The sequence below is a fragment of the Marmota monax genome, unplaced genomic scaffold (assembly GCF_021218885.2).
Source record: "Marmota monax isolate L192 unplaced genomic scaffold, Marmota_monax_Labrador192_F-V1.1 WCK01_AAM20220418_F8-fsc00168, whole genome shotgun sequence".
Classification (NCBI taxonomy): Eukaryota; Metazoa; Chordata; class Mammalia; order Rodentia; family Sciuridae; genus Marmota; species Marmota monax.
In genome coordinates, this window is record NW_026692492.1 from 3,215,751 (window position 1) to 3,345,000 (window position 129,250).

A 129,250-nucleotide genomic window follows, 5' to 3' on the forward strand; every position below is an offset into this window, starting at 1 on the left:
GGACGACCCATTGCATGGTGTCTGCAGAGCGGGCGTAGCTCCTGTGCGGAAGGCTCGGTCCTCAGTGCGGTACCTCATGCTGCCCGTTAGGCTCATGTTCCCAGCAGAAACTTAGGTAGTAAATAGAGTCGCAGACCCCACCCCAGTGCTGAGCTTGCACTGAGGAGGACGCCATTGCTGGGTCTTATGAAGCAGCCCAGAGCATCTACCGAGGGACAGCAAATACCCTCTGCCCTCAGCCCTCCTGGGTCTCGGGAATGCAGATGATGGGCTGTGGACCTCCATGTCCTCCATAATCACATGAGACGATGCCTTATTAAATGTCTTTCCATTTATCTATCTTAACTATTTATCCATCCATTCATTTATATATCCATCCACCCCTCCATCCACCCACCATCCATCCACCCACCCACCCATCCACCCATCCATCCACCTCCTCATCCATCCACCCATCCATCCATCCACTAACCCATCCATCCACCCACCCACCATCCATCCATCCACCCATCCATCCATCCATCCACCCACCATCCATCCATCCATCCACCCACCCATCCATCCACCCACCCATCCACCCATCCATCCATCCATCCATCCACCCATCCATCCACCCATCCATCTACCCACCCATCCATCCATCCATCCATCCACCTATCCATCCACCCACCATCCATCCATCCATCCACCCATCCATCCACCCACCCATCCACCCACCCATCCATCCATCCATCCATCCATCTACCCACCCATCCACCCACCCATCCATCCATCCATCCATCCATCCACGCACCCACCCACCCATCCACCCACCCACCCATCCATCCATCCACCCATCCATCCACCCACCCATCCATCCATCCATCCATCCATCTACCCACCCATCCACCCACCCATCCATCCATCCACCCATCCATCTACCCACCCATCCACCCACCCATCCATCCACCCACCCATCCACCCACCCATCCACCCACCCATCCATCCATCCACCCATCCATCCACCCACCCATCCATCCATCCATCCATCCATCTACCCACCCATCCACCCACCCATCCATCCATCCACCCATCCATCTACCCACCCATCCACCCACCCATCCATCCACCCACCCATCCACCCACCCATCCATCCATCCACCCATCCATCCACCCACCCATCCATCCATCCACCCATCCATCCATCTACCCACCCACCCATCCACCCAGTCATCTACCCATCCACCCACCCATCCATCTGTCCATCCATCCATGTGCATTTGTATATGTGTCTCTGTCTCTAATCTTCCCTCCTTTGGTCCCTTTGGTCCCATGAAGCAGACACTGGCTGTGGCTATTACAAAAACAAGCCCCAGAACCCAGACCTGGAGGTGGGGAACTTGAAGTGGACAGAGCTCACCTGGACACTCCGTGTTCCACTCTGGGGTCAGAGAAGGACACCTGGAGGTTGACTTGTAAGTTCTCTTGATCTGCAAATAAGTAAGCCGCTGTCCAGTCGGTCAGCGGACCCACCGCCAGCTCCTTCTGACCTCGTGGAGGGTCTTAGTGGTCAACGGTGATTTCAGAGAAGGCGGGAGGTTTCCGGCTCAGGCGACAGCGTGTCCTCTGCTCTCTGGGGAATGTGTCAATCAACTGGAAGGAGGAGGGTGGGGGAGTTTGGGTGGCAAAGACCCAAATGTGACCTCAGGTCATCAGATGGCATTTGGGTGTTGAAATACACCAGGAAATAAAGAAGGTGTCAATGTGCACTTGTAGGATTTTCACGCGTCATGATTTCGTTTTATAACTTGGCATTTTGAAAAAATGACCAACTCCCCGGGAACTTGCAAAACCAGTCCCTATAACTCCATATGCCCCGAATCCAACCCCGTGGGGACATTTCACACGATGACAGGAAGATCTGTCCATTGAGACGTCACCTCCAGTGCATTAAGGAGCCTACACACCACGGTGGCTTTTCCCATTCAATCAGCTCTGAGGCCCCTTGCCTCCAGCGTCTCCAAAATACGCAGATACACGGAGGCACCCATGGACCGAGGGCCATCTGTCCACTAAGTTCTGGGGAAAACGCACATTCAGGGGTGGATATGTCCATTGGCAAGGCCGCCATTTTGGTGGGTAATGGAGCTCTGGTCAATCTCTACTCCAGGGTCTTCTTGCTTTCATTCCCCATGGACCAGGGTCCCCTGTTTCTCTGAATTCTTGAGTAGGGAGAAGGGTTGACGTCCCTTGGGTCATTTCCAGTCTCCACCTGTGCTTTGCTGAGAGGCCACACAAAGAAAGGTGTGTGGGAAATGACCACATGGTGGGCCACACCATATCAGGACGTGTTTGAGGACAGGTGTGCAGAAAGCAGAGAACTGGGGTGGTCCAGGGTGAGGGAAGACCCTGGGGCTCATCAATAAGCATCCGGGGAGCAGGGACTTTTGAAATGTTTATAAAAAATTTCTTGCTTTTTCCTGATTCACTCACATTGCTATTTTTTTTTTTCTTAAACGTCCAGTTGAAACCGTTTCATCTGAAATCCTTCCCCGTTTTTTAAATAAGTGGATGCATGGGAGGAAGCTCAGAGGGCAGAGTCCCTCTGGAAGTCCCCCTTTAATGAGCAAATCAGAAGCCACGGAGATGGACGGCTCCCAGCTCTGGGCTGCAGCCCGAGGTCCAGGCGGGGCCGACCAGGGTCAGCTGAGGCTGCTTCCTGCTCCCAGAGGCGCCTTCTCCTGGGTCCTCCATGGAGGACGGGCAGGGGGCTCTCAGGGGCTCTTGTACAAACACCCTGATCTCCTTCATGGGCTGCACCTGGGAGCTCAGCCCTCCCAGAGCCCCCATCTCACCATTAGGCCACAGGGATCAGGATTCAATATGCAAATTTGAGGCACCCCCAGGGCCACACCACAGCAGATTTTCTGGGCTCATAATGGCCCCAGAGACACGGTGGTTTCTTAGGCACGACTGGGCTCCCAGACAGGAAATTCCTTCCATGTCCCCTTTGACTGGGCACACAGTTAGTTTTCCAATATCTCCTTTCCAATGGGCGGTATGCCATCCTTTGGGACCGTTTTGGACCCGCAGCCTCCAAACATGTGTGAACCATCAGGAGAGCTGCGCTGCCGCCCGCCTCGGAAATTCCTTCCCCTCTGCATCCTCCCTCCGCCAGGATCCAACGTTGGAACCATCAGGGAGATGAGTGAGTTTGGGTTGAGTTTCCTGCCGCCATGTTGGATTGGGGCATTGGCTACGTGAGGTTCCTGCTGCCATTTTTGTCCAGGGCATTTATTGCATGAGGTTCCTGCCGCCATGTTGGTTTGGGGCATCTATTTGGTGAGGTTCGTGCTGCCATTTTGGTTCAGGGAACTCGGAGATCCCTGAGCCACACAGCTCGCATGGCAACGAGACAGGTGACGCACAAGGTCAGAGTTTGTCTTTGCATTCGCAGTTTATTCACCCGGGAGTTCGGCTTGGCTCCCAAGAGCCATGACAACCTCAGGAAGGCACCTCGGCCATTTTGGATCATTTGAAGTCATCCCGCCACACTCCCTGACACTGAGCAGGTGGAGAGTCTGGTCCACGTGAGCTCCTGCTACCGTCTTCTCAGCCTCACCACCCAAGATGTGATGGCTGGTCCAGCAGCAGCCCTCAGGTGCTGAGAGGAGATGCAGATTCTCCACCTCCTCGTTCAGGAGGTACCTAAAAATCTCCAAAAACCATGAATGAGTTTTCTTTTCTTTTTTGGGGGTGTGGGAATAGGGGTACCCAGGATTGAACTCAGGGGCCTCTGACCCCTGAGCCCCATCCCCATCCCTATTTTGCATTTTATTTAGAGACAGGGTCTCCCTGAGTTGTTAGGGCTTCGCTTTGGCTGAGGCTGGGTTTGAACTCTCAATCCTCCTGCCTCAGCCTCCTGAGCCGCTGCCTTAGGGCAGCCTCGTTGACACAGCCCTGCACCCTAGGACAGCCTCAACTGGAGTCCAGACTCTCCCTCTAACAGCTCAGGGAGTCAGGGGACTGAGGATGAAGGGGACGCTCGGCCTCACCTCTAAGGTGCCGACATCATGAGCCTCCAGAGGAGGAAGCGGGTGCTTAGACAGAGGATGTCCTTCCAGCCACTTCCCCGTCAGCCCAGGGGACACCCCAGGGGAGAGGCTGTGGTGGACGCTGTGGCCACCCACAGTCCCCACTTCCCCTCAATGTCTCGCGTCCCTGCTTCCTGGCCTGGGTAGGGGGCTGTGCTGGCCACACCTGCTCCGAGGTGGACCACTGGATTGTGAGGTCCACCTGAGCAATGGCCTGCGTGTCCCAGAGCCCGTGGCCCCTGGGTGGCCCTCTGTGCAGTAGCAGCTGGTCAGCTCCGAGGTGGACTGGCTCCCGGGGCCTGAGTTGGCCGCAGCCCTCCAACTTGTGAGCTGCCTGGAGCCTCCGTGTCTGCAGCTGCTGTGACAGAACTCCACGGGCCAGCGACAATGGCCAGTCCCCCGAGGTGGCCCTCGCCAGTCCCCTCCAGTGCCCCACGTCCTTCTCCCCTGGGAAGGAAGCCCATCAAGCCTGATCCTGTGACCCCGTGAGGATCAGGAGGACTCTGCGCTCACGGGTGGCTGATCCATGGATGGGTTCCTAGGGGGGTGGGTGATTGACAGGCGGCGGGACCGGAAGGAGGCGGGAGCCAGCGGGAGGGATGGGTCTTTGGAGATCTGGCCTTGGGGACTATATCCTGTCCCTGGCCGTGTGGACAATGTCCTGTCCCTGGCCTGTGGCCCACCTGCCCCAGCCCCTGATAGTTCACACCATCACTCCCGGGCCGTGTCTTTCCGAGCTCCACTCTTTTACGCAATGCAGATCCGCGAATGGCAACTTTCTTGACCTGATTTCCTCTCCGGTGTCGTGGTGACTGCAATGTGACTCACAAGAGCCAAGCTGGAGTACTATATACCCCCCCAAAAGAATGGAACCCTGTCTGCTGCGACAACCACACGGATGGACCTGGAGGACATTCTGGAAAGTGAAATAATCCAGGCGGAGAATGATAACTACCACTGGCTCCCACTGCTGTGTGGACCCCAAAATAATAATAATAATAATAATAATAATAATAAAATCCAAAGTGTAGAAATACTAAAACGGTGGATACCAGGGGTTCAAGTGGGGAAAATGGAAGGTGTTGGTCTTGTATGGTATGCTGGAAATGTGCCTAGAGAGTGGGCTCTCGTGTGTTTCACAAAAAACACTGGGCTACTCAGCTCTCTGTTACTGTGACAAAATACCTGAGCAAGTCAACTTAAAGAAGGAAATACGCACATAGGCTCATGGCTTCCGATGAGCTGCTTTGCTCTGCCTGAGGTGAGGCAGGACATCATGGCGGAAGGTCGTGGTGGAGGAAAGCAGGTCAGCTCATGGCTCCCAGGAAGCAGAGAGAGAAGAGGCCGGGGACAGGATATAGTCCCCAAGGACAGGTCCCTAAAGACTTCCTGTCTTCTAATAGGTGGCACCTTCTACAATTTCCACTCCTTCCCAATGGTCCACTCAGCTATGAGTCCATCAATGGATGAGTCCATGCCTGAGGTCAGAGCCCCACCTTTGGGGACCAAGCCCCTCTCCCAAGGTGGCCCCAGGCTGGCTCTGCCCAGGAGGGATTACCAACGGCTCTCCCTAAACCATTAGATCCACATGGATACGCAACTGCAGTATGTATCAGACACTGGGTGTGTTTCTGGCCTTTCCAAGGAAGAGTGAGCTGACGGTGTGAGCTAACACTGGCCTCTCTGCTGGTATGGACACCTGGACATGCCTGTCGATGGTCAAGTGGGACCTGAATTCTTTTTATTTTTCTTTTAAATCGGTCCACCACGCACCTCCACGGCCGTGTTTTACCCTACGCCAGGGTTCCATTCCTTTTCATGGCTGCATACTATTCCACAGAGCAGAGATAACACATTTTCTTCATCTACATTGTTTTCTAACCAGAGACTGAACCCAGGGGGCGCACAAAGCTCATTGCTCCTGACCCTGTGTGTCCTTTTCCTGATGCCCCTTCCTGCCTGCCAGGGTCACGTCTCTCTGGTCCTGCTTGGACTCCTGTGGACCTTGCCAACATCGTGCCTCTGGACAATGGCGTTCAAAGCTCGTTTCCTCTTGGTCACACAGAAACCTCACCAGCTGGGGGTGCAGCCCAGTGGGTCCAGGGCTTGCCTGAGGCCGTGGGGTCCATCCCACGGGCCGCAGAAAGAAAATCACAGCGACTCAGAGACATAAAACAGGATTTCTGTGCCATAAACTGGGAAAATCCAGGGGGTCGGGAAAGAGAAAAAAAAAATAGAATTCCCTTTGACCAGGGTCCAGTTTATCCCCGAGTCCTCCTCCGTGGGCCTCCTGCTGCAGGAGGTGGCCGCACCTTGCTCTTGCCGCGCACAGGCTGCCCTCTGCTGGCGACAGGCTCTCACTGCGCCCCCCCCTCCCCTCCATGCCAACCTGGGACACCACCAGCTTCCGGTGGCTACCTGCAGTGAGGGGCCACCCGCCCAGGGCCACCTGGAGCCCAGGAGCTGGAGAGGCAGGAGGAGCCCCCTGGAGCCCGTGGAGGGAGCTGGACGCCATGGTGAGAGGTGGAGGGAGCTGCTCCGCGTGCAGAGCGCCCCCCTGTGGCCAGAACGACCACCTGCAGATGCCCAGCGACAAGCTCAAGTCCTGAGCCTCCACGGACCCAGTGGACAGGGCAGGTGGCTGTGGCCAGCTCGTCCAGCTTTGGTGACAAGCCAAAGAAATGTAGGCACAAGGCTCGGTCCTCGGAGCTCTGCTAGGAATGCGCTACCCTGCCCTGCTACTGCGCCCTGCGCGCTGCTGTGGGGACAACCAGGGGGTGTCCCCCCCCCACCCGGGGACCGGAAGGATCTCCACCCCTGAGCCCCGTCCCCAGCCCTATTTGCGTTTTATTTAGAGACAGGGTCTCCCTGAGCTGCTCAGGGCCTCGCTGTGGCTGAGGCTGGCCTCCAACTTGCGATCCTCCTGCCTCAGCCTCCGGAGCTGCTGAGACGACAGGTGTGCACACGGCACTGGCAAAATTTTTTATTTCAGTGCTGGCGATCCAAGCTGGGTCCTCACGCATGGGAGGCGGGCACCCGACCCCTGAGCCCCTTCCCCAGCCTCGGTTCTTCAATTTGGCAACAGAATTCCCCAGAAAATATCTGCGGAAGTCACACCCTGAAGTCTCCCCGGAGACTTGAGACGTCTAGTTTATTTCAATATTAATTATTTTTTATTGACCTGCCCTCGATTGACCTATCATGGCCTGTTATCAATCTTCTATTCCTTCTCCCTTGATGGCATCTGCCATTATCCGACATTGGTCATTGGTCCATCGTGGGTCCAACTGTCAATCCACCAATCCATCCCTCATCTATTCGTTTTCATCTCCTATTTGGGTGACGGCCCAAGTCCAGCTCTGAGCGAATGAACGGGGAATGTTGTGCTGTAGATGTGACGTGTCCCCCAGAAGCTCATGTGTTACAAAAGTCAAGAAAATTCAGAGGTGGAATGAGTGGGTTGCAAGAGGTGTAGACCAATAAGTGGATTAATCCACTTGGATGGACTCACTGGGTGGAGACTGCAGCAGGTGGGGTGTGGCTGGAGGAGGGGGTCCCTGGGCTGTGCCTTTAGGGTCTCTGTCCTGTCCCTGGTGAGCAGAGCTCTCTCTGCTCCCTGGTGCCCTGTCCTGAGCTGCTCTCCTCCTCCAGGCCCTGCCACCATCTTGTTCTGCTCCCCTTGGGCCAGAGCCATGGAGTCGGCCACATGTGAACGGAGTCCTCTGAACCTATGAGCCCCAAGTCAACTGTTCCTCCTCTAATTGTTCTTGTCAGGTCTCTTGGCCACCGTGATGAAGTATCTCATTTAAACCCTCTGTGAGGTCTGCCACAGCGGTCCCCATGTGGGGCGCCATGTTGGGTTCGTGGCTTCCTGGTGGAGGGAACACAGGCACCGGGATCTCCTGGAGCCCTGGAGCCAGTGTGGAATGTGGCTGTTTGCAGTCCCTTCATCTGTGCTTTTAATAATTCAGAGGCCATTTTCAATCAATAGCCAGACGCTGCCCAGAGGCCAGCCCCGTCCTCTCCCGGCCCCACAGAGCGGCCCTGGAAACTTACATTTTTAATATAATGGGGACACCCACCCGAGTCCCTGGGCTAATGAGAAAGTCAAGAGCTTCTTTATATTTTTAATAAAAACTGAGCGTCGTCCTCCCCCTGGGAAGAGGCCGATGAGGAGCCACAGTGAACAGAGGAGGAACAGGCTCCTCCTCCATCTCCCTTTTGCGACAGAAACTCCTGTTTGCTCAGAGCAGGGTCATGAAATATTCAGAGCCTCGGTCTGTAGTCATTTGCCTCCTTAAGTCATTCCAATAAGCTTTAAAAAAAAAAAAAAAATTGGAGGCTCCATTGCAGAACATGGGCCTCGAGTAGCTGGAGGAACACCTCGGAGGTGGCCGGCTGCACCTGGAATCTCATCTTCTTGGAGGAACTGCCCGGCCCTGTGGTCGCTGAGGCCAGAGGACCCCATGGGGACAATTAGGGGACGAAAAGTTGATTTGGGCTCCTGGTGTCCGAGGTCCAGTCCCTGGTGGCCGACTCCATGGCTCTGGCCCAAGGGGAGCAGAACAAGATGGCGGCAGGGCCTGGAGGAGGAGAGCAGCTCAGGACAGGGCACCAGGGAGCAGAGAGAGCTCTGCTCACCAGGGACAGGAGAGAGACCCCAAAGGCACAGCCCAGGGACCCCCTCCTCCAGCCACACCCCACCTGCTGCAGTCCCCACCCAGTGATCCATCCAAGTGGATTAATCCACTATGAGTCTACACCTCTCACAACCCACTCATTCCACCTCTGAACATTTTTGCATTCACACAGGAGGTTTTGAAGGACACCGGAAATGCAAACCCTGTTTATTTGTTGACTGTTTGCCGTGCGTAATGGAAGGAATAAGCGTCTTGGAGCGTTTTAAAAGGCAGCCGGTGTAGAAAATCACCATGAAACCCAGCACCACAGGCAATAATGGCAATTTTTAAAAATACAGTATAAAAAGGGAGGAGAACAAAGGAATGTGGATTTCAGTCTAAAACATGCCAAGTTCACAAAGAAGAAGTGGCTAAAATAATACGACGTTCTGGGTGTTTTTTTTTTTTTTTTTTTTAACCATAAATTAGGAATTAACTTTCTGCAGCTACGAGCCTTGGACCTGATTTTAGAGAATGCAGCCCACATCTGTGTTTCTTAAAGATACGTGTTAAGTATAAATAAATAAACACCCACACGTAAAAGGAGCGAGTTGCAAACATTCACATGTGCACTTTCATGACAAATGGAGTAGCCATGTTGGTATTTTAAATCAAAATATGCATTTACTTTATCCCCTGATGCTTTTGAAAGCCCCAAAGGTGTGCCAGGGCCTGTGCTCAACAGGGGAATTTTGCATAGACAGAGAAGAGTTCCGGAAACGTACATTGAAAGTGCAGAAATGAAATGTGATCCAGCCACACGGTGGAATATTATTCAGCCCTAAAAAGGAAAGAAGTTCTCATATGGGACACCCCGGGGATGGACTTCAAAATCATCACACTGGGTGAAAAAAAAAGACACAAATATCCATGATGATATTAATTTGAAGTGCTCATAATTGGCAAATCCAGGGGTGTGATTCATAGATTCATGGTTGTCTGGAAGGGATGCAGGGATTCCTTGGAGCACAAAGAAAATGGTCTCAAATGCATGGCGATGAGTGATGCCCAACTCTAGGAACACATTAAAAGTCACTGTATTGACATGCAATCCCAGACTTTCGCGATTTTTCAAATTAAGATTTTTTTTTCAACTTTACATGGTGCAAAATGATCCACAGTCAAAAGAAACTGAGCTTTTGTTGAATTTTGATTTTTCTCCGAGGCTCATGCTGGGCGCATGTGGGTATCAGAGCACGTTCCAGGTAGGGTCGGCTTGGCCATCCTGGAGGGTGTGTTAGGAGCATCCAGTGCTCCTGTGGGCGATGATATTCCGGCTTAAAACAGATTTATTCAACCTCATTGTGAGTTCAGCTACCGCCTCTAGGAACCAGGATCATCAGTGACCTTCCAATGGCCCAGGAGAACAACCACCACCTCCAGGAACCAGGAAGTTCAATGACCTTCCAGTGACCCAGGAAGTACAACTGCCATCTCCAGGAAGTTCTATGACCTTCCAACATCTATGACCTTCCAATGGCCCAGGAGTACAACCACCACCTCCAGGAACCAGGAAGTTCGGTGACCTTCCCGTGACCCAGGAAGTACAACCATCATTTCCAGGAACCAGGGACATATATGACCTTCCAATGGCCCAGGAGTACAACCACCATCTCCAGGAACCAGGAAGTTCGATGACCTTCCAGTGACCCAGGAAGTACAACTGCCATCTCCAGGAAGCTCTATGACCTTCCAACATCTATGACCTTCCAATGGCCCAGGAGTACAACCACCATCTCCAGGAACCAGGAAGTTCGATGACCTTCCAGTGACCCAGGAAGTACAACTGCCATCTCCAGGAAGCTCTATGACCTTCCAACATCTATGACCTTCCAATGGCCCAGGAGTACAACCACCATCTCCAGGAACCAGGAAGTTCGGTGACCTTCCAGTGACCCAGGAAGTACAACTGCCATCTCCAGGAACCAGGGACATATATGACCTTCCAATGGCCCAGGAGTGCAACCGTCATCTCCAGGAAGTTCTATGACCTTCCAACCACCATCTCCACGAACCATCTCTAGGAACCAGGAGCATCTATGACTTTCCAATGGCCCAGGAAGTCCAGCCACCATCTCCAGGAACCAGGAAGTCCCACAACCTTCCTGTGACCCAGGAAATACAATGACCACCTCTCCGAGGCAGAAAGTTCTACCACCTTCCACCTGAGGGTGTTCAGCACTCACCACCCCCAAATTTGACTGCAGGAGGCCAGAAGGTGCCCACTCAGAGTAGGTCCCTTTGGTATGTCCATTCCCTGGAGCTAAAGAAATGGAGGAGTGGTCAAGGCAGAAAGAACTCGTCACCTTAGCACCATCAGAGTGGCCTTGCTTCTGTTGGACTGCGGTGACGTTGTCTCTGTCCAGCAGTCCTGAGTGGGTGAGGCATGGCCACTCGTGGGTGTTAGAGAGGGCTCATGTCTTTTTCTCAGTGTTGCGTGATCACTGACATCGAGTTAATTAAAAAAAAAAAATCCCAAACTAAATTGCTGCCCGGTTTGGCGAGATTCCAGGTCTGTAAAGATATTAAAATGCTGGATGCGTTTGGGGAGGGAATCATCTTTCTTTGGATGCTCACACCCCTCTTGATGCTTTCCTTACTGTAACAAAATACCCGAGGCAGTCGATTTACAGAGACGAAAGGTTTGCTTTGAGTCACATGAGAGAGACTTCAGTGCACGATCCTTTGGTCCTGCGCCTGGTTCTGGCACTGAGTGGTGGGGAAGAGCTGAGCTACAAATGCAAGAGACAACGGGAAAGAGGCTGGCCCCACCCGCCCCTGGAAGAGTGTACCCCCAGTGACCAAAAGTCCTCCCGCGGGTCCCACCGTTAAACATGTCACCCACGTCTCTTGGTCAATGCAATTCCCAGCACGCCCTGGCCGGGCCCCCCTACAGGGTCTGCAGATGCCCAGCCGCTTTGGGGGTGACCCCACGGCTTGGCACACGTCCATATTCCCAGTCTGTGCCCGTTTAATGACTCATTTTTTTTTATTTGTTCTCGAGGATGATTTGCCACTCAGGGACGCGGGGACCATGGGAAGGAACATGTGGTAGGGGTCAGAGAGGCCACCCCGGAATGTCCAACCCCAGACGTGACGTGAGGAGGCCAGAATACAGCACCCACATGCGTCCCAAGAACGCAATAGGTCACCCCAAATGTGACCGTCGGAGACCACCGTGCACCTCCCCCATGTGCCTCTTAATGGCAGAGACAGAACTGAATGTGCACCCAGGGGGTCTCCCTCCCGGTAGCTGGAGGAGACGCCCAGCTGTCAATCACAGGAGAAGCCCAGCTGTCAATCACAGCAGACGCCCATCAACAGACAAGGCTTGAGCTTTACAGCTGGGTGCACACAGGGTCTCTGCAGAGGTCGTCAGTGCAGGGTCCTGAGATGGGCTCCTCCTGGGGCAGGGGGCCCTCATGCCATGGCCATGTCCTCCCAAGAGACAGAGGAGGGGACACAGACCCAGAGGAGGAGCCCCGTGGAGACGGAGGCAGAGACTGCAGTGAGGGCTACCAGCCCAGGGCCACCTGGAGCCCAGGAGCTGGACAGGCAGGAGGAGCCTCCTGGAGCCCGTGCAGGAAGCTGGACACCATGGTGAGAGGTGGCCACAAGTCCAGGGGACCTTCCTAGGGTCCTACGTGCTGAGAATGCAATGTGGGTTCTGATTTCTGCAGGGCATCCACTGAACCCTTGTTTGGTTCCTCTATCTTGCTCCCGGGGACCCCCGATGGGCAAAGCCAGGGCCCTTGGAGTCCCCAGCTCTTGCAATTGTCCTAATGCCCATAAAGGTACAGAAAGGACACTGGTCCACATTCCAAATGCCACCTGCCTTTCCCTCAGGCTCAGCCCAGGTCGGAGAGTTGACGGTTGGTGAGGATTCCTGCGTCTTTCTGTGATCGTCACCGAGTGACCAAAATCAGGCCAACATGAGAGCCGTAATATAAATTATTAGTATAGCCGTAATAAATAAAAAGCACGCTCCATCAAATGACTTTACAGAAACAGCTTTAAAAACTGCAACCTGATAGCTTCTTGTACTCTGTGTCAAGAAGACCTGAGGGTTTTGTGCACGTGTGGAATTGCACCTGGACCCCCGGCATTGACAGTGACCTGCTGCTCCTACCAACTTTATTGAGGCATAATTTGTGCACAGGGAACTCTGCTTATTGCCGATGCACAATTCAGTGGTTTTAAATATATTCACAGCATTGTCCAAAAATCACTACGATTCACACCCATGCAACCATCCCTCCCCACTAACCCGTCTCTCCCCTTCAAGCCCCCTAATGACCACCGGTCAACTTTCCGTGTCCTGTGGACTTAACTGTTGCAAACCCAGCATCGTAACCCACGCAGTCTTTGTGGCTGACTTCTGTCACTGAGCAAAATGTCACTTACCTTTCTCCCCGTAGCATCTGTCAGTAATCAACTCCTTTTCATGACTGAATAATAGTCCATTATGAGGCTAGACATTCCCTCCATGTGTCCACTGATGGGCATTTGGGTCGTTCCCAGTTGAGTGCTATTGCAAATGCCGAGCTAAAAAAAAAATCATATGTATGAAGGCACAACTTCTAAGGGGGCCATGTTTGAGGTTTCTGCATTCTTTGGGGGGGGGTGTATATATCTTGGAGAAGAATTGAAGAATTGCTGGGTGTGGGGGTCAGCCTAATATATGGCAAAATTCCTAAGAAAATCAACTTGATGGAAGAAAGATTTATTTTGGAGAGAGAGAGAGAGAGAGTGACAAAGAAATGCAATAGACCAGGGACAAGATATTGTCCCCAATGTCATGCCCTCCATTCAATCGAACTAGGTCCCATCTCCTGCAGTCTCCACCACCTGCCAATAACCCCGACCACTAAGGACCCGTGAGTGGATTAATCCAGACTGCCTCCTCCAGACGTTGCTGGAACGAGGGACCAAGCCTTCCACACGTCAGTCTCGGGGCGACATTCCCAAGGGCCACACCTTGGTACTGTTTGAATTTCCGGTTGCGGCTCAGACTTAAGCCTGAGCCAGCTCCACTGCCCTGGAAATGCCATCTTGGCTGTAGTATCGAGGTCCCCTCGGGTCCCTGGAGTCCCGTAAGAATGTGGGTCATGCTCCACTTTCCTGCTGGTCGGGAAACCAGTCCATCCTGGCTGCAGGGTCTCAGGCTCCCCGTCCCCCACCATTGCTGGGTGTGTGCAGGGTGTGTGTGTGGGGGGGGGGGGAGGGGGGGATGCAGGAATCTGGGCCCAGCCTGGAGCCCGGGAATCTGCTCCAGGGCAGGATCACCTGCCACCCAAACCCTTGCAACCTGCAAAGTCACCGAAATTGCAATTCTAAGGCCACCACCTGCTCTTTCTTGCAGGCTTAGGGGGGAGGTAAAAAAGAGAAGAATTGGTTTGGACGCTGTGCATCTCCCTGTGCATCTGCAAGCCCTGATGCCTGCACCCTCCTCCTACCTCTGCAAGACGTAAAGCATCCAAAAAGCTCACAAAAGGGTAAAAAAAAAAAAAACCCACAAAATTCAGGGTAAGTCCTGGGTTTGGAAATGGAGCGAGTTCTGCTCCCACGTGGGGAGAACGGGGAGCCTATGCCGCGGGAGGCCGGTAGGTGGCGCTGCCGGACAAGGTTGCGCCCGGCGGCGGCTCGGCGCGGCCTGCAGAGTCCTGTCCCCAGGGAGGGCCAGGAATGGCTGGTGTCAAGACACACAGATGCATGGGTGGACGTTTGTCCCTTTTTGAAAACTGGGCATGAGCTGGGCGCCGTGGTGCACGCCTGTCATCCCAGAGGCTCGGGAGGCTGAGGAAGGAGGACTGCAAATGGGAGGCCAGCCTCCGCAATTCAGCAGCTCAGGGAGACCCTGTCTCTAAATAAAATGCAAAATAGGGCTGGGGAGGGGGCTCAGGGGTCGAGGGCGCTCTGTCTCTGCAAACAAGTGATCCCAAGAATGTGAAGAATGCTCCCTTGCGAAGGACCCTCCCCCAAAGGGCACCGGGTCACAGCAGCTTCCCCTCAAGTGGACATCCTTGGGCTCCTTTCTCTGTCCCCAGATGCAAATGTGAGACATCAAAAATATTAACTTATAGTTTTTTTTTGTTTGTTTGTTTTTCTTTTAGGTGGCAGACTTTGAATCCAGGGGCACTGAACCACGGAGCCACATCCCCAGCCCCCCTTTTTTTAAAATAAAATTTTATTTAGAGACAGCATTTAAGTTGCTTAGGGCCTCACTAAGTTGCAATCCTCCTGCCTAAGACTCTCAAGACCCTGGATGACAGGTGTGTGCCCCTGCACCCGGCAGCTGATGCTTATTAATTGCATCTATTTTAAAAAATCCTATACTATTTTTTAAATCACTTGCAGGACGAATTAAAAGGGTATTTCATGAAGATAACATGGCACCGACGTGCACCAAGAAGGTATCTGAATCTTCAGGTGATACTTTTATTTTTAAAATCTGTTAATTTTAAGTCCTGTCACAAAGGAGCCAATGAGCGCGACTCTCCCCGACTTTCCCTGCGGACTTAATATCATCATCATAATAACAGTGGTCAATGGGGACAGTATCAGGAAGGAAAATGACCGCACTTGCAATCAGCCTGGCTGCGTAGTATTCTACTCCAACCCACCAGGACACCCCAGGGCACCTGTCGGCCACCGATTCAGGGACCAAAGGGGCTGTGGGCAAATCAAATTTTATGGAAGCGAAGCCGGGAAGCCGGGTCTCCGAGCTTGGGCGGCCCAACCTGTGGATCCGAGAGACCAGACCCACCCCCAAGGACCGCAGCCTTCCAATGCCCTGGGCACAGCTTCCTGTGGCCGAAATTCAGTCTTCAAGGCAAAAATAGAGATGGTTACTGGATGACGTTAGGCTGTCCAAAAGCCCTCAAGAAAGAGGTTCCACCTTTTAAATAAACCGCTGGCCCTGTCCCAGGGCTCTCCAGGGATGGCCAGGAGCCCTGGAGCCGATTCAGAGGGAGGCACATACGTCTTGCGCCTCTCCCGAGGGCTGTCCACCTCAGCCTGAGGGCCCACGCCTGTCCTGCTGAGATGGACACTCTGAGCAGAAAACACAGCCCACGGTCAGAAAACGGGGGGATCCTGGCTGGGAGGGTCGCTTAGAGGTAGAGTGATCGCCTAGAACAAGCCAGTCCTGAGTTCCACCCCCAGTTCTGCAAAAGCCAATCCGTCAACCGTTCATGATAAAATCAGGGAATCCTTTTCCCCACACGCTCCAGAGTGATTGGACCATCGCTGGACTTTCTCGGCCTGCCCCCGGGCCCTTGGGTCCACCTGACTTTGAATCTCTTAAAGCTACTTGGGAGATGATAAAATGAAAATCAACCCACGGGGCTCAGCCAGCCATTTGTTTTAAAGAATATTGGGTTATTGCAGCTAACGGCTTCTGACATTTTTAAAAATCCACCTGATTTTTTTTTTTTTTTTGAATTCTCTTTGCACCCTCTGAATAGACACTGTGCTCTTTGACTGGGTTGCAACCCCGTAGTTTGGAGAATTGGTTCTCAGTCTGTCTACACTGACTGTCCCGCGTCCAATGAACCCTTGAAGACTGGACCCGGGTTTTTGGGAGCTTCATCTCTTACTGAAGAGTCATCAAATCTATTGCTCAAAGGTTGGCAGGTTATCATCCGAGAGCGTGGAGATGCCACTCAGGGACCCCACGGTGTCGGAGACACTCTTAGGAAGAGTTTTCCTTGCTCCTGACATACTAGGTATCCCTTGGTACAGGGGACCCAGCAAGAAGGTGTTTAGGAATGAGGGGCACCGGGTGCGAATTCCACAGCAGGAACCCCAACCTGGCAATTCTAGGGAGGGAGACGCAGGTGGTGGATCCGGAGCCTCCTGGTCAGAGACTGAGCAGCTCAGGACACGGTGGTCACACCCAGTGGAGGTTATGCATCTGCAGGGGTCCACCCTGACTTCTCCCCCACGACAGCCTGGTCCCTTCCAAGGTGACTCCAGGCAGGAGACACAGGAGAGCTCAGGATGAGCCGTCTCCCCCAGGCTCTGGGAGGGGACCTCATCTTGTTAAATTAAAACCCTGTCCCTCCTGCTCCCCGGAGCCTGGAGGGGGGGCACTCTCTCTGTGGGGGGGGATGGGAGCATAAAAATTCGGTTCTTCTTCAACCCAACTGCAATCTCCACATGCACGGCTCTGTCCTGGTCCCCAACAGGATAGCGGTAGTAGCATCTTGGGGGACCAGCTGTCCCTGGTCAGAAATGGGACCTGGGCTGTTTCTCTCCTCCATGTGGCAGGTCAGCACATCCTCCCTGCCCCCCTCACACACACACACCCACCACCACCACCACCACACACACACACTCCGCCTGCCTCCATCCGAGGCCCGCGCAGGGGAGGCTCTTGAGGCTGGTTGAGGTCCGATTTTCTGCTTTGTCCAACACTCTGAAGGTCAGAAATCCCCCCACACCCTGACTGACGATTCCGGACAGACTTGCTCCAGGGCCCTGATTTTTCCCGCCCCTCCCCAGGACACTGGGCCTTCTGAGCTGGGGCTGCGGCCTCCACCTATGCAGACCCCAGGCCCCTGGCACTTCTCCTGCCGCACGAGGTCATGCACCTTAACCCAGACCCTGGTGGCTGGCGCTGTGGCCACAGGTGGTGCGGAGGCAGAGGTCACAGGGGCCGTAGGCTGGAGAACTGGGCTCCCTGGGTTCTTCCAAGACGTGGATTCGCAGCTCAGGCCCCAGAACTGTGCGCCACACCAGCTCACTCCGCGCTTTGACCCTGTAGGGGGCCTTTATTATTATTTTTTTTTTGGGGGGGGTGTTCCTGGTGTTTCTGTGCTTTCTACTCCGCTAGCGTCCCCTCCAGGTCTCGGCCCTGAACGCAGCCCACACTGAGGGAAAGGTGTGTGTATGTGTGTGGTGCGCGCGCGCGCGCGTGTGTGTGTGCACGCGCAGCGAGATGTGTGAGTGTCCGAGACACCCCATGTCGCGCAGGGCAGAGACCGACCTCCCTCCGTGCACCCCGAGGTCCGCACCCGCTGCACCTCTGTCTCCCAGCAGCACCGCGGGCGCCCCCTCCCCATTATGTAAGTCCGGAGTGTGGCCGGGGGTCTGCGCCGCGCCCCGCCCTCCCACCGCCCGCTCCGGCCCGGTGTCGCCGACCCGAGCTGCAATGCGCAGCCCCCTCCCCGCGGCCACCGCCCGCCCGCCCGCGGGGGGAGGGGAAGGGGCGCCCCTCGCCCTCCGCAATCCCAGGGCCGCTCCTCGGTAGCCGGGCGCGGGGAGGGGCGGGTGGCACCTGGGGGCAGGTGGACCGGAGGCAGCCGCCGGCGCGCAGGACCCGGGGGATCCGGGAGGGCAGCGCGGCGGGCGGGGTGACCGGCGGGGGCGCCGGCGGGGCCTCCCCTCCCCCGTCCGCGGAGGGCGCCCCCTCGCCGCAGCCCCTCCCCCGGGCTCGCCCCCGCGCCGCCTTCCCGCGCACACGCTCCTCCGCCGCCCCCGCGCCCCCCGCGCGGGTGGACGGCTGCGCGCTGCGCCCCGCGGGGCCGGCGCTTCCACCTGTCACCGCGCGCCCGCTGTCTCGCCGCCACCCAAGTTTTCGGGGACTTGCCGCGCGCCTCCCCCGCGGCCCTGCGTCCTCGCCTCCGTCCTCGCCCATGGCCGCGGCCCCCGCCCGCCCGCGCCCCGCGCCCCCCGCGCCGCCCGCCCAGCCCCGCGGCCGCCGGGCGCGGTGAGGGCGAGGAGCCGGGGCCGCCCAGCAGCAGCCCGAGCTCCGCCGCCGCCGAGCCGCGAGCGCCGTCCCTGGCACCGGGCACTGCGGATGCGGCGCGGGGCCGGCGCGGGGCTCCGGGCGCGCTCGGGGGTCGTGAGCGCCGCGCCCCGCGCCCCCACGCGCCCCCCGCCCGCCCGTGCGCCCCGCCGGGGCCATGCAGTCGCTCATCTCGCCGGTGACCAAGGCGATCCTGGTGGCCCTCTTCATCTTCGCCATCCTCCTCATCCTCTACGTGATCCTCTGGTACATCTGCCGCGATGTGGACTGCGACCACGGCATCTGAGCGCCGCGGCCCGCGCGGCCCGCCACGCGGACGGCGCCCCCCGGCCCGAGGGCCGCCGCGCGGGGCAGGGGCACTGAGCCGCCCTGCGGGGTCCTCCGCCCGCCGCCCGCGACCCCCAGCCGGGGCCCCGCCGCGCGCCCGCCTCCGCCACCTGGCCTTGACCTTCAGGGATGGACCGGGGCGACTGGGTGAGTTCCTGCGGCCGCTCTGCGGGGCGAGGGTGCGGGAGACGCAACTTTGGGGAGGGCGCGGGAGCCGGGGATGGGACTGTCCCCCGGGGTCCGCACTGCGCCTCGCACGCCCCCTGCGGGCGCGAGGACCTGGGGGGTGGGGGGGGGGAAGCTGCAGGTGGGTACGCAGAGGGGTGCCCTTCGGGCTCCGTCCCACCCACCGGTGTCTTGGGTCCGAGGATGTGACTGCGCTCCGGTGGTTGGTGGCAGCCGCGGGGCAGCGCGGTGCCGACTGGGGCGCGGGTTGCCAGGTCCGCTTGTGCCATTGCGCACCGGGCGCTACCCCGTCCCCAGCCCTGTGCCCGCAGGCAGGCGCGAGGACCCCCAGCCGAGGTCCCCCGGTGCTGAGCCACAGAAGGGTAGCGCGGTGCTGGGGGCCAGTGCCAGGCGCAGCACAGGGACCCCTCCAGGGGACAGTAGGAACCCAAATGAAAAACAGGTCTGGGGTCACCGAGTAGTGGTGACCCCAGAAGAGCCACATCCCGGGGACCGGAAAGATTTCTTCCAAGGTCCCCTGTCCCCTGAGGAGAAGGACAGACGTGACCAGAACGGAGCCTTGTCCCCCCTCCAAGTGCTCCTGGCAAGTTTGCCGAGAAACATCTGTGACTTAAGGAAATATTTTGCTCGCGAGAGAAAAGAATCGCTTTCCCTTTGAATGTTCCTCTAGAAAAGCCGGGGATCGGGGAGGGACCCAGAGAAAACACGCCCAGGCGCCCAGGGCTGGCGATGGGGACATCTGCAGATGGGAACAGGCTTCCTCGGCTGTGGGCTGGACTTGAAATTGGTGTGGAGACAGCAATTATGGAGCTTGTCCCCAGGAGCCACCATGGGAACCAGAGGTGCGGAGGGGGTGGCCCCATTCGGGGGAGCGTGTCTGGAACCCCCCTGAGCGTCCAGCCGTGTCTTTGACCTTCCCGGCTGGCTCCCCGAGACTGGGCACCAGAACCCTGAGCCGCCTGGGTCCCCAAAGCATCCCCAGGCAACAGGACGTACCAACACGTCCCACGTGATTGGGAAGGGACTGCAAGAAGCGTGACAGGTCCCAGTCTCAAGGGTGAATGCCAGTCCCCTACTGGGGACCAAGCCTCCCCCCCCACTCCAGCTCCGCAGCACCCCAAAGCCAGACACAAAGCACGGGGATTGGGAGCCCAAGTGACAGGCAGACATATGCAGGGCACCCTCGCAGGGAGGTAGACATCACGAGAAGCCGGTTTGTCCTGAGCACTGGGGCAGAATCGGGTTGTGGGCTTCCGCCACCAGTGGGATCCGAAGAAGCAGGATTCAAACTCATTGCGTGACTCACACACCTTCCACGCCAGCCTCACCGGGTCGGGGGCCGGTGCCGGGCACCTCTCCTTCTGCCCCCTGTGCTGGTGGGCGTCGAGCTCCCTTGGAATCTGGTGGCTTCCTGGAGTGGGGGCCATCCTCGCCCCTCTCGGGTGATTTCCTCCCTTGTGATGTCCAGTCTGGCTGGGAAGTGTGGGTCCTGCTTGGCCGAGAATCCCTCCCGGGATGAGAAGGTAGCCCCCCACAGGGCTACTTCTATCTCCTTCCCGGTGGTCCCTACCATCTCTGCTGCAAAGACTCGTCACCCAACCAGAACCAAGTCTAGGGACCCCGGATTCAAATGGCAAGGTGTCCAAGAGGGCATGGAGCCCACGGGTCTGGTCACTCTTGGTACAGGACACAAAGGCCTGCCGTGGACAGACAGATAGACATAGATAAGTGGTCAGCAAAGGGTGGATGGATGGTGGGTGGGTGGATGGGTGGATGGATGGGTGGATGGGTGGGTGGATGGGTGGGTGGATGGATGGGTGGATGGACAGATGGGTGGATGGGTGGATGGGTGGATGGGTGGATGGACGGATGGGTGGATGGGTGGATGGGTGGATGGATGGGTGGGTGGATGGGTGGATGGGTGGATGGATGGACAGATGGGTGGGTGGATGGGTGGGTGGGTGGATAGGCAGATGGATGAATGGGTACGTACAATGGATACATAGATAAGTATAGGGACCCAGATGATGGATGGATGGATGGATGGATAAGTGGGTGGGTGGGTGGATGGATGGATAAGTGGGTGGGTGGGTGGATGGATGGATGCATGGATGGATACATAGGTGATATGGACAGATATGGAGAGATTACAGAAGATACACAGTGGCTGGGTGATGGATGGATGGATAGACATGGATGATAGAAGATAGACGATAAATGATGAATTAATGGTGGATGGATAGATAGATAAGGTGGGTGGATGGGTAGATGGATAATATTGATAGATCATAGAAGATAGGAAGTGGATGGATGATGGATGGTGGATAGAGAAGATGGATAGACACAGATGGGTGACAGAAGATACATGATTGATGATGGTTAGATAAGACAGGTGGATGGACAGCTGCATAGATAAGACGGTAGACTGATAGGCAGATGGATAGATGCATATGGATAGATAAAAGACAGATGAGATGGGTAGACACGATGAGATGAATCCATGGATGGATGATGGATGATGGATGGATGATAGATAGGTACCAGCACCTTTATCATTTGCTCTGGGCAAGAAGCAAAAAAATAAAAAAAATAAAAAATAATAAAAATACAAGAGCCGGGTGCCTTACAACCCAGACACCCCTGGCGTCCTATAAATAGTCACTTCACCTAGTATTTCTGCGGCGTGTGCTACGGAGCCGGCGGGCGGGCAGCTGCGGAGTTATTGACATTGTGCTCTCTCCTCCTGGCTGCAGCCCCGGCACATCCTCCAGCTCTGAGCCCAAACGGGAGGCCGGGAGCTGCGAGGTTACGTAACGTGTCCGGGATCCCAGAGGTCCAGGGCCGTCCTCGGTGGGTGTGGACCCTCGGGCCCCAGCAAGAGCAAAGTCCGGGGTGTCTGGCGTGCATTGGGGGAGAGGCTATCAGCTGCAGGTTGCATCCTGCAGAAAAGAGATGCTGAGTGGTCAGTGCTTTTGAGTCCCCTTGAGGGTAAAGAGCGTCCCCAAAGCTATCAGCTGCAGGTTGCGTCCTGCAGAAAAGAGATGCTGAGTGGTCAGTGCTTGGAGTCCCCTTGAGGGTAAAGAGCGTCCCTAAAGCCCCCTTCAGAAGTGGTCACAACCCCCCCCCCCCCAAGAGAACTATCTGAGTCCCCTGAGGTGCCTCTCCAAATCTAGAGAACCAAACAAGGGACTTTTCTTTTTTATTATTATTATTTTTATGCAAAGGTAAACATGGTGCAATTGTAGATAAATGGCGCGTGGCGGGAAACAGCTACTTGGGAAAAACCCGACTCCTGTGTCCGGAGCTCCATTCGGCTCCCCGAAACCGGGCCAGGCCTGCGCCTCTGTCTGTCTGTCTGTCTGTCACAATGCGTCTTGCCCATCGCCTGTCTGTCCAGGCCCCATTCCCACAGATGCGGGACTTCACACTCGCCCAGTTTTGCACAAGCATCTGAAAAACCACATGCAGGCGCGTGTGCGTAAAGATGAGACGGAGTTGCGAGATGTTGGGGGTGGGGGTGGGGGGTTGGTCCCCGAGGTGCAGCTGCGTCTGGAGACCTGGGGGATAGATGTGAATGGGGACCTGCCCCAGGACTGGGCTGGACTCAGGGTGCCAGGTGGAGGAGGCGCAGGAAGCCGGCTGGCAGGAAGGGGCGCCTGCGCCGCGCGCCTTTATGCACCTTTACGCACGTCTCCAAGGCCGGCGCCCAGGCTGGGGGCTCCCACGGAGCCTCCAAGCACAGATGTGGCGCGGAGAAGCCTTCTTTCTAAATCCGGCCTGCCTTTTGAGCTGGAGGGAGGAATCCCATTTCTAAAAAGATCTGGTCTCCACCAGTTATTTTTACTCCCCCCTCCACCCCCCGCACACTTGGTCTGGCAGCGGGCACTGTGTCCATTCAAAGAGGACGACGTGCCAGCCAAAGCACGGGGGACCTCGTGGCCGTGCTCGAATCAGCGAGGCCCAGCGGGGAGGGAAGCTGAGCCCAGCGGCCTCTGTGGCCTTCCGGGGCGGGCCTCCACCCCTGGCCTCTGCCCGTGGCCAAGAATGGAAACTACCTTCCAAGCCGTGGTCCGTCCACGCAGCCGGGGATTTTGGAAAGACCTAAGCTTCCTCTGGAGCCAAGTCTGGGCACTAACTTTAGAAACCAATTTAATAAGTGTAGCTTTTAGCTCAAAATAGCGTGAACATGAGGTGAGGTCGAGGCTGGCCCTGGGAGGCAGGGCCCAAAGAGCTGAGAGAAGAGAATCGGGAGCAGGGAGGTGGGTGGGGGGGCAGATGCAATGTGTTTTTTGCAGACTGATCTCCTCAGCAGCATTGTTTAGGACTTGTGCATTTATTAGGCACCTGCTGTACACCCCCTGTCCCCAAAATGGTCGAAGCAATTAAGTGCAAAGTGGTGCAGATAAGTGCAAAGACGCTTACAAAGAGACTTGTCCCCCAGGAACGTCTCCGGGCTGTAAAAAAAAACACTGATAAATACCCAAATGCACGCAGGAGATTAACCAGTCATGAAACAGGTCACAGAATCAATAAGCCGGCCCCGGGGGCCTCCGCTCAATGCTTGTTGGCAAAGCGCAGATTTGTGGCCACCCGATTCTGGCAGGGAGTCATCTGGGCAGGGAGCAGGATTTGTGTGTTGCTGGTGTGTGGACTGTCACCCTGACCCCTGGGTTATTTTTTTCTATTTTCTTTTTCCCTAGTTCAGTTCTTTGCACCAACATATGGGTAGCTTTGCAGTAGAACTGACTGCAATCAAACATTGGCTTTTTTTTTTTCTCCTATTTTTAAATTATTATTATTATTGGTAGCAGGGATTGAGCCCAGGGGTGCTTCACCCTTTGAGCCACATCCCCCAGCCCTTTTTATTTTTATTTATTTTTTTACCAAGTGACAGGGTCTTGGTAAGTTGCTCAGAGTCTCGCTAAGTTGCCGAGGCCGGCCTCCAACTTGCGATCCTCCTGCTTCAGCCTCCCGAGTCGGTGGGGTGACCGGGCGTCCGCCACCGAGTCCGACTGTTGTTATAATTTTATTGCTTTTGTGTTTTCCTCCGGGAAGGATGGGAAGGGCTCTGGATGCACATGTTCACGCTTGGTGTAGACGAACACCTCAGTTTAAAGGAATGCACAGCGGGGTGTCCACTCTGCCAATTTGCAATCCTCTCGGTTTCCCGTTATTTCTAGGGTGCAGACCGAGGAGGAGGGGCTCCCTTTCCCGGCAGGCGTTATATTTAGCAGATAATTATTCTTCCACCGGAATTAAAAACGTCCCCCAGGTCCGTGCTGCCACGCCTCGGGTTTTATTTAGTCTAAAGACAGGCTACTTCCCTCCGGAACCGGGTGACCTGTTTCGGGGCCTCCATTTCCCTGGTCCTCTGTGGCTTCCCTGGTGGAGGGGACTTGGCTGGGCTGGCTTCAGCCATTCTGAGCTCTGATGCCACCAGATCCACGGGTGAGACAGACGTAGCCTCCCCTGCACCCCAAACTGCTCCATCTGGGTGCACGCTGGCCAGTCCCACCCGGTGACATTTCTGTGTCCCCTCCCCGTGGGTCCCCGTGATTGCAAATTTGAACGCTTGGTTCCAAATGGAAAGCCAAGCAATCGCTGTAAGTGGAAGGCAGACGGGTCGTGTGAATGAGCTTTTCAGGAAAGGTCTGGGTCAGCTGGACTTCACGGGTCCTGATGCAAAACTGCCCTGGATAGGTAGGTTTTGGGGGGGTACCAGGGGTGGAACCCCGGGGTGCTTAACCACTGAGCCACATCCCGAGCCCTTTTTAATTTTTTATTTAGAGACAGGGTCTCGCTGAGTCGCTCAGGGCTAAGTTGTTGAAGCTGGCCTCCAACTTGCGATCCTCCTGCCTCAGCCTCCCCAGCCACTGGGATGACAGGCGTGAGCCACCGCGCCCGGCTTCTGGCTTTGGGATATTTTATCAAGGGAGAAAAGGAGTGGGTGCACCTCGGGGACTCTCGGCAGGAGGGCCTCGTCCCCGCAGGAATGACAGCTCCGATTTGGACATGGTGCGGTCGAGGTCATGAGACCTCAGGAACCAGCCCTGCTGCCAAAGGATCATTGGAAGAGGTGGGGCCCGGCGTCTGGCCGTCCCCTTGAAGCACCGGGTGGACACTGTGTGGATCCTGCAGAGGGGTCCCTGTTGGTCTCTCCAACGCAGTCTCCGAACGCAGCTCAGCCCCCGAATTCCGTCACGTCTCCCAGGCTCCCAGGAACGAGGACCTTCCCTGGGACATGGGGCTGGTGGACCAAGTTCTAGATTCCTCTAATGACAGGGCTTTGGGTGCGATGGCAGATCCCAAATCACAGCCCGTGAGGAGTCAGCTCTTGGCCCCAAAGGTTTAGGGGACCCAGACAGACAGGGAGGGGGAGACTCAGACCCAAAGGCAAAAACAAAATGGCGCCCGGGACAAGGTCTTTTGGAGGAGAGAAGTGGTGGGTGTCCCCTCCTGTCTCAAGGGGACTCAAGGATCTGAGCGTCACGGGGCAGCCAGGGAGAGCCGTGACTGGCGGGTGCATGGCAACTCCACGGAACTGGCCATCTGGCACCTCGGAAGGGTGACCCCGTAGGGGACAGAACTACCACCCTTTCAAGGACATCCAAGGACATCCAAGTAGCTTCGAGGGTTGTTTGGTGCAGAGGTCTGCTAGGACCAGTGGTATCTTCTTTCCTGGGACCAAGAGATGGATCCAACCCAAGATGGACCAGGGAGCCCAGAGGCACTTGTAGCACGAGGACCACCAACCTCGAGTGACAACCAGGCTCTGGTTCCATGGGGTGACGGGGGGTCCTGCATGCTTAGTGTCACTGAAATTGAGTTCAGATAAACTCAGGGAGGCCCATGTGGCCGGTGGCCGCCATATTGGATGGCGCCAGTGGAATTCTGATGGGCCCCTGTTTGGTTCCTTCAGGGTCTTAGTGGGTGGAGCCGTTGGAACACAGAACGTCTCACAGACGGGGGGGCATCAACAATGGACACTTACTGTCCCCCGGTCTTGGAGGGTGGAGGTCCCAGGGCCAGGCGTGGGCAGTGTGGGCTCCTCCCGCGGGCTCTCTCCTGGGTTTGCCCAAGGTCGTCCGTCCGTCTGTGCGTCTGTGTCCCCAGCCCCTCTTCTCCCAGCCTCGGGCCACTCTGCTGACCTCATGGACAGCATCATCCCTCTAAGGACCCCGTCTCCAAGGACAGTCACATCCCAGGTCCTGGGAATTAGGGTCAGAATCTGGGGGGTGGGGGACCGAGTCCAGCCCTGAACTGTCACTCAAGCTCCTCTCTGTGGTTCTAGGAACGTGGGGTCAGCGGGGACAGGGCAAGGTTATGGGTCCCCATGGTCATTCTGATCCCTGCCCCGAGACCCAGCCCCAGCCTCCGCGGCACGGTCCTCACTGCCTCCTGGGAGACGGGCTCCTCCGTCCGACGGGCCGCAGCTCACCTGGCCATTTAACCCGGGGCTGCTGGACCACTGGACTGCACTCCCGGCCTTTTTATTGTGAACTTTGGAGACAGGGCCTTGCTAGGTTGCCCAGGCTGGCCTCCAACGTGCGATCCTCCTGCCTCAGCCTCCTGAGTTTCTGGGATGACAGGTGTGCACCACCGTGCCGGTCCCTTCACACAAAAAGCTTTTCTTTTTGCTGTTTAAATGTACTCCTCTGCCCCAGTCCTGAAGGACATGTCCCTCGGCTCCACAGCATGTCCTCCGTCTTCCTCCTCAACCATCCATCTGTTCCCAAGACGTGGCCCAAATCATTCCCAGTGGACGAACGTTCCCACACCCCCAGGGACATCCGAGTGCATGACTGACGGGTCCATCTCTTTGGTGAACATTATCTCTCGGGCTGACCCGAGGATGGTGGGGTCCAAAATTCCCTCCACGCTCGGCTGAGGGTCTCCAAAGGCTTTGCTGAGTCTAGGAGACCGTGTGGAGCTCCTCGTGTTCCGCCATATGCAAAAATGGCCGCCGATGGGAAAATGTGGCTCAGGTGCATCTGCTCGGCTTTCTTCCCCATTTCAACCCAAACTCTGCACTTTTCTCTTCATGTCCCAACATCCCAGGTGACATAGAGTCCCTTGACTCTGGGTGGTTGGTGGCAGTTTCAATGACCTTGAGAGTTCCGAGAAGGACATAACCAGGATTCTCTGGAATGGCGTCCACTGGGCTTGGTCTGGTGTGTTTTTCTTGTGGGTGGATGGGGGTGGCTGGTTTCGTGGAGGAGACCAGTTGTGACCCCATTGGTGGTCTGCAGGACTGAGCCCGCTATGTCATTCCATTATGTCACCGTTGGCGCTGGCCTTGGTCCACGGCTGAAGCAATGTGGGTCACGTGGAATAGCTCCATAAAGTACGTGGAATCTGGGTCTGAGACGTGTCTTGCCCCCTTCATTTATTTATTCGTCAATAATCAGATGGACATTTATGTCACATTTTGAGTCACTCCTCCATATTCCTTTACTGTTGGGTGAAATTGCTCCACATTTGGTCACTGGGAACGCCTTCATATTGGTTTCTTAGACATTCTTCTTTGGGGCGGATGGATTTGAGCATTTGCCCAGTTTCTGGTCCTACGAGATGGCTCAGGGACACCCTCGTCCTAGAAGTGACAAAAATGTGTCCTCACCATGACGATCAACTTTTGAGGACATATATATATATATATATATATATATATATATATATATATCAGAGAACTCTGCCCAATTCCGCTCCCTTGGCTTGGGGTCCGTGTTGAGGCAGAACATCATGGCAGATCACTTGGTGTGGCAAAGGCACTCGGCTCCTTACGTCCCGGAAACAGAAAAGAAGAAGAGCCTGTGGTCCCAGTAGCCCATTTAAGAACAATTCCTAAAGACCTAACTTCCTCCCATCAGGCTCCACCTCCTTGAGCCCTCACCACCTGCCACAGGCCACCATGGAGGCCAAGTCTTGAGCACATGGCCTCCTGGGGACACTCCAGGTCCAAACTGTAGGTGTCAGGGCTTCCCTGGGGGGGGTCCTCGTCCCTAGTGTCCAACACGGTAACAGGAAACAAGGATTGGCTTTTCAGTAGCGGGAAGGAGGCGCGTCTCCATGGTCCACCATTAATCCCCCATCTCTGATTCCTGTTTTTCTTCCCTCTGTTCTGTCTGTCACCTAGGGTGTCTGATGTGACAGAGGGCGCAGGTGACGGTGGTGACCTCTACCAAATCGCACGGCAGGCAGGAGCCGGGAAGTCGTGAGAGCAGCCCAGGAGGACCAGCCCGCGGCGGGCACCATCTCAGCACCCGAGGCTCGTGCCCGGCCCCGGTCACCACGCCGCCCGTCTCCGGGGACCGCCAGCCGGCCAGCATGCCAGTCCAGCCACACCGGGGCGCGGGGTGGGTGACCGTCCATGAGGATTAAGGCCATCTCCCCGCCACTCATCTTGGCAAGCCATCTCCAGGCAATCAGGAGCCTTGGGCACCGTCACCTCCGGGGCCATCTTGGTGTCCGTAGCGTCCATCTGCCCCCTTGGTCCCCTCCAGCCACCCCCGCCCAGCCGCCTGCCTGGCGCTCCCCGTCTGAGGTCTCCATGGCTGTCCCCTCGTCCATAGTTGCAATACGCGGGGTCCCATGCCCTCGGGGCCCCTGGGGGACGTGCTGACTTTCTCCTGTCACCTGTCCCTGGGGAGGGGGGACCATCAGCTGCCCACGAATCGCCATCGTTAGGGTGCGTGTCCCTGGGTCCCGACCGCGACCCTCAGGCTCAGCCCGTGACCCGTGCGCTCCCGGCTTCCTCCTGTGTCCACGCGGCCGCCAGCTCCGCGGACATCGCCTGGGGACTCGCTGCCACGTCACCCCGATATTGTCGCCTAGTCGGTTGCAGAGGAGAGATGGCGCCTGGGAAGGAGGGGACCCCGGGCGAGACCCGGGTGGGACCGTCTGCCTGGGGCCACCGGAGAGTCCCAGGAAGTGCCCAGAGCAGACCCAGCCGGGGTGACGTGGGGACTCCAGAGCACGCGTGCGTCACGTTGGACGGCGGAGGCCCAGAGGCAGGGACGCAGGTGGCCCCGGGAGTGTCCCCGGCGCCGACGGGACGCCGGCCCCTCCTCCTCCCGTCCGTGTGTCCCCCGTGAGCCTTTTCTACATCCAAAGCTGCCATTTGTGGAGTCTCGTAGGTGTGACGTGTGGCCCTCCGTGTCATCTCTCCATCGCTTCCGCCTCCTCGTGCGGAGAGAGGCCCTCGGACGAGGCTGAGGCGTCCCAACACCCATGGCTGCTCCAGAAAATAAAATATTTTTGAAACCGCGCTGGGTCTCCCTGTGACACCGAACCACCACCCGCCCACCTGATGGTCACCTGAGCCCCAGAGCCACGCTGAGGTCACTTTCCTAAATGCCACCTGCCCTCCCTGCACCTCAGGAGAATTCAGGCCAGCTCCTAAGTCCCCCCGTTAGGCCTCTGTTTCTTGCTGTGACTGTCACAAAACGCTTGAGGTTGGGTAATGCACAAAAAGGTTCACCGAGTCCTGGTTCTGGACGTACCCGGGTCCTGGAAGCTGGTCAGGGCCAGTGAGGGTGGGCTTCAGGGTGGCTCTGGGAGAGACGGAGCCAAAGCTGTCACCTACTTATTAACCGACAGAAAGAAACCACGGCCAATGCCTGGCCACTCCGCGGTGTCCACTGGGTCACGTCCCACGAGATGACTTGGTGCTTGAACAGGTGGACGGGGACAGGTTCTGGGGCTTCATGAACTTGCTTGGGAGGTGACCCACAGTTGTTCGGGGCTCATCCAAGGGAACAGGGGACAATGGCCGAGAAGTATTGGCCTTGGCGCTGTGATTAGGGACCCCAGTGTGGGCACGGGGGGACATTTGAGGCTGGGACACCCTTCCCCATGAGCTGGGACCACCCAGCTCCTGAGACACCCGGAAGAACTAGGCTTGGAAAGGGACAGAAACGTCCCTGATACATCGTCAATTTCCATGCGGACAAAGTCCCTCCACCCTGTGTCCCCAGCCATGGGCGACGTTGGGAGTCCCCATGGATGGACGGCTCAGGGCCCCCCAGTACCGTGTCCAGCCAACCGCGAGGTCTCGGATCGAGTGGCCTTGACTGGAATCCATGCTGGGGACATGATCCCGGGGTATCCCGAGAAAGTGACTTACCTGGTGCCCCATGAAGGTCACCGTCTGTCTACGGCCGGCACTTTGAAATCAGGGTGAGCCCGGGCCCAGCTGGACAGGGTGGGACAGCAGCTGTGGACACCCGCCCTCCGCTGCCACCTCAGCCCTGGGTGTTTTAAGTCCCCCCAGGAACCAAATCAGAACCCACAGACGTGTGACTGCAAGTGTGAATGTTGTCAACCCAGGGGGCGGGGCTGTGTCCCCAGCCACCGGCGGCCAGCTGACCCCTGAGTGTTAGCTGCCAAGAGCCAAGCCCGCGGGCCTCGGTGTAGCCTTATTTTTATTAAAAAAAAAAAAGCACCTTCCACCTAGTCTGAAACCCAGAGTGGGAAATGAGTACTTTGTTTTTGTCCATGGAAAATCTCAATTTGAGTTCGGAATGGAACAGCTGGAGGAAGGTGCAAGACGCTCAGTTACCTCGGATTCCTGCAGAAGTTCGAGACACAAATAGAAACATCGGTCCCTAAACCATGCCCTGGGTGAGGGATGGCGGTGGGGTGAAACCTTGCACCGTCCCCCGCCATCCCGGGGGACGCGCCCCGCGACGTGGACACCCTACATTTCCTGCCCGGGGCTTAGAATTCCTGCTAAAAGTTGCACAAAAAGAAAAAAAGAAAGAAAACTCTGTTTTCTTTTTCAGTGCTGAATATTAATCCCAGGACCTCACACATGCAGGGCAACGGTTAACCCGCTGAGCGCCACCCCCGGTTCCCAAATAAATTCTTATGATCCAAGTTATTAAAAAACAGTAGTTTGGAAGAAAATATTTAAGATCAAGAGCATTTTAAGGAAGTTGAGAACACTGTAGGGAAACCAAAGAGAAACAGGCTGATGTGCCCCCATTTGGTCTCTGGAGGTTAAAAAATCAATATTGGGCTCGATGTCCTGGTGCAGGTTCTAAGATAATCAAGCAAGGTATTAATTTGGCACCAATATTTTCACTTGGCACAGGTTCCGTTTAATAAAAATATGTTAAAAAATATATCACTGAGCCAGGCACGGGGTGCACACCTACAGCCCCGGTGACTCGGGAGGTTGAGGCAGGAGGATGGCAAGTCGAGGCCAGCCTCAGTAAATCAGGGAGACCGTGAGCAACTAAGTGAGACCCCGTCTCGAAATAAAAAGTAAAAGGAGCTGCGGACGCGGCTGGGTTGGCCAGCGCCCTGAGCTCAGTGCCCAGCAACAAGCATCACATGCGCATCACGGGGCGTCACGGCTCGTCACCCCCTTGGGATTTACACAGGACATTCGTCTTCCCCATGGGGGATGACAACCCTGCCATTTTGTGACCTGTCTCCATCCAGAGAGCTGTGAGCTCCGGGGCCTCGGATGGAAAGAGATGTCCCTTAAGAGCGAGGTCGACAGGCTCCTGCGGTTGGGAAACGGCTGACCTCGTTTCTGAGCCGCTGGAGAGGGACATCGTCAAGTGCATTGGAAGAGGCACACTCGACGGTCACTCCATGACGGTTCTGCACTCCCAGCTCTCACGACGCCATCAAGACGCAGGTGGCTGCACAACAACCCTATGGAGCAAGCACTGCGCCTGTCTCTGCCTTGCACTGCACAGAGGAAACAGAGACGTGGATTCACCTGCTGAAGATAACACAGCCTGGGGCGGCTGAGAACAGCACTCCTGCTCTTAAGCGCTGCAAGAGAGCAACCCGTATTTATCTCCTGGGATCAGCAAACAGGGCGAGGGACAGAGAAGAGGTGGCATTAAGACGTGGGGTGCAGTGTCATCCATCTGACCACTTGTTTGTGCAACTATTGATTCATACATATGAGAAGTGTCCATCTATCCATCAACTCACCTAACCATCCCCCCATCCACCCACCCATCCCCCCATCCACCCATCCCCCCATCCACCCATCCCCCCATCCCCCCACCCACCCACCCATCCACCCATCCACCCATCCACCCATCCATCCACCCACCCATCCGCCCACCCACCCATCCATCCACCCACCCATCCACCCACCCATCCGCCCACCCATCCATCCACCCATCCACCCACCCATCCACCCACCCACCCACCGATCCATCCATCCATCCATCCATCCATCCATCATGTGTGTCTGTCTATCTATGTATCTGTCCATCATATCTCTCTATCAACCATCTTCCCATCCACCTCTCTTTCTATCATCTGTCCATCCAGCTATCGTCTGTCTATCCATCATGGATCTACCCATCTGTCCACCCATCTATCCCATCAATCAACCTGTCATCTCTCCATCCCACCTATCGACTCTGCCCATGGAGTTACCTGTCATTGATTCATTAGGGCGTCTCTGGGTACATCTCTTCTATTCCACGTCTCTATAGCCATCTATTTATCCATTGATCTACTTCTGTGTCTCTCATGTCCGTCATCTGCCTATATAATGTATCACCTGGCTCTCTATCCATCTCTTCTATGATGATGAGAGGTGTAGACCAATAGTGGATTAATCCACTTGGATGGACTCACGGGGTGGTGACTGCAGCAGGGACTGAACCTCTGAAACCATGTGCCCCAAGTGAACTTCTCCTCCTCCATTTGTGCTATTTGGGGCTCAGGGTGTCCGATGTTCAGTCCGTGATTGGCCGACTCCATGGCTCTGGCCCAAGGGGAGCAGAACAAGATGGCGGCAGGGCCTGGAGGAGGAGAGCGGCTCAGGACAGGGCACCAGGGAGCAGAGAGAGCTCTGCTCACCAGGGACAGGACAGAGACCCCAAAGGCACAGCCCAGGGACCCCCTCCTGCAGCCACCCCCCTCTGCTGCAGTCACCACCCCGTGAGTCCATCCAAGTGGGTTAATCCACTGATTAAGTCTCAGCTCTCCTAAGTGGGTCGTTTTACCTGTGAGCTTTCTTGCATCGGGATGTCAGCTGTGTCAAGTTAAAATAAAAGCACAACCTCCACGCACGATGCAGGGGGCTGTCTGTTTTGCGGGTTGGTGGGAACCCACCCTCCGTGGAGCCTGGTTTTGCATGAATCATGAAGACCTCGGGTGGTCAGTCAGGAGAAGAAACCCAAGTCCAACTCACGTCCGTCCCCCAGCGGTTTATGAGTCACAGAATATCCCAGCATGACCAGTGGCTCTCCCAGTCCACCCAGAAGCCTAGCTTTGGTGACAGGTGACGCCGGGTTCGAGGTGCACAAAAAGAAAACTGCCCGGCCCCCTCCCTCCCTCCTGGCCAGGAAGATGTCGGCCTCCTTCTCCGGCTGTGGTTCCCAGTGACTTGAAGGCGCCCACGCGGGGACCCACCCCGAGGATCGTTCCTCAGTTCTCATTACAGCGAGTCGCAAATAATTCAAACCCCGGACTGCTCACGACGTCCAGCCCGGGAACCGAGATTGCACCTTTACAACCCAAACTACATCTGGAAGCCATTACCGTGTGCAAGGCCCGCGACTAATGACTGCCCCTGAGCAGCCCGCGAAGCCAACCCAGAGAGTTGGAGTTGGTGACGGTCCCCGACGTCCCTCCGCTGAGTTCATCGGGGCGCGTCGCCTCCTGGGAGTTGACAGCCACAAAATGCAGAGAGTCTTGCTCCAGGGCAGAGCCCCGCTGCCCATCGGACACCCCTGATTCCTGCCATCGAGTCAGCAAGATGTCAGCGCTGTCACTCAGAGTGACAGGCAGGAGTGTATTGAAGGGGTGGAAAGAGGCAAGGGACACTCTCAAGGGACAGAGGGGTCCTCTCAGAGAGGACAGGGACAGCGTGCCCCTCCTGCCCTCCAGTTTTATTGGGGTCCCAGGGAAGTTCCCAGAGAGCCCCGCCCAGGTCCCCCTCCTGACTTTGACGGACAGCAGGGTGACATCCGACTCTCCAGTCCCCAGGGCCATGGCCACTCTGGGTCACCCTGGCCCCTGTTGCCTGGTTCTCAGTGGAACCTGTTCTTGCAGATTTTAGGGTTGGAGGAAGGATCCTCGTCCCCCTGGGTCCTGGGACCTGGTCTGCGTCAGGGTCCCAGAAGTCCCCCCTTCAGGGTCACGTGGCTCCTCTCAGGGACATGACTTCCCGCCTGCATGTCCCCTGCAGGTCACAGGAGGTGTGTGAGGAAGGTGGCGGAGCCTGTGCCCGGAGGCCAGGCAGGGCTGCAGGTCCAGGGCTTCTGGGAAGGAGGCTGTGGGGTCAGCACCGGGGGCCATTGATAGACTTGTCCCCTGGACCTCGGGTCCCACCTCCCACGTCCATCTGTCTGTCTGCTGTCATTCAGAGAACAGAGCTTCTCCTGGCTCCTGAGGTCCTCTTGGTCAGTGCCTTGTAACCAGCTGCCCCGGACCCAATCATTCCCAACGCAAAAAGAAAAAGAAAAATCAAAGTAGCAGAAACTCCATGCAAAGCACGAAGCGCGCTCCCGAGGTCCCCAAGGAGGGAGCAGGGCTGGTCCCTTTCTGGGCCACTCAGCTGCATCTTGCGCCCCGGCACAGAGTTCCCCCGGGAATCCGCAGCAGCACCTCGGGGCTCTGCGGCCATCAGGGACAAATGACAGACCACGACTCGCACTCCCAGGTCACAGGGGTTTACAAGGTCACCCCCAGAACATCCCCTTGACCTCCTGTCAGGTCCTGGGCTCCACTGAGATCCCACAGGGTCCATCTCAGGGTCCAGCTACAGAATCCCTTTGCACTATGCACAGGTCACGCTCTGCATTTTCTCTCTCTGGGTTTGTGTCTCTGATTTTTAATTTTAATTTTTTTTTACTTGCAAACGTCACCACCTGAGTGAGTCACCCCTTCTGAACCCACGGGGGGGGGGAATCCATTGGTGTTAAGGAGGTGACACATTTATGTTGCTGCCCAGAGAAATGGGCATTGCCTGGAGGAGAGGTGACAGGGAACGTAACCCTCCGCCCAGCGAAGTAATCCCGGCCAGGGATAGGATATAGTCCTGGGGCCACGGACAGGATATAGTCCTGGGGCCACGGACAGGATATAGTCCCTGCCAGAGACAGAATATAGTCCCAATGGGAGCGCATCTCCGCCCTCATTTCCTTCCAACTGAGCCCCACATGCCGAGTGCTCACCTCCCATCAATACTCCATTCCAATTATTGATCTATCAATGGATTAATTCACTCATGAGGTCAGAGCGCCAGGAACCCATCACTGCCCCCTGCCTCCCCAGGACCAAGCCTTCAACTCAAGACCCTCCGGGGTACACCATAGATTTAAATCATGCCAAGTTGATTATTCAGTTTATTATTGATTCTTACGAGTCACTTATAGTAAGTCCATCAATGAGCTGGATTATGGCCCTTTTCAGTTTTTCTTTCCAGACAGAATCTACCTTGCGGAGGACGGCCTCCAACTTGCCATGCTCCTTCCTCAGCCTCCCCAGTGGCTGGGATTACAGATGTGTGCACACGACTTCCTTGGTCATTTTTTAACAGCTGCGCCCTGAAGCCCAATCAATATTTATTACTGTTGAAGTAGTCCCTGGCGTGGGAAGGGCAGTGGGCACAGCACGGTTGGTTGTGGAGGAGACTCTCGCTCTCCGCCTGGACCACATTTGCTCTCTGCTCCTGCAGACTCAGCTGGGGACAGATCTGGTTAGCAATTGGGGCTGTTGAGGAATAAACCCCCAAGCCCCGTCCCCAGCCCTATTTTGCATTTTATTCAGAAACAGGGTCTCCCTGAGGTGCTTAGGGCCTCGCTGTGGTGGAGGCTGGCCTCCAATCTGCGATCCTCCTGCCTCAGCCTCCCGAGCTGCTGGGATGACAGGCGTGGGCCACCTCGCCCTGCAGGAATTCCCTTTTATATGGGAAAAGTGAATGAGTGTGAATACAGAAGACGTCCCTTTGAAGATTAAAATGACCCGAGCAGGTGACGGGAAGGAGTTTGATGGGAATTGGGTTTATTGTGTCCTGAATCCTGAATTACGATCGCACTCAAGAAGCTAATGCATCGTTAAGGACCTATTGGGAGCTGGGGGACAGGGGACTTGAGGTCGTTCGTGGGGGAAAAGTGATTTATCATGAGCTGCTCGGATCGCGTCTCATGCAAAGGGAAGCCCCATCGATTTTCTTTTTTAAAAAAGGAATTTCCCAGGTCAAGGTAATTGTGATTTTCCTTCTTTTACGGAAATCCTTGTAGGCTCCGTTTTTTTGAGGCTAAGAGGCTGTTGGGAGGGTGACAGCATGTTCCGAGCCTAGATTCAACCCTTCCACCCAACCACCTGGGGTCGATTCCAGACGCCGGGAAACTGAGCCACGCCTGAGGCTACCCCGGGTCTCTCGGGGGAAGGAGATAAAATGCAAAATATGAGGATGCACGCGACTCGATTCTTGCTTGTCCTCTCCGAGCACCCAAGAAACTCGGCTTCGGCGAACATCTTCAGCATCTGCAGCCGCCACGGTGCCCGCTGATCCTCCCCGACTCTTGGGAGGCTGAGGCAGGAGGATGGCCAGTTGGAGACCAGCCTCTGCCACGTAGTGGGATCCTGTCTCAAAATAAAAACTTGAAAGTGGGTGACGATGTGGCTTGTTTTATATCTATCTATTAAACCACGTGATGCAGGTGACCACCTTGGTACCCGGGATGGTCAAACCAACCTGTGTGACTGAGACTGAGTAAGGACAGGGGCCAAGGGGACAGGCTACGTCACCCGGCATCCGCCCTCTCCATCAAAGTGACAGAAGAGTCATTTTCTCCCATAGATGACAGATCCCAGGGACCAAAATAAACAAGACCAAGGACACAGAGATCAACAGGGACGGTAAGTCTCCCTGATGAAGATGGAGGACCCGCCAATGGGACGCCTCAGACGTCATCGCGATTCTGGTGTCTGAGGTGTCATGCCTCATTTGGTGGCTTAATGACCCCCCAAAGTCCCATGAAATTATGTCTAGATGTGAAGTGTCCCCAAAACTCATGTGGGAGACCATGCAAGAAGGTTCAGAGGTGGAATGAGTGGGTTGTGAGAGGTGTAGACTAATAGTGGATTAATCCACTTGGATGGACTCACTGGGTGGTGACTGCAGCAGGTGGGGGGTGGCTGGAGGAGGGGGTCCCTGGGCTGTGCCTTTGGGGTCTCTGTCCTGTCCCTGGTGAGCAGAGCCCTCTCTGCTCCCTGGTGCCCTGTCCTGAGCCACTCTCCTCCTCCAGGCCCTGCCACCATCTTGTTCCGCTCCCCTTGGGCCAGAGCCATGGAGTCGGCCACCAGGGACTGGACCTCGGACACCGTGAGCCCCAAATAAAGTCCTCTTCCTCTAAACTGGCTCTCAGGGTTGAATTTGGGGACATTTCTGCAAAGTCCCCCAAATCAAACCCTAACATATAATTATACCATAAAACCCTGGTGTCACCATTACATTAAATGAGATGCTACTTCTCTCCTTAGTGCGCACTTGGGTTTGGGGGGGTCTTAGCCATGCACCTCGCGATGCATGAGGAACACATACGGATTTCTGGTCCCCGGGGTGGACGCCGGGGACCCGGGTCAGCATCCTGCAGAGAGGACCAACCTGCTGGTGCCATGCAGCGGGCTGACCTTGGGGGCCCCAGGCCATGTGCACGGGCTGCGGTCCCTCATAGAACACACACAGGGGCCCAGGGTCCAGATCTCAGTCCGTCCTTCGGGGCCCAGGGGACACAGTTGCAAGCCGTGACCCATCCCTGCAGGCGCTGAGAATTCTGCAGAGAACCATTCGTCCCAGTCACAGCCCCCAGTGAATGTCCTGCTCCGTGCATGTGTGAGAGAGAAGAGGACACCCCTCTTGGGGACAGTGACCTGCCAATCACCAGGTGGGGTCATTGTTGCAAGAGCCGCTCTGACTGGGCATCAGGCCCAGGGACCTTCCCTCTGATGCACAAATCACCGCCCAGGGCACGAGGCCAGGGGCTACCACCCCCGGAAACTCCTTAAACCTCGACGAGATTCTTCTTTGTGCCAATGTTTCTCGAGTTGGGGGCGACCCCGCGCAGCCCGGGGTGCAGGGTGGACATGTCCGGTACCAGAGCGGCTGCCTTCGACAGAGGCCCAGTGATGGCATCCTGGAAAAATCCTTATTTATTTGCACAAAGTGACCATTGGGATGCGGTTTGGTGTCCCGGAGATGCCAGCCCCGAAACAGGTCCCCTGGATGCACCGGGTGAAGGGAACTGGCCAACCACGCGTCTCGGTCCCCATGTCCTCCTGAGGCCCACAATAGTGGTCAGAACCCCTCCTCAGTCCCGCCCGCTTCCGGGGGGACACATCACGCAGGGACGTCACTCCCTCCTGCCTGGATGACCTCAGGTAAGCCCTGCGCGTGGTTTTCTCTCTCAAAGGCGGACGGATGTACTCGTCAGGTTTCCGTTACTGTGACAAAGCACCCGAGACGATCCACCTAAAGAGACGAAAGGTTCTACTTCGGGGCATGATTTTGGAGATTCCAGCTCATTGCTCTGGTGAAGCCTAACCCAGAACCCAGGACCCCCGCCCCCCCCCCCCACCCAGGTCCATGAGCACCAGCTACTGGGCAGCACGTCCAGTAGTCCCCGGGAGAAGGACATTGTGCAAGGGAAATTCTTTGCATGCAAACTGACCCGGATGGGAGTCAGGTGGCCGCGGAACCTTCTAGTTCTCTCCAGGTGCATTGAACCTTGAGAAGAAAAATTCACCAAAAAAAAAAAAAGAAAAAGAAAGGTCCAGATGTTATTTTCAGAGATCACCACCGTGGCCATCGGGAGGAAAATAGGGCAGTGGCTGGCTATAAATAAACACACCAACAAATAAAAGGAGAGAAAGGAAAATCCAGTCGGGAGGGAACCGCCTCACCTCCCAGCGCCGCATCTGGGAGACCAGGTTGGGGACTGTCACACCACGGAATTTTAATTTTTTCCCTCCTTCTCCACCTGGAGAAGCCGGCGCTTTGAGAAGGAGATTCTGCAGAAAAAAACGTGAGAAACTGTTTAATTTGCAAGAAGATGGATGACACCCAGCGCCGCCCAGGAGCAGCGCAGAATCCCAGGAGCGGCTCCGGAGGCTGAGGCAGGAGGATCGCGAGTTCAAAGCCAGCCTCCGCCCAAGCGAGGCCCTCGGGAGCTCAGGGAGACCCTGTCTCTGAATAAAATGCAAAATAGGGGCTGGGGACGGGGGCTCAGGGGTCAAGGGTCCCCAAGGTCCGTCCCTGGTACCAATAAATGAATAAGGTGGAATCATTTGAGTCGCCAAGATCGGATGCTCTTGACCCACGTCCTTCCCTGACTATGACAAACCCACCTTCCCGGCTTCTGCGGGTGGGCCAGCCCTGTGGGGAGGACGGGTGGTGGGGAGCTGGCCCAGGAGGGTCCTTGTCCTTTGACCTTTTTATATTTTATTTAGAGACAGGGTCTCGCTGAGTGGCTCAGGGCCTCACTAAGTTGCTGAGGCTGGCCTCCAACTTGAGATCCTCCTTCCTCAGCCTCCAGGAGCCACAGCAATAACAAGTGTGCACCGTGGTGCCCGGCTGGAGCCACAGGGTCAGGTCTGATTTTTTCGAGTGGACATCTCAGAGTCTTCAGGGATCCAAGAGGAAGGGAAGGAGGAGAATTGAGGCATAGATAGATATGCACATATTTTAATTTTATGCCGTGTTAGGTCAATATTTCCCTCCTCTCTTCCTTCTCCCAGCACGTGGTTGGATAACAGGTCAGACCGGCAGGAATCCCTCGGTAGGGGGAAAACGGAAACCTGTGCTCAGATGAGGCGGAGCAGCCTCGGTGGCATCCAACGGCCCGTTGCTATTTCAAGCACCAACTTTCAAGACGAGCGGAGACACGGCCACGCCCCTGCATCTGGAGCCCCTGGCGCCTGGCACTGATGCACGTGCGTCCTTTGTCCTCGCACAAAGGAACCGAGTAAAATTGCAGAGCGGATTTAGAAACCGATTCCAAAGGCACCGTCCCCGTCTTCCCGCCCTCTCGAGATTTCAGACACAAACACCATTGTGTGGGCGCCCGGGGTGGGGGGCCTCCCCCCTGCCCAAGCCCGCAAAATGCAAAATGCAAAAAAAAAAAAAAAAAAAAAACAAATACACGCACAAACCTCCCAAGAAACCCAAAGACCCTCCCCAAACCCTGCCCTTTGGGTGGCCTGCGATTGCACGAGTCAAATTCTGCAGAGTTTTTAAGAAAACGCCCAGAAGTGACCTCGTCCGTCCAGCGGTCAGGGTGGAGAGGACCTTAGACCCCACGCTGAAGGGGTGCCCAGCCACCAGCCCAGTGGGTTTTCAGGGAAGAAAGGGGGCGGACCGTGAATCCCCGACCCTCCCGCTCAATTCACAGTAGCCAAGCAGTGGACCCAACCTAGGTGCCCTTCAACAGAGGAGTAGATAGGGAAACTGTGGTCACGGAATATTACTCAGCCACGAAGAGGAACGACATCAAGGCATTCGCCAATAAATGCCTGGAACTGGAGATTATCATGCGAAGTGAAGTAAGCCAGTCCCCCACAAACCAACAAAAATTTTTAAAAAATAATAAAAATAAATATCTGGAGCTTCAGGGGACTGCCCACCCACCCTGAAGCTTCATGATCTGCCCCCCCAAGGGACAACTCTCTGGACACCTTTCCTTAATGAGAGTAGGTTCTACTGCTGAAAGCCCTAATTTAACCATGGCACCCTATATTCGTGCATCCAGTATGACCGGGTACCCCTAAATTTGCACGATTCAAATCAATTAAAAATTTAGCCACTTTGGTGGTTAAAAAAAAAAAAAAACCCCAAACCATGCATTATTTATATTTGCTGTGATTAAATAGAATTTTATTTTCAGATTTTAAGACAAGTTAACTGAAAGCAGTTTTGTGAACCCCTCAAAGTCTGGGGCGCCCCTCAGAAGGCTCCTCCGGACCACAGTGCCATCTTGGTGACATTCCCTGCCCCTCCACTAGGGGGCGCCAGGCAGCATAACCCTCCGGTAGGGGGGACTGTCCTCCCCGTCCAGGGCCCCTGGGGTGCAGATAGGGTGGGTGGCCGTCTGCTGCTTAGATGGGGCCTCCCCATAGAGGTCTGGGGTCCTTGGGGGGTCTGCCGTTTCCCTGAGGGTCTGCGGGGCAGCTGGGGGCTGGGTGGAGTCTGGGGTCCCTGGGGTGTCCGGCAAGGTCCGCTGTTGGGCAGGTCGGGGTGGTCAGGATGGAGGTCTGCATCCGGGGCGGGGTCTGGGCGGGGGTCTGCCGTGCACGTGGGGGCTGGGTGGATGTCTGGGGTCCCCAGGGGGCTGGGATGGAGATTTGCTGTCCTTGGGGTCCGGGGCAGGGTCTGGTGCTGGAGCAGGTCGGGGTGGTCAGGATGGAGGTCTGGGGTCCCTGGGGGGGGGGGGTCTGTGGGGCGGGGTGGAGGAGGTCGGGATGGGGGTCTGGGGTCCCAGGGTTTGGGTGGGGTCTGGGATGGGGGGGCAGGGTAGGGATCTGGCGTCCAGATGGAGGTCGGGATGGGGGTCTGGGGTCCCGGGTTGGGTGGGGGGCCGAGATGGTGGTCTGGGGTCCAGGTGGAGGAGGTCGGGATGGGGGTCTGGGGTCCCAGGGTTTGGGGGTGGGGGGTTGAGGTCTGGGAACCCTGGGGAGGTTCTGGTTGGGGTCTGGGGTTTTGGGGGTCCCAGGGGTCTGGGGGGTGAGGTCTGGGGTCCTGGGGGTCTGGGGGACGGGATGGAGGAGGTTGGGATGGGGGTCTGGGGTCCTGGGATGCGCGTGGGGTCTGGGGTCCGGGGGGCCAGGGTGGGGGTCTGGGGTCCGGTGGAGGTCGGGATGGGGTCACTGGGGTCCTGGGGGTCTAGGGGGTGGGGTGGAGGTCTGGGGTCAGGTGGAGGTCGGGATGGGGGTCTGGGGTCCCAGGGTTTGGGTGGGGTCTGGGGTGGGGGGGCAGGGTAGGGATCTGACGTCCAGATGGAGGTCGGGATGGGGGTCTGGGGTCCCGGGTGGGGTGGGGGGGTTGAGGTCTGGGAACCCTGGGGAGGTTCTGGTTGGGGTCTGGGGTCTTGGGGGTCCCAGGGGTCTGGGGTCCTGGGGGTCTGGGGGACGGGATGGAGGAGGTTGGGATGGGGGTCTGGGGACCCGGGATATGGGTGGGGTTTGGGGTCCGGGGGGCCAGGGTGGGGGTCTGGGGTCAGGTGGAGGTCGGGATGGGGGTCTGGGGTCCCGGGGGTCTAGGGGGTGGGGTGGAGGTCTGGGGTCCCAGGGTTTCCGGTGGGGTGGGGGTCTGGGGTCCTGGGTGGTGGGCTGAGGTCCAGGTGGAGGTCGGGATGGGGGTCTGGGGTCCTGGGGTTTCAGGGGGTGGGGTGAGCTCTGGGGACCCTGGAGGGGTTCTGGGGTCCCGGGGTCTCGGCGTCAGGTGGGGTCTGGGGGTGAGGTCTGGGGTCCCTGGAGGGGATCTGGTTGGGGTCTGGGGTCCCGGGGTCCGGGTGGGGTCTGGGGGTGGAGATCTGGGGTCCCTGGAGGGGTTCTGGTTGGGGTCTGGGGTCCCGGGGTCCGGGTGGGGTCTGGGGGTGAGGTCTGGGGACCCTGGAGGGGTTCTGGTCGGGGTCTGGGGTCCCGGGGTCTCGGCGTCAGGTGGGGTCTGGGGGGGTGGAGATCTGGGGTCCCTGGAGGGGTTCTGGTCGGGGTCTGGGGTCCCGGGGTCTCGGCGTCAGGTGGGGTCTGGGGGGGTGGAGATCTGGGGTCCCTGGAGGGGTTCTGGTCGGGGTCTGGGGTCCCGGGGTCCGGGTGGGGTCTGGGGGGGTGGAGATCTGGGGTCCCTGCAGGGGATCTGGTTGGGGTTGGGGTCCCGGGGTCGGGTGGGGTCTGGGGGGGTGAGGTCTGGGGTCCCTGGAGGGGTTCTGGTTGGGGTTGGGGTCCCGGGGTCCGGGTGGGGTCTGGGGGGGTGAGGTCTGGGGACCCTGCAGGGGATCTGGTTGGGGTTGGGGTCCCGGGGTCCGGGTGGGGTCTGGGGGGGTGAGGTCTGGGGTCCCTGGAGGGGTTCTGGTCGGGGTCTGGGGTCCCGGGGTCTCGGCGTCAGGTGGGGTCTGGGGGGGTGGAGATCTGGGGACCCTGCAGGGGTTCTGGTTGGGGTTGGGGTCCCGGGGTCGGGTGGGGTCTGGGGGGGTGGAGATCTGTGGTCCCTGGAGGGGATCTGGTTGGGGTTGGGGTCCCGGGGTCGGGTGGGGTCTGGGGGTGGAGATCTGGGGTCCCTGGAGGGGTTCTGGTCGGGGTCTGGGGTCCCGGGGTCTCGGCGTCAGGTGGGGTCTGGGGGGGTGGAGATCTGGGGACCCTGGAGGGGATCTGGTTGGGGTTGGGGTCCCGGGGTCGGGTGGGGTCTGCGGCCGGGGCGGGGCGGGGCGTTTCCGCGTCCCGCTGGGCGACGCCGGGTCCCGGGCGGGCGGAGGGCGGGCGGAGCGGTGGCGCGTCCGGGCGGCCATGTCGCCTTTGTCTGCGGCGCGGGCGGCCCTGCGGGTGTACGCGGCGGGGGCCGCGGTGCTGGTGGCGCAGCTGCTGCGCCGCTGCCTCGGGGGCTTCGCGGAGCCAGGTCAGCGGGGCGCGGGGGCGGGGGTGGCCCTGGGGTCCGCGGCGCGCGCTCGGGGGCGGCGGGTCGGGGCCGCGCAGCTGCGCCCCCCGCGCGCTCCTGCTGCGGGCGGCCGCGCGCTCGCGGTGTCCCCTGCGGGGGGCCGGGCGGGGGTCGTCCGAGGGGCCCGCGTCTCCCGCGGCCGTGGCCCAGCCCCCGGGGCCCGTGCGCGCCCGACCTCGGGCGGCTGTGGTGGGCGCTCGGCGCCGGGGGTCTGCTGGAGGCCGCGCGCCCCGTGCGTCCCGGGAGGGGAGGGGAGGGGAGGGCAGGGACAGGGGGCGCCCCGAGCCCTCGGTCGTCCCCCCCCCCGGGAGGGGACCCGGGCCTTCCGGGAGGTGGAGCCGGCGGCGCAGCGGGCCGCGGGGAGGCTGCGGGGGGCGGCGCAACTTTGTTCCCGGGGGCCTCCGGGGAGCGCCCGGGGGACGCGCAGCCTCCGCCTGCGAGGCCCGGGGGAGGCCGCGGGGTGTGCGCGCGCACGGGGCATTTGCACGGCTCGGCGTGGGGGTCCGAGCCAGCGCCGGCGTGTTTGGAGGGACACAGTCCCGGGGCGCGACAGGCCACCGAGATGCGGAGCCCCAAAGGACGGCTTCACTCTTAAAGCAAAGTCACTCCCCGGCCTCGGGGCGCGGGCGTGCACCCTGGCGTCTGCCTCTCCGCCTGGCCAACTGCGCAGGGCGCCCCTGCGACACCGGGGCGGGCCGGGCTGGTGGCAGGCGCGTGTGGTTACGAAATGACTCCATTTCCCGTGTTGACCCAGCCCGAGGCCCGCGCGCTCTTGAAAGGCACGGCCACGTGGGGCGCTCGGCCTGGCAGCCCCGGGAAAGGGTCCATTTGAATGTCGCCTGGGGTCACCTTTCTGCTTCCTGAAAAAGTGACCTTCAGTGTTTTTGAGCCGTTTGGGAGTGACCGCAGAGGGTGGTGCAAGGACCTGGCCCCGGGAGGGAGCTGCGAGGCAAGGTCCCTTTGCCAGGGGACAGTCCCTGGCGGGGCCCAGGTGCAGCCTGCCCGCCGCTGCTCGTCCGTGCAAGTTTTGCTTTGCGACAGCCGCGTCACCTGCGCGGGAATGCGCTCAGCTGAGCGGCAGCATTGGACACGGAACTGGATTTCAGCTCAGTTGAGCTCAGCGAGGGCTGCTGCCTGCCCGACACGGCCTCGGGGAACCTGGGCAGCTGCCATTTGGGCCACTGGGGGTCCCACCTGTGGATCAAAAAAAAAAAAAAAAAGTCGTTAAAAAGCTCTCGGTGGAGAGGAACCGGTGGCCCCAGGCACCTGGAGGGAGGTCCCTTCTCGTGCACCTTGATTGACAGCTTTTGCATTCTCCAAGTGACGTCCTTCCCCTCCGGTCGCCTGGGCCATTGTTGGAGCTGGCAGGGCAGGCCGGGCCTTGCCCTCTCTGCCTGAGGCCTCCATGTTCCGTCCCCGCTCAAAAATGTCACTTTGTTTCATTTTGTGCCGTGGATCCAGCTTCTGATTCGTTCTGAACGTGCAAAGCTTGACCTTTACCCTGGGCTTTGCAGGAGGATTGCAAACAAACCGGGCTTTCAGAATCTTTTTTTTTTTTTTTTTTAATAAAGGGGCTGCATCCAGCTTGGGTTGTGCCCTCCGGTGTGGCTGCGGGCGGGAAAGTCCACCCTGGAGTCTGACTGCAAGCCCAGCTCAACTGCGTTCTGCCGAGAAGCAAACTAATTGCAAAGGAATGGCATTCCTCAGCTGGGAGGGGTTGGCGGGGCAAGTTAGGGTCTGTCCCCACCTCCTGGAGGCCGCATTTAAATGGCCCACCTTTTAAGGAAGGCCTGTCAATCACATGGTAAGAGGCGGGAGGTGAATGATTGCATTTTGTAGCCCAAAGTGCATCCGGGTGCAGAGGTGTGGGGTGCAGGCCTGTCACTCACCCAACGTGACCCTGAGGGAAACAAACTTCACACCCCGTATGCCAACGGCGTTTAATAAAGAGCCCGAAAACGCGGGGCTTTGTGAAGAATGCAGACCTTTTGTATAAGGTGAATATTTCCAAAAGTGGGAGAAAAGGACCCATTTTTTATGTTGCAGATGAGCAACTTTTAGTGCTCATTTTTTCTGAACTGGTTTTATTTCTATATTTTGCTTTATTTTTGCAGTTCTGGGCCGGAACCCAGGGCCTCAGGTTTGCAAAGCGACCAGGGAGCGACCCCTGCAGACGTGTATTTTATTTTTCATGCACACACAAAAAATATATATATATATATTTTTTACAGGACATAATGCTTATTTGTTAGTTTTTTTGGTGCTGGGGTTTGACCTCATGGGTGTTAACCCCTGAGCCACATCCCCAGGCCTTTTTGTTTTATTTTTTTTATTTAGAGACAGAGTCTCGCTAAGTTGCTTAGGGCCTTGCTAACTTGCTGAGGCTGGCCTCCAACTTGCCGTCCTCCTGCCCCAGCCTCCCAAGCCACTGTGTCTTCCCCTCCCTCCCTCCCTCCCTCCCTCCCTTCCCCATGTGATGGACACCAGAGCGTCCTGGGATATCTTTTTATACCCTTCCCTCTTTCCCTGTAGGCAATATTCATTGGTGCAGTCTCCTGACTTGGTTTTCAAGGTCACCGCGTCCCTGAGGAAATACTGTGGCTTTGCTTGGGTCTGGGGGACAATATGTGGAAAATGCAGCCCTTGGCTCACACATGAGGAATCAGAAAAGGCAAGACCCGGGGGGGGGGGGGGGGGGGGGGGGGTTGCCTGGGTAGCCGCTCAGGGACCCTGAGACCAGCCTGGGAGCGCCTGGAGCCAACTGTACCTGCAGCTGGGAGCCCGCTCCACCCAGCTGCAGGGAAGGGGCTCCCGGGTCCCTGTGGCTGCAGGTTCTGGGGAACTGACAGGCGGCACCTGCAGGCGGGGTCCTTGGAAGCTGGGTCAGGGACAGGGGTGTGCTCCAGGCCTAGGGCCATCGCCGGGTCCTATCTGTAACTGTGACACTTGCTGATAAGACATTCTCTAGCTACCAGCGCCTGTCAATCAAACAGGAGCAATAATGATAGTAATGACCACAGTCGAATCCCACGCTGCCCTGCAGGCCTGTATATAAGCCGGGCGCGGCGGCACACGCCTATCACCCCAGCAGCTGGGGAGGCTGAGGCCTGAGGATCATGAGTTCAAAGCCAGCCTCCGCCAAAGCGAGGCTAAAGCAGCTCAAGGAGACCCTGTCTGTAAATAAAATGCAAAATAAGGCTGGGGACCGGGCTCAGGGGTGGAGGGCCCCCGAGTTCAATCCCGGATACCCCAAAAGAAACAGAGAAACTAAAAATGAATATAAAATGCTCCTCTAGGTACCAGGGCCTCTTTTGAACAAATACTAATAAAAATAGCAATAAAAATTAATAATAATGATAATAAACTCTCAGGATCTCTTTCAGCCTAATAATAATAATAATAATAATAACCGCCACCAGAACCTCTTTTAGCCAAATATTAGCATCAGTAATAATAAATAATAATAATTGAAAAAGTTTTTTCATTTGGGTGCCAAGACCTTCCCAGCCTAATTAATAAAAGGGATAATAATAATAATAATAAATGATCAATAATGACAAAATGTAGGAAACTTTCCTCCAAGTTCAGGACTTAAATAAGAGCAATAACAACAATAAAAGTAAGAATGATCCAATGCAAAACTTTCCTCCGGGTACCAGGCCTTCTCATTTCCAAATAATAACAAAAATGATAAATAATTTTTTTGGGGGGTACCAGGGATGGAACCCAGGGGTGCTTCACCCCGGAACCCCGTCCCCAGCCCTTTTTATATTTTATTTAGAGACAGGGGTCTCCCTGAGTTGCTTTGGGCCTTGCTAAGTTGCGGAGGCTGGCCTCCGACTTGCGATCCTCCGGCCTCAGCCTCCGGAGCCACTCGGATGATAAGTGTGTGCCACCGCACTTGGCAACAAATAGAAAAATCATAACAAATAATAAAGTTAATGACCAATTTTGTATATTAAAAATTTTCCTTCATGTTCTGCGACCTCTTTCTGCCAAATAGTAATGGTGATCAGAGTATGTAATAAATAATTACTGAATACCAGATAATAAATTCTTCCCGATACCAGAATTTTTTCAGCCTCATAATAATAATTAATAATAACAATAATAATAATAATAATAATAATAATAAATTGAAATATCACTTTCTCCCAGGTATCAGGAGCTCTTCAGCCTAATAATAACAATAATAAATTAAATATTAAATATGAAACTTTCCTACAGGTAGCAGGGACCTATTCAGCCCAATAATAATAGCAATAATAATAATAATAATAATAATAAATCAGATGTAAAACTTTCATGTTTTATGTAAAACATAAAAGTGGCCCTGGTGGTCAGTGGTGGTCACTCTATAGGAACACAACAATGGTGACGAGGACCCAGTGGGCAGTGCCCGTACCGCCCCACGCTGTTGCAGGGGTCAGACTGGTGGCCCTGGGCCGGCAGGAAGGCATCTCAGCACCTGGCCCACGTTTCCGCCCTGGGTATGCTACCCTCACTGGCCTAGTCGTGAGCAGCTCAGGGGTCCCCTTGTCTGGAAGTCCACCTGCGTGTCCTGCTGAGTGCTTCTCCCCAACCCCCAACACGGCACAAGCAGGGCTCTGGGGTCTTGCAAAGGAACCTGGTCCTCAGCCCCACCCTGGGCGGGTGGCCCCTCACTCCAGTCTCTGCCTCCGTCTCCACGGGGCTCCTCCTCTGGGTCTGTGTCCCCTCCTCTGTCTCTGGGGAGGACACGGCCATGGCACGAGGGCCCCCTGACCCAGGAGGAGCCCATCTCAGGGCCCTGCACTAACCACCTCTGCAGAGACCCTGTTTGCACACGAGGTCCGAGGCCCGGCTCCCTGGTGGCCGTGGTCTTGGGTTGGAGGTGGGCCCTCTGCAGCCTGCCCGGGCCGTGGGGGACGTTTCTTGGCTTGGCTCTGAGCACTGCGTCGTGGGTTCCGTGGTCCGCTTTGTGGTTTGGCTTCAGTTCAGCGCTGACAGCTTGCGAGTGTCCCCAGCCTGTGTCTCTCTCTTAACTTATTTTTAAATTTATTTTTAAACCGGGATTGAGCCCAGGGCCACTTGACCACGGAGCCAGCTGCATCCCCAGCCGTTTGCATATTTCATTTAGAGACGGTGGCGGCGGCGTTGCTAAGTGGCTCCCAGCCTCGCTTTGGCTGAGGCCGGCTTGGAACTCGCCGTCCTCCTGCCTGGGCCTCCTGAGCTGCTGGGATGACAGGCGTGGGCCACCGCGCCTGGCTTAGGGGTCCCCAGTGTCTCTTAAGAAAACCGAGCTGTGTTGGAGGTCCTTGCGCACAGAGGGGACCCTGGGTGGCGGCTCCGAGGACCTGGGGATGTGGCTGTCTCGCGGATCATCCAATCTTCTGCTCCAAGAGCTCCTAGGTGCATGTGTGTCCACAAGCACAGATGCACTTAGGCTGCTCCTGAGCCTGCGGCGTTCACCAAGGGCCTCCAGTTCGTTTGGAAGTTGGGGTCCAACGCTTTGTGGCCAGACTCAAGACCCTGGTAGCCAAAGCAGCATCCCGTTGCCGCTTCTGGGCTGCCCAGGACTGACCTCTGTTGACCTTGGGGGCTGGTTGCTGCTCCCCGCGGGCCCTGAAGGGTGTGGGTCTCCACGCGTCCTGCGCTCGGAACTCCCTCCCCCATGGTGCACCCTCTGGGTCTTTGGCCCAAGGCCTTGGACAGGGACCTGGAGCCTGATGGGCTGCCTGGGGCGTCTGCAGTGACCCGAGCCGCGCCCCCTAGTGTCGGGCTCCCAGCTCTGCAAGCGAGCGAGACGCATGCGCGGTGCCTTTGATGGACGGCTGTGCTGCTCCGCGCATGCCCGCTCGGCCCTGCCCTGCGCCGTGCCGTGTCCCCGGCGGGGGGCGCCGTGGCGCGCGTCTCTTCTCACGCTGTGTTTGTCTTGGTGCTTATTTAGCAGGTGCCCGCGCCTGAGCGGTCGCCCGGCCCGGCCGTGCCGACGACGCCATGGAGAGCAAGGCGGGGGAGCCGTCGCAGGCCGACCTGAAGCTGGTGGCGCACCCCCGCGCCAAGAGCAAGGTGTGGAAGTATTTCGGCTTCGACACCAACGCCGAGGGGTGCATCCTGCAGTGGAAGAAGATCTACTGTCGCATCTGCATGTCGCAGATCGCCTACTCGGGCAACACGTCCAACCTCTCCTACCACCTGGAGAAGAACCACCCCGAGGAGTTCTGCGAGTTCATCAAGAGCAACACGGAGCAGATGCGCGAGGCCTTCGCCACCGCCTTCTCCAAGCTCAAGCCCGACGCCGCCTCCTCCTCCTCCTCCTCCTCCTCCTCCTCCGCGGCCTCGTCCTCGTCCCCCTCGACGTCGCAGCCCCCGCCGCCGCCCCCGCCTTCGTCGTCGTCGCAGCTGCCCGGGGCGCAGGACGCGCTGGCCGGGAAGCCGGGGCTGGAGGGCCGCCGGCAGCAGGAGCTGACGGGCGCGGTGCTGGCGCTGCTCTGCGAGGGGCTCTTCCCCGCGTCCACCGTGGACGAGCCCGCGTTCCGCGCGCTGCTGCGGGCGGCCGAGCCCCGCTACGAGCTGCCCAGGGCCCGGTTCTTCTGCAGCCGGGCGCTGCCCGCGCGCTACGGGGCGGTGCGCGAGGCCGTGCGCAAGGAGCTGGCCGAGGCCGCCTGGTGCGGCGTGTCCACCGAGCTGTGGCGCAGCGACAACCAGAACCGCGCCTACGTGACGCTGGCCGCGCACTTCCTGGGCCTGGCGTCGCCCAACTGCCTGTCGGTGGCCTCGCGGTGCCTGAAGACCTTCGAGGTGCCCGAGGAGAACGCGGCCGAGACCATCACGCGCGTCCTCTACGAGACCTTCATCGAGTGGGGCGTCAGCGCCAAGGTCTCCGGCGCCACCACGGACTGCGCCAAGGACGTGGCGCAGGCGTGCTCGCTGCTGGACATCCCCGTGCACATGCCGTGCCTGGGCCGCGCCTTCGACGCCGCCATCCAGCAGGCCTTCCGGCTGCCCAAGCTGGCCGCGCTGCTGGCGCGCTGTCGCCGCCTGGTGGCCTACTTCCAGCAGTCGTCGGTGGCCAGGTACATGCTGGCCGAGAAGCAGAGGCTGCAGGGCGCCGCGCGCTGCATGCTGGTCAGCAACCGGGTGGCCGGCTGGGGCAGCACGCTGGCCATGCTGCAGCGGCTGCGGGAGCAGCAGTTCGCCATCGCGGGCGTCCTGGTGGAGGACAGCAACAACCACCACCTCATGCTCGAGGCCGCCGAGTGGGCCACCATCGACGGCCTCGTGGAGCTGCTGCAGCCCTTCCAGCAGGTGGCCGAGGCGCTGGCCGCCGCGCGGCACCCGACCATCAGCATGGTCAAGCCGCTGCTGCACATGCTGCTCAACACGACGCTGCCCGCCAAGGACGGCGACCCCAAGGACCTGAGCATGGCCAAGGAGGTGATGGCCAAGGAGCTGAGCCGGACCTACCAGGAGGCGCCCGAGACCGACCTGTTCCTCAACGTGGCCACCTTCCTGGACCCGCGCTACAAGAGGCTGCCCTTCCTGTCGGCCTTCGAGAGGCAGCAGGTGGAGAACCGGGTGGTGGAGGAGGCCAAGGGCCTGCTGGACAAGGCCAAGGACCGCGGCTGCCCCACGCCTCCGCCACCGCTGCCCGCCGAGGACAAGCCGTCGGCGGGCTCCGAGGAGCCCCCGGCCAAGAGGCCGGCCAGCGCCATCCACAGCCTGCTGGCCGAGATCTTCCGCCCGGCGGCCGGCCCCGAGGACCAGGAGGAGGTGCACGCGCAGCTGCTGGAGGAGCTGAGCAACTTCAAGTCGCAGAAGGTCCTCGGCCTCCACGAGGACCCGCTCAAGTGGTGGTCCGACCGCCTGGCGCTCTTCCCCGTGCTGCCCCAGGTCCTGCAGAAGTACTGGTGCGTGGCCGCCACGCGCCTGCCCCCCGAGCGCCTCTTCGGCTCCGCCGCCAACGTGGTCAGCGCCAAGCGGAACCGGCTGGCCCCCGCGCACGTGGACCAGCAGGTGTTCCTCTACGAGAACGGCCGGGCCGCCGCCGTCGAGGCCGAGCCCGAGGACGAGGACGAGGGCGAGTGGGGGCTCGACCCCGAGCAGCTGTTCCCGCTGGGGGACCCGGCCAGCGGCGGCTTCTTCGGGCTCAGGGACGGGGGCTTCCTCTAGGGGCCGCCTCAGTGGACACTGGACAGTCAAGAGCCGAGAAGGAAGGACGCACACGGCGAGGGGGGGGGTGCCCTGTCCTCGGTCACCTTCCACACACCAACGGCCACAGCTGCCTCAAAAGCCGGGCAACGGCTGATGCTTGATTTCCCCCCAAGAACTGGACCCCGGTGGTCAGGGCCCATAATCCCAGCAGCTTGGGAGGCTGAGGCAGGAGGATCAACAGTTGGAGGCCAGCCTCTGCGACCAGCCAGGCCCTCGGCAGCTTAGCAAGACCTGTTTCTAAAAGGGAAATATAAAAAGGGCTGGGGACGTGGCTCAGCGGTTCAGTGTCCCTGGGTTCAGTCCCTGGTGCCCACCCCCCCCCCCCCAAAAAAAAAAACAAAAAAAAAAACAACAGGTGGCAGTGGGGAGAGGCTTGGGGACACAGGGTGGGGGGCCTCAGGCAGCCCCGTCCCCAGCCCTATTTTGCATTTTATTTAGAGACAGGGTCTCCCTGAGCGGCTCAGGGCCTCGCTGTGGCTGAGGCTGGCTTTGAACTCGCCATCCTCCCGCCTCAGCCTCCCGAGCGAGCACCTGGGATTATAAGCATTCCCGCTCTTGAAGCCACTTCTAAGCCGGGTAGTTCATGCATCTTGCGGTTCTGGGTTTTATTTGTGACGCATGAACCGAGGTGAGCTATTTTTAGGTTTCTGGGGGGGGGGGGGCAGTAAAAGACCCCTAATTTTTTTTTTTTTTTTTCTTTTTCTGCTTTTGTTTAAACCTGCTCGAGGCCGACTTCCCGCCATGGAGGTGGGAATTTGAGGTTCTCGGATGGGAGAAGACGTTTGAATTCTGTTAAAAAAAAACTCAAGCTCGTGGGGGAGCATTTAATTTGCAAAAAAATAAAAATAAAACTTAATATATATATTTATTTTTTTTTTTTCCGGAATTGGCTGACGGGAAGGGTCCCCCCGGGAACCGGGATAGGCGCTGCTAAATGTAGGACCGCTTTTCCCGTTGGGGACGTTGCTCCATTCCGTAAGAGCGGGAACGCAGAGCTCCCTGGTCCCCAGGCACCCAGCTCCTTGTGCGAGTTGGGAGCGCCCAGGGTGCCCAGGGGGCTGGGCTAGGGACAGGCTCAGGTGGACAGCGGCACTTTTGGTATCTCGCGACAATGTTGGGATTTTGCGCTTCTTGCCGGTTTCCCCTTGCCTTCCTGGAAGCTCAGACCTTGGACTCTGCTCAATCAACCAGAGACGCAAAGCCGCCGCTGCTGCTGTCTGCTGCGCGTGCCTCCGTCCCAGGACCCTCGGGTCTGCCCACAGGCTGGTCCTCGCTGGCCTTAAAGGACACCTGTCCCGGCCACTCACAGTTCAGGTCTGGCCCTGGGTCTTGCAGCCTTGAGTTCAGATGTTTGTGGTTTTTTGCGTTTTTCTTTTCTCCTTCTCTCTTTGGCGTCAGATACCCAAGGGACTCAGTGGGTGCAGTAGCCCAAGGAGGTCCCAAACAGGGGGACCTCATGTGGGCACCGGTCACTTGTTGATGCCCGGAGATTTATTTAGGAGATCCAGAGGGGCTCTCTGTGGGGCAGAGTGCAGGCCACCTTGAGAGGGATCGGGGCATTTGGGGGTTCGGGGTCCTTTTAAAGGGAACTTGGGACTGGATGTGGTGGTCCATGCCTATAAACCCAGCAGCTTGGGAGGCAGAGGCTGAGGCAGGAGGATCGCCAGGTGGAGGCCAGCCTCTACATGAGAAGACTCTAGGCAGCTTAGCAAGAACTATTTCTAAAACTGAGATATAGAAAGGGCTGGGGACGCGGCTCGGTGGCTAAGTGTCCCTGGGTCCAATCCCTGGTGCCAAAAAAAAAAAAAAACAGGTGACGGTGGGTACAGGCTTGGGGACACAGGTTGGAGGGACTGAGGCTGCACCAAGGTTCCAGAGGAAGCGCTTCCCCCTTCCTTTCCCCCTGTTAGTTCTTCTATTTTGCACCAAATCTATCCTGCCCCGACGTGACTGTGACAGGAGACTCTTAGGGAGCCCTGCAGCACTCAAAAAAAAAAAAAAAAAAATCCGTGTGCACAAGACCTTCATTTAAGTATTTTTCTTTTCTAGCATTTTTCTTTAGTTCTCAGTTGTCACTTGCAAATTCCGACCTGCCCTGCCAAGGGACACGGGGGAAAAAAATAAAACCAACCACACATCAAACAACCGGAAGCAGCCAGTAGCTGGCAAAGGCGGTGGTGGTGCGGGCCTCCCGGACCTCAGACTCTTCTTTCTCCTGCACATGCTCAGAGCCCGCCGCGGGCATATGCAGCGCCCACAGCTCCTGCCGGCGGAGCAGAGCGTCCAGGGGCCCCGCTGGGCTGCAGCAGCAGGAGCTGCACAGTTTCCTGCCTCTCGCTTCCCTCCCGAGCTGAGGCCGGTTTCCTGCTTTTGCAGAGAGGCCCGGATCCCAGCTGCGCCCGCCCGCTGAGCTTTTGAGCGAGGCTGGTGGGGGTCAGGAGGCCTGCTGGGGGTCAGCGGCTGGGCTCTGGCTGCGGGGGTCGGGGAGCAGCCGCTGAGGCTCTGCAGACCCTGCGCCTGGGCCTCCGCCCCCCTCCTGCTCTCTTTGTGTCTCAGAAGCAGCTGCTTAAAGCACCTGTCCCCTAGGACTTTGTGTAGAGACTGGACAGACGTCTGGGACCCTTGTCACTCACCAGCTCTCCTGCCCTGGGAGCGCATGCGCCATCCGCCCCGGTAGATGCAGACCCCCCCCCCCCCCAAGGCCCACCTGGACCTCTTGGTTCGTTTTCTGTAGCTGTGACAAAACACCCGAGACCAGGTGATTTATAAAGAATGAAGGTTTGTTGGAAGGTTTTGGAGGCTGGAAGGCCAAGAGAGAGGCGCACTCGTGCTGGCTCAGGGCTCCTCTTACAGAGCCACCAATGGTGACCCTCAGGACCTCAGGGGATCCCACTACCCTCCCCCCCAGGCCTCACCTCCAGTTAGGAGACCCTAGGACTTTATAAAATGCTGTTTTTAAAAAAACCCGTTTGCAGACGTGCATGAGCATCCTGATTTCCTGGTTTTCAAACATTCTCGTCCTTTTCAAATAAATGTCACCCTCTGCTGTGACGGCCATGCCCGTCTGGGGCTCCCGCGGATGGGCGGTCTCAGGGAAATTTTATTTATTTTCATTTTTATTTCTTTCTTTGTGGTAGGGATTGAACCCAGGGGCGCTGAACCACAGAACCACACCCCCAGCCCTTTTATTATTATTATTATTATTATTATTATTATTATTATTATTATTATTATTACTATTACTACTATTTATTTTGAGAAATGGTGTTTCTAAGTTGCAGAGGCTGGCCTCCAACTTGCCGTCCTCCTGCCTCAGCCTCCAGACCCCTGGAATGACACACAAGCGCCGGCTGCACACCGTGTCCCCTGCCCGTGTTTTCCTGGCACACCTGGGGACTGTTTGCTCCTTTTCTGCTCCTTTGCACGCGGGGAGATGGATACAAAGACCTCTTTTCCCACAGAGGAGAGGGAGGCGGGAGTGGAGCAGGTGGGCGGAGCCCTCCGTGCCGGGAATTCGCCCAGGCTGAGGCTGGCCTCCAGGAAGGCATGAGGTCAGCCCCCCAGCTTAGCCACTGGCCCCAGGGGCGTGACCTCAGGGGGTTCTAAACTTAGCAGGGGACCTGCCCGGGCTTCTCCGGGTGAGGGGGGCCGTGGGTGCGTCTCCTGTCTGTCCAGTTGCACGGTTGCCTCCAGCGCCAATGTAGCCCGGGGATCGTTTTGCACACGGTCCTGGGGGCGGGCGGGCGCGCAGAGCCTGCAGACTGAAGTCCCCGGACACCAGCTGCATGATGGGCTGGGGGAGGTGGCCAGGGCTGGCCCCCAATTGGGAGAGCCGCCGCCGGTCCCCTCTGATCTCCCTGGACAGGAGCCGACATCTGGGAGTCGGGATTAACCCAAGATTAAAGGCGGGAAAGGCGCAGAGGCTTTAGCCCCGGGGACAATGTGACGGAATCTGCCAGGAGGCCGGGGAGGGACCGGGGAGGGCGCAGCTGCCCAGTGGCTCTCCAGGCCTGGCGCAGGGGCCTGCGCGTCCCCCCTCCCTGTGTCCAGCTTTGACCTGTCCCCCCATCCCATCCCGGGGCGTCTTGACCCCCCAGTCCCATCGGTGAGGTCTGAGCTGCCCCCGGGGGTCACACGGCGCACCCCGCCCGGGCGCACGCGGGGGAATACAGTCGGCGCTCTGCGCTGCACGTTCTGCACTCGCAGATGCGCTCATTCGCAGGCCACAAGCAGCAAAAGGAGAGTCACCGCCACCCCCCCATCCGCGCGAGACCCGGGGTCCTCGTCCCCGAAGCAGCGAGCGTCCCAGGTCCCCTGTGCCAGAACAGCGAGTGCACTCCTCAGCAGTCACGATCCATCTTCCTATTGCTCCCTTGTGGGTCGGGTCCCAGCGTCGGGCACTGCTCCGCTGGCTCGCGAGCCCCACCCTGCTCTCACCCCGTTTCATTGCGTCGACTGATTGGGTGAGGCCCACCCAACTCCCAGAGGGCCAGCCCATTTCCTATGAGGACCGGCATGCTCAGGACGGGGACAAAGTGGGGACCCGTTGCTTCTCTGTGGATCCCGGTCCTGGGGGGTGTGCAGCTGGGTGCTCCAGGGCGTGGACAAGGAAGGGTTGTTGCTGCCCACGGTCGGGTTCCAGAGTGTCACCTGGGCAGCTGGAGGGGTGCGGATGTCACCAAGTTGCTCAGAGCCTCGCTGAGTGGCTGAGGCTGGCCTCCACCTTGCCATCCTCCGGCCTCAGCCTCCCCAGCACCTGGGATGACAGGCGGGCGCTACCCTCCCGGCTTGGACGCTGCTTTTTAAACCTCGATTTTTTTTTTTTTCTGCTTCCTCCTCAGTTTTCTGCCGGCAGCCGGACCGCGTGGCCGTCGTGACGGGAGGCACGGATGGCATCGGTTTCGCCACCGCCAAGTACCTGGCCAGGCTGGGCATGCACGTCATCATAGGTGAACCTTTATGATTGCTTCTCTTGTCCTCCGGGGAGGGGACTCCGGATTTCTCTTGTAGGTGGCCACTTCCAGGTGGACCCAGGGGTCAGGTAGAGCAAACCCTGGGAAGTGGATATTCAGGGACAGGGAAACCCGGAGGCCGGCGAGCTCCTTGGGACGTGCGGATGCACAATCTGCTTCAGGGTCTCGCCGAGCTGCTTGGAGCCTCGCTCGGTTGCTGAGGCTGGCCTCCAACTTGCCATCCTCCTGCCTCAGCCTCCCAAGCTGCTGGGATGAGAGGTGTGCACCCGCCTAACATTTTTTTTTTTTTTCCTTTTTAATGTCTGCCATCTCATTACTGTGATACAGTCTCGGGACATCCCCGCCCGTTTGCTTTCCGTACTTCGCTTATTTCACTGAGCGGAAGGCCCTCCGGATCCTCCCGTGCTGCTGAGATATGACAGAGCAGCGTCCCTTTGCATGGCTGTATAGTATTCCACCCACAAACCACCTTTGTCCTTTCCGTGGTCGATAGGCACCGAGTTCACTGGCTTCTGCACCTTGCTGAAATGCATATGGCGGAGCCCATGTCCCCCCCCGCACGCTGATCCATTTGGGTTGGATGCCCGGTGAGGAGATGGGTAGCTCCCATGGTCGACCTACCCTAAATTCATCGAGGAAGCTCCCGGCTGTTTTCCACAGCGGCCGTCCTGACCGAGATCCACACAGTCCTCCCAACAGGAGGAAGGAAGCAGCAGACACTTCCTGCGCAGTAAAAGGACCTGGGATCCCGAGGCCGGGGCTCCCGCGTCTCAGTGGTGATGGAGACAGAGCTGTGAGAAAACACCCGAGGTCCGCAGCTTAGAGAGAGGAAAGGTTCGGGTCGGCTCATGGAGGCCGAGGTTTCCGTTCAGACGATTCTGGCTGGTGTCCCGGGCCACCTTGCCCCTCTGAAGGCCCCCAAGAGCTTCTGGTCACCTGTCCGTCAAAGCTCCCTGTCAGCTCCAACCCGTGTCTCATCTCTGTCGTCCCAGGGGCTCTGGAGGCTGAGGCAGGAGGATGGCAAGTCGGAGGCCATGTCACTCACGGTTTGCATGTTTTTTTTTTTTGTAATTCTTTCTTTCCTTTTCCCTTGTAGCTGGGAACAATGACGCCAAAGCCCAAGAAGTCATCCGCAAGATAAGAGAAGAGACCCTGAACAGCAAAGGTCAGGCTCTGTCGCTTCCTTCCGCCTTATTGTGAATCAGCGGCCGCGTGTCAGAGCGAATATTCGGCCTTTGTTTTTTGGGGGGGGGATTGACTTATTTCACTGAGCATGAGAGTGTCCAGCTCCGTCCGTTTACCTACAAATGCCGTCACTTCATTCCTCTTCACGGCCGAGTAATATTCCACTTAGTATGCATACCACAGTTTCTTTATCCACTTTTGTATTGAAGGGCCCCGAGGTTGGGGCCGTAGCTTAGCTGTGAATCGAGCTGCTGCGAACATGGGTGTGGCCATGTCCCTGGACTGTGCCCATTTTAAGTCCTCATGGTATAAGCTGAGGAGTGCGTGAACTTGGTCAAATGCTGGTGGACAACATTCTGGGTGGACGTGTGCAAGCCGTTGCACAAGCTGAGTCCTCAATCTTGAGGACTGGAGCTTCGACGGCCCCCTCTGCGAGGTGGCCAGCAACTGCCCAGGGCCCTGAATGACCCTCCCCAGCCAGCGTCTCTGGGAGTCCCTGGGAGGTCCCTCGAGCACCTCCCATCCACAGTGGGTCGCGCCATCTTTGTTGAGACGCTGGACTGGGGTTGGGGGACGCTGCGGTCATTTCTAAGGTTTGCTCTGAGTGAAAGGAGCCGGCCCCGGGCTCCCCATAAGCTGGACATGGGTCAAGGGTGGGAACGGTATTACAGAGTCTCTTTAGGGGCTGCAGAAATAGGGTTCTTGAGGATCCTTTTGATGATTTTCTTGTTGGCCTCGCGGGGCTGGGAGGGGGCCCCTGTGGGTTCCGTGGGCTTAGAGGAGGGTTCGCTGGTGGACCTTGGGGGGACTCCCAGGCAGGACGGCTCTGGGAACGTGGTGAGGAGATGCTGTCTGTCAACGCAGACAGGAAGGGTCCTGCTGTGCACTGTTGATAGAGCTCTAGTGTCCACCTGCTGCCCCCCTCCGGCAGTGACTGCATGAGTTAGCATCCACATATCACAGAGAGGACACTCAGCCTTTGTTTTGGGGGGACCGGGTTATTTCCGTGAGCAGGATATTCCCCAGGTCCACCCATTTACCTGCAAATGCCATCACTGCATTCTTCTTCATGACTGAGTAATATTCCATTGTGTATGTGCGGGATTCCAGTGCCTTCTTCTTCCTCCCCGACTTCCTGTCCACAAGTGAATGATCTCCTGCACCCCATCCTTCCCACCACGATGATCCTTAAGAGCAATGGCTCCGAGGAACTTTGAAATCTCTGAAACCGAGAGCCGCCTTCAACCCTTTCTCTTTTGTACGTCGGTCATCCGAGGTCGGGGTTCCACTAGTGGAAAGTGGACGGGCACACATCGCGTTGGCACGTCACCAGGTTGTTTCAAAAGTGACCTGGAGAGGCTTTAAGATTGCACCCAGGGAGGCGCTCTCCAGTCTGTTAGAAGAAGACCTCGGAGACCTTATCGAGGTAAAAGGTGGCACGTGGCCAATGGGACTTGCTTCCGTCACCCTTTTGATCACTGGGACCAAAAGACCCAGCAAGAGAAATGAAGATGAAGAAAAGTCTGTTCTGGTCACAGCTTTAGAAAGGTCTCAGTCCCTGGTGGCCGACTCCATGGCTCTGGCCCAAGGGGAGGCAGAACAAGATGGCGGCAGGGCCTGGAGGAGGAGAGCAGCTCAGGACAGGGCACCAGGGAGCAGAGAGAGCTCTGCTCACCAGGGACAGGACAGAGACCCCAAAGGGACAGCCCAGGGACCCCCTCCTCCAGCCACACCCCACCTGCTGCAGTCACCACCCAGTGAGTCCATCCAAGTGGATTAATCCACTATGAGTCTACACCCAGTGAGTCCATCCAAGTGGATTAATCCACTATGAGTCTACACCCAGTGAGTCCATCCAAGTGGATTAATCCACTATTGGTCTACACCATGCAAAATGGCAGCAGGGTAAGTCCTTGGGGTTGGGTGGCGGTCGGCCAGGTCTCTCGTTAGCCTCCATTCTCAGTGACGTGGAAGGGGACAGAGAAGTCGTCCTTGCCCGGCGTCGTTCACAATGTAGAACCCGCACCTCGGCCCCCAAAAGTTAAAGCTCTGTGCATTCAGAAGGTCGGTCTGAGTTTCGGGCGCCATCTGTGGTCATGGGCGAGAGGAGGGTTCAGCCTCCGTCACAGAGTGGAACCTGACCAGACGGCTTCACCTCCTATACCAGACGCCAGACGCAAGCGCCCGGTCGAGAAGCGACGGGGTCCAAACAGATGGGAGGCGACTGCTCCGTAGAGTGTGTTCCTCGGGCGGCTCCGCGACGGTCCACGCAGAGCGCGTTTGGAAAGCGTGGATTTTTACCTGTTAATACTTGCAGACCAGCGTTTCTGACCTTACGCTTCGAACATTTGGGGCCGCCTAAATCTCATCCCGGGGACCGCTGGGTGCCCGGGAGCGTGCTGAGGAGCATCTGGTCTCTACGTGTAGGAATCAGCACAGTGTGACACTCCGTGACGTGTCTGGCTGGTGCCAGATGGCCTCACGGTGGGCGAAATTGCTCCTGATGGAGAACCACACGCAGGAGAGGTGGGTAGGTAGGTAGATGTATGGATGGATCAATAGTGGTGTCAGGAGGGTAGGGGGGTAGGAGGGTAGGTGGATGGATGGATGGATGGATGGATGGATGGAGAGATAATGATGTCAGGTAGTGGGGAGGTAGGTGGGTTGATGGAGAGATGGATGGATGAAGAGATGGACGGATGGATGGATGGATGGATAATGATGTAGGGTAGGTAGATAAACAGATAAACGGAGGCATGGACAGGTAGCTGAAGGTTCTAGAAGGTGTGCATGGCACAAACACGGTAGTGTCCTTAGTAGAATCACTTAACAGTCTTTTAAAAACCTTTATCACAAGGTCCCTGCAAAAACTGTCCTTTCCGTGAATATTGGTGATTTTTTTTTTCCTCCATGAAGCTAACACCCCTGCAGCGTGTGCCGCCAGCCATTAGGAGCTGGGAGGACTGGTTCGCCCTCGTGATCACTTACCGAGAGGAGACGGTGGCGGGGGGGAAAGCACCTTTCCCATTTGGAGATTCCAACCCCAGTGCCCTGGGACCTGCCATTCCTGAGCTCAGATCCTCACTCCGTCACTCAGCCATGAAATATATTCCACCCTCTGCATCGGGGAGCTAACCAACCTCGGAGAGAAAATATCTGGAAAAAACAAAAAGAAAATCGTCTTTACGGAACGTGCACAGAATCCTTCCTCGTCCTGGTCTCCTAACGAGTGTCGTTTAATGAGGTCTCTTAATGAGGTAGCGTGTGCATCCGGTATCTTAAGCCCTCTCAAGAATCACCCCCTTCTCTGAACGTCCTCAATAGTCTCTTTAAGAGAGTTTGAATCCATCTACGTAAAAAGTTTGATTTTCTACAACTAAGAATAAATTTAGATTTGATTCTCTATGACTAAGCGCCTTTATCTCACCAACTTTGAAGAAATACGCATCGGGATCCTTCTTTCTTCTTCTTTTATCTTTTAGATCTTCTGCGTTACATATTTTCTGAGTTTTTTTATTTTATTTTATTTATTGAGTCCATCTCCGGGGGACCACCAAACCTCATCGCTCTGACTCTCCCATAACCTCGAGTCTAAGAGTCAGAACTTGGAGAACTTTCCACCAGGTGCTTGCCACTTCCGTCGCTGGGGTCACGAGGCTCTTTTCTGAAAAGCAATCCTGTTTTCCGCCTCTCGGCCTCACCCCAGCTACACGGACACGGCTATCCGTCATCTAGTGCATCACGTCCGCTATTGAGGTGAGTCATTCATCCGGGGCGCGACATTGTCCAAAAGTGAGGTCTCAATTTGCATCGATATTCCTGATACTCTTTTTATTTATTTTTTGGAGAAGCAATAGATTGCTTTTGTTGACTGAGCTCCGACGTATTTCAGAATATCTTACTTTTTATCTGAACGGTTAATCCACCGGGTCTAGAGTTACTTGTTATTCAAGACTCCATTGATGTTTTTTCAATCTATTTTTAAATTTTTCTTCTTCTTCTTATTATTATTCTTGGGATTGAATCCAGGGGTGCTCTACCACTGAGCTACACCCCCACCCCTTTTTATTTTCAGACAGAGTCTGGCGAAGTGCTTGAGGCTGGCCTCACACCTGCCGTCCTCCTTCCTCAGCCTCCCAAGTTGCTGGGATCCACCATATCCACCTTCACTCTTTTCCTCATTGGACTCAGTGAACTGCACCCATTTTTAACATACAATTATTTCTCTATTTTTTATATTTTGTCTCTTTTTTTCTCCTGGGCTCCCAGATGACTTTACCCCCCTCTCTTTTCGGGCAGTTATTCGAACGTCCACTCTTTGCCCCCCGGAGGATGTGGGTTGGTACTCTTTAATTCCTTGCTCAGCCGTCCTCCAGTGGGACCACCCAGCTCTGTGGTTTTGAGGTCTTTGCATTATCTCTCGGGTCTCTGAGCGACATGGGAACAGCGGGCAGGGAGTGAAACGTGTGCCGTGGCTGCCCGCGGCCACTGTCTGGGACCATCTGCTTAATCCGTTTTGTGTTGCTGTCACAAAATACCTGAGGCGGGGTAAAGTAGAAAGAAAAAAAGGTACACCCCAGGATTCTGATGGTTGGAAGGCCACAACGGCATTCCTCAGGCTGTGGTAAGGGCCACCCAGCTGTGTTACAATATGGCGGAGAAGGAGGAACGTAACCAACTACATTCAGGTGGTACTAGGAGTGTGGTGCACAGCACAGCCTCCCTGGACAGCAACCCACTCTCATGAGACCTAATTCCGTCATAGGAGACGGACACCGTCCCTTGGGACACCATTAATCCCACCTCTTCAAGGTCCCACCACCTCAATCCCACCCATCTTCCAGCAAACTATATTCAAACCACCGTCCTGTCCAACAAGTCTCTTGGAGCCATCCATTCCCGGGCGCCATTTTGAAACATGCCCAAGTTGAGAACCTGGCAGGTGGGCATCTCCAGGACCCTCATTTCAGAGACCACACGTGCAAAAACCGTGGCAGACCTGGAGGGCAGTGACCAGCTCAAGAGATTTAGAGCTTTATGAGCCATCAAGGGAGCTAAGAATAGAATTGTAGCTAAAGCCACCAAATCGCCAATCCCCCTGCGGTCTATATGAGTCCACCTAATCCTCCATCGAGGTTCAAGAGGGCAACCGACTGTCTCCCTAGAGCCATGGACGCTATGTCGTTGGTGGCTGCAAAAAAAGACACTCGGCTCTGTAGGGATTTCATAGACGTGATTACGTAACAAAGTCCCGGGGATTTAGGCGATGGCTTCATGCACTCTGGTCATTTTGTGCAGAGAAGGAAAATCCTGCGGAATTTAGGGCTTAGTTATCGTCTTACTGAGGCACAAGGATCTGCTTAGTCACAAAGCCTGCGAGATAAGTCCCGGGACCGACACTCTCAACGGACCCTTCCCCTCCTCGGGGATAAGACCCAAAGGGGTCACCAGACAAGCACTGACTGTCACATTTCTCGGAAGGATGACAGCTCAGGTCGCATGGCTTTTCTCTTCAGGGTTTGGAACAAGGACGACTCACGCTACGTATCCCCAACACTGGGTCCCGGTTATGGTTGGCATTTTGGGTGTCCTCCAAAGAGTTCCCGGGTTAGGCAGCCCAGGAAAGCTCAGAGGTGACATGATTGGACGGTGCCCTCCTCAGTGTGTTTGATGGGTTCAGAATTCGAATGCACAACCGGGAGAAGGTGGAAACCAGAGGCAGGTGGGTTATAGTTGGAGGAAGTAGGTCACTGGGAACATGCTCTTAGGGACTATATCTTGTCCCTGGCTTTTTGGGAGACTATATCATGTCCCTGGCTTCTCTCTCTCTCCCCTCTTTCTGTCCGCCCTCGACTTTCTGGCTACCAAGAGCTGAGCAGCTTTCCTCCCCCAAGCCCTTCTGCCATGATGTTCAGCGTCACCTCAGGCGTAGAGCCAAAATGGGACCTGTCCTCCTCAAAGTTCTCTTCATGTGTCTTGGGTACAATGATACGAAGCTGACTGGTGCATGACACCCACCGATGGGGTTGGGTGGTGGGTTGGTGTGTTTTATGAGCTGCAGACGTGATGATCCATGGACCCGTGGTGGAATCCTTAAGGGATGGAGCCCAGGAGACATAATTAGGGCCTTTTGTCACTCTCTGTGGTCATTCCCTACCACGATGCCATCTGCCATGTAGTGGTGTAGCCAGTAGGTCCTCACCAGAGGTGAGTGGGTGCTCAGGGACCTTCAGAACTATGAGCTAAGAACCCTTTTTCCTTTATGAGTACTCGTCTTCAGGTATTGTGTTATAGCAACACGGAATAGACAAATAGATCCACTGGATGACATTCTCTTGGACAGGACACTGGGGTGACAAGATACTCGGGTGGCAATTTCCCGTCCTTCTGATGATCTTCTCTAGTATCTTGAAGAGTATTTTGAGAAGCACTTCCTGTCCTTCTGATGATCTGCTCTAGCGTTCTGAGGTCTAGGAGACATCAGTTTACCACTGTGCTTCTATTGAATGGGAGTGGGGCATGGAAAGGGTCTGTATTTCTTTTCTTTCTGGATTAATTATTGTCATCCTGTCCTTCACAGAGAGCTCCTTGTTTTCATTAGATGTCATCGGGTGTCCTACTCTCGCAGGACAGCGCTGATGTAACTCAGTTCCGCCATTTTGATGGTACTGATATGGCTCTTGGGTCCACCCATTCTATGAGAATCATCAACACCATGCCTCCTAATTCTGGTTAAAAATGTTAACAAATGGAAGTATTTCGAGGTATTTGGGGCCACATTCCATTGTAAGGCTGTGTGCCCAGTAGTCCCAAATGGTCCAAGCGTGCTGTGGCTGCCATCTTAGATCCCGTTACTCAAAGGATGCGAATGGTGTTTTTTTCCCACTACAAGTTTTGTGGTGTCTGCTGCTCCCTCCATCCACAGGGACACCCACAGGCTCAGCCTCGCTAGCTGTCAAGGCACCTGATAGGAGCGGGAAGATATTTTCAGTAACGGATACTGCCGAGCAAGCGTCCCTGTGTCCTCGTCAAAGCAGATAAGGAACGGTGACCAGCCTTCGCTCGAGTTGCGTGGTGTGCTTGAGTGCTGACGGGACCTCCTTTGACCTCTCCTGTTCTGTTAGACTCTATTTTATCTTGTTAGCAACACTCAACAGGGAAAAAACGTCAGGCTCACCGCGCCACGGTCAACCTAGGAATGGTGTGCAGAGGGTCTTTCAAATTCTCCATCTTGCTTAACTGAGTACCTATTTATCACCTGGCTTCTCTCCTCCTGGTCTCTGACAAATATGGTTCTGCTTCTGTGAGTTTGATTATTTCAGATCATCCATGTTAGGGTGTAGATACGAGGTGTCCCATCAGGGTTCACATGTGACACCATGCGAGAAAGCTCACAGGTGAAATGAGTGGGTTAGGAGAGGTGTAGACTAATAAGTGGATTAATCCACTTGGATGGACTCACTGGGTGGTAACTGCAGCAGGTGGGGTGTGGCTGGAGGAGGGGGTCCCTGGGCTGCGCCTTTGGGGTCTCTGTCCTGTCCCTGGTGAGCAGAGCTCTGTCTGCTCCCTGGTGCCCTGTCCTGAGCTGCTCTCCTCCTCCAGGCCCTGCCGCCATCTTGTTCTGCTCCCCTTGGGCCAGAGCCAGGGAGTCGGCCACCAGGGACTGAACCTCGAACACCAGGAGCCCAAATCAACTTTTCCTCCTCTAAATGCTCATGTGTGAGATGGTGCAGGAACATTCAGAGGTGAAATGATTGGGTTGCGAGAGGTGTAGACTAATAAGTGGATTAATCCACTTGAGTGGACTCACTGGGTGGTGACTGCAGCAGGTGGGGGGTGGCTGGAGGAGGAGGTCCCTGGGCTGTGCCTTTGGGGTCTCTGTCCTGTCCCTGGTGAGCAGAGCTCTCTCTGCTCCCTGGTGCCCTGTCCTGAGCTGCTCTCCTCCTCCAGGCCCTGCCGCCATCTTGTTCTGCTCCCCTTGGGCCAGAGCCATGGAGTCGGCCACCAGGGACTGAACCTCTGAATCCACAAGCCCCAGATCAACTTCAGTCGTGGTCCCCTGGGTATTCGTACCCCCTTGTCTTTATCCACTCATCCAGTGACGGACACGGGCTGAGTGTCCGTCCATGTCCTGGCCATCTGCAATAGCGCAGCCGCAGACTGGGGACTACAGATGTGTCTTCATCGTTGGATTTCGTGTCCTTGGGAGAGATACCCAAGTATCTGATTTTTCTGGATGCCGCTGGAAGCATTCGAGAGCCTGGTGACAGCGCCCTGTTCTCTTCCCCGCACTGAGACGTCCCTGCAGATGACACCTTTCCCGTCGCCTCCCCTCTCCTGACACCTCGCTGTGTGAGAATGTACCTGCGAGGGCTCTTGCTTTTCTCTCTTCGCGAGGGGGGAGAAAATTATACCGTGGGTGACATCTGGCCCCTTCTCGTGCTGGATCCCCATCTGGGCTGTGCCTCTTCCCACACAACATCTGCCGGCTCCTTTTTTTAAAATTTGGGAGGTCCTCTGGCTGCCATTTTTCTGAGGCTGCCTCCACTTTTTTCGGTGAACGAAAATGAATAGTCAGACCCGCCCATCCCCAGCGGGCGTCAGAACCCAAGGGACTGACCCCACGTGGAACCAGAAGGTGGGCGACATTGCCCTTGCGTGCAGGTCAGCTCCCGCCCTGGCTCCGTGTCCACTTCCAGGACCGGAGAGCCAAGCCCCCAGGATGCCCATTCCCCGTCCTTCTGATGACCTCCTCTCCGTCTTTTCTGGGTGGACCTGGACTTGGTTCCATGCCTGATATTGGGCTTGGAATTGGTGGGTCCCTTTGTCCACCTTCCGTTGCTACAATAAGATACCCGAGACCCCTTCATGTGGAGAGAAAATGGGTTTTTTTTAGCTCGAAGTTCAGGAAGGTCGAGAGCAGGGCACTGGATGCCGCTTTGCCCTGCTGAGCACCCCTTGGTGCGTCTGCTCACAGCCGGGGTCTCACAGGGACCCGAATAATCCCTTTCCACCCCCCCCATCACCTGCATGATCCAGCCACCGTCTACACAGCCTGTGCCCAAAGCCGACCTCCACCAGAGCAGGGGCATCTCCAGCAGGTGCGACTCCGAGATCCTTCAGCTGCAGGGACCGGTGGGGACCCTCGCTCCCTTGGAGAAGCTGGGGAAGCAGGAGGGGTCACCCGTTGACCAGAACAATGGTCCGCGAGGACAGAGGACCCCATGGGCAGCTCACAGTCCACCTGGGGTCAGGGGCTGCCCTTGAGCCCGTGATATGCCACAGAGACACTGGTACTGGGACGACGCTGTGTGACTCTGCCTGCCCCCGGGAAGAAGTGACAAAGGGGTTAGACTCGGGGGTGGATGTCCTTTCGGATGACTTAGGCTGAGGGTGACGAGCAGCTGGAGGAGGTCACCAGAGGAGGACGGAGGGACTTGTGCTATTTCGGGGAGACGCTTTGACAGCAGTTGCCAGGCAGCGGGCAGCTCAGGCAGGACAACCGGGTGGTGGAAAAGTCACCCGTTTGCCCACAAGATGGTGGGCGCTCGCCGAGGACCCGGAGGGCACGCGTTGGATCCTCGATGGCTCATTGTGTCCTTTACGCAGAGGGACTGGACAGCCGTCCACTCTGCAGAAGGCAAAGGACGTTCCCATCTCAGGAGGATTCACTCTTCCCAGTCACCTCCCTCTGACCCAATGTCCTAAGGGACAGCGATGTCAGGAAATGAGGGATTTTGCAGAAAGATGTTCCAGGGAAGCAGGGTCCGTGTGCATGGGTCACTGTCCCCTAGAGGGACAGATTTCTTAAACGTGTGTCTATGGAAAGAAGTGGGCTCGTGGGATAGTCCTAGAGGGACGTCCTCCATCTGCCGGGCGGCCATCAGGCTGGACATGGGGAGGAGCTGATCTGGCACATGGAGCCCCAGGGCCAGGTGGGAGGCAGCGTCCCTTCTGGGTCCAGCCCGGGCGTCCGTGAGTTCCCAGGGAAGGACGTGAACGGCTCCTGTGCTTCTCAGCTGCTGAGTGGACCTGGGAGCTATTTTTGTGCTCGGGGACTTGGAAGGAAGGCCACACTGTCCCCAAAGGCAGAGAGAAGCCAGCCAGATGGGCTCGCGGGTCAGCACCAGCCACGGTGACCTCCCGCCCAGGGGCCACAAATAGAACCAGCCCTGGGACATCCGGTGAAGGTCCAGGGTGACGATGGCCCGGTAAAGGTGACTCCGAGATGCCGTTGCGGGTTGCGCTTTGACGACACAGTGAGGTGACCAGGGCAAGGCTCTGACCCAACGGGTCACTAAGCTCCTGTTTAGAGTCTGAGCTTTCTCATCTGGGATGCGGGGCCCTGAGCCACCTCTGGTCACCACGCCGTCACTTTGGAGGATGGTGACGGTCTAAGGAATCCCGTGCTGCTGGACGTGCTTGACCTTGATGGGACCTCGGGTGGGAATCTCATGTGGAGGATGGGCTCCTCCTGGGGCAGGGGGCCCTCGTGCCATGGCCGTGTCCTCCCCAGAGACAGAGGAGGGGACACAGACCCAGAGGAGGAGCCCCGTGGAGACGGAGGCAGAGACTGGAGTGAGGGGCCACCAGCCCAGGGCCACCTGGAGCCCAGGAGCTGGACAGGCAGGAGGAGCCCCCTGGGGCCCTGGAGGGGGCTGGACGCCATGGTAAGAGGCGGGTCCTGTCCACCTCTGGACCCAGGACCTGGTGCGGAGGGCGCTGCGTCCAGTCGTAGCAGATTTGGTGCTGGTTCTCTCCAAACTCAATTCCACATTGAATCCCCAAACCTGGGCACAGGACCTAGTTTGGAGGCGGGAGTGGCCGCCCACCCGCTGTCCACCATGAGTCCATCGTCTCCATGGACCCCGAAGCACAAGTGTCTCCCAGACCAGGGGATGAAACCCTCCCACCCTTGAGCTGCCGGGATCCTCTCGTCCTTAGGGGTCGGTGTCCCAGGGGTGACCGTGACGGTGCTCGGAGACCAACGCAGACCCGTGCAAGGGCCAGTGCTCTGCCGCGGAGCTGACCCCTGAGTTCCTTACCCTCGTTTCTTAATTTGTCTTGGGGGTTTGTTCTTGTTGTCCTCGACGTCACTTCGTCGTTCGTGTTTACTGAGAAGAACTCGGATGTCTGGTTGAGAGAGTCACGTGTCACATCCCGACCCCATCGGGACACTTGGTGCGTGTGCCACCTCTCGCGCTTCACCATCGCCGTGGGGAAGGAACGTGCCACCGTCTGTCAGCCAGCTCTTTTGAACGCTGCAGCAGCCGAGTGCTGACGACCGACCGTCAAGGACACGCTGGGGACATTCATCAGACGGTATAGGAAATGGACGTCAGGACGGGGCGCTGAGATCTGCGTCCCCTCCTCTGCCTCTTGGGACACAGCTCTTCTTGCAAAACCTGAAGGAATCTGCGAGACCCCATGGGCCCCCTGCCCCCTTTCCTGAATGCTAGTCTTTCTTACTAATTTTTTGCTATTTCCTCTTATGTCTGTGGGTCTGATTAGAACCGGTTTCTTTGATTAGATTTTTTTGGCTAATCAGTATTTTCTCAGAAAAAAAAAAAATATATTCTTTCCTGGAGGTTTTTTTCTTAAGTGGATTTAGCCTAGCGGCAATAAGCACCGGGAAACTGCCATTACAGAACGTTCTTCTTGGGGTCCTCTTTCCGATTTGTGCATTTGCATTTTTTAGCCTCATTAATATATTATGCAAAACCCCCTCCAGCCCTCCCCTCCCCCTGTCCCTTCCTGGGCACCCGGACACACAGGTCACCCTGTCACTCCCGGCTGCAGAGCCGGACGTGAGATTTCTCCACCTGGAAGGTGGCGCCGGCCACTCTAGCTGGGTATAAAACTCTGCCCCGGGGAAACACTGTTGCCAGAGGTTGAAAAGCCAGTCGCTTTGCCCTCTGGGGGCCGCACGGGTGGGTCCACCGATCCTTGTATCCCCAGCTCTAGAGACCCGCAAAGTGGCGAGAGTGCCCTGTGTCCTGCGTCTCCACGCATCTCTTAAAATTTATTAAAATTTAATTAATTTAATTAAAAATGGCTCCTGTCCCTACAGCATGCAAACCGGGGACCTGTCCCCAGCCCCGTTGCTTGCCTTTAAGGGAAAAGTTGGTCGAAAGCAACGTGCGTCAGCGAATCGGCGGGTGATGTCCTTTTTGCAATAAGAAATGTCCCGGGAGGTGCCCTAGCGTGTTCCGTGTCTTCACAGACGGGACCGACGGGTGCACAGCTCTCCACGCTGAGTGTGGAGAATCTCTTGCACCTTATGTGACCCTCCCGGAAACATCAGCGTCAATTTTCAGTTTTCCCTTAAACTTCTCCCAAATAGGAGGCCATTCCCTGCCCCTCCCCACCAGGCCTAAGACTCTTCTCTTGGGGTCCACTCAGAACCCAGTCTCCTCTTCTTTCGTCTCCCAGTTTAAAGACTTACATCGACCCTCGGCATCTGTCCCCACAGATTGGTCCCCCGTCCTCCTGGGGGTACCCAAATCCTCGAACGCTCACGTCCTGGACACAAGATGGTGCAGTCCACAACCTGTCAATCACAGGCAAACCCACCTCTCTCTCCCACGCTCAGGAAGAGGGTGTCCCTCGCTGGGGGTCACCTTGGGACATGGCTGTCTCACTGTTCGTGACTTTTCCTGACCCAGGGCTGATTCCGAATGGGAGAGAGGCCAACCTGTATGGAAATGAGCCTGGTACGCAGGCTGGCGGTAACCCCGTGTCTCTGTTCCCCTGCAGTCGAGTTTTTGTACTGTGACCTGGGCTCCATGACATCCATCCGGCAGTTCGTCCACAAGTTCAAGATGAAGAACGTCCCGCTGCACGTCCTGGTGAACAACGGTAAGTCGCATCCAGGTGGATGCTGACGTGATGGCCGGCACCTCCCTGTGGGTGCCGGAAAGTTTCCCCGAGGCTGGTTGCCTGTTGAACGTCAGGGCTCCATGTCCCCAGTGTCCTTTGCAGCCCCGGCGTCAGGTGTGCTGGATGTTTAGACGCGTCCTCTGGGGCTGTGTGGTGCCTGGGGACCCACTAGGAGTTGGATCCCAAATCTCATGACATCGTAACGATGCTGCTGTGGGACCAGTCCTGTGGGGTCCCCAGATGCCCACGGGTGGCTCTCTCTTGGGTTCTGCACACCTGGCCCCGCAGTGAGGCCTGGGGACCTCTATTTGTTGCTTAGGTCCTTTCTAAGTTGCTGAGGCTGGCCTCCAACTTGCGATCCTCCTGCCTCAGCCTCCGATGCCCCCGGCATTAGAAGTGTGCACCACAGCCTCCGGCACTTGGAAGTAGACTTCTAAGAGCCTCCCAGAACCCAGATTTTTCTATTTTTGAGTCTTTTTAATGCCTCCAGAAAACAATCGAACATTGGCAAACACTAAACAGATCACACGGGAGCTGGAGTCCCCTTTGGGTGGCATTTTATATTTACAGACCCCCGTTTTCTCTTCCCGGCTCTGCTGGATGCGGCCGGGTCAGTTCCCTTGGTCATTTATCAAATGCCAGAATCATGCATCGTGCACCTCGCGGAGAACTGGCTCCGTATTTATCGTGTGTTCAGCAAAGGCCACTCGGGAGGCTGAGGCAGGAGGATGGCACGTTGGAGGCCGGCCTCAGCAACTGAATGAGGCCCTCAGCTACTCCGGGAGACGCTGTCGCTAAATAAAAATAAAAAATAAAAAGGGCTGGGGACACGGCTCAGCCAGTCAGCACCCCTGGGTTCCATCCCCCAATCCCCCCAAAAGCAAAAAGTGTCCCTTGTTCCAAACCCACACACGAAGGCACAGACTTCGTGGCTAGTCCCCAGCATCCAAGGGCCACTCGGTCCATCTGACTGTCCCCCGGAATCCTTGTCCCCCCAGCTGGCGTGATGATGGTCCCCCAGCGGCAGACCAAGGACGGCTTCGAGGAGCACTTGGGGGTCAACTACCTGGGCCACTTCCTGCTGACCAACCTCCTGCTGGACACGCTGAAGGAGTCGGGCTCCCCGGGCTGCAGCGCCAGGGTGGTCACCGTGTCCTCGGCCACCCATTACGTCGGGGAGCTCAACCTGGATGACCTTCAGGGCAGGTGGGTTCCGCCTGGTCAGTGGCCGCACCGGGCAGGGCTTTGCTGGGCTGCGCTGGGCTGCGTCATGGGCTTCTCTGTGCTGGTCCCTGTGCTCAGATGCAGGCAGCATTTCTGAGCCCCCAGGCTGCTCGGGGGTCCCCCGGGGCCACACAGGGCCAGGCACCGCGCCCCGTATGCAGAGCCTGTAGGGTCCTCAGATTTGAGTGCGTCGTGTGCAAAAATGACTTCACGGGACTTCTGCAGCCTAAAAGGGTCCTGCGCGGAACGTGGGTGGGGGGCGTGGCTGTGCTGGGCGGATGGACATTGTGCTCCTTCCTCCTCCCCGCAAGGGGGAGGTCTGGGACGCTCGCACACGCAGCAGGTGCCGGGGCCACGCCTGGCGTCCCAGCGGCTGCGGAGGCTGAGGCAGGAGGATCCCAAGTTGGAGGCCAGCCTCAGCGATTTAGCGAGGCCCTAAGCAACCTGGAGACAGAACCTATCTGGTTGGAGGAAGGATCCTCGTCCCCCTGGGTCCCGGGACCTGGTCTGTGTCAGGGTCCCAGAAGTCCCCCCTTCAGGGTCACCTGGCTCCTCTCAGGGACATGCCTTCCCGCCTGCATGTCCCCTGCAGGTCACAGGTGGTGTGTGAGGAAGGTGGTGGAGGCTGTGCCCGGAGGCCAGGCAAGGCTGCAGGTGCAGGGCTTCTGGGAAGGAAGCTGTGGGGTCAGCACCGGGGGTCAGTGATAGAGCTGTCCCCTGGACCTCGTGTCCACCATCTGCACCCGTCTGTCCCCCCTCAGGGCTTCAAAGTGATATTTTCATGGAGCAACGGCCCTGAACGGGGGCGGGGGGGCTCCCTGGGATTCGAAACCCTGTTGCTGAGGCTGCGGCTGTAGAGGCGGTTGATTGACAGCCGGGCAGAGTGGGCGGGCCTTGGGGCTGAGCCTGGGGGCGGGGCCTCCCGTCGGTCCCCGCCTCCTCCTGGGGCTTCACTTGCGGGGCTCCTGGGGACCTGCGCCTCCTCCTCCTCCTCCTCTCCCTTCCCCCTTGTGCTCTGACCCTGCTCCTCCCAGACCCCCCGGGGGACTGTCTCCTGGAATTAATTGTCCCCTTGGGTCCCTGTCTCCAAGACAGCTCGGCGCACGCTGTGATGTGATGTGGCATTTGAAGACCTTCTGTTCCTGCCGTGGCCGTCCCACCGTGACAAACACACATAATTGCAGAGCCCGTCCCTCTCCCCGGCACAAACCTGCCTTTTATGAGTCACTTTCTGCTTTTTAAAGGATCCAGGAACCCTCCCCCTCGCCCCCAGCCAACCCTGTGATTTAGAGCCAGTGGCTTGAGATGATATGGAAATGACCCCAGCAGCAGGAGGTGCCTGTCCCCCCTGTCCCCCTCCCCCAGCATGTGTCCTGTGTCCTGGTGGCTTTTCTCCCCACCAGGGGAATAATTGGAGGGCTTCCTGGGACCGGGGAGGTCCATCCTGCCCTATTTCTCTGAATTGCACAGTCTGCAACCCTAACCACCCTCCACCTCATCCTCCCGAATCATTTATGCTGAGATGTGATTTTTCCCTTTTTAGCACCAGCCCGTGGCCATCCTCATGGCCCTTTGCTGACCAGTCCCTGTCTGCCTGTAAGGCAGGGGACCTGCGAGTTATTTTCCATCAGGAATCCAACGGAGCCCAGGCTACACCTCAGATCGGGCTGGTGGATTTGCCCTGAAATGGATTCATGTCCTGATGACACACACCCCCCCGCCCCGTTACCTTTCTTGCTTTCCTTGGGCTTCAGCACTTGAATCCGCTTGAATGGATTAATCCACTTGCATGGATTAACCCGGTATTCATTGCAGATCGGCATGGTGTGACTGCAGGAGGCGGGTCACTTTGGGGTCCATATTTTGTCTTTGTTGAGCAGGGCCCTCTCTGTGGGATAGTCCAGATCTGAGGGCCCCCAAAAGCTTGTGTTGTGAGGCTGGTTCCCCAACGTGGTGGTGTTGGAAGGTAGGGGACCCTTTAGGAGGCGGAGCCTAGTGAGAGGAAGTTAGGTCTTTGGGGGCGTGGCCTTGAGGAGAATTCTGGGACCCCAGACTCTTCTTCTCTCTCTCTCTTTTTACGTCCTGAGCAGCATAAATTGAGTCCTGTGTCCACCCCCCTTTGCCCCTCACCACAAGCCCAACCCAGAGGACCAAGCGATTTTGTCTGAAACCATGAACCAGCATAAATAAACCTTCCCTCCTTGTACGTGATCTCAGGGATTTTTGTCACAGCGACGGATGGCTGACCCATACCGTGACTAAATGGCACATTTTACCCCCAGACCATCTCGGATTTCCACGTGGGCACACCCAATCAAATCCTCTCCAGTTTCAAATCCAGACGGGCATGCACAGACAGGCCCAGCTGACCTCTCGTATGTGCAGAGGACAGAGCCAAGGTCCTGGGGCTTAATTAGGCCTGAGAAATGTCTGTGAATGACCACTTTTTTTTTGTTTTTAGGGCACCTGGGATTGAACCCAGGGGCACTCGACCCCTGAGCCCCCGTCCGCAGCCCTATTTTGCATTTTATTTAGAGACAGGGTCTCACTGAGTTGCTAAGCACCTCGCTAAGTTGCTGAGGCTGGCCTCCACCTTGCAATCCTCGTGCCTCAGCCTCCCAAGCCGCTGGGAGGACAGCCATGTGCCACCGCGCCTGGCTTCTGTAAATGATTAGGAAACGAGGTTTCTCAGGCTTTCCCTCCTGGACTGGGAAGCCGGGATGGCTGAGCTGTAGTAGTTGCTACAAAAACCTCATCTTGAGGTTGTTGGTTGTTTGCAAAAAAAAAAAAAAAGATAATTCTAATGATAAGCCAGGTCTGTTGCTGGGCCACCTCTTGGTGGCCTGCTCATTTGTCCCCATGACCCCTGGGCTGCCCTTCAGCTGGGCGTGCACCTGCTCAGTGTCCACGTGGGCAGGGCATGGGCTGCTGGGGAATTCGCACTCAGCACCATGTCCTCTGACTCGGTCTTCTCCGTGGCCTCTGCAGCCGCGGGTGCTACTCGCCGCACGGAGCCTACGCGCAGAGCAAACTGGCCCTGGTCCTCTTCACCTACCGGCTCCAGCGGCTGCTGGCCGCCCAGGGGAGCCACGTGACCGCCAACGTGGTGGACCCCGGGGTGGTCAACACGGACCTCTACAGGCACGTCTTCTGGGGCACACGTCTGGTCAAGAGGGTCCTCGGCTGGCTCCTCTTCAAGGTGAGACCCCCGGGGTGGGGCTGGGCCACCTGTGGTCACCAACGCAAAAGGCAAGGTCAGAGTCCACTGCTTGATTAATCCTGCCTCCCGCCCCCGGGTGTCCCTGAACGCTGCGGGTCCCCCTGCACAATATCACAGCCAGCTGCAAGGGACTCTTCCAAGTCCTGGGACCCCTGGGGTCTGCGCTGGCTGCGCTCTGAGCTCTAAGAGGAGGACGAGGAGGAGGAGGAGGAGGAGGAAGAGGAGGAAGAGGAGGAGGAGGAGGAGGAGGAGATGGAGGAGGAGGAGGAGATGGAGGAGGAGGAGGAAATGGAGGAGGAGGAGGAGGAGGAGATGGAGGAGGAGGAGGAGATGGAGGAGGAGGAGATGGAGGAGGAGGAGGAGGAGGAGGAGGAGATGGAGGAGGAGGAGGAGGAGATGGAGGAGGAGGAGGAGGAGATGGAGGAGGAGGAGGAGATGGAGGAGGAGGAGATGGAGGAGGAGGAGATGGAGGAGGAGGAGGAGATGGAGGAGGAGATGGAGGAGGAGGAGGAGATGGAGGAGGAGTAGATGGTGGAGAAGGAGATGTGGAGAAGGAGATGGAGGAGGAGGAGATGGAGGAGGAGATGGAGGAGGAGGAGGAGGAGATGGAGGAGGAGGAGATGGAGGAGGAGGAGGAGATGGAGATGGAGGAGGAGGAGATGGAGGAGGAAATGGAGGAGGAGGAGGAGGAGATGGAGGAGGAGGAGGAGATGGAGGAGGAGGAGGAGGAGGAGGAGATGGAGGAGGAGTTGGAGGAGATGGAGGAGGAGGAGGAGGAGGAGGAGGAGGAGATGGAGGAGGAGGAGGAGATGGAGGAGGAGGAGGAGGAGGAGATGGAGGAGGAGGAGGAGGAGTTGGAGGAGGAGATGGAGGAGGAGAAGGAAGAGGAGGAGATGGAGGAGGAGGAGGAGATGAAGGAGGAGGAGCAGGTGGAGGAGGAGGAGATGGAGGAGGAGGAGGATGAAGAGGAGGAGGAGGAGGAGGAGATGGAGGAGGAGGAGGAGGAGAGGGAGGAGGAGGAGGAAGAGGAGGAGGAGGAGGAGGAAGAGGAGGAGGAGGAGGACATGGAGGAGGAGGAGGAAATGGAGGAGGAGGAGATAGAGGAGGAGGAGATGGAGGAGGAGAAGCAGGAGGAGGAGATGGAGGAGGAGGAGGAGGAGGAGGAGATGGAGGAGGAGGAGGAGGAGATAGAGGAGGAGGAGTTGGAGGAGGAGATGGAGGAGGAGAAGGAAGAGGAGGAGATGGAGGAGGAGGAGGAGATGAAGGAGGAGGAGCAGGTGGAGGAGGAGGAGATGGAGGAGGAGGAGGATGAAGAGGAGGAGGAGGAGGAGGAGATGGAGGAGGAGGAGGAAATGGAGGAGGAGGAGGAGGAGGAGATGATGGAGGAGGAGGAGGAAGAGGAGGAGGAGGAGGAGGAGGAGATGGAGGAGGAGGAGGAGATGGAGGAGGAGGAGGAAATGGAGGAGGAGGAGGAGGAGGAGATGGAGGAGGAGGAAGAGGAGGAGGAGGAGATGGAGGAGGAGAAGGAGGAGGAGGAGATGGAGGAGGAGGAGGAGGAGGAGGAGGATGATCCAGGGTCAAGTGTGTCCATCGAGGGCGGCCACCGGCCCACCTCTTGGAGGAAAGGTGGCCTGCAGGCACAGAACAGAGGGACTCCGTGGCTGGAAGGACGTTGCTACCCCAGCAGGACACAGGCCGGATGCTCTGTGGCGAGGGCTGGGAACCCACGTTGTGGGTGACGCATGATTTTCCCGTCACCTCACCCCGGGAGCTACCTGCAGGGTCTGTTTGCAGAGGGGACTCGGTGCTGAATATAAACTGTCCCCAGCCAACGTCCCAGACACCAGCGAGAAGGAGAAGCCTGTGGGTTGGGAGCCACGGTCTCGGCAGGGACCCGGAACAGCCCACTATGGCCTCTGCCTCCAGGGTGCGGTGGGGGAAGTGGCGCCATATTGGATTTAGAGGTGCTGGACTCAGTGCCTGGGTTAGGTGTGAGGTGTCCCCTAAAAGCTCATGTGTCAGAAAATGCAAGAACATTCAGAGTTGAAATGACTGGGATGTGAGAGGTGTGACCTAGACAGTGGATTAATCCACTTGGATGGATTAACCGGGTGGTGACTATGGGCAGGTGGGGTGTGGCCAGAGGAGGTGGGTCACTGGGCTGTGTCTTTGGGGTTTATATTTTGTGGTGAGGGCTGCACCCTCATGAGTGAGCACCTCCCAGAGCCCCGTCTCCCAACACCAGCACTTTGGGGTCAGGATTCCACATGGGAATTTGGGGGGACCCACACACATTCGGCCAGTCACACCAGAGCTTGGGGTACTTGCCCTGTGGTGAGCGTATCCACGTCTGGGAGGCACGAGGAGAGGCTCCAAAGCTGCTCATTTGGGGTCCTCTGGACGTTGCCCTAAGAGTCTCTTCCTGATCCTCTTCTTCTCGATCAATATCTTTTATTATAGAACCAGAACAATAAGCTCAGGGCTCCATTGACTTCCATGACTCTTCCTAGAAATTCACAAAACCCAAGGAAAATATTCGTCTAAATTGGAAGCCATTCATCAGGAGCCCATGTGACCAGGGGTCCCTGGTGATTGGCATTGTACGTGGGGACAGTCAAGGAAAAGTGAGGCTCAGTGCTCCCCGTGCACAGTCACCAATTGCAGGACTGGGGCTTGATGGGGACACAGAATGCGAGTCTCATCCTCGGTCCTGGGGAGGCGGGTCCACTCTGCGTCAGTTTCAGCACCGTCGATTGCGGGCGAGTGCAGTGTGCGGAGACGTGTCCAGAGCAGGGTGAGGGAATTCCAGATGCAGGAACGGGTTGCTCCAGTGCCCACTGACCCCCTCGAGCTGTGGTGGAGGGACGTGGGGGACAGTGTCACCTCGCGGGAAACCCCATCCGATCTCCACACTGAAGTCTGCAGGGTTTTCCAAGGCTCAGTCCATAGTGGCCGACTCCATGGCTCTGGCCCAAGGGGAGGCAGAACAAGATGGCGGCAGGGCCTGGAGGAGGAGAGCAGCTCAGGACAGGGCACCAGGGGGCAGAGAGAGCTCTGTCACCAGGGACAGGACAGAGACCCCAAAGGCACAGCCCAGGGACCCCCTCCTCCAGCCACACCCCACCTGCTGCAGTCACCACCCAGTGAGTCCATCCAAGTGGATTAATCCACTGAGTAGGTTACACTGTTATAACCCACTGTTCTTACCACCTCCTCCATCCCACCCTACCTCTTGTGATATAACCTATGCCACTTCTGAAAGCAGGAGGAGGGAGCTCCGGCCCTGGTGACCACGTTCTGGTGACTCCAGAGCTCTGCGTGGGTCCCAGCAACCCCATATCCTCTCCCCTGGACACTGACTTCTCCGCCATCTTCCCTCCTGCCCACAGACACCTGAGGAAGGAGCGTGGACCACCGTCTACGCGGCGGTCACCCCGGACCTGGAAGGAGTTGGTGGCCGCTACTTGTACAACGAGAAGGAGGCCAGGTCCCTGCAGGTCACCTACGACCAGAAGCTGCAGCAACAGCTGTGGGCCACAAGCTGTCAGCTGACCGGCCTCCCCGACGGGAGCCCCGGCGCCATCTTGAGATAGCTGTGGCCCTGGGGCTCTGCGGCCCGGCTTTGTAGGATCTCCGCCACCCAAAGGGACACTGGAGGTGACCACTCGTTGGTGGTCCTCAGCCTTAAGTCCTGGGATGCCCAAGTGCCAAATTGTCACGGGTGCCACGGGTCATTAAATCCTTCCACCTCCGTGTGCAGTTGTGCGTGCTTGGCCCACGGGGACCGAGGACTGGTTTTGAGGACCCAGTGACGACACTCCTTTAAGGGGACCGTGTGCCGCCTGCAACCTGGTGGTGTGGCGGGGACTCTGTGTCCCTTCTCCAAGTCACCAGGTCACACTCCAAGATAATCTCCTGGAATCAGGGGTCTCAGATGTGGAGGGAGGTGACATCCCCTTCAGGATGACGGACGCGTCTCATGGGGCCACCTCACCATCTGGTCAACCTCCTTCGACCGAGGCTCGGGCCACGGGTACCATGGGACCCTGAGACCAGTCCCATGGAGGACGTGAGCTGGCCAAGTGGGCATTCGGGAGAACTGGGGACAGGGACAGGGTCTGGCTGGTGTCACCAGGGAATTCCACGGGGAAGGGATGAGTACAGGGCTGGGATGGTGTCAGGATGCGATTAGTAGGACAGGAATGCACAGGGTCTGGTTGGGGTCACCTTGGGATTCTGTGGGACAGGTCAAGGACGGGCCAGGAGAAGGTCACTGTGGGATTCTCTGGGACAGGTCATGCAGGGGGGGTGCCTGGCTGCCCATTCACCATGCAGGATGCACAGGTGGCCGCCCCTGGTGGACCTGTCTCATCATAGAGGTCATCTGGGAGCATGTCCACCCCACTCTCCTGGTAGCACCTTCAGGTCTTGGACTGTCCCTCAGTCTGTGCTTCTAGAATAATGATCACCATGTCCAGTGCCCAGCTGAGCCCTAGATGTTTGTCCCTCGGTGTCTGCGCTGACCCACGCCTGCTGGACATTCCTCCTGAACCTACAGGTGCTGCCCGTTGTCCCTCCAGGATCCTGAATCCTGCTCTCCATGTCCTGGGACTAAGCACCTGGTGGGATTTTCATTCCAAAGGATCGCTCACGAAATGACCGGTAGCCCCGAGAAGAAATGTCCCTGTCCTGGTCCCCAGAATGGTGACCCTCTTGGCAACAGGATCTCTGCAGCCATGGTCAAGAATTCCGAGATGAGAAGGTCACTCTGGAGTCCTCCCAAAGGTGCCCCATGTCATCACCAGAATCAACCAGAATCGTCACTACAGAAGAGGAGGAGGACCCCGTGTGGACAGAGGCAGAGACTGGAGTGAGGGGCCACCAGCCCAGGGCCACCTGGAGCCCAGGAGCTGGACAGGCAGGAGGAGCTCCCTGGAGCCTGATGCTTCTAGAAGCCACTTGGTGGCTGGGAACAATCCTCAGTAGAGATTCCCTCCTTTTGGGATGGGAACTAGGTTCCTGCATCCCATCGTGGAAATGCCCGAGAGGCGTCCACTAGGGCCCCATGGACCTCCCGCGAGGCTGCACCCTGGTTAGAGGTCAGTGGCTGTGGCTCAGCTTCCCGTCTGTCCCCTTGAGTGACAGGTCCCATGGAGGTCCCAACCTTGAGTCAGCTCTGCTCACATCCAGCGCCCGGGCTCCAACCTGGTGCTGGGGACGTGCGTCTTGCACTAATGGTTCATATTTGCTTTGTCCGCTCTGACCTGGAGGCATGGGCGACACTCGGCCTCGATGTCTGCAGGTGACCCGTGGGGAGGGCAGACCTCGCGGAAGTTCATGCGTTGCAAAGCTCTGAAGATGGGCAGGGTTGAGTCAGAGGACCCTGCCACCGAGACCTGTCCCAAGCCACAGGGAGCTGCCCTCCGACACGTGGCACCTTGCACAGGAAGCCCACCCCTGGGAATGGTGCTCTCCAAGGTCACCCCAGTCTATCCTCCTCTTCCTACCCGCTTGGACGGAAAAGATGCAGAAGTGTTGCGCTCCAAGGTGCTGCGTGAGACGGTGTCACAGTGCCATTAGGTCACGCAGGTGCTCATCCGTCGTGTGTTCTAGAAGAGCAGGGGACATCTGTATGCTGGGGACAGTTGTAGTTTTGAAAGATGGATGATCCGTTCGACAGACAGATGGTAGAGAGATTGATGGAGATGATGGGTGGAGGTAGAAAGATGGTAGATTGACACGTGGTTGATTGATTGATTGATTGATACTGAAACCGGTGATGGAAAGATGATACCTAGCCAGGTACATGGACAGATATAGATGGTGGGTACAGAGGTCAGATAGCTTGGGGACAGGGAGTGGGGTAGAAAATAGAAATATATCGGCAAAGATAGTAACGTAAAGACGTATCTATGGGTAGGTACAGATGGATAGATGAGATAGGATGATCGATAGATGGTAGGTCGGTGGAAGAGAGAGGTCATAGGTAGATGGACGTTCACATGATAGATAGATGATTGATAGATGATTGACAGACATGTCCAATGGATAGACACATGGCAGAGAGTGAGATAGGAAGGAGAGGAACAGGCAGGGAGAGAGATGGATACCCACCAAGTAGACGTGGGTGGAGACGAAGAGAGATGATAGAGAGATGATGGGTCGAGAGTGGACAGGTGAAAAGTTGGTCAGCTAAACAGGTAGGTCCATAACAGTTTAGACGGGTGTTTGAGAGAAAGGTACTTGGATTGACATGTGTAGGTAGTAGGTCAGATAGGGTGGGAGATACCTACCGGATGATAGAAAAATGGTAGATCTATCAATAGGTGGTTGATTGACTAGATGGATGGACTACGTAGATATATGGATAGAGATGGATGGAGGAGAGACAGGTGAATGATACAGATTGATAGATGATTGATTGATTGGTGGATATGTGATAAATTTATGATGGATGCATGGATGAGCGGATGGATGAGTGCGTAGGTGGGTGGATGGATGGATGGATGGATGGACGGGCGGATGGATGGTTGGGTGGATGGATGGATGGATGGATGGGTGGATGGATGGACGGGCGGATGGATGGGTGGATGGATGGATGGATGGATGGATGGACAGGTGGATGAATGGTTGGATGGATGGATGGATGGATGGGTGGGTGGATGGATGGATGGGTGGATGGGTGGGTGGGTGGATGGAAAGATGGTGGATGGATGGGTGGGTGGATGGGTGGATGGATGGATAGACAGGTGGATGGATAGGTGGATGGATGGATGGATGGGTGGACGGATGGATGGGTGGATGGATGGGTGGGTGGGTGGATGGACGGATGGATGGATGGATGGATGGACGGGCAGATGGATGGATGGATGGACAGGTGGATGGATAGGTGGACGGATGGATGGATGGGTGGATGGATGGATGGGTGGATGGATGGGTGGGTGGATGGACGGGTGGATGGATGGGTGGGTGGATGGATGGATGGATGGATGGATGGACGGGTGGATTGATGGGTGGGTGGATGGAAAGATGGTGGATGGGTAGATGCATGGGTAGATGGATGGACGGGTGGATGGGTGGGTGGGTGGATGGATGGATGGGTGGATAGATAGATAGATGAATGATAGGTACACAGATGTCAGAGAGAGATTTCACAGGTCATTTTTCAGGTATTTATGGGCTGATAGTGTCCACTGCAGTGCCCACCTCTGTCACTGAACCACCAAACAGCCTCAGACCAGAATCAAAGAAGTGAGTATAGTGTGTTCTGCCCAAAATAACTACATTTACAAAAAGAAGGGCCCCACATTCAGCCCACAGAACCAGCTTGTGGAGCCCGGGGTCAGCCCTTGGCCCTGCAGGGAGAAACCAACCCTCATCCCGGGCGGAGAGTCGACCCTCAGAGACTCCCCTCACCCAGCGTAGGACGGGGGACAGGGGGACCTGAGGGGAGGCTGTCTCTGTTCTTCCCTTGCAGATCACCAAGATGCTTGGGATTCTGTCATGAAGCCGGGAGACACATGAGGTGCCCCTGGATTCCCTGGGACATTCACTGAAGATGTCCACCTCCTCTCTGTGCTGGGCACAGCAGCGACCACCATGGAGAGGACTTCACTGGAGTCGCCGGAGAGAGAACCAGAGAACATTCTTCACCCGCTGCCCAGGAGGCCCACGTGGACAGTAACCATCTGGAGACCCTTCACAGCAGAGCCCCGGGCTCAACAATGAGTGTGACATGGCCGTGGGACAGCATCAAGAGAGGACACCAGGCACGGAGAAGCCTTAGGTATGGGGTGACCAGCCCTCCCTCATCCCAGCTGGACCCGCCATGCGATGGCACAGGTGAGACCCAATGGGATCAGTCCACAGGGACATTGCTGGGACTCTAGCCACCCTTATGTCCTGCCTCCTACACTCCTCCTGGGGACAGGTTTCCAAGTGGACACGGGAGAGATGGCCCCGTTAGATGACTCGGGCTTGTTCCAACAGATTAGTGTCCATGATGGCATGTACCAGTTTCCTGTGGTCCCCATAAATCATGGCCACCAACCGAGTGGCTCAAAATAGCAGAATTTCATCCTGCCCCATCCTGGAGGGCAGAAGTGGAAATCCAGATGTCCCTGCATGGGCTCCAGGGAGGCTCCTCCTGCCTGTCCAGCTCCTGGGCTCCAGGTGGCCCTGGGCTGGTGGCCCCTCACTGCAGTCTCTGCCTCCGTCTCCACGTGGCCCCTTCTCTGTGTCTGTGTCCCCTCCTCTGTCCCTTGGGAGGACACGGCCATTGCATGAGGGCCACCTGACCCAGGAGGAGCCTATCTTAGGACCATTCACTAATGACCGCTGCAGAGACCGTGTTTCCACACAAGGTCCCACTCACAGATTTTGGGGATCTCCATGCCGTGGCGCCATATTGGTTTAATACTCTGCTGCTACCATCTTGGAATTCCTTAGCTCGAACTTGCCCTGCGGAGTCAGTAGCGGTCTCTGCTCATGTCCCCGTCCTTCGTTAAGGAAAGGGAGCAAGCCTGCAGCTAGTAGGACATGTTGGTCACCGTCAGCATGTCCCTACGAAGCCGTTGGTGTGGTTATGGCCATCATTACGTCTGAAGATGTACCCCAACATCGATGGGTTTCGTCTGCTCCCTTGGGGATCCTCTGATGGTGACTGATGTTCCTCAGCAGTCAGTGTTTGTTGAGAGCTTCCTCTGTGGTCCTCTAGTTTAGCTGACCACCACTGCCCGCTCCGTACAGCCGTGTCTGGCCCCTCTCATTAGGAGCACTTCAAAATCCAGGTCACTCAGAGGATCTGCTGAGCCCTGGAGCCCAGACAAACGTGTTTCTGGACTATAGTGGCTTCTAGATTCTTCCAAGGTTGAGGCTCCATCTTCCGTATAACATCTCTCAACAACCAGGACAGGGCACTGAAATCGAGAACCCAGGATTCTAGCAAGACGTGCAATCTCTGCACATTGGCACGTCCTTGGCTCCAGGTCACGGTGCCCACGTGCCGGTCGGTTTAACCATCACAAAAGGCGTCCAGATGCACAGTGTTGATGGGGCAGCAGCTCGTCTCCCGGCTACACCCACGTTCCCGTTGCCCAGTGAAGACTGACCTTGGACAGAAGCGATTCCCAGGCTGCGGAGATGGACGCGGAGAACAACTTAAATGTCCTTCGACTCTGAGGGAAAAGTCATGGATTGCTGGGTGAGTGGAGCCAGTTCCAGGGCGCGGCTGATTCCTGGGGATTGTGGGTTTCAGTCTCCATCTGATGTTAGAGGAGGAAGCAGGCTCGGCGCCCAGCAGGACTGACATGTTGATTTCCCCGATTCCACAGGCCGACCCAGGATCCTGTGGGCACGAGCAAAGTGGTCTTCCATTAGTTTCTGGTAACATCAGTGGGTTCTTTCAGGTCCAGCAATGGATGGACCATCTCATTCATGTGCCCACCCATCACCTATCAATGTGTGTATCCGTTCATCCATCCCCACCCATCTTTCCATCCATCTTTCCATCTATCTACCCATCCACCCATCCACCCACTCACCCATCCATGCACCCACCCATCCACCCATCCACCCATCCATCCATCCACCCATCCATCCACCCATCCATCCATTCATCCACCCATCCATCCATCCATCCACCCATCCATCCATCCATCCATTCATCCACCCATCCATCCATCCATCCACCCATCCATCCATCCATCCATCCACCCATCCATCCATCCACCCATCCACCCATCCACCCATCCATCCATCCATCCACCCATCCATCCATCCATCCACCCATCCATCCATCCACCCATCCATCCACCCACCCATCCATCCATCCACCCATCCACCCATCCACCCGTCCATCCACCCATCCATCCATCCATCCACCCATCCATCCATCCATCCACCCATCCATCCATCCATCCACCCACCCATCCATCCATCCATCCATCCATTCATCCACCCATCCATCCACCAGTCCATCCATCCACCCACCCACCCATCCATCCATCCATCCACCCATCCACCCATCCATCCATCCATCCACCCATCCATCCATCCATCCATCCATCCATCCATCCATCCATCCACCAGTCCATCCATCCACCCATCCACCCACCCACCCATCCATCCATCCACCCATCCACCCATCCACCCATCCACCCATCCATCCATCCATCCACCCATCCACCCATCCACCCATCCATCCATCCATCCATCCATCCACCCATCCACCCACCCACCCATCCATCCATCCACCCACCCATCCACCCATCCATCCATCCATCCACCCATCCATCCATCCACCCATCCACCAGTCCATCCATCCATCCACACACCCATCCATCCACCCACCCATCCATCCACCCACCCATCCACCCATCCATCCATCCATCCACCCATCCATCCATCCACCCATCCATCCACCCACCCATCCACCCATCCATCCATCCATCCACCCATCCATCCATCCACCCATCCATCCATCCACCCATCCACCAGTCCATCCATCCACCCATCCATCCACCCATCCACCCTCTCTGGACACCAGCTCCACGTGGAGGTCATCGTTCTCACGGCCTCATGGGGCGGACATCTGCCATCTTGGGTGTGAGGAAACGCAGCCCATGAGGGGTGTGGCTCTTCCGATGTCCTTCCAGGACGTGGCTGGGGCTCCTTCCTCCAGGGAGGGACCCCTGGGGCCAGGCTGGTGGAGTGTCCAATTTTGCATGAATGGAGCAAAGAAGCCACCAGATCCCTGTGTCCCATTGGTCACCCATCAAGTGACACTCCCAAAACAGACCCCGTGTGTCCCCAGGCTTTCTGGGAGGTCAGGAGGCCCGGATTGCAAACTGGAGGCCAGCCTCAGCTCCATAGGGAGGCCCTATGGAGCAACTTCGCGAGACCCTGACTCAAAATTTTTAAAATAAATAAATAAATAAGAAGGGCTGGGGATGTGGCTCAGTGGTTAGGGATCCTGGGTTCAATTCTTGGTCCCCAAAAATAAATGATGCTGCCTTACACCCCGGGGAGAAGTTGTCCCGTGTCGGGGAATTTGCAGGCCTCTTTGCCTGCCCGCTGCAGAGAAGGGGTCACCTTCATGATAGTCGATAAAGACTCCAAAGGTCAGAGTGTGCCACACCCCCAGTGCCTGTCCGTGAGACCACAGGTTCCTTGTGGGGCCACACACATGTTCCCATTCTCGGTGACCCTGCAGGTCCAACGGGAAGCTCCTGAGCGGCCAGGCCGACTGCCCACCAGGTGACTGGCCTCGTCAGGTACACAGGGGGACGCACGGAGGTCACAGGACCTCCTCGGCGTCTCCGTGCCCAGGGATGTTGCTGTCCACCAGGGGACCTGGAGCCAAGCCCCCGTGGCTGCTGGGGACGAATAATCCCAGATGCTTTCCTGCTAGGAAGCGGGACCTTCCCCTTTCCCTGGGGTGGCCTCACAGTCGCTCAGGTTGCAGACTTGAATACAAATGGCGTTTTCTTTCCATTTGACCTTTGGCTTTCAAAGGCAGCTGCCTGCAGGACCTCACGCTGGGCTCTTGCAAAAGCCCCAAAGTCCCTGCAAAACCCAGCTCCCAGCTCTGAAGGAAGGATCTTTGTCAAGAGCCACTTTCAAAATGCAAAGCAACGGATCCAGCCGCGTCCCAACATTTTATTTTTTCTGCCTGTTTTGGAAATTCTTTCCGTGGGGGGAAAAGAGAATATTTCGTTTTCTCCAAGTGACGAAGGCAATCAGTCCCTGAGAATCTAAGCCCTCCCAGGAGACAACAGGAATTGCCGGAGTCAGTCATAAAACCAAAACCGTTGTGCAGGATTAAAGGAGCCCCAGCCGTCGCCCAAGACACAGCGTTTCCTTTTGGCTGAGCCTGGGGCGCTGGGGACCGCGCTGCGTGACCGGGATCCGTAACCAAACAGAGGCCAGGGCAGGCACGCGGGGGCCGGCTCTCCTGTCTGTGAGGGTTATGGCAGGTGTCCCTGGCTACGGCCGGTGACCTCTCATGCTCAGCTTGGGCCTCGGGGGCTGGGGGCGCTCTGGGGTGGGCTGTGCTGTGCGCTGCAGGAGGTGGAGCAGCCTCTCTGGGCCCCACACACCAGGAGCCAGGAGCAGCCCCACCCAGGGTGTGAGAGCCCCCTGGACAGACAGGATGGGTAGATGACACAGAGATAAATGGACAGACAGAATTGGTAGATGGCAGATAGATAGATAGACAGGTGGATAGATAGGTAGACAGGATGGATAGATGATAGAAGATAGATAGATGACAGATAGATGATTGACAGGTAGATAGACAGAATGGGTCGATGACAGAGAGATAGATGGACAGCCAGAATTGATAGATGACAGACCCCGATTAGTGGATTAATCCACTTCAGCTGGGTGGTTCCTGATTTTCTTGTACTGACCCCACAAACCAGGAGTGGGGGACACCCCGTCTCTCTGTTTGCTCTCTTCGTCTCTCGTCTCTCCGTCTTATCTCTGTCACCATCTCCCCGTGCCTGCGTCTCTCACATCTCTCCTCCTCTCGTCTCTCATCTCTGTCTCTGTCTCACCCCCCCACACCCACTAGCTCAGGGCTGGAGGGTGGTCAGGGGACCCTCTCCTGCAGGACTCCTCCCCTGGAGGTGACGTTGCAGCCACAGGAGGAGCGCACACCCCAGGAACGCCCTGTCCTCATCCCCGGCCGCCCTGAGGCTGCAGCCCCCAGCACTCAGTGTGAACCTCACCCACTACCACCCACTCGGGTGCTCCCTGCTCCCCGTGGTGCCCGAGGCTCCGTCCCATGGACACAGTGAATTTAAAAGGCTCAGGCTCCACTGGGCGTGGTACCTGCCTGTCATCCTAGAAGCTCAGGAGGCTGAGGCAGGAGGCTCGCATGTTCAAAGCCAGCCTCCGCCAAAGCGAGGCCCTGAGCAGCTCAGGGAGACCCTGTGTCTCAATAAAATGCAAAACAGGCTGGGGACGGGGCTCAGGGGTCGAGGGCCCCTGAGTTCAGTCCCTGGGACCAAAAAAAAAGGGGGGGGCTCAGCCTCCGGACTCGGGGAGAGGACAAGAATGGCCTCTGCCCTGGAGCCTCCACAGGGGACCTGGCTGCGATTGCTGGATTTTAGCTCAGTAGGTCCCACTGCAGACTTCGTTCCCTTGGTCCCCACAGCCTTGAGGAGCCCAGACAGCTAGACAGGGCCCCGCCTGCGCCCGCGGCCCGGGTGCCAACCGCGATGTCAATGTAAGTGACAACGTCGAGAGGGAGGGAAAAAGGTGAGAAAAGAAAAAAAAAAAAAAGAGACTTTTCCATAAAATTGAGTGAAATGCTGCAATTTAGGTGAAGCTGCTGCGGAGGGGAGAAATGGCACCTGTGGACTTGAAAGTGTGTCACCAACTCCCCTGCGTGTGCGTCACCCTCATCTCTGCAGGATCTGGTTGGAAAGGGACCCCGGGGTGGGCTGTGGGGGGTTCCTGGCCTCCTTTCTGAGCCTCCACCTCGGGGTCCGGGGAGCAGACACTCCCTCCATGTCACGGATGCCGTCTCAAGGTGACCTTTGAAGCTGAGGACGTTTGTAAAATGTCAAGGTCCCTCGGGAGGTGACGCAGGGTGGGAGGTCACAGTGCGGCCTCAGGGCCAAAGGGACCCCGAGGTTGTGGTCATGCTGGGCTCAGAGGTGGAGACTCAGGGTGACGTGGAGACCGTTTGGTGCTGGACCTTGGGGTTTCGGGGGGATCCTCCCCACCTCCTGTTTGTGCATCAAAGATTAAAGGCCACTCGATGGCTCCGTTGTCTGCACCAGGGTCTCAGGACCTGGTCGCTGTGGACGCTTGGGGCTGGTGGGGGCTGGGTGCTGTAGGATGGGGAGCCACTCCCTGAGCTGTGCCCGCTGGCCGCCAGGACCTGCCACCAGAGTTCCTGCAGATGGGGACGTATGTCCTCCAAGGGACAGGGCACTGTCACAGATTGATAAGTGATGGAGAGAGATGACAGGCAGGAGACGGGCAGACGGATTAGACGGCAGACAGAGAGATAGATGAATGGGTGGTTGGGGGGACAGATGGGTGGACGGATAGATGGACAGGTGGATGCGTGGGTGGATGGGTGGGTGGATGGATGGGAGGATGGATGGATGGGTGGATGGGTGGATAGATGGATGGATGGGTGGATGGAGGGATGGATGGGTGGATGGAGGTATGGAGGGATGGAGGGGTGGGTGGATGGGTGGATGGGTGGACGGATAGATGGACAGGTGGAGGTGGACAGATGGATGGATGGATGGGTGGATGGATGGATGGATGGATGGGTGGATGGACAGATAGATGGGAGGATGGATGGATGGGTGGATGGGTGGATGGATGGGAGGATGGATGGACAGGTGGAGGTGGACAGATGGATGGACAGATAGGTGGACTGATGGGTGGATGGATGGACGGATGGATGGACAGATGGATGGATGGATTCATGCATCTATCAATAGATATCAAAGGTCTCTTTGTCCCCGGCCACATCAACACAAAGACCTAGCAGTGCCATGACTGTAAAATGGGCAGTGACCAGCTGCTTTGGACAGACTCTGGGCAGAGTAGACCCCAAGGGACCCTGTCAATCAAACACCGGGTCTTAATTTTATGCTGTAAACATCTCAAGGTGCCTCTGGGCGCGTGAGAGTGGGTGCCTCTGGGTGGGTCCACACAGGACGGTGCACCTGTCCCCAGTGTCCTCCGTGGGCTGACCGTGTGGACGTGTATCCAGCAGGTCTGGGAACGCCAGGTGCCTGGGCGGATGCCTGCGTTGGAGAGCGTGTGGGCATCCCGGGTGCCCACGTGTCCTCCGTGCACACACGCGCTCCTGTCTGGTGCTTGGTGAGTGTCCGCCACCCTGCTCAAGAGGGACCCGGGAAATCAGCGCCTGGGTCTGGGTGACCGCAGCCTGCAAGATTTCTTGGTGAGGTCCGTGGGGCCAATCGAGGGGCGTGCAGTTGGCGAGGTCACAGGATGTGATTTGGACCCCACCCGCGAAGACTTCTGGTACCCAGATTGACCAATGGCTCACAGGGAGCAGGAGTCGGATGGCGAGGCTGGTCTTGGAGATGGACATGTGCCTCGAGAGGGCTCCAGGGGTCACAGGGGACGGGTCCTTGTAGGTGACAGAGGATGGAAGCTGGTCCTCCAGGACTATATCCTGTCCCCGGCTCCTCTCTCTCTCACTCCCTCTGTCCCTCCATATCTCTGGAATCATGTAACCAGCTCCGATGACACTCGGTCACAGAGAGGGGACGTGATCTTGCCACACTCCCGGAGATCGCAGGAGCCTTGATTCAGCCACCGGGGTCCTCACGGCGGGGGCTGAATTCTTCCTGGGCACGGGTCTTGGTAAAGGCCGACGTTTCAAATACCGTTTTTATAAAGTGGACCGACCTGAGCTCACGATTTAAGAATATAAATACATATTTACTCACATCTAGACACCTATTCTACTGATATATTTATGTATTTTACTAATATGCATTTCATATGTGTACCTATGTTTTGCATGCATGTTGATGTATGTATGTATTATTGTGTTGTAATATATGTATTTTAGTAAATAGACAAAAGTGATACATATTAGTAAATCCAGTATCTGTCAGTATATATGTTTTTGGTCTTAGTGCATATTTTATATACAGGACAGTGTGCATATATGTGTATCTATCACCTATCCATCTGTCCAATCTTTCTATCTACCTATCGTCTATCCAGCCTGTCTATCTATCATTTATCTATCGTCTATCCATCCTGTCTATCTATCATTTATGTATCATCTATCCATCCTGGCTATCTATCATCTGTCTATCCATCTATCTGTCATCTACCAGTTCTACCATCTATCTATCTTCTATCATCTAACCATCCTGCCTATCTATCTATCTATCTATGTATCTATCTATCTGCCATCTACCCATCCTGTCTGTCCAGGTGGCTCTCACACCCTGGGTGGGGCTGCTCCTGGCTCCTGGTGTGTGGGGCCCAGAGAGGCTGCTCCACTTCCTGCAGCGCACAGCACAGCCCACCCCAGAGAGCCCCAGCCCCAGAGGCCCCCAGTGCAGGGGAGACCTGCAGGACAGAGTCTCTGTCCTTCATCTGTCCACCCAGCTGTCATCTGTCTGTCTGTCTATCTATCTATGCCATCCTTCAGATGCCCATTATGGTCCCCCAGTTGGACCAGACCCTTGGGCATATGATCCACTCCTCCTCCTCGGACGCTGGGTCGGAACAGCCCCTTGTCCATGCACAGGCCTGTGCGTCTCCAAATGACCTTGAGATGACCTTCACGTCGGCTTCATGACCCTTATTTTTTGCAAAAACAGCAGCTGACCCTGACGGACGACCTGTTCCCTCTCCCAGCTCCCGGGGAACACTGCCCGGGCTCCCAACGGTCACCAGCCACGTTTACTGTCCCAGCTGAGCGCTGGGTCTAAGCCGCAGACGCCGTGAACCCACTTTGATAGGTTATTTGCAGATTCCTGATCACGAACTTACCTGCTCATTTATATTCACTCTTGAAAAAAGTCTGTGCACGCTCAGTCAGGATCCGTCTTTTCTCTCCAGATATTTTAGATCCTCGATGGGAACCATTTGTGCATGTGGAGTCTGCAGCTGCGGAGGTTGATTCAAGTCCCAGAGGCCATTGCCAGACGGAGCACCGTCATCTTTGGGCTTTTAGAAATGGAAATGTGAGTAAGGAAACTTCTGTACTCTTTAAAGTACCCGGCCTTGGGTATCTAGTGACAGTAATGAAAATGGAATGTGTTCAGGGCCTCCTTTGCTCTGTTGCTTAGGACGTTTCTAAGTTGCTGAGGCTGGCCTCCCATATGGCGGTCCTCCTGCCTCAGCCTCCCAAGCTGCTGGGATTTCCGGATGATGCCAACATGCGCAGCTCTTTTGAATTTTTTGAGGAGCCGCCATACTGTTTTCCATGTACCAACTAAAATTCCCACTGGCATCTCCAAAAGGGCTTCTTTCCCCCACATCATCACCCACACCGGCCATTTTGATAGAGGCCATTCTCACTGGAGACAGGTGGTGTCTCATTGAGGTTTGGCTTTTCCATTTCTCTGATGGTCAGTGATGATGGGCATTATTTGATAAGCCTGCTGGCCACTTCTAGCTTCTTTCAACAAGTGCCCACTTAGGTCTGCCGCCCACTTTTTAATCAGGATATATATAGAGAGAGTATGGAGCTGTTTCTGATGTTTGTTGGTTTTGTGGAGGATGCACCCGCGACAGAGTCCCAGCAAGAAATGGAGATGGGGTCCCGTGCGCTGGCGGGCATGGGGCTCCGTCTCCTTCCATCCTTCTATATTCCAAACCAGCCAGGTGACGGCATGGCCTTGAACCGCACGCAGGGGCTCAAAAAGCAGCCTCTGTCCAGAAATCCTGCGTCTGCACAGCTCAGCCTCCCGCCGGAGGCTCTGTCTCTGCAGGTTGAGCATCTGGTGCCTGAGCTCCGACACCCACGTGCACCACCACGGACCCGTAGGGTGTGGGCGGGAGTCGCTGAGTGGCAGGTTCCCGCCCACAGCTCTGCTCATCTTTAGCGGGTGCCATCCAAGCTCTAAAGTCCCCAAGTGGTCCTCAGGAGACACCAAGCTTTGATTAAAGGGGACCTAGTTGGATGGAGAGGGTCACTGGGGAGTGCTCTTGGGGACTATATCCTGTCCCTGGCTCCACTCTCTCCCCTCTGCCCCCTGGTGCCCTGTCCTGAGCTGCTCTCCTCCTCCAGGCCCTGCCGCCATCTTGTTCTGCTCCCCTTGGGCCAGAGCCATGGAGTCGGCCACCAGGGACTGGACCTTGGATACCGCGAGTCCCCAAATGAACCAGGAGGTAAGTCAAGGCAGGTGGGAGGTGGCTGGAGGAGGGGGTCACCGGGCTGTGCCTTTGGGGACAATATCTTCTTGTCCTTGGATTCTCCTTCTTGCCTCCTGGGGCCATGTCCTTATCTCTGACGTGGACCCAGTCACCTCCGGGAAGCCCACCTCTGGACCTTGCTCCCTTGGGTTCCAAGCCCTCCGTCCGTGGGCCCTTGGGAGACACCCCAGTTTGAGCATCTACCCTTGGCTCCAGGGTCCAGTGGGCATCGCGTCTCTGGTGGACTCAAGGGGATCCCCGAAAACATCCAGAGGGGGAGAGATTGGAGCCAGGAGGCGATGCAGAGCGAGGAAGGGAATCTGGGGCTCGGGGAAAGCACCTCACCTCCTTCCTGGGTCCCGTTGACCATCCTCTGCCTCCGGCCGCCATCTTGCTTCTTGGCTTGGCCACGACGCTTGGAGCTGCCCACCCTGTGGCCGTCGCCTGGTGAATGGGAGTCAGAGGGTCATCAGAACCAAGACCCCCGCCCTGGGCGCTGTGGATTGCAAAATGTGTCCCTGGAATTGCAGATCGAGTGACAACCGTGGTGTGTCATTGGGGAGCAGGAGGGGGGAGATGAGGGCAGAGCAGTGGTCTTCAATGGCCCAGCAGAGCGTCCAACCTCCGAGGGGCCAGCTGGGAGGAACCGGAGCCCGTCCTCCAAAGGCTGTTGGTCCACGTCTCCTCCCAAGGCGTTCCGTCCGTCCTTCTTCACCCAGAACCCAAACACGTCACCAGTGATGAGTCATGGCGTAGCCAAGTCCCCACCCGAGTGTCCCCCGATGGACTTCAGTCCTGTGCGTTTCTACGAATTTTTTTTTTATACAAAGGACGAATCCTGGGGCTCAATATGGCGGAGGGTGACTGATCAGGGGGAGCTGGTTGGAGCAGATGGCGCCCAACATGAATCCCGATGGCAAGGGACATCACAGGTCTTCGGCGGAGTAGCCGCTGCTTCCCAGAGAAATCCATGACATGGCGGAGAGGAAGTTGGGGGCAGAGACTGTGCTGGAAATGGACGTTGTATTATCATTCAAGGATGATGACACCAACAGGTTCGATAGCCACCATCGCACGATGATAATAATAAGATTGTCCTCCCCAGCCCTGGAGGGCGGAGGCTGGACCAGGGTCCCCGGCTGAGCTCCCTGCATGGTGTCCAGGGGGCTCCTGCTGCCTGTCCAGCTCCTGGGCTCCAGGTGGCCCTGGGCTGGTGGCCCCTCACTCCAGTCTCTGCCTCCGTCTCCACGGGGCTCCTCCTCTGGGTCTGTGTCCCCTCCTCTGTCTCTGGGGAGGACACGGCCATGGCACAAGGGCCCCCTGCCCCAGGAGGAGCCCATCTCAGGACCCTGCACTGACCACCTCTGCAGAGACCCTGTTCCCACACCAGGTCCCACTCACAGGTGCTGGGGTCCAGCTGTGGACAGGACCCACCTCTTACCATGGTGTCCAGCTCTTTGTGTCCAGGACGGGTCAGTGTGGAGCCTGTTGGAGGGATCGTACACATTGGTGGGCTCCAAAAGCCACCTGTGGGTACCAGGGGACGCTGACCGTGCCTTTGTTCAGCATTCGACGGTGGCTGCTGCTTCTCACAAGGGACCTTGCTTAATGACGCACCGTCAGCTTCCGCGGGTGGCTGTTTGCTGGCATCTGGTCAAGTCCTGGGCTCCGCAGATGCTGGGGAGGAGGCTGCCCAGTGTTGGTGGAGCCTCCGTCCTCCGGGCCCCCTAGATGATGAGCAATCCTGCCGCCCATCGCAATGGCCGTCCCTTGGGTGGCTTTGAGTCACAGGGCCACCTGATGCCACCTCACGGAAGAGCTGAGCCACCATCTTCTTACGAAGCATGACATGGTGCAGGAGTCAGGAGAACAGAGGGGACAGCCACTGGGAACTTTGAAGCAGAGTAGTACCCAGCAGAGAGAGGACAGGAGGCTCTGGACCTTACCTGACGACACTGCCCCCCCCCCAGCTCAGCTCATTCTCTGGGGGACAGAGCCAGGGAGGGAGCAGGGTCGCCCCGTGATGGGTAATCGCGTGGGAAAGTCAGGAATCCTGCAGGTGACAGAAGCAGTTCACCCTGGAGGTGACCGCCTCTGTGTCCCACGGGTCAGCACCCGGGCTGCTGCCAGGGCTCCTTCCCCCCTCCCGCTGCTGTCCCCAACTCTAGAGACTTTCAGTGTGAAGTCACGAGCCTTTGCTCGGAGCCGAGCTGCTGGTGACAGGCGTAGATCTCTGTCGCTGCAGTAAGTGACGTTTCCACTGCAGAATGGCTGGCGACCTGTGCCAGGCTGGGGTGACTCAATGTCAGTCTACCCAGAGTTGGGAAGCGAATCATCACCATCACCATCGTCATCACCATCACCACCATTGTCACAATCACTGTCACCATTATCACCATCAACACCACCGTCACCATCATCATCACCATCACCATCACCACCATCACCTCCATCACCATCATCACCTCCATTACCAGCATCACCTCCGTCACCTCCATCACCATCGCCTCCATCACCACCATCACCACCATTACCTCCATCACCATCACCTCCATCATCACCATCACCACCATCACCTCCATCATCACCATCACCACTATCACTTCCATCACCTCCATCACCTCCATCACCATCACCTGTGTCACCATCACCTCCATCACCTCCATCACCACCATCATCACCATCACCACCATCACCTCCATCATCACCATCACCACTATCACTTCCATCACCTCCATCACCTCCATCACCATCACCTGTGTCACCATCACCTCCATCATCATCATCATCACCATCACCTCCATCACCACCATCATCTCCTTCACCACCATCACCACCATCTTCATCACCATCATCACCATCATTACCTCCATCACCACCATCACCTCCATCACCTCCATTACCTCCATCACCATCACCTCCATCACCACCATCATCATCATCACCACCATTACCTCCATCACCATCACCACCATCACCTCCATCATCACCATCACCACTATCACTTCCATCACCTCCATCACCATCACCTGTGTCACCATCACCTCCATCACCATCATCATCACCATCACCTCCATCACCACCATCATCTCCTTCACCACCATCTTCATCACCATCATCACCATCATTACCTCCATCACCACCATCACCACCATCACCTCCATCACCTCCATTACCTCCATTACCACCATTACCTCCATCACTATCACCACCATCACCTCCATCATCACCACCATCACCTCCATCACCACCATCACCACCATCACCTCCATCACCACCATCACCTCCATTACCACCATTACCTCCATCACTATCACCACCATCACCTCCATCACCTCCATCATCACCACCATCACCTCCATCACCACCATCACCATCACCATCATCACCTCCATCACCTCCATCACCACCATCATCTCCATTACCACCTACCATCACCTCCATCACCACCATCTTCATCACCATTGTCACCACCATCACCACCATCACCTCCATCACTATCACCTCCATCACCACCATCACCATCAGATCAGTCCATTTCATGAGATGCTCACCATGCTCTGTACCAGGGGAAAGGAAGGGGTCAAAGGTCCTCAGACGGGTAGTCAGATGCCGCCGACGTCATGTGACATGACAGGAAAGACCTTGACTAAGGGAAGGGAGCCCGTCCTCCTGATGCACAGGAGGGGGAGAAACAAACCAGGCAAGAAACCGAACTGCACGCCGACTCTTCCTTCCGCTTCTCCGTTGCACCTTGAGATGATTTTTTCCTGAGCACTTTCTTGACAGATTCGTCCTCCATGCCCCAAAAAAACCTAGATTGTTATTCTTGGGTTTTTATAATGAGTTATTGGGACACGAGGACACTGCCAGGTCCTTAGCCCAGGTCTTTGAGTTTTGTTCTGAAAACAAACTTATTCCAAACCCTCAGGCAGACATACGGCCGTGAGCGTCCGAGACTCATGGCAGAACCCACCTTCTGAGGACCTTCTGGTGACCTAGATGCCACACGTCCCTCGAAGTCCTTCAGGGATGTTGGAGAGGGCTCATGGCTTCACGAGTCTCCACGTTCCCTTTTCTTTCCCCCAAAGACACGTCTACACCCTCAACTTGTGCGCCTGGGGACCACTCCATTATTTTGGAAATGGTCCTCCGAGTGGCCCAGGCTGGACGTCCACCTGGAAGAATGAGGAACATCCTAATTGACCAGTTTCTGGAGCAATATCGTGGGTGGTGGACGAAGCGGTCACATGCACATGGGCATGTTCTGCGCTTGCTGTCAGCTGGACACTGGACGCTGGACACTGGATGGGAGGACACGCACTTGACCCCGTGAATCTCCTTTAGGAAACTCGTCCATGCTTCTCTGACTTAGTGGACACTGGGTGGCTCACCAGAATCCAGCCACCGTGACTAATGGACCGGTCAGCCAGGCTGGCCTTTGGAGAGGATTGCTGTGTCTCTCCGTGACTAGTGACCCCAAGCATGGAGTCGGGAAGAAAAGTGGTCCCAGTGCTGGGTGTCCCCGTGTCCTGTTGGGTCCCTTCCAGCTCGGGAATTGGCGTTTTCCACATTTTCCCCCCAAAATCTTCTTAACCATATTTTGATGGACACGGGATGTCCCATCCTCCTTCCTAGCTGGGATGCCGTCTCTTAAAATAGAGTTCCATTTTGTCCACAAGGGCGTCACCTGACCGTCTGCTGCTTGAACGTCTCCATCTTCTCAAACCCGGACCCACATTGCACATGGCGGTTGCAGACCCTGAGCATCTCTCCGGATACATCGGGTCGGATTTTTTTTTTTAGAAATTTAAGTAAATTTTCAAAACAACTAGGAATGGGTGTTTTCTAGAGAGTCGCACTCAATTTTCCTTTTGCTGGAATCAGACCAACCACTGAATCCTGGGAAGGATCCTAAGACCCAAGGGAGGGTCCTGGGGGTCCCCGCTGTGAGCTACACAGTGCAGGAGGGTCACCCCCTCTTCCATTCCCAAGGCCAAGAGGGGTCAGCACCCTTTTCTTCTTCTTGGCGGAGCCAGCCTCCAGCCCCCCCCCTCCCCGTCCGGGGCACACTCAGTCTCCCCGCGATCGTTTATTTTGGGATAAGAAGATTTTCCCCAAAGCTAAAATAAGCCCTTTGCAAAGCATCAAGAGAAACCCGATAGAAGGAATGATTGACAGGTGGCCGCCTGTCAGATTCTGGCAGCTGGAGAGCATCTGTGCGATTGCTGTTGACTTTCCACCCATTTCTTTCCAATCCCTTTAGACGTGGGGAGTGTGTGGATTCGTGTCAGAGCTGAGGTCCCCGGAGTGCAGGAACCTGGTGACCGCTCAAGCCTTAGCTAGAGCCGCCCGACCTGCGCAGCCTCAGAAATGCACACAGACAAATATACGCACGACATACACTTGGGCTCTTGTATCTATATATGTTTGCTTTATATATGCAAATATTTGCTTTGCACCTGCACCTGAGTTCTGCCTCTATATTGCATCTAGCATTGCCTGTGGGTGAAACCTAACAATCTACATGTCGGAAACAAGGAAAAATTCCCGAGCGAAATATTAACAGTAATTACATTCCCCAAACGGGGGAATATATATATATTGAAATTGTCTCGGTAAATATATAAACAAATATCATAAATACGTGTATCGATCTAAATATATGTAAATATGGAGACTGGCATGTTCCTTCAATTACATGGGGACGTGCAGTCTCCGTGGGTGTTCAACGGATGTCCCATTGTGCCCTTGTGGGGAGACGCGCAGGAGCGTTTTGCTGGTTGACCCTCGGGCCACCTTAGTTCTTGCTCTATCCAGTTCCCGGGGGGAGCCTCTTAGTGGTGGCACCGTCTGAAATGGGATCCTTTAAAAGCCGCATCTCTCTCCCTTTTCCGAGACCCAGAGGAAAGTCACTTCCTCTGAGGACCTGCTCGTCCTCTTTGTTCACGTCCATTTAACCATTTGCATGGATTGGGTCCCCCAGGGTCTCCTGTGCTGAAGACTTTGAACCCCATCCCATGCTGCCATGTCCAGAGCTGGGCGTTGGGGAAGGGATTGGATCCAGAGGTCTCTGGGCTCATCAGTGGATTAATCCATTAGTAACTGAATTGTCCACCCGGAAGGGGGGAAAACGGCACAAGATGGGACCGACTTGGAGGGAGTGGGTCCTTGGTGGCTTATCATTGGGGACTATACCTTGTCCCTGGCTCTATCCTTGCTCTTCCTTATTCCTGACCGCCATGAGCTGAGAACTCTCCTCCGCCATAGTCTCCCCACCATGATGTCCTACTTGACCAAACGTTCAAAACCATGGCGCCAAGTGACCATGGAACCAAACTTCTGAAACTCTGAACCCTAATGAATCTTTCCTCCTGTAAGTTGATTTCCTCAGGGATTTTGTTACAGTGGTGAAAAGCTCACGAATACATCATTTACATTCCAATTCTCACAATATACAAAGATGGCGGCTGTTGGTGATTCTGGTCACTGAGAGGGCATCAGATCATGGTGGACGACGTCCCAACTGCTCAAATCCCTCATTTATCGCTCCTTTTCCCTCAAGACAAGTCAGAATCTGTGTTTTGTGCTGACGTTGCTGGATGCTGACTCCTCGGTTTTGAAATTTTAGCCGACTTTGCTTTTCCTTACCCGACTCACCTTCTTTCACGATTTCCCTGACGTCCGTGACTCTGGGGTGTCCCTGTTCCGTGGTTTTCCCGAAGCTCGGTTATACCAATGGATTCCTCGCTGATTTCCCTTCTTCTAGCAACTCCCTATTGGAATCCAGTTTGTGCAGAGGCGTGATCTTTCCCTTCTCTGTGCCCCACACACTCTGTCACTGCCTACAAGCCAACATCCTTGGGGGTGCACGTTCAAGGTCTTCTATCCTCAGATTTCCCCATATGGCTCATCCGCCACGATGAGTGATTGTTTTGTGACCACTCTGGAGTCCGTGTTGTTCCTTAAACAAGACTGTCATGAATGACGATTGTCCCATGCTTCCAATATCCCTTATACGTGACAAACTAATTTCTGCCCGCTACTTGCAAAAATACTGAACTCATCCCCTGTCCCACTCACATTCCACCTCACTTCACTGTTATCACCAAACTGTCTGAGTAGGGGACGTGTTTCGATGCGGGTCACAGGATGTCAAATGGAGCCCTAGTCTTCTGAGTTTCTGATCTCAGGCTCGTCTCCCTTCCTAGGTGCCCAGGGTCCTTCTTCATGGAGCGGGAGTTCTGTTAACTTGCCCATATATATGTGTCCTTGTCCTTCCAGGTTGGGGAAGCCCTTGATATCGCACCATGCATGTGTGGCGAGTGGATGTGTGCACAAAGGGATGGATGAAGAGGTGGGGAATGGATGGATGTGAGGGTATCTGGATGGATGAACGGATGGAGAGTGAGACGGGTGGGTGGGTGGCTGCAGGAGTCCATGGGTAGATAGTTGGATGGGCAGGTTGAAGGATGATAAATGGAAGAATGGATGATGGACGGATGGATAGTCAGGTGGGTAGAGAGATGGATGGGTGGATGGGTGGGTGGATGAATGGTCAGATTGACAGATGATTAAATAAACGGGTGGATGCATGGATGGATGAATGGAAGGATGGATGGATGGATGATGGATGGGCAGATGGATGAGTAGATGGACAGGTGACTGAATGAATAGAAAAATGGATGAACAGATGGACAGGTAGATGGAAAATTACACAGATGAGCGGATGCATGGGTGGATGGATGGATGGGTGGGTGGATAGATGGGTGGATGGGTGGATGGATGGATGGGTGGATGGTGGATGGGTGGATGGTGGATGGATAGATGGATGGGTGGATGGTGGATGGTGGATGGGTGGATGGATGGATGGATAGATGGGTGGATGGTGGATGTATGGTGGATGGATGGATGGATGGATGGGTGGATGGATGGATGGGAGATGGATGGATGGAAGGATGGATGGGTGGATAGGTGGATGGGTGGATGGGTGGATGGATAGATGGGTGGATGATGGATGGATGGATGGGTGGATGGATGGATGGATAGATGGATGGATGGTGGATGTATGGTGGATGGATGGATGGATGGGTGGATGGGTGGATGGATGGATGGATGGGTGGATAGATGGATGGATGGTGGATGTATGGTGGATGGATGGATGGATGGGTGGATGGGTGGATGGATGGATGGGTGGATGGATGGATGGGAGATGGATGGATGGAAGGATGGATGGGAGGATGGGTGGATGGGTGGATGGATGGATAGATGGGTGGATGGGTGGGTGGATGGGTGGATGGGTGGATGGATGGATGGTTGGTTGATTCATTCATATGGTGAAAGTCTTCCTTCCTGGACTTCCCAAACTTCCCTGCCTGCCTTTCCGCTATCAGACACCATGCCCTGAACCAACCCCTTACCATTTCATGGGGCAGGTTGGGGTATTCATTGGCCTGAACAATTATTTATTTGAGAAGGTGGAGTCCTGGGCTGTCTTGGTGGATCATAGCTGCCAGTTGGGTGTTCTTCCCTCACTCAAGTTTGGGGTTCAAGTTCAAGTGTTGTTAGGAACACGCAGTGAGACCTCAGCAAGTCTCCCAACCCACCCAGCCCTGAGTCAGAGCCACTCAGCGCCTGGGGTTTCCTGTGTATCTCTACAGGAACCAGGCGTGACATCAGCTGTATTATAAGAAAGCTTTCAAATTTGGTTCGGTAAGAGATACATATATATCTCCATGTCCGATCTAATCATTGACAATCACTTTTAATTTCCTTGTTTGGAGGAAATTTAGAAGTTAATTAAGAATCTGGACTTTTTCCGAGGGTATCTTCCCAGCTCTGCTGGATCCCACTCTTCCTGGCATCCGAGCTGAGTCTCTCTGATGCCCACCACGCCATTGCAAAAGCCACTGTTTTAAAAATTGGTCCACGAGGCCAACTGAGTGCTTTAGGGTACGGGTGGCCACAGCAGAGACGGACCATTAGAATTCTCATCATCTCTCCCAGAAAGGGGAAGAAAGAACGGCATTCCTACGCTCACACTCGGCGAGGACAAGTTCCTCCAAAGGAAATAGACCCCTCGTGGGAAACGAAGACGAGAAGAGACCACGTCCAGTTCTCGTTTCTGGTGAGTTTATTCCCAAGGAAACAGAGAATGGCGGGAAGGCAAAGGCGTGGGCAGGAACTGGGCGTCAAGGAGGAGGGGTGCACCAGAAGCGTTTGCAGGAAGGCCATCTCGACGATGTCCCTCAGGAAGTCCCCTCCTCACTTTTAGTTGTTTCTGAGCTGCAGCTGGAACTGCACCAGCCAGAGGGCAAACGTCCCTCGGATCAGCGTCTTTGGGAAATGGAGGACAGCAGGGAAAGCACCTTGTACGGCTCGTGGTTCTCTGAGAACAGACGCCCAGGGGACAACTGATCCACCATGTGGGTCTGTGTTCCCAAGGATGAGGATGATTGTTATAATGGCGGCAGTGCTGATGTGAGGAAGATGGTGAAGACTGGGATATGATCCAGATGATGATGATGGTGGTGATGATGGTGGTGATGGTGTTGGTGGTGGTGATGGTGGTGGTCATCATGATGGTGGTGATGGTGGTGGTGATGGTGGTGATGATGGTGGTGATGATGGTGTTGGTGGTGGTGATGGTGGTGGTCATCATGATGGTGGTGATGATGGTGGTGATGGTGGTGATGATGGTGATGGTGATGCTGGTGATGGTGGTGATGATGATGTTGGTGGTGATGGTGGTGGTGGTGATGATGGTGGTGATAACGGTGGTGATGATGATGGTGGTGACAGTGATGGTGGCACTGATGGTGATGAGGAGGATACTGATGAGGAAGATGGTGAAGGCCACGATATGATCCAGATGATGATGGTGGTGGTGGTGATGATGATAATGGTAATAGTGATGGTGGTGTTGGTGATGGTGGTGATGGAGGTGGTGATGGTGGTGGTGATGGTGGTGATGATGATGGTGGTGATGATGGTGGTGGTGATAGTGGTGATGGTGGTGATGGTGGTTGTGGTGATGGTGATGGTGATGGAGGTGGTGATGGTGGTGAAGGAGATGGTGATGATGATGATGGTGATGGAGGTGATATTGATGGTGATGGTGGTGATGATGATGGTGATGGTAGTGATGGAGATGATTATGGTGATGGTGATGGTGATGGTGGTGATGGTGGTAATGGTGATGGTGGTGATAACAGTGGTGATGATAATGGTGATGATGATGGTGGTGATGTGGTGGTGATGATGGTGGAGGTGTTGGCGATAGTGGTGATGGTGATGGTGATGGTGATGGTGATGGTGGTGATGATGATGATGGTGATGGTGGTGGTGGTACTGATGATGAGGAGGAGGATACTGATGAGGAAGATGGAAATGGTGGAGGTCAAGATAGTCATAGTGAAGGTGACGGTGCTGATGATGGACAGGTGGTGGCGTGATGATGGTGGTGGGGAGGGCGATGGTGATGGTGTGCTCCGAGTCTCGTCTTGGTCCTGGTGCTGACGGTTTAACCAGGAAGAGTTCTATCTAGATGCTGTGGGATGACGTCCGCGGGTGTGGAACTCTCCCCAGGAACAGAACGCCCTGCCTTCTTGAGAGGATATATATTTTTTTTCCTGAGAAACGATATCCTGAATAGAAACGAGAGCGCTTCTTCTTCTCCTTTCCATGTTCCAAGAAGGGTGTCGAATAATTTTGCTCTTTCCAGAAACGACCGTCCTGGGGGATTCAAAGCGATTCGGGGAACAGGCGGGATGGCTGTCACGGGTTTCCTCTGAAAAGCGCTCAGTTGGGGCTGGGATTCCGGGACTCCGTGCGCGGGAACATCTGCTGCTGAGGTGTGGGGTTTGCAAATTCTGGGAATCTGAGTCACGAGGAGCCGAAGGTGGGAGGTGCTGTTGGACCTGCAGACTCTTATCTCTTGTTCTGAAAGATTGCTGCAAATTCAGACTCTAACAACTGAGCCACAGAAACGGCTCCTCCCGATCCTTTACGGTACTGATGAGGGAGCCCACAGGAGCCCACGGGAGACATGGGGAGAGAGCGGTCCCGCCGTGCCGAGTCCTCTTTCTTGCAGACACAACTTCCTCTTTACCTGGTCCAATAGCCGCGGCTTCTTGCCTTGCCTCCTCTCCACTGGGTGGTTTTTTAACACGGATTCGCAGCCCGGAACCACAGGCATCAAAACAGACTGGACTCCGTGGTTCTAAGGGAAGCCGCTTGCTGCAGACCCGAGCTGGGACCTCCGTTCTCCACGAACCCCTCGTGCACGGAGAAATCTTCCGATTCCTTTCCCAGGCATCACCATGGAGGCCGCATCAGGATGGGATAACCAGGGGGGTCACGACCCCAGAATTCCCAGGGAGGCTCTAAGCCCGTCCCATAAGATGACCTAGTGATTGCACGGGACCCGTGTGCACCGTCCTACGTACTTTAGACCAGTTGTGCGTGACTTAATACCCCGCGCAACGCAGATGCTCGTCTCCCCCATCATTACGGGATCACGACCGGAAAATACGTCTGCACGGGATGCAATCTGGGCACAGAGGACGCACAGCAGGGACCACTGTATACAGACCCCCTCTGACTCCTGGGCACAGAGCACGCACAGCAGGGACCACTGTATAAACACTCAGCCTCTGACTCCTGGGTACACCCAGGCACAGCAGGGACGACTGTATACACACTCGGCCTTTGACTCCTGGGCACAGAGCACGCACAACAGGGACGACTGTATACAGACCCGCCTCTGCCTCCTGGGCTCAGAGCAAGCACAGCAGGGACGACTGTATACAGACCCCCTCTGACTCCAGGGCACAGACCACGCACAGCAGGGACAACTGTATACACACCCGCATCTGACTCCTGGGCACAGACCAGGTACAGCAGGGATGACTGTATACAGACCCCCTCTGACTCCTGGGCACAGACCAGGCACAGCAGGGATGACTGTATACACACTCGGCCTCTGACTCCTGGGCACAGAGCACGCACAGCAGGGACGACTGTATACAGATCCCTCTGACTCCTGGGCACAGAGCACGCACAGCAGGGATGACTGTATACAGACCCCCTGTGACTCCTGGGCTCAGAGCAAGCACAGTAGGGACGACTGTATACAGACCCCTTCGGACTCCTGGGCACACACCACGCACAGCAGGGACGACTGTATACAGAGCCCCTCTGACCCCTGGGCACAGAGCACGCACAGCAGGGACGACTGTATACAGATCCCTCTGACTCCTGGGCACAGAGCACGCACAGTAGGGATGACTGTATACAGACCCCCTGTGACTCCTGGGCTCAGAGCAAGCACAGTAGGGACGACTGTATACAGACCCCTTCTGACTCCTGGGAACACACCACGCACAGCAGGGACGACTGTATACAGAGCCCCTCTGACCCCTGGGCACAGAGCACGCACAGCAGGGACGACTGTATACAGATCCCTCTGACTCCTGGGCACAGAGCACGCACAGTAGGGATGACTGTATACAGACCCCCTGTGACTCCTGGGCTCAGAGCAAGCACAGTAGGGACGACTGTATACAGACCCCTTCTGACTCCTGGGCACACACCACGCACAGCAGGGACGACTGTATACACACTCGGCCTCTGACTCCTGGGCACAGAGCACGCACAGCAGGGACCACTGTATAAACACTCATCCTCTGACTCCTGGGTACACAGCACGCACAGCAGGGACAACTGTATACAGACCCGCCTCTGGCTCCTGGGCTCAGAGCAAGCACAGCAGGGACGACTGTATACAGACCCGCCTCTGGCTCCTGGGCTCAGAGCAAGCACAGCAGGGACGACTGTATACAGACCCCCTCTGACTCCTGGGCACAGAGCACGCACAGCAGGGACGACTGTATACAGACCCCCTCTGACTCCTGGGCACACACCACACACAGAGCCCGTGGCTCTTCCCCCCGCGCAGCACCAACATCCACGGGCGTTTTCCATCTGCCGCAGCCACAGGCGGCCGCCAAACCATCCTCCCCGTCTCCAGAAATAGAGCTCCTCTGGGGAGAGGCTCCGTGACAGAGGAGGGGACGGCGGGGGACGTCAGTGAACACGCAGCCAGATTTCACGGAGCGTGAGCAAATCCAGCCCAGAATAATCCTCGTTCCTCTGCTCGAGGCGTTTTTTTTTTTTTTTTTTTTTCCTTATTTTGCTCCAAATGAAAACTTCACTGAATTCAAAGAAAATAAACAGCAGCCGCCGAACTCGGGGCCAGAACATCGCAGAATCAGAATCCGATAAAGAAAATGTCAGTGAACAAAACTCGTCGCCGATGGCAACGGCCGGAGTCCCCCTTTAGAGGTCGTGGGGTATCAGGAATCGGGGGTGAAGGCAGAAACTATTCTGGAACCTGGGGGACGTGGCCAACGTCACTCTCGGGGACATTGTGGTCTTGGCGGTTTCGGGAAGGCGTTTACTTGTTAAGTAACGAGCCGTGGGCCACACGGAGGCGTGCCCACAGAGACACCCAGATCTCAGGGGACGACACACAGGAGGGCTCCGCGGGCCTCGGAGGACACGGGGCTGGTGGGCCGCGCACAGGGGCCTCAGCAGGGGGCGAGGAGGACGGGGCACGGGAGGCCCAGAGGACCCTGCCAGGGCGTCGGTGCCCGGGGGGTTCCTGTGTGGGACAGGGAAGTCCCTCTGCCTCCCGGGGTCCTTTGTTCCCTGAGCTCCGCCCTCTCCTGCTGCACCCCACAGCAGAGCACCTCTCCCTCTGTATACAGTCGTCCCTGCTGTGCGTGCTCTGTGCCCAGGAGTCAGAGGGGCTCTGTATACAGTCGTCCCTGCTGTGCGTGGTCTGTGCCCAGGGGTCTGTATACAGTCGTCCCTGCTGTGCGTGCTCTGTGCCCAGGAGTCAGAGGGGCTCTGTATACAGTTGTCCCTGCTGTGCGTGCTCTGTGCCCAGGAGTCAGAGGGGCTCTGTATACAGTCGTCCCTGCTGTGCGTGCTCTGTGCCCAGGAGTCAGAGGGGCTCTGTATACAGTCGTCCCTGCTGTGCGTGGTCTGTGCCCAGGAGTCAGAGGGGGTCTGTATACAGTCGTCCCTGCTGTGCGTGGTCTGTGCCCAGGGGTCTGTATACAGTCGTCCCTGCTGTGCGTGCTCTGTGCCCAGGAGTCAGTGGCCGGCGACGCCCCTTCTGGCCTCTCTTCCTCACAAAGCCCTTTTCTCCCCATTTCTCCTCTTTTCTTTCGTTTTCTTTTCCGCTTCGCTGGACTCTGCAGACCCCTGTCAGTGGGTGCTTCGACGTCATCACGCAGGACGGGAATCTCATCTCCGTGCTTGACGTCATCACGCAGGACGGGAATCTCATCTCCGTGCTTGACATCATCACGTACGACGCAGGACGGGAATCCCATCTCCGTGCTTGACATCATCACGTACCACGCAGGACGGGAATCTCATCTCCGTGCTTGACGTCATCACGCAGGACGGGCCTCCATCCCCAGGTCCGTCCCCCTCCCACCTGCTCCCTTCCCCTCTCCGCTGCTCTCTGGGCTGTTGACCGTGATTTTTCCCTTGGTGTCACAGCTGTGCACAAGGCCGGGTCACGTGGGCCCCTCATATGTGCACGTCGCATACTTTGGCCCTTGGATTCCACTCTCCCCCTTTCCCCACCCCTCCCCTGGGTCCCTTCCTCCATCCACCCATGTCCCTTCTATTTCCCTGGGATCCCCCACCTCTCTCCCTCCCCCCTCCCTCCCCCGTCGCGCTGTGGCATCCGCGTAGGAGGGACAATGTCCGACCTTGGACTTTCACGTCGGGCTTGTTCTCTGCAGCATAATACTCTCCAGCTCTGACCTTCACCAAGCAAATCCCTCGCCCTCGCCCTCGCCCTCGCCCTCGCCCTCGGGACTGAACCCAGGTCACTAACCCCCGAGCCACGTCCCCAACCCTTTTTATTTTTTTCTTTAGAGACAGGGTCTCGCCAAGTTGCTTTTGGGCCTCGCTCAGTTGCTCAGGGCGGCCTCCAACGTGCCATCCTCCGGCCTCAGCCTCCCAAGCCGCTGCGGTGACTGGTGCCCAGCTACAGAGATTTTTATTGTTTAGTCTTTTTTTTTTTTTCTGATTGATGTTAAGTGACAGGCCTCTGTGGGTGGGCAGCCTAGGACCCAGCTGGGCATTGCTTAGCTGCACAACGACGTCCCTGTCAAATGCACCCCGCGGGGGGGAAGGAGCCACCTGGCCTCGGCTCACCCGCCTGCTTCTGAGCCCCCAGGGGTCCCTGCTGGACCCTTGGCGAGGTCCTCCTGTGGACGCTGATTCTCTTCTGCCCCCAGCAGAATCCAGAGAAAATGGCATCTTTGTGTCCCCCGCGAGGGAGGCCGATTGTCACCTGGGCTGCATCTGGGGCTTAATTTATGCTCCCGTCTCTCTGCTTCCCGGGCGTCTGCAGCCAATCCGGTCATTTCAGCTGTCACGGCTGCCGGGCCCCCGGGGAGAACGCGGTGGCAGCTGTAATCTCCTTTGGGCACGTTGGGGACGCGGGAGGGAGCGCTGGGTGTTGAGCCTTTTCTTCCTCTGGTGACACAGGTGCCCGGGGTGATCACGGCAAGAGACACGTGACCGGGTTGCCAGGGTCCCCCTGGTCTGCTTTATTTAATCAGGTCTCTCGCCTGGTCAGGTCCAGCCCCGAGCGCTGTCCCCAGCCCTATTTTGCATTTTATTTAGGGACAGGGTCTCCCTGAGCTGCTCAGGGCCTCGCTTTGGTTGAGGCTGGCTCTGAACTCACGATCCTCCTGCCTCAGCCTCCCGAGAGCCACTGGGATGACAGGTGTGGGCCACCGTCCCCGGTCACGTCGTCGCCTAGTCATCAACTCCTACCCCCTGGGGTCTGCACACCGCCCCCTCCCCCCCCCCCAAAAAAAAAAAGTGACACTGCAAATTTTTGCAAGTGCGTCTCTCTGCACGTGAGTGACAGCTGAGCGCTGTCAAAAGCAACGGGTGTGGGAGGCTGTCACCAGGCACAGCTGGGTGGCCGGCGGTAATGAGATCCTGCAGCCCGGTTTGTCACTCCCGGGTCCCTAAGTGAGCTCCTTAATCCCCATCCCTGTCCTCTGCGGGGCTGGCAGGGGCTGAGCTCTGTTTTGCATGTCACACTGGATCTGGGCCACCGTCAGCGGCTCCCTGGGGACGTGGCTCGGGTCCTAGGCTGCAGGAAGCCCCCTCCGCAGCGCGATGCTCCGTTCACAGGCGGAACCGAGCCAGGCTGCGGCTCCCGGGGAAGCCAGGAGCAGAGCCAGCGGGAAATGTCACCCGAGGGGGGTGTTCCCCAGACGTCCCCAGCGGCTCCGGAGCTGTCTCCGAGCGCCTCCCCGCGAGCCGCGCGACTAGCTCCAAGTGTCATGAGAAATTCATTAGAAAACACGGGGACAGGGGGGTCCCAGCACCTTCAGACCCAGACAACGCTGTGATTTGGGGCACAGCTGCCCCCATATACAGTTGTCCCCGAGGATACTGGCTCCGAGACTCCCCCGGGGAGGCCAGCCAGGGCAGAGGCCGGAGTCCCCTCGGTGACCTAGCGGGGCTGCTGATCGCAGGTCACGTGCACAAGTCCCCCTTTATGGTTTAAATCACCTCGAAGAGGCCGTCTACAAAGGGACCTCGCTGTGTCCACAGTGGTCATCCCTCATTGCTCAGGGAAAAGAGAGAAGTCCCTGCGCGTGTTCAGAGTGGACACAAGGCTCAGGTCTTTTTTATTCCCCTGAGACGGGGACTGAACGCAGAGGGGCTTGACCCCCGAGCCACGTCCCCAGCCTTTTAATTTTTTTTTTTTTTTTATTTAGAGACAGGGTCTTGCTGAAAGGCTCAGGGCCTCACGAAGTCCCAGAGGCTGGCCTCCATCCTGCCATCCTCCTGCCTCAGCCTCCTGAGACACTGGGAAACCCATTTTTTCCCTCTTATTCCCCCCTTTTTTTGGAGTTGGGGTACCAGGGATTGAACTCAGGGGCCCTCGACCCCTGAGCCCCATCCGCAGCCCTATTTTGCATAGTGACAGCTGAGCATTGCTGTCCCACCACAGGGACATTCTACTGTCCTTCCTACCCCCTCCCCCTCCCCTCCCTTCACTCCCCTCTGACTAATCCAAAGCCCCTCTATTCTCCCCTAGTGCCCCCCCCCTTATTGTGAATTAACACCCACATATCAGGGAGACCACAGGGCCTTTGATTTGGGGGGATTGGCTTATGTCATTTAGCAGGATAGTCTCCAGCGCCACCCATTTTCCAGCAAATGCCATCATTTCGTTCCTCTTCATGGCTGAGTGATATTCCACTGTGTAGACATACCACAGTCTCTTTATTCATTCCTGTATTGGAGGGCACCTGGGTGGGTTCCGCACTTTAGCTACTGTGAGTGGAGCTGCTATAAACGTTGATTTCCTCTCGCCCCACTCAGAATGGCACCACCCAGAAGGCCAGTAGCTCACACCAGGCGTGGAACCACCCTGTGACCCAGAACTGATCCTGAAAAACTCAAGTCCTCTTGCTGCAGTGACCCCTGCACACACCCAGGTCCACAGCGGCACAGTTCACAGTAGCCAGACTACGGAACCAGCTCAGGGGTCCGTCAGTGGACATCCATTTCTGTCAAGAAATGTGGTCTCTCTGCACTCTGGAGTACTACTCGGCCGTGAAAAAGAATGAAACGATGGCATTTGCAGGAAAACAGATGGAACTAGAGACCACGAGGCTAAGAGAAATAAGTCCATCTCAGAAGGTCCAGGGCGGGCAGCTCGGAACAGGCAGGAAACCCAAGCAGCCATCAGGCTCCGGCCTGTGCTCTCGGGTAGAACCCTGGGGACAACAGGGATGGCGTCTGGACCGCGGCCCGGATTCCACCTTCTCCAGAACCAGCTACAAATCCTGCGTCAACGAGGAAATGCGCTCTGGGGCCGGCAGCTCGCGGGAAATCCGGGGCTGCGCTGCGGGGGGGCGATCCGTCCGGTTAGCAGAGCGGTGCATGAGGATGTCACCCCGAGGAGGACCTGGCAAAGCCAGCGCCGAGTGGCAGGTGCTTCCAAGCCCCAAAGGAGCCCCGGTCCTAGAGCCCGGGATACCGCCCTGAGCGCAACGCATGCACCCCGCGAGGCCCGAGCTGCGCACCAAGGGGCCTGTCCTCCCCGGAGCTCGGGAGGCTGAGGCAGGAGGATGGCGAGTTCAAAGCCAGCCTCAGCCAAAGGGAGGCCCTGAGCAACTCGGGGAGACCCTGTCTCTATTGCTGCATGTTCTAGTTTCCAGGGATTTTTTTTCCTCCATCACTAACTGTTCTCTAAAGAGTTTTTACCAACTTAATTTTGGGAGTTTGGGGGACACAGGGATGCTCCACAACTGGGTCAAACCCCGATCGTTTTTTAATTTTATTTTGAGGCCGAGTCTTGCTACGTTGCTTCGGGTTTCAGTGAGTTGCTGAGGCTGGCCTTCACCTCAGGATCCTCCTGCCTCGGCCTCCCGAGTTGTGGAATCACGGGTGTGCACAGGCTCCCTGATTGGATTCGGGGGATACTCACTTTCAAGGCCAAACCAGAATGGGGAAGAAGGTCGAAAATACCAGAAGAAACCGAAAGCAGAACAGGGCACCGATTTGGGGAACTGTCTACACCTCCGTCCCACAAATGGAAACTCCCAAGGAGCATTGATGCGTGTGAGTTTTCAAATCCACTGTGACTTCTTCTACTTGATAAAGACATGAAAACACCCCGTGCCCCCTGCAAAACCTGGAGGAACACGTGACAGTGGCCTCCCTCTGTTGGGTGGTCGGAGAAGATGCCCTTTCGCAACACTGGACGTGGTGGGATGGGAAACGGGTAGAATTCAATCCACTTGAAATGATTCGGTTATGAGAGGTGTAGACTAAAAGTGGATTAATCCACTTGGATGGACTCACTGGGTGGTGACTGCAGCAGGTGGGGTGTGGCTGGAGGAGGGGGTCCCTGGGCTGTGCCTTTGGGGTCTCTGTCCTGTCCCTGGTGAGCAGAGCTCTCTCTGCTCCCTGGTGCCCTGTCCTGAGCTGCTCTCCTCCTCCAGGCCCTGCCGCCATCTTGTTCTGCCTCCCCTTGGGCCAGAGCCATGGAGTCGGCCACCAGGGACTGGACCTCGGACACCAGGAGCCCAGGTCAACTCTTCCTCCGTGTTCTCTTTGGTGGGAAGGAGGTCAAGAAGCGGAAGAAAGTAGACCAGTGGTCACTAGCGGATGGGAAGGGCAAAGCCGGGGTGTTGGAGGGTGGTTGGATAGCGGGTAGCACGGTGCACTCTGACCCAAGGAGGGAGCTCCACAGACAGGGGGTGGGCCGTCCTCCACTAGAACCCAGTGCATATTCCACAGGTTTCCGGAAGAGATGGCGTGAGGGCTTCAAATGCAGACGTGACGGGAGGTGGACGTGCTGGATTCAGAACAGAACAGAACGTTAGCAGCATCAGGGGAGGAGAAATGGAATCCCCAGATGACCGGCCGGAATCCAGTGGACACACGCTTCAGAATCCCCTCCCTCCCCTCGAGCGTGCGTTGGACATCTCCGACGGTGGACATTCAATGATGGCGCTGACCCTTCCGCCAACTTCGTGTCCATAAAACAAAGGTGACCCTGGGTGGCCTTGGACGAATCCAAAGGAGACCTTGATAAAGAAGAAATGGTGGCGGCATCCAGCAGATTCTGGTTTCAGAGAGGAAAAGAAAGCACCGTGTTCCATGAAGACCCATGGAGGGAACCATTGGTCCAGAACCTGAGGGCAGGCTCCATTGAATGAGATCGACCCCGAGCCAGTGGCCAGTGAGAAGGACAGGACTCCAGCCCTGCACCCTCAGTAGACTGAGTTGCCCCAACGCCATGACAACATGAGTGTCCAAGAGGCTCGGCGGGTGGGTGATCATGGCGCCATTTTGAGGAGATCACTGGTGACCGTGGGTGCTGGGGAGACCATCATGGCGCACTCGGGCGATCGTACGGTACTGTGAACCCACAGAACATACAACATCGGGAGGTCACTCCGCAAAGAGGTCAACTTTGGGTAAATGGAGATGCCAATGTGGGTCTGTCCATTGTAACAGGGAACAGGGGGAAGATGTTGGTAATGGAGGAGGCTGTGCTATAGCAAGGGTTCGGGGGGTGTGGATAGTCTCAGTAGTTTCTACTCGATTTGGAGGTGAACCTAAAATTTTCCTAAAAAAAATAAAGTCTATTAAAAATCGACCAAAAAAAAATGACAATATTGTTGAGGGCATTTTCTAGTAACGTCTATCAGGTAGAGACCAGAGACGCTGCTACATGTCCCCATGATGCACAGGACAGACCGTCCCAGCACAAAGCAACCCCGTCCCCCGAGCTGACGGTGCCAAGGCTGAGAAAATCCTTTCTCCGCGCTAAAGAACGGAGCTGCTGGAGATTTCACGGCTCCGTGTTGTCCTCTTAAACACTCATCCCCCAGAAACCATACGGGCGGTGCTAACCCAGAAAATAGACGACCCCACCCGGGTTGAAAGATCTCGTCCCCGTCACGGAGGGCGGGAGACGGTGACGTGCCAACAGGTCCAGTGTTGACTTTTCTTCTGAGCCGCTCAGAAGGGCGCTGCCACCTTGAGTTTGTCTCATGTGTCTCTTGTGAAGTCGTCCTTCTGCCCTGGAGCAAAAGGAGAGCTCGCCGGATCCGCAGCAGCTCCGGCGGAGCCGAGCGTCCAGCCATCCATGATGACTCACGGGCCACAGGGAATCGTCTTAGAGGAGCTCAGAAGAAATCCTCTTAGCAGGAATTTGGGGCATGAGAGAGAAGGGGAGGGCCTCTTGGCTCATCCTGGTGGGAGAGGGGAGTCGGTCCTCTCTGCGCTGGGGGAGAAGAATCCGGAACACGTCCATACTGTTCTCTTTTTTTTTCTACTCTCAAATCTAGCTCCTTCTTAGCAGGAATTTTAAAAAATAAAATAAAATAAAGGGAGGGTCAAAGTGGACACACCATGGGTGGGGGTATCGTGGCCTGGACCCTTCCTCTCTCTGTTCGTTCCATGGCTGCCCCGAGCTGAGCTGCTACTCTACACCACACCCATCCGCCATGATGTTCTGCCTCACCTCAGGCACAGACCCATGGAGCCCTCCAACCGTGAGCCACTGGAAACCTTCCGTCTCTTTAACTCTATTTTTCTCAGGGATTTTGTCACAGAAAATGGAAAGCGCATAGCCCCTCACCCACTGGGGTCCCAAGATACCCGTCGTCACATGGAGTAGACGCCGTGTCCCGTGGAGAAACAAAGTGGGAACGTCCCATGGAGATGGAGACCCCGCGCCTGTGGACGGTCCCTGTGTTTACCTGCCTCTCATCCTAGGAAGGGCAGCTCGGGAGAGCAGGGCCCTCTGCAGCCGGGCATCCTAGAGGGATGACCTTAATCGAGTTAGACAGGCTGAACTGGGACACAAGGCGGCCGGACGCTTGAGCAAGCAACTGTGCATCCTGCACCACGGACAGGATCGAGGTGGAACATGCCCCGGTCTCCTCTCGGCTCCGGTCACCCCATCCAGGGTGCGTTTGAAATCTCGGCGGCCCCGAGGCTCACCTGGTTTGACCCCCGTCCGTTTCAGGATGAGAGCACATCGCCCAGGAAGGTCAGGTCCCAGATCCCACCCGGGAGCTCAGGTGGTCTGACTCTGTCCGGACGATGTGCCCATCTGTGTCCCAGTGTCCTCGATTTACAAGCACACGAGTCCTGTGACATTGGTGCTCCTCATGGCTTAGGTATGAGGTGTCCCCTAAAGGTCCAGGTGTGAGACAAGGCAAGAAGGCTCAGAGGTGAAATGATCAGATTACGATCATCCAGATGTGTTCCACACTCAGTGGATTAATCCACTTGGATGGACTCACTGGGTGGTGACTGCAGCAGGTGGGGTGTGACTGGAGGAGGGGGTCCCTGGGCTGTGCCTTTGGGGTCTCTGTCCTGTCCCTGGTGAGCAGAGCTCTCTCTGCCCCCTGGTGCCCTGTCCTGAGCTGCTCTCCTCCTCCAGGCCCTGCCGCCATCTTGTTCTGCTCCCCTTGGGCCAGAGCCATGGAGTTGGCCAACCATGGACTGGACCTCTAATTCCATCATGGAGACCCACCCTCGTGACCTCATTTAAACCTAATTACCAAAGGACCCGCCTTCAGATATCACCCCATTGTGAATTAGTGCTTCAACATATGAATTTGGGGGTGAATCACAATTCGATCCATAGAAGTTCATCATGGTGGATGAAACCTGTTCAACTCACGAAAGCTAGAAAGGAGGGAGAGGAGGAGTAGGAGGGAGGGGGAGGAGGAGATGGAGGAGGAGGAGGAGGAGGAGATGGAGGAGGAGGAGGAGGAGGAGATGGAGGAGAAGGAGGAGGAGATGGAGGAGAAGGAGGAGGAGGAGGAGGAGGAGATGGAGGAGGAGGAGATGGAGGAGGAGGAGATGGAGGAGGAGGAGATGGAGGAGGAGGAGATGGAGAAGGAGGAGGAGGAGGAGGAGATGGAGGAGGAGGAGGAGGAGGAGGAGGAGGAGGAGGAGATGGAGGAGAAGGAGGAGGAGGAGATGGAGGAGGAGGAGGAGGAGATGGAGGAGGAGGAGGAGGAGGAGGAGGAGGACATGGAGGAGATGGAGGAGGAGATGGAGGAGAAGGAGGAGGAGATGGAGGAGGAGGAGATGGAGGAGGAGGAGGAGGAGGACATGGAGGAGGTGATGGAGCAGGAGGAGGAGGAGGAGGAGGAGGAGGACATGGAGGAGGTGATGGAGCAGGAGGAGGAGGAGGAGGAGGAAGAGGAGGAGGACATGGAGGAGGTGATGGAGGCTCAGCATCCTGGTCCACAGGTCAAAGACTTCCACGGAGCCCTGTTGCTAACATATACACCTTTGAAGCTGCATGGAACTTGGAAACGAGGCTAAGGTATCTGTGTTACACTGGGGGCAACCTGACGTTGATGGGACCCGAGGACGTTATGTTCCATGACATAAGCCAGGGCCGGGTGTGGTGGCTCATGCCTGTCATCCCAGCGATTTGGGAGGCTGAGACAGGAGGATGAAAGTTGGAGGCCAGCCTCGGCAGTGTAGCAAGATTCCGTCTTGAAAATGCGCGAGCCCCGACTGTCAATCACGCCCCAATACAGCTGGGGAACTGTCAGCCCAGGGACCGCGTGCGATGCTGGGTATAGGTGACGAGGCACAGCCCTGATGTGCTGTGGACCTCCGCAGCCCGCTGCAGGGTCCAGGCAGGGCCCACTGTGACGTTCAGCTGGATTCCTTCCCTGGTGACCATGTGATGTGACTGTCCCAGAGAGCCACCAAAAGGTAGCAAATGGAAGCTCGGGAACCTATGTTCGTGGGCCTTCTGCAAATAGAATGTCAACCTGGAAACGACCCTGAGTCCATCAAGAGAAAGACGGGGGACAGACAGACCTGGGTGGTGGGACCCAAGGTCCAGGGGACAGTTCTATCAATGGCCCCTGGTGCTGACCCCACAGCCTCCTTCCCAGAAGCCCTGGACCTGCAGCCCTGCCTGGCCTCCAGGCACAGGCTCCGCCACCTTCCTCACACACCTCCTGTGACCTGCAGGGGACATGCAGGCGGGAAGTCACGTCCCTGAGAGGAGCCACGTGACCCTGAAGGGGGGACTTCTGGGACCCTGACGCAGACCAGGTCCTGGGACCCAGGGGGACCAGGACCCTTCCTCCAACCCTGAAATCTGCAAGAACAGGTTCCACTGAGAACCAGGCAGCAGGGACCAGGGTGACCCAGAGTGGCCATGGCCGTGGGGACTGGAGAGTCGGATGTCACCCTGCTGTCCGTCACAGTCAGGAGGGACCTCGGTGGGGCTCTCTGGGAACTTCCCTGGGACCCCCATAAAACTGGAGGGCAGGAGGGGCACGCTGTCCCTGTCCTCTCTGAGAGGACCCCTCTGTCCCTTGAGAGTGTCCCCTGCCCCTCTCCACCCCTTCAATACGCTCCTGCCTGTCACTCTGAGTGACACGTCTGACGTCTTGCTGGCTTCATGGCAAGGACCCGGGTTTGAAGGGGTCTTGGTGCTGCTCACCCTGATACAGGGTGAGCGGGCTCAGGGGCCGCCCCTGCAGGACCCTCAGGGACCCTCCGCGCCGCCCGGGGCCCAGGGAGGGGACTTCTCGGCGCAGCGGCGCCCCCTGCAGGCGGGACGGGGAACAGCGGCCGTCGGAGCCCCCGGGTACCGCGGACGCTCAGGGACGTCCATCACCCGCTTTTGCTCCCCAGCTGCTAAAAATGAATATGATTTAAGAGACTAGGAAGGAGACCCCTGGGGACAGGAGGGGACAGGGTGCCAGGCGGGGGGGCTGGGGAAGGAAGCCCCCCCAGGGTGCCCGGTCTGTGCCCATGCACCTCGAGGAGCACCCACGAGGGTGTGTGGTTAGATGATCACCTCTGACCATCGAGGACTCGCTGCCAGGACAGGAGGGGACAGGGGTGACCAGGCGGGGAGAGATGTGAGGCTGCTCCTGGCTCCTGGTGTGTGGGGCCCAGAGAGGCTGCTCCACCTCCTGCCGCGCACAGCACAGCCCACCCCAGAGCACCCCCAGCCCCAGAGGCCCCCAGTGCTGAGGAGAGAACCTGCCGTCAATCATGATGTTCCCAAGGGCCAGTCACGATCGTCACCGTGACAGAGCAGCCAACAACCTGACTCTCCGTGTGATGAAGCAGTGGGTCACGTGGATTGCAGGGTCCAGTGAACTTTGAGTTGTTGTGACCCCAATAAAACCATTTGGAGAAGGAGAATTTATCTGGGGCTCCTGGTGTCCGAGGTCCAGTCCCTGGTGGCCGACTCCGTGGCTCTGGCCCAAGGGGAGCAGAACAAGATGGCGGCAGGGCCTGGAGGAGGAGAGCAGCTCAGGACAGGGCACCAGGGAGCAGAGAGAGCTCTGCTCACCAGGGACAGGACAGAGACCCCAAAGGCACAGCCCAGGGACCCCCTCCTCCAGCCACACCCCACCTGCTGCAGCCACCACCCAGTGAGTCCATCCAAGTGGATTAATCCACTATGAGTCTACACCTCTCACAACCCACTCATTCCACTTCTGAACCTTCCTGCGTGGCCTCCCACACGAGGTCTTGGGGACCCCTCATATGCACACACCATGACTCATGCAGCAGAAGGGGACCTGGACAGCCGGGCAGCTGTCCCGTGGACCCCTCCCTGCGGTGCACCCTCCCAGCAGGGTCTGGTCCTCCCCGGAGTCCAACATGCCCACTCCCCTGAGCACCCTGAGCACCTGCGTCCCCACCCCACAAGGACCACAGCAGCCGCCCACAGGAGGGACAGCCGCCTTCGCCTGATTGACAGATGTGGAGCACGGTGTCCCCGCGGGTGAGACAGCCCCCGGGCTGGGCCCTCCGGCGGGTCTCCATCAGCTGTGGGGGAAGGGGACGGGGTTCTGTCCCCCCACAAAGGGATCGTGCCGGTGGCACTAACCAAGTGGCCCTGCAAACCTGTCCCCGTGCACGACTGCAAACAGGGACCTCGGAACCTTGGGCCACAGGGACCCAGCTGCAGAGCTGAGAGTCAGCCAGGTCAGCCCCGGAGAGCAGGAGGCCAGCTCCGTCCCCCGCTGGGAAGAATCGATGTGTTTGTGCCGAAGCCACTAAGCACCAGCCGGGTCTCCCAAAGGACAATAAAAGGGATCCGTTTGACGTCTGAATGGCCCCGGGGACACTGTCACCGTCACCCGATGACAGGGTGGAATCAGGAGCTGCAGGTGCAGGGTCTGGGAGCCCAGCGTGAATGACCCCCTGGTGGCACCTTGGACAAAGAGGGACACAGCATCTCTTCTTTCTTTCTCTTTTTCCCCTGGACCGATTCAGTGAGTGACCACAGGACATTTTCCCTTCTGTTGAAGAACCGAGTCTCCCTCATGGCATGGCTAATGACAAGCCCTTGGGGCCTTTCGGGGGCACCGAACACTGTCCCCTCCTGGGCTGGACTTGTGGGGCCGCCTGAGGGGTTTCCACCGTGGGCTGCGGGGACATCAGGGTCAGCAGGGGAACCGCTGTCCAGGGTCCCTGGAAACGACCGGAAAAATTCAGGGGCATCCTGGACCTTGTCCCTTGTCCCCTAGATCTGGGGTCAGAACCGTCCTGGGCTGGGGACCTGTGGCCTTAGATTCTGCTGGGTCTTTCCTTCTATTTTATTTATTTTATTTTTGGGTGATTTGGATCTTTGATGAGGTGGTGAGGTTCTTAATGAGCACAGTGATTTGCATATTCATAGGACATTCATACATATTCATGTCTATCTTATAGTATATGTTTATATGCTAATTTATAGGTAAAAATTTATATGATTCAGTCACATGAAATATATTATTAAACTATATAAAATATATTATTAAATTTTGTTATATAATCATATTATTATAAATAAAACTATGATATATAATTATACAATGATATATAAAATTATAAAATATGATTAATAATATATGAAATCATGACATATAAAGCTGTAATATGTGATTATATAAAATATATAAAATTATAATATATAACATATAAAACTGTAATGTATGATTATACAATAATATATGAAATTATAATACATAATTATATAATGATATATAAAATTATAATATATGAATTTGTAATATACAATCATATAATAATATATAAAATTACAATATATAAAACTGTAATATGTGATTATATAAAAATATAAAATCATGATATATGATTATACAATGATATATAAAATTATAACATAAACCTGTAATATAAAATTATACAATAATATATAGAATTATAATATATAATTATATAGTGATATATAAAATTATAATATATAAAACTGTAATATATAATTCTATAATAATACGTAAAAGTATGATATATAATTATAGAATGTATTTTAAATTACAATTTGTCTTATATATAATAACATATAAGATATATTATTAAATATATTATTAAATTTGTAATACATATATTATCATTTCATATTAAATATATTATTAAACTATATAAAATAAAATTATGTTGTATAATCATATTATAAATAAAACTAGGATATATAATTATACAACAATATATGGAATTATGATATGTAATTATATAATGATATATAAAATTATGATATATAAAACTGTAATATGTAATTATATAATAATATATAAAATCATCATATATAGTCATACAATAATATATAAAATCATTATATATAATTATAGAATTATTTTAAGCTATAATATAATCATATAATAATATACTAAGATATATTATTAAATATCTTATTTAAATTCATAATGCATATATTATTAATTCATATTAAATATATTCTTATTAAATACATTATGATATTTATATTATAACTCATAAATATATTTTTGATTTATAGTTTTACATATTTTATAATTGTGTATCTTTCTATATTTCATACATGTGGTACATTTTATAATTTATATATGCATTTTTTATTTTTAATTTATATACATAAATGTATACATATGAATTATATTTTAAAGTATATTTAAATGTGAATTAAATACATACTAAAAAATATAAATGTATGTATTATCAATAAGTTTTATAAAATCTATGTATATGTTTTGCTGAAGTGGATCAGGGATTGGACTCAGGGACCCCCGACCCCTGAGCCTGGTCCCCAGCCCTATTTTGCATTTTATTTAGAGACAGGGTCTCCCTGAGCTGCTCAGGGCCTCGCTGTGGCGGAGGCTGGCTTTGAACTCGGGATCCTCCTGCCTCAGCCTCCCCAGCTGCTGGGATGACAGGTGTACACCCCTGCACCAGGCTAAAATAGATTCTCCCATATCTTAATACATATATAAAATTGATATATCACCTTTATTAAAAATCGACCTATAAATCTATGTAGCATTTTCACATAAATTCCTGATGATACAAATTCATGGTCGACTCACACATAGATCTATGATCGACTCATACATAAATCCGTGTTCCATTCACATATCAATCTACAATTATTTCACAAACAAATTTACATATTTATTCATAAAATTCATAATTTCTTAATAAGCATAATAAGAATGCGTTTTTTTAAAAAAATAATGCACTGCCAATGACCCACAAGGCGACACCACGTCTAAGTCACGGGTGGGACTTTGGGCAGAGAGGGACCCAATATATTGATATTGATATTGATATTTGTGCATTATCTTCTACTTTAGATGTGGGAGGGATGTTCTCACATATAAATGAAAAGAAAAAGAAAAAAACACATTTAATTCGGAAGCCACTTAGTCGCTGCTGGTAGAGACTGTGCCCCGAACGTCCCCACACTCAACAGGACAGCAGCCCCATTAGCTGAGATGCATTTTATTCTTCAAAACGAAAGAAAAGACGGAAAACCTCGGTCCGAAGCCTTCACGGGCTGCACGCGGGCCCCTCCCTTGGTGGACAGAGGCACTGGCCCAGGTGCATGTCTGTGTGGAGCAGCTTGTCCCCCACCCGCTGACCTATCCACCAACAACACTCTGTGGCCAGCCACAAATGGGCTCCCGTTAGGCTCAGACGGTGACACTCGCAGGAGCTATTTGCTGTTTCTGCACAGAGGATGGGGCACCCTGGGGCTAAGCCCTGAACCATGGCCATCTCGGAGACTGCGGTCTACAAGCTGGACGCCTGGAGGGGCTGAAAAGAGGACGTTGGGCAGTCACACAGTGACCTGGGGGAACGGCTGCCATCTCTTCAGTGATCTCCGGGTGTGAAGGACTGTGCTGGTCAGCGCCTGCTGGACCATCAGTGCAGCCCTGAGGTCCCACCAGGGCTGCAGACTCCTGTCAGGGAGCTAGCGGGGGCTTGGCCACCTCTCGGTCTCTCCTGTGGCCGAGGCCCAAGCAACCCCTGGGCCAGGAGGGGACCTCACGGTGCAGCCACAGATCACCTCTGCATGTGGCTCAGAGCCAGGCAGTGCCCCTGGGGACGGCGGAGCTTGGGAGCCACCACAGGGCCAGCAGAGCTCACTGGGTCTTGTCCACCCCAAGAAGAAGTCTCCATCTACAATCTCTGCAGAGAAGCCTGAGCTGTCACCAGAGAGGACAGGTCTAGGCGTCCTCCTTATTATTACCATCATCATCATCATCGTTATCATTATCATTATAGAACTGTGACAGTCACGGCACTATGATCGCCCGATCACGGTGACACTGTTGTTATTGCTATTATTATTTTTTCAAACTGATGTCTAGACAATTTCTTGGTGCATTTCATTAGAAGAGAGACTTGGTTTTGCCTAGTTTCTCCTCATTCTCAAAAGAGCTCCTCTTTCTGTATCAGTCAGCTACAAGAGAAGTCATGCCGCATAACAAAGATCCCCAAATCTCAATGCCTTTTGATAATAACCATTTTATTTTTTCACACTTTCGAGTCTCTGGGCCGAATCACATTGGGATGATCTTGGCAGGGCTCTTCCGGGCTGAAGTAAAATGCACGATTTGGGCTGGATTCACACGTTCTCATCATTCTGGGACCTGCACATTTCTCGGGCGTTTTCATGTGAATGTCTAAATGCACCATAGGAGTCACTGTAGTTCCACTTTCTGCAAAGTCCTTCCATGTCTTGTGACCAGAAGCAAATCAGACGCTCGTCCACGGTCCGTGTGGAGTTGAGAGATGTGGTTCTGCAAAAGTCACGAGGGAGACAGAGCTGTGGTCAGCTCACATATTGTCCAGGGCCACCCTGCAGCCTGAAGATGTTTTTTTGAGCCAGAATCAGGAAAGAGGTGGAAGGGCAGAGCTGACAGCAGGACGGCTATCCCCTGCCCACTGCAAAACTCCATATGATCCCAATTCTTGGTCTCTTCCTCTCTGCATCAAGCTTTTTATAGATCAAGCTTTTAGACTCTCTGTCCTTGAGGGGACTGTCCATATGGGGAAAGGTCATTGCTCTGGGTAGGAGCAGGAACCAGGAGTGTAACCCGCCCATCCAACAGCGGTCCTTTTGACCCCAGCCTTCCCAGCAAGCCTGATCAACAGCACGACTGTGGTAGGCCCAAGTAGTGGAATAGTATACAGCCACCAACACAAAACAGACCCTGATGATAAGCCACACGTGGACCCATCTCAGTGCTGAGCAGAGGAAGGCAGCCTCAGGAGAGGGCACACTGTCTAGTTCCACTTAGAAAACTTCAGAAGCAGGAGTTGAAAAGAAATGGATGTCTGTATTTCTTTCCTTTGCCAGACTGAATAATATGGAAGGACCCTCTTCTGTGCATCCATCCTTCCTGTAATGGACACTGGGGTGGCATCCAGCATTGAGCTACTGCGTATCATCTTGCCACAATTCCAGGCTCCTAAGTCCTCCCCATTTTGCCAAATGCTTTCAGATCTAACGTTCCCAGGAGTCTTCAATGGGCTTCTCTGGGTGGACAGATGATTGACATCTTGAATCCTATCACCAACAACGAGTGTGCAAATCTGTCTTCCAGACCCCACACTTGCAGGATTTTTTTCCCTCCCCGATGTCATTTCTTCCTGTTCTCATGAGCACCGGTTTGTCACCCGTCCAGTGCCATTTAATCACCCACAGTCAGGGCGAACTGGCCTCAATTTAATTTTCTTGCAAAACCATTTGATATTCACATGAAGTGCCTCAGCCGAGCCGGCGACAGGAGAGTGACATTAGGCTTTCACGCTGTGTCAAGAAGAGAAATGTATTCATTGCACGGCTGACCCCCAAAATGTGCGGCGCCCTGCCAAGTCTAGCTCGGATGATGTCTGGGGTTATAAATTATTTAAATCCCATTGGGTTTCCCCGATGGGTTTTTCCTTAATTGAAAAAAGAAAAAATGCAGAGAAGCCTGACCGCAAATATCGTGCCCTGGGCCCGTCCTCCTGTGGCGGTCAGGGAAGTTGGTTCAGTCTTTGGGGGCAGTGAGGAGGGGCTCAAAGTGCAGCCCAGCACTGATGGTGGCCATGTGTGTCAGGCAGCTTGCCAGCACTGTAACAAACACCTGAGACCATCAACTTAGGAAGAAAAAAGGTTCGTTTTGGCTCATGGTTTTGGAGGTGCGAGTCCCCGGTCTGTTGGTAGCACCACTTTGGGCCAGTGGTGAGGCCGAGCATCATGGCGGGAGCTGGGGGGAAGAACAAAGCCACCCAGGGCCATAAAGAGAAAGAAGGAGGAAGAGGAAAGAGCCACAGTCCTTTTATGACCTCCAAAGCCACACCCCCAATGGCCTCACTTCCTCGCCCTAGGCTCCGCCCCTTAAAGGCACCGGCACCTCCCAATAGCAGTAAGCTGGGAACAGACCTTGGACACATGGGCCTTTGGTGGGGAGCACTGAGGACCCGCCTCCGCCTCTTAACCTGGGAAATGGGAGGCTGTAGAGAGCGCGGGAGAAACTGACCAGCAAAAGGAGGCGGTAGAGAGCCCTGGTCTCAGTCTCCAGTGTCCAGGTCAGCTCGGGAATCATGAGGGAGGCCAGAAACTCTACCCACCCATCAACTCACCTGCCGGTCCAAACTGGGGTGCGTGCATGTGGGTGTTGGCGGGCACTTAGATGCACGGGTGCAAGCGGACCCCGTGGAGGAGCATCATCCTCCAGCCCGTGAGTTTGTGAGCTTAGAAGCCCCTGGAAACCCGGGACTGGGCCCTGGTCTGATGCCGTGATTTGCCTGTTGGGCATACAGCAGGTGCTCAATAGCGGTCTGTCCAGGAACAGAAGGCCCCAGTGTGGGTGGTCAGGGCAGCTGGCCCTCGGGGGGCTTGCTCTCCGGCCTCTGGCCTCCCTCCCTCCCCCTCGGGCCTCCGGTATGGAAGTCCAGGTGAAGGTCAGTCCTGAAGGGCAAGCTGCCCGGGGCCTCCGGGGATCCTCCCGTCCGCCAGGCTGCCAGCCCGTCTGACACGCAGGACAGCCCGCCGTCCCCCTGGGGACCAGCCATCCTGAAAGGAGGCGACCGCGGCTGGCTCCCCACTGGCCTCATTTCTGGGGCACGTCGCCGCTGAGGGAGCCATCTGGATGCCCAGTGTGTCTGAGAGGGACACGCTGCTAGCAGCAGAGCTGACCCTTTAGTGCAGTCAAGCAAAAGGCGTCACAGGCCAGAGCCACAAGGAAGGACGCGCGCTCAGAGAAGAAGAAGAAGAAATGATTTGCAAAGCCACGTCGATGTCCAGCCCCTGACCCCAGCCCAGGGCAGGAGGTGTGGACACCCACAGCCTCCCGCACACTGTGTCCGGGGACAGGTCCGTTGCCCTTGAACCGTGGACGGTGCATTTGTTTTTTTCCTAAGACGATGAGAGGAACCGCAGGCTTCTCTCTGCTGGACAAAACCGCCGTGACCCTCTGCTGCCCCTCAATCCAGAGACGTCCCTCGAGTTGGAATCTAGGAACACCCTGGATGGTGGAGATGTCCCCGTTTGTATGGAGATGGACAGTCTGGGTTTGGAGTCCCGTGAGATGCTGACCCTGCATGGCCATCCGCAGCTGATTGACAGGTCCTCTGTCCACGCAGAGTTCTGGGTTCGAAAGACGCACAGGAGAGTGGCCCCTCGGCTGAAGCCATCGCCGCGTGGACTCAGTCATTGAATTTATGGTTAAATGACCTCAGACACAGGAAGCATGAGTTCAAAAGGCTTCAAAGGTCCATACCCAAGTGACCAGGGGTGGCTCAGTGGGTAAGCATCTCTAGGTTCCAAAAAAAAAAAAAAATACGGAAAGAAATTGAGAGAATGAAGAAAAAATATATAAAACTCCCCTCTCTTCCCTACAGACCCGCTCAGAAAATAGACTACTGACCCTCAGATGGCTCTTGGCCAGTTTGCTCCTGAAGGGGTTTGTGCCGGGTGGACGTCGACACCAAGACAACGCAGACCTGTGCAATGCTCCTAAATCAGAATCATCCACCTAAAATAAATCCTATCTGCCAGGCACGGGGACACCCGGCTGGCTGTCACCGAAGTGACTCTGGAGGCTGAGGCAGGAGAGAGGTATTTGTTCTATAATCCATATGTTTTGATGTGTGCAAGATACATATGTGACAAGGAAAGACAGACTTGAATATGTAAAGAGTTCTTAGGAATCAATAACAAGCAAAGGAGTTTTTCAAACAGGCGAAGGGTTGGAACAGACGTTGCATCCAAGAGATGGAGGCAAATCATGGAGATGAGTCTTCAAATGACGCCAAACACCCCACGTCATGGGAAGGTGAAGCTAAAGCGTCATGGGCCACTGAATGAAGTCCCACCCCTGTGGTGATGTTTGGTCAGTGACCGAGAGGTTGTGTGCATGGTGGTTCCTGGTGAGTGTATTGCCCCATGGCTCCAGGGCAGACTCTGTCCTGAAGGTGTCCTCTGCACTGTGGGCATCTGGGCACTGTCCTCTCCTGACCTCCCTTCCACTCTGCCCTGGGTGTCCCCCACCCCGGTCTCTCCCAGGCCTGGCCCTCACCCTGGAGCAGGGACACAAGGCCACCTCAGTCCCATCTCTCCCCCAAGCAGACGAGGCCAGCACCACGGAGCTGCCTGAATTTGGGGGTGGGGAGAGGGACACACCCCGAAGCATCTGTCCATCCTGTGGGCACCCCAAAGACAGAAGCGAATCTGACGGTCAGCCTGGGTCAGGCTCAGAAAGGGAGCTGAAGTCCTCAGGGGACCCCATGCAGCCTCTCAGCGTGGAGGACTCCCCGTTTCAGGGATTAGAAGGAGCAGTCCAGCTGGGGTGGACATGGTGCTGCCCAGAGACTCCCCAGGGCCCACCTCCTTCCAGAGCCCAGATTCCCAGAGCCATTATTGCAGGCTTCGGACTCTGAAGGGTCCCCTCCAAGCCCATGAGTCTTGTCCACCTCCCCAAGCTCTTCCACCCCCCAAAACAAATAAATAAATCTGTGCATGTCCAGTAAAAGTGCAATTTTTATAACCCGTGTCCAGTTTTTTCTGCCCAGTTACCAGTCGGAGCAGGTTAATGGAATCGCTGACTTGATCGCATTGAGACACGTGATGATCCAGAGGCTTGTGGGCGTGGCAATGGGGGGGGCGTGTGTCTAGGAATGATTGGCATGTGGGACAGCCAACTGGAGAGGACGCCCTCCCCACGCGGGGGCAGCACCGTCCAATAGGATGGAGGCTTCCTTGGAATAAAAGCGGCTGCAGGTGCGAGCCTGGTTCTTCTCCAAGGGGCTCCCGCGGCTGCTCCTCTGGCCCCTTCCCTCTTCCCAGGTGGACTGTCCAGTGATTCTGCAGGGAGTTTCCAGAAGCCTTGGGTCTGGCCTCGGGTAGCACCGCGGATGCCTCTTGCTCTGGGGCTCAGCCTCTTGGACTGTGGGGCCTCTTGGACCATCTTTGCCCCTGACCTCAGCCTGTGACAGCCCTGTGACTCACAATAGCCCGACTGTGCAGCCAGCCTCGGTGCCCGCCACCGATGGAGGGGTAAACAAAATGTGGTCTGTATACACAACAGAGTATTACTCAGCCATGAAGAAGGTTGCAATGATGGCATTTGCAGGAAAAAATGGAGGGACCGTCCTATTTACGGAAATAAATGAAACCGAGAAAGCACAGGGTTGGATATTTGCTCTCTGGAGGACAATAAGGGACAACACAGCCTGCCCTGGTGACATGGAACTTAGCTGGTGTCCCACAAGGTCCAGGATGCAAGCCCCCTGTTGGGACTCCAAACCTACACACACTCGGATCTTCCATTCCCCGAGGAGCCCAGTGGGATGATGGTGTCGGTGGCACTGGCTCCTTAGCTTTGCCCGAGTGTGTCATTCAGAGCTGGGGTCCTTGTCACTGCAAGAAAGAGAAAAGGACTGTGTTCAGGGGAAAGCACTTTTTCTTCTGCAAAACTCTGGGCTGTGAAGCTCGCCTGCCCCTGGGCTTCCCAGACGTCCAGGCTGTGACCTTTCCAACTGTTTACGGCTCTGTGCTTGCGCTGGGCCTTGCGGGAAGTGGCATTTCATGGCCGCCCTGACAAAATGCCAAGCCCCCGCCGGCTGCCGGGGGTGATTCCTCTCCAGTCTCATCTGGATTTATGTGGCTGTGCAGAAAATAGCGCCACAGTCCCCGGGAAGGACCAGAGACGAGGTTCTCCTTCTCAGAGACTCTGTCTCCTTATGGATAGAGGCTGGGCTGGACCTCTAGAGGTCATGGTACCTGTCACCGTTCAGCTTTCCATCACTATGACAGACACCGGAGGCGATCGAGTTATAGAGAAAAGAGGTTTTGGAGATCTCAGCCCAGGTCATTTGACTGTGTTCCTTGTGGGGTGTTGATGTTTGTTTGCTTTCTTGGATGGACTCACTGGGTGTAGACTGATAGTGGATTAATCCACTTGGATGGACTCCCTGGGTGGTAGCTGCAGCAGGTGGGGTGTGGCTGGAGGAGGGGGTCCCTGGGCTGTGCCTTTGGGGTCTCTGTCCTGTCCCTGGTGAGCAGAGCTCTCTCTGCTCCCTGGTGCCCTGTCCTGAGCTGCTCTCCTCCTCCAGGCCCTGCCGCCATCTTGTTCTGCTCCCCTTGGGCCAGAGCCATGGCGTCGGCCACCAGGGACTGGACCGCGGACACCGTGAGCCCAGGTCAACTTCCCGTCTTCTAAGCTGCTGATTTCTGTTGCTCCCAAACCAGAACCTGACCTGACTTTGTTTGTTGGTGGACACTTGCTGGATGCTGTCAGGGATGTGATGTCCAGGTCAAGAAGGTGGCAAAGGTGACCTTTCAGGGACGTAAAAGCGTTATTTTTCCTAAAAAGAGAGAGAGAGCGCTACCGTGGGTGAGACACTGTCCCATTCCCGTCACACAGATGTCCCCCGTGTACCCTTCCTGTTGTCAACCGCAGGTTGGTTTTGGCTCCAGGGGACTTCGATGAGCACCCTCCGTCCCACAGTTCGGATCCTGAGTGTCCCCCGAAGGCTTGTGTGTTGAAGGCTTGGTCTGCACGAAGTAGAACCTTTAAGAGGTTGCACATAGTGGAAGGGAGTTGGATCATTGGGGTTGGGACTGGGAACCTCAGTCTCCTCCTCACCCTCTTTACTTCCTGGCTCGGGAGGTGAGTGACTTCACTCTGCCACGCCCTCCCGC

At 56.0% G+C, this 129,250-nt stretch overlaps 5 protein-coding genes and 1 long non-coding RNA gene across 11 annotated transcripts in view; 5 read left to right on the forward strand and 1 right to left on the reverse strand.

The window, feature by feature from the left end:
- Positions 1–43,474: 43,474 nt before the first annotated feature.
- On the forward strand, positions 43,475–79,082 carry Dhrsx (dehydrogenase/reductase X-linked). 2 transcript variants are annotated; one of them, XM_046443427.2, is made up of 7 exons: positions 43,475–43,611; positions 56,688–56,795; positions 57,916–57,984; positions 70,761–70,862; positions 71,882–72,089; positions 75,096–75,306; positions 78,717–79,082. In XM_046443427.2, the coding sequence occupies exons 1-7, from the start codon at positions 43,503–43,505 to the stop codon at positions 78,918–78,920; spliced, it is 1,011 nt and encodes a 336-aa protein (XP_046299383.1). In that variant the 5' UTR covers positions 43,475–43,502; the 3' UTR covers positions 78,921–79,082. The 2 variants fall into 2 exon arrangements, with proteins under 2 accessions (XP_046299383.1, XP_058435056.1); XM_058579073.1 differs by lacking the exon at positions 43,475–43,611 and adding an exon at positions 51,948–53,160.
- On the forward strand, positions 43,496–51,964 carry Zbed1 (zinc finger BED-type containing 1). The gene is made up of 2 exons (XM_046443425.2): positions 43,496–43,611; positions 49,580–51,964. Exon 2 carries the CDS (start codon positions 49,630–49,632, stop codon positions 51,802–51,804), a length of 2,175 nt encoding a protein of 724 aa, XP_046299381.1. The 5' UTR covers positions 43,496–43,611; positions 49,580–49,629; the 3' UTR covers positions 51,805–51,964.
- Positions 59,668–70,749, forward strand: LOC131424152 (uncharacterized). Its single transcript, XR_009226708.1, has 3 exons — positions 59,668–60,530; positions 60,921–65,749; positions 65,955–70,749. It is a non-coding gene; the product is annotated as an uncharacterized LOC131424152 (long non-coding RNA).
- Positions 79,083–79,207: 125 nt separating the features above from the next.
- LOC124092099 (splicing factor 3A subunit 2-like) lies at positions 79,208–89,504 on the forward strand. 5 transcript variants are annotated; one of them, XM_058579068.1, is made up of 4 exons: positions 79,208–80,916; positions 82,497–82,578; positions 82,805–84,529; positions 84,660–89,504. In XM_058579068.1, exon 4 carries the CDS (start codon positions 84,743–84,745, stop codon positions 85,934–85,936), a length of 1,194 nt encoding a protein of 397 aa, XP_058435051.1. In that variant the 5' UTR covers positions 79,208–80,916; positions 82,497–82,578; positions 82,805–84,529; positions 84,660–84,742; the 3' UTR covers positions 85,937–89,504. The 5 variants fall into 5 exon arrangements, with proteins under 5 accessions (XP_058435051.1, XP_058435053.1, XP_058435054.1 ...); XM_058579070.1 differs by having other exon boundaries at positions 82,805–83,169; positions 83,776–89,504; XM_058579071.1 differs by having other exon boundaries at positions 82,805–83,169; positions 84,237–89,504.
- A 3,247-nt stretch (positions 89,505–92,751) lies between these two features.
- On the reverse strand, positions 92,752–101,540 carry LOC131424154 (uncharacterized). The gene is made up of 6 exons (XM_058579084.1): positions 100,967–101,540; positions 100,708–100,826; positions 95,397–95,517; positions 94,642–94,692; positions 93,553–93,651; positions 92,752–92,891 (listed from the first exon to the last, which is right to left on the reverse strand). Exons 1-6 carry the CDS (start codon positions 101,538–101,540, stop codon positions 92,752–92,754), a joined length of 1,104 nt encoding a protein of 367 aa, XP_058435067.1.
- An 11,542-nt stretch (positions 101,541–113,082) lies between these two features.
- LOC124092051 (basic proline-rich protein-like) overlaps positions 113,083–129,250 on the forward strand; it is a 19,332-nt gene continuing 3,164 nt past the window's right edge. The window contains 2 exon segments of the mRNA XM_058579085.1: positions 113,083–113,193; positions 117,285–117,421. Coding sequence (XP_058435068.1) covers positions 113,083–113,193; positions 117,285–117,421 — 248 coding nt within the window.

Coding starts and splice junctions, on each gene's coding strand:
- Dhrsx (XM_046443427.2), top strand. CDS start 43,503: ATGTCGCCTTTGTCTGCGGCGCGGGCGGCCCTGCGGGTGTACGCGGCG. Junction 57,985..70,760: donor AGAGACCCTGAACAGCAAAG/GTCAGGCTCTGT, acceptor GTTCCCCTGCAG/TCGAGTTTTTGTACTGTGAC. Junction 72,090..75,095: donor CTGGATGACCTTCAGGGCAG/GTGGGTTCCGCC, acceptor TGGCCTCTGCAG/CCGCGGGTGCTACTCGCCGC.
- Zbed1 (XM_046443425.2), top strand. CDS start 49,630: ATGGAGAGCAAGGCGGGGGAGCCGTCGCAGGCCGACCTGAAGCTGGTG.
- LOC124092099 (XM_058579068.1), top strand. CDS start 84,743: ATGGATGGACCATCTCATTCATGTGCCCACCCATCACCTATCAATGTG.
- LOC131424154 (XM_058579084.1), bottom strand. CDS start 101,540: ATGAATGAATCAACCAACCATCCATCCATCCACCCATCCACCCATCCA. Junction 95,518..100,707: donor ACCCACCTGACTATCCATCC/GTCCATCATCCA, acceptor AACTCTGGGTAG/ACTGACATTGAGTCACCCCA. Junction 92,892..93,552: donor CAACGGGACCCAGGAAGGAG/GTGAGGTGCTTT, acceptor CACCCGCTAAAG/ATGAGCAGAGCTGTGGGCGG.